The sequence below is a fragment of the Mesocricetus auratus genome, unplaced genomic scaffold (genome assembly GCF_017639785.1).
Source record: "Mesocricetus auratus isolate SY011 unplaced genomic scaffold, BCM_Maur_2.0 Super-Scaffold_4256, whole genome shotgun sequence".
NCBI lineage: Eukaryota > Metazoa > Chordata > Mammalia > Rodentia > Cricetidae > Mesocricetus > Mesocricetus auratus.
In genome coordinates this window covers 46,736,313-46,880,491 of record NW_024429182.1, presented here as the reverse complement: position 1 = coordinate 46,880,491, position 144,179 = coordinate 46,736,313, and the positions used below count along the sequence as shown (strand labels likewise).

The window sequence follows — 144,179 nt, the reverse complement described above, 5'->3', positions numbered from 1 at the left end:
ATTGAACTAGATTGAATCTCCAGGTAATACTGCTACTGAACCAGTTTTTTCTTTGAGATAAAGAAGAGTGATAGAGGAGTTATAACCAGAAACCAGTGAGGGCATCAGACCTGTAGAGCCACTGAGGTGTCTGATTAAAGAGTATTAGAATTCACACGTGTTTAATGTATGAGAACATTTCAGACATTGCAAAGAAGAAAAAATGAAAACAAGCAAAGAGAGAAGTAGGAATGTGTGATGTTTTCAGCTATACATTTATATGTGATATATCCATCCATTCACCTATCTATCCTCCATCTATGTGATATTGTGTTTATTTTAAATTTATGCCTTGGAATCCTGAGGAGCATACTGGGAAGACAAAATGAGAGATGCATAAAGATGCTTTTTGGAAGAAAGACTTACACTGTTAAAAATTTTTCTCAGACTATTTAATCCTCCCCAAACACCTATGTGGTAACGGGCAAAGTGAACATTATTCTACATGATGGAAACTGGAGCTCAGATGCAGGAGTGTGCCCTCCAAGATCAGACATGTACTAAACCTTTGAGTCAGTTTTGGGAGATCCAAATTTTGTTATTATTTTATTATAGTTGCTTATCCTAGGAACAATTTTTCTCCCATAGGCTTGTAGTACAACTCAAATGAAATTATAAAATGTTTCTACATCAAATAAATTGAAGTCAAGAACACACTGTCTTCTCAATAGGATGGCAGAGACAGTAAAGAATTGTCTTTCTCCCTGTTGGAGTCAGAGAGTTAGCTTTCAGAAGTAACTAATCTGTGAGTTGAATAACAAACATGTCCAATCTTCTCTTTACAGTGTAGGTGACATGGTTCAATCTGGCTAATAAGATAGAAAAATTTCTGCGAAGTGTATTATAAGTTCTTATAGAGATTTGTACTTCAAAAAGTTGAGAAATTTGGACTGGAAATTTGGGTGAGTTGCCTAGCATGCATAGGGTCTTGAGTGCCAACTCTAGCACCACACGCGCGCGCACACACACACACACACACACACACACACACGCACACACACACTAAAAACTAAAAACTGATAAATCTTTTGTGAATGAATTATTTAATTCAAAGACTTACTAGAATACCATTCTTGCAAGAGTTTTGAAAATTCAAAAATTCAAAAGCTCTTTCAGTGACAATGTTTTTTTAAGGTTAAAATAAAGGGCTTTTTATTGTTTCTTTGTTTTGTTTTGTTTGTGAGACATGTTTTGTTTTGTTTGTGAGACAGGGTCTCACTATGTCAACCTTGAGCTCTGAGAGATCCACCTGCCTCTGTCTCTCAAATGCTAGGATAAAAGGACTGGGCTACCATGCCTGTCTAATATAGTTTTAAAATGAATAAACTAAAGAATATGAAGTTGTAGAAAGTGAGAATTTTTCAGTTGGCCAGCCAGATTGCCAAAGAAAGTCCAAAAGAATGGGCAGATTGTTGCAGACTCTACCAAGCCAGCAGAGGGCAGCAGTCGTAGCCAAGTCCTACAGCAGGAGTGGATGTTTTCTGAGATAAATTCCCAGTGACTTAAGTCTAAATATTGCCTATCTTCTATTATAACTCAACCTTTGGGAAACTATGACCTCAAGACATTGGTGGCTCCAGCACATGAAAGTAAGAAAATGGCCTAGAGTAGAAGACTACCTCCCCATACAAGGGTCTTAAAGTGAAGTCTGCAAGAAAACAAATTTATCTTTCCTTCCTTGTGCTCAGGGATCACTAGTGAGGACTGCAAACACACAAGGGATGTAAATGAGATTTCTGATCATAAATCACAGTTTTCAGAGTAGAAAAGAACAAGCAGAAATTTTAATTAGAAATTCCTAAAATTGTAATTCAGCATCACTGTTCTCCACTTGTACTCAGCAAGTTTCCTAATTCTCAGTAAGAACTTGAGCAGAGATAATTACTGAATACACTAAGAAATGAATGAATCAAAATAAAGTAAAATAAGGGCTCTTAACCGGGCGGTGGTGGCACATGTCTTTAATCCCAGCACTGAGGAAGCAGAGGCGGGTGGATCTCTGTGAGTTTAGGCCAGCCTGGTTTGCAGAGTCACACAGGGAAACCCTGTCTCGAAATATAAAAAAGGGGGGGATCTTTTAGCTCCATTTTACTTTACTTTTCACATACATAATTTTGCACAGCTAATATTCAACTATTATGTAATAAACATACAAATTCCTTTTTATTTTGTTTTTGTTTGTGCTTTTTTTTCTTTAAATTAGAAACAAGCTTGATTCACAGGTCAATCCCAGCTCCCTCTTCCTCCCCTCCTCCCCTGCCCCCTTAGTTCCCCACCTCATCTCCCCTTCCCTCCCCAGGGAGGGTGAGGTCCTCCATGGGAGACCTCCAAAGTCTGTTATATCATCCAGGGCAGGACCTCGGTCCTCCCTCATGTGTCCAGGCTGAGAGAGCATCCCTCCATGTGGAATGGGCTCCCAAAGTCCATTCATATGTCAGGGATAAATACTGATCGAGGCTTCCTCACTGACACCCACGTTCAGGGGGTCTGTATCAGTCCCATGTTGTCCTCTCAGCCATCAGTCTGGGGTCCATGAGCTCCCCCTTGTTCAGGTCAGCTGTTTCTGTGGGTTTCACCAGCCCGGCCTTGACCCCTTTGCTCATCACTCCTCCCTCTCTGCAACTGGGTTCCAGGAGTTCAGTTCAGTGTTTAGCTAAGGTTTCTGCCTCTGCTTCCATCAGCCACTGGATGAAGGTTCTAGGATGGCATATAAGGTAGTCATCAATCTCATTGTTGGGGAAGGGCATTTAAGTAGCCTCTCCACTATTACTTAGTTGCCAGTTGGTGTCATCCTTGTTGATGTCTCGAAATCTCCTTAGTGCCAGATCTCTCCTCAAACTTATAAAATTCTTATACCATAAATATTATAAGAAAGATTTTATTTAACTAAAATATTTAGAAACAGAGAGAATGTAAGAACTAGTGGATGGGGAGGAGAGCTATGAAATGCTTTCTCCTGGATTGTGACATGTCTGCTACATACATGAAGTCACAACAGGTGTGATTACCTGCAAAAGACCTGCCCAAGATCAACAGTTGAAATCCCAGCACAGACATGGCAGGGGTTCATGAAGCCCTGTCCTACATAATGATTTATTGGCAATTGACAGTTGCTTGGAGAGGGAGAGTCAGTTTTCCTTGGAGGGTGACAACTGCTAGGTTGTCCATGCCCCAAAGGATGACACTACACCTTTGTGCATCTGGGGGCAGTACTAGTTAGGCTCTGCGAGACACACACACACACACACACACACACACAGAGAGAGAGAGAGAGAGAGAGAGAGAGAGAGAGAGAGAGAGAGAGAGAGAGAGAGAGAGAGATCAACTCCCAGCCACACATTAGTAACACATTAGCATTTTCTTCTATTATGAATGTATACATAAAATCACAGTAAATTGTCATTCCTGTTGGCTATACCCTGAATGGTAGAAAGATGATTTCATGTCTGATTTCTTCGCTAAGGATAAACTAAAACATCATCTACTCTTGCATATTTAACATAATAAATTATAATTATTTAATAAATAATTGCACCCACTACTAAACTTTGCCATTAAATTTTGTTAGCTAAAGAGTTAATCACCATTTTCAATTTAGATATTTCAATACCATTTTGCTTTTTCCATAATCCATATGTTTTATTTATTTTGTAGACTATCACTTATCCTGAAAAAAGGGCCAAGAGACCTGCCTAGCCAGATTACCAAACTGAATATATAGCCTTTTAATAGTTGCACTTTTTTTTTAAATCCTGAGAAACTTTTCCCATTTATTGCAAATAGATGCTTTTCTTTATTTTATTATCACTTTTTATTTTAATTTTAAATAGCTTGTTTTACATGTCAATCCCAGTTCCCTCTCCCTCCCCTCCTCCAGCACTCCCCATCCCCCCAGCCTCCCACCCTATTGCCAATTCCTTCCACATAGGGGATATCTAGAGTCTGTCATTTCCCTCAGGGTAGGGTCCAGGCACGCCCCTAAGAGTCCAGGCTGAGAGAGCATCCTTCTTTGTGCTATGGGCACACGATGATTGTTTGTATTCCAGGGATAGACACTGATCCACTGCTCTGCATATACGCATAGTACCCAAGAGAAGAGGATTGAGACCAGATCCTCTGAATGGATGGGGAACAAGGCGAGGGGTAGGGGGGAGTGGGAGCTTCGAAGAAGAGAGGGGGGAGAAGAGAATAGTTGCACTTTTAGGGAAGAGGAGTTCAGTGGTCAGTTTTTAATTCTGTTAACAAAGTCTCAGGAAACAAATAAACAAAACAAAAATCAATAGTGCAATACTCTGTAGACTAGAGAGATGGATTGGTGGTTAAGAACACTTTCTTCTAAACCATGAAGACTGGAGTCTGGACCCAACACCCACATCAGGTGTTTCACAAACACCTGAAAGTCTTGCTCTAAGGGATTTGACTCCCCCTCCTGTCTCCCACAAGCACTCAAGCACACATGAGTGAATATACTTCCACAGATACAAACATGTGTATATTCACACAAATAGAGTAAGATAATTTTTAAAAAATTCTTGGTAATCCAGAAAATGAGAAGAGGCCAAGTGTGCTCTTTCCCTAGAATTCTTTTCTAAAACAATTTGGAAGTTACGGGCTCCATTTTGTAATTGGCAATCTGTAGAGACTCAGTTTGGCACAACTGCAGCCATGCTGAGCTGTAAATGCAATGAATACCTCAAGTAACATGACCTATTTTCCCTACATAGTTTGCCAGCATAGTAAAAGCAGACAACATTGCTGAGTAATATGTAGTGCTCTATGACACTGGCACTAAACATATACTTGACTTTTTCACATTAGTTTGCATAAACCAGGTATATCCCAGATTGGAAAAAGTTATTTTCATCTTGACCTATATTTATACTCTCTTATTTCAGACATAAATCACATAGAATCATTCAGTCTTGCTCCTACCCAAGACCATACTTCTAGCTGTAAAGGCCTCACCCCAACAAGGTATACTCTGGCAATCCAGGGCCTCTATTCTTGGGGACAGTTTTCATAGACAGGAGTTTAACTGTGCTGGACCATATTAACTGCTAAATTTTTTAAAAAATGTATTTAAGGTTTGCTTTTTATTATCAAAGTAGAAACTGAAAGAGCATCTAATGTCAGTTTTAACACATGAAGTCAGAAACCCAACGTAATTCATGCAACCTTATGTCCATACTGCCCTGAAATTGAAGCATAAAATTTTGGATTATTATTATAATTAGATTTTTACAATGCTCATGAACTCCTACCCTCTGAAACTGTAAGCAAACCCCCAATTAAATATTTCCTTTTATAAATTGCCTTGGTCATGGTGTTGCTTCACCTCAGTACACAGTTTCTTTTTTTAGGTAATCTTTTCCCAAAGCATCTGCTCTAGTTACCTTTCTATTGCTGTGATGAGATACCATGACCAGGGAAGCTTTAATAAAAGAAGGTATTTAATTGTGACTTCCTTACAGGTTTAGAGGTTTAGTCCACGGTGATAGGCAGGGAGGAATGTGTGAAAGCTCATATCCTGACCTGCAGATAGTAAGCAGAGGGAGACTGGGCCTGTCATGGGGTTTTAAACCCCAAAACCCAGCTTCAGTGTATACCTTCTCCAAGGTCATACCTACTCCAACAAGGTCACCCCTTTCTAACACTTACCTAACTGTTCAACTAACTGGAGACTAAACACTCAAGTGTATGAACCTCTCATTCAAACCACCACAGTATCCATCAGTCTCTTTGGCCACCAAATCTTGATGACTCCGAAGTCTTTATAGACATTTTATTCACATATTTCGACAGGTTCTGGTTTGTTTTAAAAATTCAATGTCAGACTTTAAAAGGTGATCAGGCAAGTCACCTTCTTTTCTTGTCTCTTGCTTTATGTGATAACAAAATGTCACTCAGACTTGAATGTCTCATGAATAAACTGATTAAGAATAAGGTCAAGGATAAAGCAAGAACTCAGATACATTCTATACCCAGGTATGATTCAGCCCCTAGTAATCTCACCTACTGACCTATTGGCACCTATTAAGTGGATTGCAGTACTGTGAAGTTTTTGCCCAACTGAGGATGCAGTTCTCAACTGTTTCCTTAGTATGTTTTCTTCAATTGTTAAAACATTCCCTTCATACCTGACCCTCCAGTTGGCTCATCTCTTTCAGAATGACCACAGATTCTCATCCCATGGCTGCTCTTGCAATTTCAATACATGAAGTGTGAGACTTTATCTATAGATGCTACCAGGATAGGTTGCAGCTCTTTGGAGCTCTAATCCTCAGTACTTCTTGCAGAAGAAAATACAACCAGAGTAAAGAGTGAAGCAAGAGTGTTCTCAGAGCTCTGCCAAGGTCTCGGCTGAATTCTTGGAATATCCTGAATTCTTGGAATATCCTGACTGAGAAGAATGTCTTTATTTACCTGAGACGTTAGTCCATACCAGATAGTTTATGCTAACAATATGATTTAAGGTTGAGACATGACTTCTAGCACCTAAGATCTTGAGCCATACTGGACTATTCTGACCTATAGGGTGGAGCTGAAACTGGTGACTGGGGAACTTCTGTCAGTCATATGTTCCTCCCAAGCTTCTCTGAGTGACTCCATAAAAACTCTAGGTCTAGTTTCAGGTGAGATGCTCTGTCCAAATACAGTTCCTGTGTGCTGTAGCAGACTCACAGTAGAGTAATGACGCACTGACTGTGTGACATCCCAGGGAGAGCAGAACAGGCTCTTGTCTGTTTACCTTTGTTCTTTTGTTGACTTTAATGCCCTGTGTCCTTGCACTGTAATCACCATGGATAAGACATCTGTTCTGAGCTCTGTGAATTCTCACAGGGAACTGTCAAACCTGAGGTTGTTCCTGGAAGTTCCTCACATAATACTTCTTTTAATTTTGTTCAACCTCTCATCCACTTTTGAATGTGGACTTTGGAATTGTGCCCTGTAGTTCAGAATCCCACTCCTGTCATTCGCTGGCTGTGCATGAAAACACAACTTCATCTTTTGGTGGCGGTGCTTCAGCTAAATTGTCTACTTAGTTTGCATCATTTCTCTTAGTCTCACAATTTAAAGTGCTTGGTATCTTACTCACAATGCCTTAAACTTTTTTGCCTAATTGCAATTATTGTCACAAATAAATACTCCTTTAACTTTCCTGGTTTTGAATATCTTTCAAACAATCTTACAATTGGTGGTTACTTTTACTCTCATGAAAAATTCTTTTCTCCTAATTTTGAAAAAAAAATATATACATATCTTCAATATATATTCAACTTTAAATATAATTTACTTTATTTATTCTTCAGTATTTTGCATCAGTTTCTAGTTTCAAGCTTGTTGCACATTATGTAATGATTCCCTTGATTATTGATCATTTTTGTTTCTGTGTGTTACTGACCTCTACAGAACTCTCCAATAGGCTAGATCTGCTTGCCACAGTGCCCAGGAATCAGCCTATCTCTGCCTCTCCTGTACTGGGATTTAAAATGCTCATCATCATGCCTGGTGTCTTTACATGGGTTCTGGGGATGGAACCCAGTCTTCATGTTTATAAGACAAGCACTTTTGAGCTATTTCTCTAGCATTCACAAATTGTTATTTAAAACCTCACATATTCTCCACAATTTAAAGTCTTAGTATGGTTTCTTTCTTCTCATCAGCAGTTCTCCACCACGCCTTACTTTTATCCAATTGAGCCACCGTAGGCCTATGGTGCATGACATGACACAAAGAGTACAAAGCTGACAATTGCACAAACCTGAACAGAACTCTAATTCCAATGATTTCTAGCGGGCTTCTTATTTGCTTGTCTCAACGCTATCAACTCTAAAGTGAGAAAAATTGGACCTCTGTTACCTTGTGATAATAAAGATTAACTTCTACTCCATCATAAATATGTGGCAGTATTTCACATGTAATAGGAAATGGTTAAATAGTAAGTATTATTAGAGTTAATTATAATATTTACATGGTGATTAGATGGTCTTCAATTACCTGAAACCCTCTCAGATGAAAATAAAGAGATACACGTTTTAATTATGGCTCTGTATTACTTTTCTGTGGTGTGAAATAAAAAAAAACACCTTGACCAAAGGTAATTTAAGGAAGTGCAGGATTATTTTGGTTTATTATTCCAGAGGGTTAAGGGACATCATGGCAGGATGGCATGGAAACAAATGGTTGAAGTAGGAAACTGGATGATCACATTGTATCTGCAATCTTGAAGCAAAGAGAACAGGAAGCAGAGCCAGGCTAGAGCTACAAGGCTCACCCTAATGACATACTTCCTCCTGCAAAGCTCCACCTCCTAAACGTCCCTTAACCTTCCCCAGAAGCACGAAAAAGCAGGCAACCAAGTATGCAAACAGATGAAGGACACATTTCTCCTTCAAACCACCACAAGTTCCAAAAATTTTACCATTACAGTAGGTCATCATGGCAACTCATTTCTACTAATCATGATTGGTTTCCGTTAAAGACAGAGTTTTCTGTACCTCAAGATGTTCAAACAGATACCACCCATGTTGTGCCTATTCTCCAATCCTAGCATCCCGAGAGCCTCGATTTATTTCAAGAATGTTTTGTTGCCCTGTTTCTGTATTCTGATGCTCTTTACCCATTGGGCTGCTACAGGTCTCAGCCTCCTAAGTGCTGGCATTAAAATCATGAGACACCACAAACAGAGTATCCTTTGAGTTTTCATGAAAGGCTCTCCAAGAGAGTTTTCTTTCTGTTCTGCACAGGCTGTGCACTGACTGTAGCTCTCACATCAGCCTCTGTCTTGTGGGGAGGTATGTACAGTGTACCACACCTAACTTGAGAGTTTCTTTCTTGTAGAATGATTCCCAGACAAAGGAACATTCAATTGAAGGAAGAGCTTGAATGGTCAAGGCTCCCTCACAAACAGAACAAATTGCCCTTCCTGGGGACTTTCCCCAGTGAACAAAGTTTTCCTGCTCCTTCCCTATTCTTTAATTAGGCCAAGCTATAAAGCACCAGGCTATACATCAGTCAAATATGTACATGTAGCAGGTGCCAAAAGGAACTGAAGGGACACAGAGATGCCGTCACTTGGAATAGTAAAGTTATGTTTGATGACATTCAAAGTGTGAGATGTCCTTGCTTTAATCACAGAGAAAGTGGTGAGAGGAAGCCCTGTGACCATCATTCTCTGTGCAAAACTAATTGATTTGGGTTGTAAAACTGCTGACAAAGTAATGACTCTCTGCTTTTTAAGTTATCTGGAGAAGGGGTTGGAGAGATAGCTTAGCAGTTAAGAGCACTTGCTGCTTTTCCAGTGGACACAGGTTCAGTTCCCAGCACTCACATCAGGGATTCACAACTGCTTGTAACCCCAGCTCCAGGGACTCTAATGCCTTCTTCTAGTCTCAACTGGCAGTCCTCTGCACACACACATACACACACACACACACACACACACCACACAAATCTAACCAAACAAACAAACAAAATCTCCTTCCTTGAGAAAGAAGTGTCTTAGGCTGATAACTTCATTGGTGCTGCCATCTGCTGATGTTAAAGACATCAGTGGGGTGGTACAAGCCTCCAAAATAAAGTGAATGGCTCACCCCCAGAGGAATCTTTTCTCCTAGGGGTCCCAGTGTTTTCTAAAACTGTCAGTAAGTATGGATATTTAATGTGACATAAGCCAAGAAGACTGATGAACTTCCCCTCAGTTTTTACTTATGTGGACACTCCTGCATGCTCCTTGAGCTAAAGTTACATGCAGTTGACAACCGCCTAATGTACGTAAACTAAAGTCAGGTCTTTTGGAAGAAAAGGACACACCGTTACGCACTGAGCCATCCCTCAAGCCTCTGTGTACTTTCTTGATTTCTTAATCACCTTCATCTCTATGATATAAACTTCAACCTGAGTAGCCACCCAAATCTAGATAGTAGCCATAGCTCTCTATACCACACGTTTGACTAACAGAAATTTTACATCACTGAATCTGATCCTTAACAAAAAAGGATTTCTAATAGCCCTCCCTGTATTAATTACTTTTTCTGTTGCTGTGATAAAACACTGTGATCAGGGCAGCTTATAGAAAGAATAGTTTTCACCAGTGCCAGTCTGACAGCTAGGGAACTAACATAGGACCGAACCAGGCCCCCTGAATGTGGATGTCAGCTAGCAAGCCTGGGCAGTCTAAAGGGCCTCTGGCAGTGGAACCAGTATTTATCCCTAGTGCACTAAGGGACTTCAGAAGCACATTCCCCATGGAGGGATACTCTCTTAGCCTAGATACATGGGGGAGGGGCTAGGCCTTGCCCCAAATGACTTGACAGACTTTGATGATCCCTCATGGAAGACCTCACCCTCCCTAGGGAGTGGATAGGGAGTGGGATGGGGGAAGGGGAGAATGGTTGGTGGAAGACATGGGAGGATAGAAGGGAGAGAGAACTGGGATTGATATGTAAAATAAGATCTGATGGGAGATGTCATTCTGTAAATATGTCTTTTTTATTGGTTGATAAATAAAGCACTGGTGACCAATAGGGATGCAAGATAGGTGGGACTAGGATTCTGGGAAATGTAGTCAAGAGGAGAGGGTTGCCATGTGATCTCAGAAACAAAGGACCCATGAAGCTGCATCCTCGGTAAGATACGTCTTTGTAAAAATATATAGATTAGTAATTATGGGTTAATAATTAAGTCATAGTTAGTCCATGAGAAACCATGGCAAACGGCCAACAGCTATATTCATAATGAATATAGTGTCTTGTGTGTTATTTGGGGGCTGAGACAGCGGTGGGACCCAGGCAACTGATGGGAAGAGTACACGTTACAAAGATGGTTTCTCATTTAAATAAAATTTATTAAAAAAAAAGAAGGAAGAGTTTCATTTGGGGCTTATAGTTCCATAGGGACTAAGAGTCCATCACCATCATGGCAGTGATGGCAGCAGACAGACAACAGCTACTGGACCTAGAAGCTGAATGCTCGCATTTCATAAAGTGAATCATAGGACCAGAGCAGGTTTGCTGTGGGATGAGGATTCAAAGGGATATTCATATGGAAAGGATGACTAGGGGGGTACTGTTTTGGAGACCAGTGAGGGTCTGTAGAGACTGGTCAGTGGTTAAGAGCACACACTGCTCTTCCAGAAGAGTTAGATTCCCAAGAACCACATCAGGCAGCTCACAATCACCTGTAACTCCAGTTCTAGGGGATCCAATGCCTGTAGCCTCTGTGAGAACTGGCACATGTGTGCATATATGGATAATGAAAAGGTGTCTAGCTGTTGGTGGAAGAACAGAGTACAATAACCCCAAATTAGATATATATATCACCCTCTCTCTCCAAGGTTCAGAGAGGGCAGAAAGATTATGAGAGTCAAAGATCAGGGGGAATGTTGCAAAACTGTGCCATCTAGATACAACAGAGTCATTGTACTCATGAATTCACAACAGTGATGGCTGCTTGCATAAGATCAGCAAAAGATCAAGTCAGTCAACATTCCAGTGTAGGTGGGGGAGGGGAATCACAAGGTCCACTGCTAGCTAAGAGCTATTGACAGCTGATGGTTGCTGGGGAAGGGAGAGTCGGTTTTCTTGAAGGTTTCTCATGCTTCAGTGCATTTCACAATACCATGTTTATAACTGGACTCTGTGTGCGCGCGTGTGTGTGTGTGTGTGTGTGTGTGTGTGTGTGTGTGTGTGAGAGAGAGAGAGAGAGAGAGAGAGAGAGGAGAGAGAGAGAGAGAGAGAGAGAGAGAGAGAGGATAAAATTGATGAAGTCATGGAGGATCTGGGGAAAATTAGAAGGGGAGGTGTGGGATGGATATGACATACGTATGGTGCATATGTATATATGTATATATGTAAATATATATGCATGGCATTCTCAACAAATGGTTAAATAAAATTTTAAAGAGAATAGAGCATAAAGCATGGGTAAAAGCACAAAGCTGATAACATGCTATTTCCCCAAATGTCAAGAATATAAACATTGAAGACAGCATATATTACCAGGAATGTGATAAGGCCTCAGCACAGGATGAGAAATTATGCGGAACTAGAAACTTCTTTAAGGCAATTCTGTTAAGAGAGCAAGGGAAGGCGATAGAACACCACAGTCTGAGGCTGGAGGGTAAAGCAAGATAAGTGTATTCACATACTCTTAGGACAAAACCTGTCTTTGGGGATTTTCCACTGAAGACTCGACAGATATTTTGGGAACTTCCTATGACAAGTGTCAAGACATTGGTCTGGATGAGAATCTCTTGTAATAGTGAAGTTATGCTTGATAAAAGAAAGTGTTATAGATGTGCCAACTTAATTACATAGGCAGGGATGTATGCTTGCCCCTGATTGGATAAAGGTGGGAAGTATGTAGCCTTGTAGGGTTTGCCTTTATAAACTCCTGACTAATGTAATTTGCTGTCATATTCTAGGAATCCCCAGTATATACCTGTGTTTAATAAAGCTTGACTAAAATTTGGCTCAAAAATTGTGGTGGTCTTGTGTGTGTGTGTGTGTGTGTGTGTGTGTGTGTAATCAGGTGAACTAGACCCATGATTAATATTTGTATGTGTGAATGTAGGTTTCTGTGGGTACCATGTACAGAAACAATGCCTTAAGGACAACCTTAGGTGTCATGTCTCGGGGGTCATCTACCTTGTTTTTCATACAGGGTCTGTCATTGACTTTGAGCTCAACAAGTAGCCTCAGCTGGTTAGCTAGTAAGATCCTCAGATCTCCGCCTTTGAAACACTAGGCTTACAAGTGGATGCCATCATAGGCAGCCTTTTGTGTGTGTGTGGCAAGCACTTTAGCACTTATTGGCCTACACAAGTACTCATCCTTAAGGAGAAATATCACAAGAAATATCAGGAGACTGCAAGAAACAGGGTTCCCTGGTGCCTTCAGAAGGAAGAGAAATGGCTTGATAAATTTTTGTAAAAATGCCATATTTTTAATCAACACCTAACAATTATATATACTTACTACCCACAGTACTGTGTGATAATCCCTTTCATTTATATAATATGTGCTGACCATATCTGGGTAATTTATCTATCACCTCAGATATAGATCATTTCTTTGTGCACTGTTTGCTAGGTATCCTGAAATGAACAGTTAATTACTGTCGGTCACATTTTTTCCAGCGTCTTCTTTGGTTTAGGCAGTTTTTTCCTACATATGGCATGCTGTAGGCGGGGAAGAAGGGTCATGGAGAAGCTAACTCAAAGCCTCCTTCACCTAGAATTGAGGGTAAGAAAGACCTCAAAATCCCAACTTCAGGGTCCAGGAGTAAGCTTTGACATTGAACTATTAGTTTGCCAGACTAAAAGTACCTCAAATACCTCAACTTATTTGACCCTTAACTGGTAAAATTCTGGTTAAATTACTCTTTGATATCTTCCTCCTCCTCACATGGACAGGTGTCTGGAAGAAAAAAGAGGGGGCAAGGAGGTTAACTCACTTTTATAGGGTCTCAAAGCCACCAAGCTCAGAGTTAAATAAACAAATCCCCAATTCAACAGAATTCTTCCAAACTCTCCCTTTCAACTCCTTCCTTTTTAATGTCTTCTCGTCCCCCCTTTCCAGACACCTAAATAATTTGTAAAACATATAGTCAGTTAATAACATTGTGTTTCTACTAAAGGAAGCGTCTTTCTTTCTTGTAACATTTGTTCTAGTTTCCTTGCTGCTACGACAATAAACACTCTAAGCAAAAGCAACTTAGGGTAGGAAAGGATTTATTTGGCTTATATTTGCAGGCTACAGTTTACCCACTGAGGGGAATCAGGACAGGAACTTGAAGCAGAAACCATGTCAAAGCACTGTTGCTTGTTGACTCTCTCTGTGTGTCTCATGCTCGGCAAGCTTCCTTACATACCCAAGACTACAAGCCTAGGGAATGATACTGCCTTCAGTCACCTGGGCTCTCCAGTAACAATTAACCATCAACGAAATCCCTCATTCACATGTCTAGAGGCCAATTTCATGAAGATAATTGCCAATTTGAGACTTTTTTTTCAGAGGATTTTAGACTGACAGGTTGACCTTTAATGCTAACTAGGAGAGTATTATTTAAAACCATGACACATTCTTATTCATACACTGGTTCTCATTTAGAGATATGTAGAATACGAAATGAGCCTCCATAAGTAGGGTAAATATAGACCCAGTAACTAACCTGAAGAAGGCTATTTGCAGCCTGCCTTAATCCTGATTGGTTGGACTTGTGACTTGAATGTGGTTAAATGTTATCACTATTTCTCATGCTCATCTGCAGTGCTAACCACTGGCATTTGTGTTCCTTACGGATCTTAGTAACAGTGTGCATAGTCAGAGTGGACTTGTGAGGAAGAAATATGCAAAGGGAGCTAAACTATAAGTACAGTTAAGGTTCAGGGACTCAGGACAATCCAGCCTTGCTGTGTTGTATTCTCAAATGATCTGTCCATATCCCTTTCTTTCTCTGGGAGTCAGTTTCTCTGTGGGTTAAAATTGTATGGCCTAGCTCAATGTTGTGCCAAACGGCATATATATGAGTCTGGTTGCATGCCTGCATTCATGGATTATATACCAACTTCAAGTTTTCTCTGGGGTATACATCTAGGTTCAGCAGGTCTTTTCCCCCTTATACAACCCCCTTCCTTAAGGGGTCAAGACCATGCTGGGGAAACCCATAGAAACAGCTGACTTAAACAAGTGGGACTTCATGGACCGAACCAGGCCTCCTGAACTTGGGTGACAGTTAGGAGGCCTGGGCAGTCTGTGGGCCCTCTTGTAGTGATGCCCCATGGAAGGCCTCACTGTCCCTGGGGAATGGGACCGGGGTGGTGTTGGTGGGGGACATTGGAGGATGGGAAGAAGAGGGAACTGGGATTGATATGCAAAATGAAATTGTTTCTAATAAAAAAATAGCTCCCTTGCTCTTTTAATCTCCCATACCAAGAATTTGTCATCATTTTTTTTAAGTTAACAGCTAAAAAGTCCTGTTTGGTCCTTTTTAAAAGGAAATCATACTTCTAACCCAAGGTCACCCAGGACCTCAGCATCCAACTCTGAAGGCTGTGCTTCCTGAACATTTCTAACACTGATCAGAACAACTGGGGGATGTGAGCTCTGGTCATCAATTGGCCCCTCCTAATCTCTTAACCTCAGTACTTGCTGTCCTGGGCTGGCAAGAAAACATACTCACAGTTTTCTTTGCCATCCTATTGGTTTTTGATCCAAACCAGCAAATGCAAAACTGCTAGTTAGCCCAAAGTATGTTTATTTACTTTCATAGGCTTGATTGAGAAATGCCCATGAACTTGACTTAGGTCCTGGGAGAGTTCTAATAGCAAAATGACTTTGCATGGGCTTATAGTGACATCAGGTCTTGTGCCTGGCTCAATGGACTGGGATGTGGCAAAGTAACATTGTTTCCTTGTCCTTGGCATGGGAAGGAACTCTAAGAGGGAAAACAGCTTTGTCATTTTCCCAAATAACAGCTTCTCTGCAGCAAACAAGCAATTCCAAGTTACCTCGGCATAAGTCATTCAGACTTCTCATGAAGCTAGATTTTGAAAAGAACCACTGGAGTAGAAGAGCACTACACTCTGGACAACCTAAGATCAAATCCAGGTCTTGGCCAAGTCACTCAGCTCACCTCTCTGAGATACTAGCGTCTGTGCCACACACTGTGATGCTAGTTTACACCCAAATCAATCAAGCTGGAAGAGGATTGTATTGCTCTTACTATGCCGTGGATGAGGGAAGTAGGGCTAGGGAAGACATTTAGGAGAGTAGGAGAGTTCACCTGATGAAATGACAAGGCCCAGGTTCCCATTCACACCTCTAGAGGTAAAGGGCAGCAGTAGCAACTTGACAGTGAGCCTCTCCCTAAACACCGTGGTTAGGAAAGATTCCTGCGTCTAGTATCCTGCTGCAACCATATTTTACCAACAGGATCCTATATGCCTGGAGATGGCTAATGTTGATAGTCAACTTTACAGACTCTAGAATCATCTGGGAGACAAACTTTTGGGGATATCTGTGGGGGAATTTCTAGACGAAATTAATTGAGGTGGGGAAACTGACCCTATGTGTTAGGGGTACCAGTCCATGGGCTGGGTGGGGGGGTCCCAGACAAAATAGAAAAGAGAGTGTAAGTTGAGCACTCGCCTTCATCGCTCCCTATTTGATGACTATGGATACAGTGAGATCATCCCCTCTACTAGGACTTTCCTACCATGACTGAGAGCCAGAATAGACCCATCTTTCCTTCCTTAATTTTTGCCCTGAGGTCTTTTGTCATAGATACAGAAAAGGTAATCAATGTGTGCCCTTTCCACGAACACTGTTTAAAATGCAAGTGCCCCAGGCAGCAGGGAGAAATGTCGAGTACAGATCAGAGAGGAAACTGTGCATTGGCATCAAATGAAAGAGCTTGCAAATGCCAGCACTGCTGTGTTCTGTAACCTGGGCACTCGACTTAGCTTCTCTAGATGTAAAAGATGGACAGTAGGAGGTGTGGTGGTATTATAGAGCATCTAGCTCATGAGGCTCATTTGGGAGTGGTTTATCTCAGGGAAAATAGAAGTTCCTGTAAGGTTCCAGAAAGGTTAGTACAAGGGAAAAATCTTGGATTTTGGGCTCTGTTGTTATGAAGCTAGGTCTTATGATATACAATAAATCTCATCCTTGGTTGTGTTGAGCCTGCTTCAGATAGTCTACACTGCCAATGCACCAGGGTTCTAGAGCACGTTTGCTGGCACTGTCCTGTGCCTGACTTAGTTCTATACTGTATGCTGACAGCCCACAGGGAAATCCACTTGGAATAGGGGTGACATCCCAAGCTCCATGCGTCACAGGCTGGCCTAATAGGGAGAAGAGGAACTCAGCTTTCCAAGTCCAGAAGTAAACTTGCTCGTGGCTGTACACAAGCATCAGTTTGTTCCTGAGCCTTACATTTATAGGCTCTAGAAGCAGGATGCTATTTGCAGCATGTGACAAGGGTCAAGCAGTTAAAATACTAGGTGCTTGATAAATGAGGACATCTTTCTTGTTATAGGGCTGAGTTCAGAGGTCCCTTGGGTTGTGTGCTTTTCATCATCCTTCCCTAGTACAATCCAAAGCCTGGAATCTGTCCAGGTTTCATTCTTGCATGCTTCTGATAAGAGGTGTCCTTGCCATTCTTTCCACTGGAGAGAAACCTGGGAGGGAACTGCTCATTGACAAGGAGCCTGCTTCCAGCTGAGTCAATACCCTGAGGCCTGGCATATTTTAAGTTACAGGTGATGGACTTCCCTTCTGCAGCCCTAATTCACAGCAGGAGCTGGGAGGCAGCTGCAAAAGGGAAGCCTTATGCCTTGCTCCTCTGTAATTCCTGGTGCTCGGTGGGCACCACAGGATGGGAGGAATCCTGGGATGTCAGGCTTCCCAAGTTGCAAACACAGAACTCACAGATGCTAGGGTTGTACAGTCTGTGCAACATGGAACGTCATCATTGTGATGACTTGAAGTGCTTCAGCAAGTGCCATATCCAGACCATGTACATAGTACATCAAGGGGGAGACCCCTAAACATCTATGGGAAGCACTTGAACCACTAACTTAGCTACATCCATGCACAGACAATTTCCAACAAAGCAGGGTTCCCATCCCAGCTTCAGTGGTTAGCTGTTCATGGTAGTGAGCCTCAGGCATCACGCCATAGAAGTAGCAGGAAGGCTCCAACAACCAGTGAGTGGCATCAACTCTCTCTCTCTGTCTCTGTCTCTCCCTCTCCATTTCCCTCTGTGCGTATGTGCCTCTGTGCACCGCCCCCCCAAGTCTCTCTCTGTCTCTGTCTCTGTGTCTCTGTCTCTGTCTCTGACTCTGTGTGTGTGTGTGTGTGTGTGTGTGTGTGTGTGTGAGAGAGAGAGAGAGAGAGAGAGAGAGAGAGAGAGAGAGAGAGAGAATGTAAAATGTATTTCAAACTGTGGATGCAGTGAAATATTTGAAAGCATGTTTTTTGGTGGATGCTCCATGACACCAAGTGAAGGTATACTTTTACACTCTTCGTTACCCTCACTCACTATTGGACATATTTCCCTTGGAGATTCTGTTTAGCTCAAATAAACTACAGCAAATTGCCTTCTCTAATTCTAATCAGAAGTCTTTGTGAAGATAGTTAACTTTTGAAATATTCTTAGAACATAGGTTTCATCATACCCCATAAGCCCTAATTTACAACAACAGAGCATATAAGACTTTTTCCAAATGGACCCAGGAATTGTTTAGAGCAACAAAGTTTAGAATCAATTCCTGGTGGCTGAGAAGCATCATTACAGGGGGATGATAAGATCTCCTTAATGCAGGTGAGCCCACAAGTGCCCTTCATGCCTTAATGTTTTGACTGCTATAGCTACAAATTGGGATATGTCAGAGATGTTTCCTTATGACACATGATATAAATCCTGAGTCTTAGAGGAAGGGACAATTGAAATCTAGGCAATTCAGGGACATTTATTATCATTTGTACTTTGACTCTGATGCACTTTGCTACTGCCACCTGAGGACTGAATGACTGGCAGCTCTCCTGAATTGTCTCCTTGACTGTTTTTCTAAAACCTGGTCATTACACCTTACAGACACTAGCGTTAATAAAATTCCAATTAATCTCCACAAACCCTAAAGTAAGTAGCCACAGCAATACCTACCTTATCGATAAGAAAACCAAGACTCTTGTCCTGCCCCAACTTGGTGTGCTTGCTTTCTTGATGTCCATGGGAGGTGCTCCTTTCTGAATGGAGATGGAGAAGTAGAAATACCATAATAGAGGAAGCCACTATAGGTTTAAAGAGAAATCAGGAACTAGGAAAATGTCCAGAAATCCTCAAGGATGACCCCAACTAAGAATCCAAACAATAGTGGAGGGGCTACCTTAAATGTCCTTTCCCTATAATCACAATGATGATTACCTTAAATGCCATCAAATGATGGAAGCAGAAGCAGAGATTCACCGCTAACCAATGAGCTTAGAGAGGGAGGAGGGATGAACAAAGGGGTTAAGACCATGCTGTGGGAACCCACAGAAATAGCTGACCTGAGCAAGTGGGAGCTTATGGACCCCTGTCATAAAGCTGGGGAACCAGCATAGGACAAAATCAGGCCTCCTGAACTTGGGTGACAGTTAGGAGGACTGGGCCTCTTGCAGTGGAACCAGTATTTATTCCTAGTGCAAGAATAGACTTAGGGAGCCCATTCTCCCATGGAGGGATACTCTCTCAGGCTAAATACATGGGGGAGGGTCTAGGCTCTGCCCCAAATGATGTGACAGACTTTGATGATCTCCCATGGAAGGCCTCACTCTCCCTGGAGAGTGGAATGGGGGAGGGGAAGAAGGATTGGTGGGAGTCATGGGAGGAAGGGAGAGGAGAGAGAACTGGGATTAATATGTAAAATAAGATGGTTTCTAATTTAAATTTAAAAAATCAAACAGGAAAAAAAAAGACATGCTGTAGCTCAGAACAGTGGATCTGATCTGGGGCAAATATCTAGCCTTGATCATTCTATGTACCTCAGTTGGACCTATATAAAATGGAGGCTAGTATGTCAGAATCCTAAATAACACTGGGTGAGCAATTGAATGAAAAGCATGTTAGAACCTCAATTTTCAGCATGCAAAAGCTCAGGTTTGAGACTGTTTAAACATTAAACTAATTTAAGAATGGAACCCAGAGCAAAACCCAGACTTGGACTGAAGTCATACTGCTGCCTAACTGTGTCTGTGTGCAAACTGTCTCACTTCTTTGAGAACTGATCCCATATCTCAAGTAGGTGCCTAGGTTGAATCCACAATGTCCTTTCAAGGTCCATTCAATGAAGACTTGGTCCCCTAGGAAGTGCTACTAGGGGATGACAGAAACTTTTTTTAAAGTCCATATTTATTTATTTAATGTGTATGGGCATTTGCCAACATGTGTGTATTGTACCACATGTGGGCCTGGTACCTCTCTAGGTCAGAAAAAGGGTGTTGGAATCTCTGAAACCAGAGATAAAGGTGGTTGTTAGCTGTCATGGGTCCTGGGAAGATAACTTGGGTCTTTTGCAAGAGAAGCCAGTGTTCTTAACCCCTGGCCCAATGAAGTAAGCTTTTAAAGGCAGTTGCAGGTGAGAGTTAACATTGGCATATATGTTGGAAAAGGCCATGCTGCAGTGCTGAAAGGTTGGGAGCCCCTAAATTACAAGTCAAATAAGTCAACAAGGTTGGAAACTCAAAAATGAAGTTCTGATGCAAAGAACTTTTGTGAGTGTCTGATTGGGGAGTCGAGAGCAGAGACAATAAGAAAGAAGGGAGGGAATCCTTTATTTGGAATAAACCTTCCACCTATTTCTCCCTATCCTTTTATTCCTCTTTCCCACCCTCCTTTTCTTGTATTAATTCTTCTTCCTAAAGATCACCCTTTATTATGTACCAAAGAGAAAAAGTATGGAGGAATAAATTATATTTAAAAATATTTGTGAGCTTGGAGTAGGCAAAGGTTTTTAGGTATGATATCAAAAGAACCTGTTGAAAACCAAATGAATAAATTAGATTATATCAAAATTAAAAATGGAAGAAAGGAGATGATAACAAGTCTGTGAAGTACAATATTCATGTGAAACATGGGTCAGCCAGTGGCTCAAAGTGCAGGGGCCTGTTTTTGTAACAAGGTTTCATTGGAAATAGCATCTGTATTTGTTTATTATTTACAACTGCTTTTGTGGGACAATGAGAGAGTTGTATAATTGCAACAGAATTCTTATAGTTCATAGGTCTAAAATATTTATGTTCTACCTTTAAAAATGTTGTTTGTTAACCCTTGATATAGAGCACATGTTGATCTCTTTATCATGATAGTAACCCAATCATAAAGTAGGCACATAGCATGCACCATGGTCCAATTCCCTCTAGCCTAGAGCAGCTTCCTCCTAGACTCTAGATCCTCCAGCTTATTCCATGGTGCTCTACAGAAGTCATTGTTTGTGGAAAGGATTGGTAAGCACTGGTATGAAAGCATGTTTTCCATTATACACTGCCTTTGTCACTCCCTGTACCTGACTGCTCTCTCATTTAGATAGCATTTGGTGAATTCTTTCGTTATACCAGGGAAGACACAGACCTGCCTTTCAAAAGCTCACACTGGAGGAGAAGGGGACCTATATGACCAACTAATATGCAATGTTGTGAGCAGTACAAAAGAAGCATGATTGTGTACCCAAATATTCTTTACTGGTCTATGAGGACTAGGTTCCCCAGGGAGGTCTGCTACTACAGATGACCGATCTATCTATTCTATCTATCTATCTATCTATCTATCTGTCTGTCTGTCTGTCTGTCTGTCTGTCTGTCTATCTACTATCTGTCATCTCTCTGTATGTACATGTATGTACATGTATTTATATATTGTGTATGTATTATGCAGTTTCACATGCACACACACACACACACACACACACACACACACACATGTATCCATGACTTTTAATTTGTAAATTAGCTGCAGTAAAGAACTAAGCACCATCATTAAGGATAAAATGGAACAACCATAACAATGTTCTATAATGATAGTTATACTAATGTGTTGTCTCTTGAAGAATTCAAGATAAATATTAATGTGTTAGACTATAGCTGATAATAAGCAACTGGATGGTGAAAAGATTAATTATGGACAAAGAAGAACCACTGAAGTTTACCACTCACTGGTTCTGCAGCTTCAAGCCTGTCAAGCTTGCTGAGCTTTGCTTGTTTCCCATGTAAAGTGGAATGAGAATAACAAGTGTAAGGAAGGGGTTGTGATGAGTGCTGCTAAGTGTAAAGCATCAACTTCAGTGTCCTTGGTGGCAGCAGCAGTGATAGTGTCAGTAATCACAGTAATCAGGAGTACAAGCAGTCATGAGAGTAGCTGATGTGCAAGAAAAGAATGGCCACAACAGAGAGAGAGAGAGAGAGAGAGAGAGAGGGAGGGAGGGAGGGAGGGAGGGAGGGAGGGAGGGCTGGGAGATAGATACTAATCAGGGATCACTTCACAAAGAAGTGACATCATCCATGTCTAGAAGCATGAACACAAGTTAGTTATGGCTACAGTTTGGATCTTAACCATCTCCATAGGTCCACGTGCTGATTGCTTGGTACCCAGTCTGGCACTACTAAATGATGGTGGAACCCTTAGAAGGTAGGACCTGGTAGAAGGACTTTAGGTTATTATTAGGGGGTCTGTCTTTAAAGAAGATAGTAGAGCCTTGTTATGTTTTTGTTTCTTCTGCCTTCTGGTATATGGCCATGAACTGGTGAGCTTTCTATGACCTGTTACCATCACCTACCCACCTTCTTTTCTTTTGTCCTTTCCCTGTCTTCCACTTTTACTCCTCTTTCCCTTTCTTCTTTTGAGACAGGTTTTTACTATACCTCTCAGTCTGTTCTGGAACTCACAATTCTCATGTCAGTGACATGATTATATATGTGTGTGCCTCCAAGGCCTACTATGTTCTCATCTTGACTCTGTGCCACAGGATGGAGGCAATGGAACCAAACAATTACGAACCTAAGTCTGTATGACTGAAGCAGGACAACATTTTTATTTTTATAAGCTGACTATCTCAGGTATTCTTTCATATATAAATTTGACTAACACAGTCATAATGAGAAGGATGAACAGGAAAAAGAGAGAAAAGAATGTGATGAAATTTTCCTTAGAAAATGCAGATTTTTTCCCAAGATGAGAAATGAAAAGTGAGGGATTTCTCACCACCAAAGGCTCTGCCCATGGATTTTTAGTACATTTTAGGACCAAGGCAGGAGAATGGACTTGACCCCTGGCGGTTTACTAATGTTCTTGCTTTCCTGTCTTTCTGTCTTGGACTATTGGCTCTATGTCTATTAAACAAAATTGAAACTTCTCAGCAATCTGTCTAAGGCTCTTGAGGGCTAAGCCTGACTTTTCCTCCAGTCTCACTCTTTTCCTATTCTGCTACTTTGCACATTCAACTCAGCTCATGCGTAAACCAGTATTGCAAAGTCCTATACACCATCCAATACCTCGTCTACATTCTTGCTTTCTGCTTGATTTATTCCTTCTTGTGAATGCTGCTCCTTGGTTTCTACCTCTTTTTCAAACTCTCTGTCTTTCTCTCCAACTCCCCTTGAAAAAGTTTCAGTCCGTTTTCCAGAATTATTCTTTTTTTTATCTCTTCATGCCTATGGTCATTGTTTTGATTTAAACCATCAACTTTTGCTTTTCCATGATTTTACCCTCACAAAACCATCTGCCCACAGCATCTTGAAGCTCATTTTAACAATATAATATAAATTCCATTGTCTTCTGACTTAAAACTTTCCAATGATTATTTGTAAACATTACCTGGAAAATGCATGGATTCAAAGTAATGTTTATGGGCTTGCTGCAACTAGGGAGGCAGAAGGATCTTGGGACACCTTGGTATGGAAATGCTAAAGGTATTTGCTGTAGGATTCAGACTTACGTTAGCTAATTTAGGGAAGGATTCGATAAAGTATGGTTTTGTTCTGGATTCGGTACCATCAGAAATCAATGACGATCCCACTATTAGGTATCTAGACACTGTTTTAGGTAGGAATTTTTGCTCTTCGCTATCTAGAAGAATAGTAACCAAGCAGTATTAATCACACACTGACTTTAGAATATACATGTTTGTTTGTGGTCACCAGTTTCTTTTCCATACATAAACTTGTCACTAGTGAGAGAAGTGAATGTAAGCAGTACTCTGGGATTATTACAAGTTGAGCTGAGGTGCACAGCTTAGTGAGCAGAAATAATGTAAACAACCTCCAAGAATTATAACCTCAGACTGAGTAATCCTGAAACCCCAATAACAGAACAAAACAGCCCAGTTCATAATTCTGTCCACACAGACACAAATAAGCTCATGGTACTACCTATAAAGTATCACCTCATAAAATTCCATGCACATATATTTGTTGTTTCTTACATATTAAGTCCTTTTGATTGCACCTCAAAACCACTGTACAAGCTCAGGCAACCATTTTAAAGGCCTTCCTTTTTGGGGCAGTTTTATAGAGATTCACCTGTGGCCCTGGTTTCTTGTGGTCTTTGGGGTTCAACACAAGGGCATCCACCAGCTTGATATATAGGATCTTCACAGCTGTATGCATGCACACAAAGATGGGCTTAGTGCTTGTTTAAAGATGTGACAGCTCAGGACATCTATGTGCTATGTCATCAGGGATGACTGAGGGTGGTCACTAACACCTGGCCTCAAACTCATGATCCTCCTGCCTTAGCCTCTGAAGTTTGGGAGATTATACGCATGTATCAACGTACCCAGTTCTTTGCCACCTCTTGTAAAACAGTATTAACACTAATTCTAGCTCCAGTGTTCTCCTTGCCTGTGATGTTGGGTTGTGGGTAAAGTCTGACCTTGAAGGCACTTAAACCTCCGTCTTCACGTGATTGTAGCAACAGAGAGCCGCCCTACTTCCTGATAGTGTCCAATTAGAGCAAACCTCTACCCTGCTTAGACTCTACTCCACCAGCCAATCACAGCCTAAAATGCCAGTTGAGGTTTTAACACGCTGTTCCTGAAATACTCACAATTCCTTTTGGATCACTGGCCCCTCAACACAGCTGCTTGGCATCGTTGTGTGGCCTCTGGCTGAAAGAACTTGTCCTTGGCATTCTTCCTCTACTCTGTTGGCTTCAGCCCCATCAACCTTTCATTTTCTTGAAGCCAAGAAACTCTGTCCTGCCTTGGGGATTTGCATTTAATTGTGTCTTTACTCAGATCTACTCTCAGGGAACTGCAACTGAAAATCAAGGTAGAGTAAAATAGCAAAGCCTTTTTGAAATGGTGAAGAATGTTAGACACAAATCATTTAATATGGCCAAAGGGCAGATGCTGGCTATTTTACATAACCTGCTGTTTGTTGCTGAAGTTTTTACCGACAAAATACTGTAAAAAATAATATAATCTCCCATTTGTAATTCCATTTCCCTTCCCTGTGGATCTGCATTGATTCAGCTGTAGAAGGAATGAAGCCGTAGAGGACTGTCCCTTGAGGGTTCTTCCTCTTTGCTTTTGTGACCACTACTCTCAATAACTCTCTCTTTATCTATACAATTCTTACCAATATCTAAGTTACTATTGCATGTTGCTTGTCTTCACTCACCAGAATGCAAACTTCAGAAGTAAAGAGCTACACTGTGTTGTCTCCATGTTCTGGTACCTTCAATAATCCCATGTCTTACTTTGAGCATCAAACAGCCTATTTCCAGGGAAGTCTTCTGTTCCCCGCTGTGTTCAGCTTCAGGGCAGACACAGCTGTCTCAGATACCTTCTGGAACAAGGAGTTGATGTTAGCACTCCTCATCTTCAAAACTTTCATGGATTCTTTCCCAAGGTGTCATCGTTTCCCTCCCCCACCTTCATTCTCTTTGAAACTCTCAGGGAGCCCTGAGATTCAACCACACTGAATGGTGGCAGACAAGCCTTCCAGTAGCCAAGCCCTGACAAGTGCCACTGCATCTAACTGCAGTGCTCTTGCCTGCCTCTCCCTCCTATTCTTACTATTTTCCTAAGGGCAAAATCCTCATCATCCTTCAATCCCAACTGCCAGGGTGCCCAACTTCTAACGTGTGTTTTCTGTGCTTTCACAGCCCTGGGTTATCCACATGAATGACTTAGCACACCCAAATTCTTCACAGCTGTATTCTTGCTATCAGTTCCAAGGGAAAATGAGTGTTTCAAGTACAATCAATGATCAGCTATAAGCCTTCCCTCTTTCCTTTGTAAAAACAAGGATCTTTTGATGTATCTTACAGACTCCTGATGAGGAATATATGAGATAATGCATAGAAAGCAATTAGAGCAACACCTGGCATAGAGTAAATGCCACACACACACACACACACACACACACACACACACACACACACTTATCTTTATTACTCACTTATGCATCCACAGGGACCCAATGTAGTCTTGTCAAAATGCATTGCTGTTACAATTGTTTCAACTTTGGCGGGCAACTTCCAAAAGTTGAACTTTAGAGTTTAACTTGAAAATAATGGCATTATTCTGGTGACTTTTCAAGTTATTTATATACCCTCAACCTTCTTGCTGTCCTGAGTTTGGGGAATATGAATAGAGTTGGTAGCTGTTAAGCGAGAAGAATGTCTTAACTCTTTATTTATTTATTTTTCAGTTTAAATTTAGCTAAGAAACAAGGTTGCTTCACAAGTCAGGGCCCTCTCCCTTTCCCTCCCCTCCTCTCGTGCCCTCCCCCCAACCCCCCCCAATATCCCCTCATTTCCCCAGGGAGGGTGAGGCCCTCCATGGGGGTGTCCATAGTCTGTCATTTCATATAGGGCAGGGCCTAGACCCTTCCCCAAGAGTTCAGTGTGAGAGTGCACCTCACATTGTTGAATGGGAGTCCAAAGTCCGTGTGTATACTCAGGATGGGTACTGATCTGCTGCCCAAAGCTCAATAGATTACCTAGGCCTCAGTGAGGAATGTCTTAACTCTTATTGCAGCCTTATGACAAAAGGATCATAAAGATCTACATTTGATTGGGAAACACCTTTCTTGAAATATTAAAGTCTTCTCTGGGTGTCTTCAGTCCTGAGAAGGACTTTAGAATGTATTCTACATCTCCCATCATGTCAGAGAGGGATGGGATATAGAGCCATTAGATTACAACAGTCTTTCTCTTTGGAGCTGGGATACTGGGACACATTTTGGAATGTCTGTGATTCTCTCACACTTGGTATCTAATAAAGGGACAAGAGGACTAAATAGTTTTGAGTTCCTTCCTGTATTAATAGGAGGGTGTGGGTAGAAGAGGGATGAGTCTAAATGCATGCTTTAACACATCTTGGGTGGCGCCTAGGTTGGCATGTTTCCTTGACTCCCCAGTCTAGAGAGCCTGCCAGGTGTCTCCAGGGCCTGTCTGACTATATTACTACTATACACTGTGCAGTGAACAACCTGTGTCTCAAACTCTACAGAGATGTAGGATTCCTGGGGGGTGGGAATGAGGTTGGGTTGGTATCTTGTAGCCTAAAGTCAACAAGGTGAAAGCTAGGTTATGACCCCACCATATCCACCCTGGGAAGACAATGACAATCTCTGAGATATTTAGAGCACACTCCTCAGTCTGAAGTGTAACTTGAATCTAAGCTACTTGAGCTATTAAATACACTTGAAGTTCACATGCCATTTACAAGTACATACAGATAAGTTGTCTGAACTGTGTAACAACCTGTGAGGTCAGGAATTTGTCATCTTTTCCATTTCATAAGTGAAGGAACTCAGAGAAAGTGACTTGTCCCAGGTTGGGAACTTAAATTGGCTTTGTTATCCTTTGGAACAAGTTGGTACTGATTTTGTCCAAGGAAAGTGAACTGTAGAGGTGGAAGGTGGATTTTAGAATTGGATGATCTTGGTCACCAGGTCTCTCAAAGTTTTGAGATCAGAATTAAAACTTTAGTCCTGTCATACACTAGAGGAATAAATTTGAACAAATTGTCATTTCCCTCATCTGTGAAAATAGATTACTATATCAAAGGATTAAATATCACAAAATAATGTCAAGCTGTCTCATATGCTAAGTAATGTTCTTTCCTACTACCTCAACATGCAGACGGAAATACAAACCCAGAAATTTTACTTTCACCTATGTGGTTTGTCACAACTTAATTCCTACCTCTAAAATAACTAGAAGCCGGGCATTGGTGGTGCATGCCTTTAATCCCAGGATTGGGGAGGCAGAGGCAGGTGGACTTCTGTGAGTTTGAGGCCAGCCTGGTCTACAGAGCAAGTTCCAAGACAGCCTCCAAAACAATACAGAGAAGCCCTGTCTCAAAAAAAAAAAAAAACCAAAATAAAATAACTAGAAACAGACTCTTCAGAGATCTTTTTCAGTCAAAGGTTGGCTGGGAATAAAATATTTGAAATTAAACCAAACCTTCTTCACTTAAAACCTATGAGGTTGAAGGTTGCAGGAGCATTTGGCCTGGTGATATAGGGGCACGCAGTCTTTTGCAGGCTGCCTGGCCCTGGGACTTTTGCCCAGTGGCCTGGCATCATGGAGATTTACCCAGCATGCTTGATTGAGCCTGGCCCTGGCTGAGAGGATTACATTTCATCCAGTGTTGAAATCACTTGAAATTCCCCTTGTTCATCCAAAGACACAGAAATAAAAGAAGCAACTTGTGGTCTTGCTGAGAAGAGAACTCTATTGTTAGCCATTCTAGCATCTTTTATTTTCTATGTGCTCAAAATAGATTGATCCAAGAAACAATCTTTTGTTAAGAATCTCAAGCACATGGATATTTATTTTAAACACCAAACATTTCATTTTTTTTTAAATCAGTGATAGAATTCCGTAAAAAGCTTTTGTGCTGAGATCGTTTTTACTGCAGAGGGTCCATTTTATACCATGAAGCTTGAAGTTGAGGCCAAACCAACTCTTTAAAGAATTCCAATCCCAAGTCACATTGTATCTCACACACAGTCAAAATCTCAACTCAGCCCCTACTATTCTTCATTTTGGTGGAGGTCTGCTTTCTATGTTGCTAACCCTTAATAAAAGCAAGAAATGAGCTGATGTTCTGGTATTCAGTGAGGGATGACCCAAGGGCGCATGCTCAGAAGTCACTTGAAACTACTTTTTAGACGTTTTCCTTCTGGGCAGAGGCCCTAACAGTGTCATCCGTTGGCTTTTATCCACAGCAGTCTGAAGTATGGGCAGTATCAGGGCTGACTTTATACTCTGCATGTTTTACTAAGTGATCACTTCCCTCAATTCCCAGTATTGTAAAGCTGATTCTCTTCCATGCTTGGCCTCAAGTTTATGGTAATTTATAAGCCTTTCAAATCATCATCTTAAGAATTTGTCAGGCCTTATCCATACAAATCAGGGAAATAATCTCCCTCCTCAGATTTTGTTTTGGGGGGGCTATGGTGTAGAATTTTTTTTTAAACAATGTAAAGGTTAAATGTGAGGAGCTGAATTTGTCTATGATTTTCTAGGGATTCTATCCATGGACAGGTCTATGAAATAAGAGAATAAAATCTAAAGAAAAATCTCATTGAGTTTGTGAATTCTTAAAAAATATACCCTTCCAAATGCTGGGATTGGAGCTCTCTGTAAAGTGTTTGCTTATTATGTGAGGCACTGGGTTTCATGTCTCATGCTGAAAACAATCCCCTCCTTAAGTCTAGTAAGATCCTTGGTGCCATGAAAGCTACAAAAAGAATCAAACAAACTATGTTCACAAAATTATTGCCTGTATTAAGATACACCTACATGGCATTGGCACATGTCAGCCCTTTATTCAGTCTTAAACATTCACGGTAGCATGATGCAGTCAACACATTCATCTCTCACACAGGTTTATATTTGTGTTATATGGCTAAGTACCCACTTATTATTCTTGCCCACCTCTTGAGACAGTCTATGTAGTCCTAGAGCTGGACCAGGATGACTTTGAACTCCCAAGTCTTCTTACTTCTGCTTCCTGAATGCTTTGATTAAAGGTATGCACCACCATGGCCAGCTTCTCCTCGCCCCTTTTAAAATTATGTTGTGTGTGTACATGTATGGCACATGTGAGTTTTCATGCATGCTCAGGTCAGAGAGGTATGCCAAGTATCTTCATTGATTATTATCTTATTGTCTTGAAATAGTGTCACAGACTGTTTTGGCAAGGCCAGTGAGCTCCCATGATGCATTCTGCTTCTGTTCTCCAATACTGGCATTACAGCACACAGTCACGCTCAGCTTTTACATGTTTTGGGGTATTTAAACTCTGGTCTTCATGCTTGCAGGACAAACACTCTTACCACCAAGACATCTCCCCATTCGCCCTTCTCTGCCACCTTTTTTCTGAAGGTTTTTACACATTGCTGTGAGGCATACTCTAAGTTTCTTCTTGTCCAAGCTACCCTCTAACTCCCAATCCTTCAGCTTCCCGAGTGCTGGCATGCACCAAGTTTCTTGAAGATGAATCAGAGAACACAGTGGGGCAGGGCACTCAAGAGACTCTTTCTGTGAGCTACAGGACTGGCACATTTTCCTATTTCTTCTCATTCAATATTTGTACTTTCTCTGGGCTGCTTTCCACTTGAAACCTATATACATATTCCTTCATATGCACTGCTTTCTGAAAACCCTGCAGTATCTGCTATGCCCATGAGACACAGAACCCCTAGAAGAGGGTCACTCATGATGTAGATTGTTCATAATCTTGTTATTCCCGATAATGAAATTTTAGACACTTTTCTTTTTTAACCATGAACCTTGTTAACATGTACTTTATTAAATGGAAAATGTTGCTGTCAAACAGAACTTTAAGACTGGGCTGGTTTAGCCCCCAGAAACAGCTGACCTGACAAGGGTTAGCTCTTGAATCCCAGACTGATGCCTGGGAATCCAGCATGGGACTGATTAAGACCCCCTGAATGTGGGTGTCAGTGAGGAGGCCTAGGTAATCTATTGAATAGTAGATCAGTATTTATCCCGGGTATACAAATAGACTTTGGACTCCCATCCAACAATATGAGATGCACTCTCACCCTGAACTCTTGGGGGAGGGTCTAGGCCCTGCCCTGGATGAAATGACAGACTATGGACACCCCCATGGAGGGCCTCACCCTCCCTGGGGAAATGAGGGGATATTAGGGGGATTGGTGGGAGGAGGGGAGGGAAACGGAGAGGGACCTGGAATTGACTTGTGAAGCAGCCTTGTTTCTAAGTTAAAAAAAAAAATAGTAAGCCCTTCTAAATGTACTGAGAAATTATCTATACAAAAATCATCAATAGAATAAAACAAAAATAAGGCTTTTATGGTGCTAGGTACAGATGTTTACTGTTGTCTAACTTGTTTTCATGAACCAACTCTTGTTTTTTTTCCCCTCTGGGGAGTTTATTCTATAATGTACTTCACCAACCCAGGCAGTATATTTATTTGTGGCTTTAATTGATCTCTTTCAATTCTTTGCAATCTCACATTTTGGTCTTTATTTTATACATACACAACTGTATTTTCACAAATGCATAGTAGAATACAGGGTATCACTTCCCCTGAAATACTACAGTGATTGGCTGAGTCCTGTCCTGTACATGATTAGAGTTCTAGCCTGTATGGAACTCCTTGCAGGAGAGGATATAAGATGGTTCATTTATGAAGCAAGATGTCATGATTAGATTTAGATCCCCAACTCAAGACCTCTCAGGTTTAACTAAAGATAAGTAAAAAACAAATGATACTAACAAACTGTTGGATTCACAATGCCTCATTAATGTACAGGTTTCACTGCAAATGACTTCCCCAGGGATGTCTCTTTCCTAGTCTTCCACACTGTGTGGCGCTTACAAGAACATTAAAAGCAGAGCGTTATTGTGTTAAGAATCTCTGGCATTCTCAGTGGGGACCAACTAGACCTCATCCTCACCTCATGACTAAGTCCAGAGAATGTAAAGTGATGGAGCTCTGTGACACTTTAACCTGAGCATTCCATCCTCTGTCGAGTATCTAGTTATAGCACCTGTATCACTGATCTGTTCACTTGCTATAAACAGAGATTAACTCAATATTCAAGTACATTAGGCAACACTAAACCAGTATGTTATTGCATATTCTTTAGCTTCCAAGTACAGTGGGCCCCCCCTTTTTTTTTCCCAAATGGAATCTGAAGATAATAAGCAGTTGCTGTCTTTACCAGGTATGAGCAACAAATACTTGTGGATGGCTGTCTGCTGCTGACTTATGAGGATGTGTAATAAGGGCTGTTTTTCAGTGCTAGGGATAGATAGCAAGAACCATCTTCTAACCCTCTGAGACAAAGATGTCAAGTTATACAGAAAGTATATAAAGTGATGGCACACTCATTGCCTTAGCACAGCAATGTTATTTTTATTATGGTAGTTTGAATGGCCCTAGTCTAGGACTTCCAATTTGTTAGTCAGTCTTTGCCGAAGTCAACCAGAACTGGTTACAATTTCTCTTCTGTCTGTAAGGCTGTTTAAATGCCTAGAAAGGTCACTTAGTATCAGGAATGTTGAAGCAGGAAGATGGGAGGATAGTGTCCCCTTTTTTTTCCTCTACTATACCACCAATACAAACAAAAACATGTGCACACATATGCATACACCCAGAATAACCCTGTAATATCCGCCTTTTCATATGTGGGTCAACCCTACTTGATGAAAATGCCTGTGGTCTATGGTTTTCAAAAATTGATTCTGAGAAATCGAGGCCTCGGGGAAGTACCTATATCTCACCAGAACAAAAGAGAGGGAAGAGCTGACTGCTACATTTGCTTATCCTTGGCCTCATAATGGCTCTCATGTGCTGAGATTCCCATCTGATGAGAAGAAATGACACGGAGGTCATGGATAGACCTCACGGTCCACTGCGAAAGCTCTTGAAGAACCTTTAGGCCCCATAGCTTCTTCTCAAAGAGGCCACCATCTCCAACAGCAACAGGCATCCCATCAACCTCATTCTCTGGGATCTTCTGTTCCAGAAGTGCCATTAACTCCTCTAGCTGGTAGGCAAAGGCAGAAACTTGGAGCAGAAGAGTATGTATTGCCTGATGGAAGCCACCTTCAGCTGGGGTGAAATGTACTCTCTGATCTTCTAAAAGCTTGGTCAACATCCCATGGAAGGTACGGTAAGCCTGAAGGTTCTCTTGGAGTCTCTCTGCCTCAGTCATCTCACTCCAACGATCAGTGCTTGCCACTGGCACACCAGCCACCGAGTCCAGGTTGACATTTTCATTCAGGCCCTGATGCTTCACCTGGCCAAGGACATAGCAAAACATGATAGATTCCACATCATCTCAATTGCTTTCTTCAATCACAAATAAAATCTCTTTTAATTCCACAATCAATGATTGAAGTTGTAAAGAAAATGTCTAGAATGGAAATCCTCCATTTGGGGAGCCACTATCCTATGGTACTACCTGAATTTTCCAATCCCCAATGTCCACCCACAAGGTGAGACTGAACCTTTTGAATACAACAGAAACTGGCTTTTAAAAGGTAACTTGGTATTATATATGGCAAGGCTTTTCAAAAGCTATCAATTCTTAGAGAACATAAATTTGTAATTTTATCAGGGGCCTGGAATATTATCACATCAGGCATTTAGACAGAGGTCCTTCATGCAAAAACAATGGTTAATTTGACATTTTCACAAGACTGTGGTGAATATTCTAGGGAATCTTTTTGATAAATCCATTTAGCTACAGGTATACTTCTGATGTAGAAAACTAAAATGTAGGTAGCTTATACTGTATAGAGGGAAACTACACATTTCTCCAAAATTCCTTCCTAATCCTACAAGTATTTTATTTCAAATTTTCTATGAATAACCATAAACATAGAAAGCCTACTACTGTCTACCCTGTTAAGATTCATAAAAAACTCAATCAAATAGTGTATCTTCTCACTCAAGAAAAGACCTGTCTCTTAAGCAGCCTAGAGGAAGACAGTAAAGTTCTCAAGGGAGAGGCCAAGCCAAATTACAGGTGTTTAATATATGAATGACCATTAAGACTAGATAATTGGTTATGGGATTGGAACATGATGGTTAAGTGTTGGGTTAGAAGAGCTGAAAACAGACAACAGCAAAATAGACAACTTACATAAGACTCCACAAGAGCAGTCAGGTCTGAACGAATCTTCCTTGCTAGCCAGATAGAACGGCTACAGAGGTCCCGGCGGTGAAGGGTCAGAGGTGACTGCTCAGCGAAAGCCATCCCCTAAATCAACTGTCCCAGGAAACAAGTGAGCTGGTTTGCTTCTGTCTTCACTGGGCCAAATAAGAAATATGACTCCCACAGACTAAATCCACTGGGCATTCTCTAATGGGATTGTGCACCCCCATCCCCACCCCCTGCCTGACTCAGAGGTGGCAGCAAATTCCTGGCTGTGGATTTTTGTGCCTGTGGAATCAAAGGGCCCTTTTCAATCAGTCTTTTTTTTTTTTTTTCCGTAGTGTCTGCCTCCATCTCTCTCCTCCACTCAGCACTTGTTTTTATGTCATTGTTTTGCTTTTGTACTTAGCAACAAGGTCACTATCACACTAATCCTCATGACACCCACCCCTGCCTAATGTAGTGATATTTACACATATAATCTATTGATTTTATTCTGCTTTTTACATTCTAAACTTTTGTTTTAGTATGGCAGAATGTATTGAGTTAGGTGCCATTTATCAAATGGGTCAGATACTGTGCTATAGCATTTAAACTTCATTTGATTCTTCAGACTAATTTTGAGTGAAATAGTAAGTTTTTCTCATTGGTTATATTCACCCCCCCCACCCCTTTTATGATTTGTGTGGCTCCTGTTTTGTGAAAGAGACAAAGACTATGTGATTACAGGTCCTTGGTAGCATCTTTCCATCCCCATCCTTCATAAGGTTAATTTAAACTTGTGTAAAAATTAGGTAAAGGAGCATCTCTAATCTCAATCATGGTGCCTTCCTAGTAGCTACAGGATGTGGAAGGCACTGTTTAGGCCTGTTCTCTCCCAAAGGAAACACCCAACTCTAACTTAGTAACATTTCTCAGGCAGTCTTACTCAAGTGACAACACGCTTCTTTTTCTTCCCAGTCCCAGTCATACTCCATGCTAAACAAGACAATGAACAGTCTTTGAAATGAGGACAAAAGAGTTAAAAGGTGCTTACAGATCTGTCATTCTATTTGTACTATACTCAGTGGGTGATGCTAATTGGCTAAAGTTTCAAAGTTTCATCCTCAAACGGGTCTGTGAGTGTCCCTATTTCATATCAGATGTTGCCAAGAAGTTCAAACACTTGTCATCTAAGGAGCAAATTGACAAGGCAAACAAATGAGGAATGACTGCCATTGAACTTTTATCAAGATTACACTATGCTTTCTTTCTTAAAATTAGAACTTGACACAGGTATTAAGTTTGTCAAGAAGCACTGATGTTAAATGCAACCAAGGTTCTGTCATCAGAGTAGACTGTACTTCCCTGTATCTTTTAACATCCTTAAGTAAGGAACTGAAGCAACATTTGAAGTCTGCCAAACAGAGCTACAAGGCATCTCAGCATTAGAATGGTTACCCAACTCTCAACAAAGAGCAACTAGCAGCATACAAAAGCCTACCCTGGGGGGCATCTGTTTTCTTCATTTAGCAGAATCAACTGTTTTACTTTCAGAGACTAATTCAGTACAATCAAGGAAGACCAGTTGCTTCCAGGAAGACAACTTTTATTTTTCTTCTTTACATACTTATTTTGAAGATGTTTAACTAGATTAAGAGGAAACAAGATTTTAAAAGCAAAGTATCCCTTTTATTATAATTTTTTTTACATAACTTTTAAACCTAGATCAAGTAACCACCTATCTCTCATCACAGGAAAAGGGTCCTGCACATTTCAACAGGCCAAAAAATTTTTAGGAAATATAACTGCCCCATTACAATGTTCTGATTTTCTTGAGTATATGGAAAATTGGAAGAAAAGACAGGAGCGAAACTGGTCTGCAGTGAGGCTGTAAGACCTCACTTAGGTTGGTGGTAGAGTTCACATTCTTCCTCCAAACAGGTGTAAGGGAGGTCCAAGTGCTCTATGACAATGTTTTCCATGCTCATCCCCAGGACTCCCAGCCAGTGTCTGACTAAACCCTGGAAAATGTGTTAGGGTTATGCAAAATACACCAGCAACCCAAGCAAGTATGCATAACTCCCAGAAAATCAAGTAATTATCACAACTATATCCATAAAATTTAGGATTGCCAACTGAAATTGGAGGGATGACTAGTTATTTAAAATACAGTAAGAGCATCAAGTATCTACCAATTTTTAGGATTAAAAGGACTCTTTAAAGGACAATTAAATGAGTGGCATTAGCAGAAAGGAAATGGGAATGGTGCTTAATTTGCTCATATACTTTACTATGCTAGCACTTGTTCTCAAAAGAAAAAAAAAGTTCATGAAAACTATCTTAAAATTTATTGCAAACTGCTACAATAATTTACTGTCAGCAAATGGTAGCTATGAAGATGACTCAGCCATCTTACACACCCCCAAATAAGGGGACAGTAAGTTTCTAATTATTATAACTAGTTGCTTTCATGGGGAGGGAAGTGAGGTACAGAAAAGAACATATTTCTCCCCATCCCAGAAAGATGTTTACAATGCAGTTTGCTTTTCTGTGGGTGGCTATATTTGATGAGTAACCATTCTAAGTGAAATTTATGGAGACAGTCTAAAAGTGAAAAAGAGTAAGTGTAGTATACAGACATTAGCTAGAGAAACAGTATCATGTAGAGCAACTTTGTTGCAGTCCCATTATAATTACTCTTACAGTATTTTCAAATTTGTGTACCAATGTACCAAAGTCAATGTAAATTTCAAACCAATGTACCAAAGTCAACTGCAAACTGTGGGGCAGGAAAGCCTGTCTTCATGCCTCCTCTCCCCTCACCATAGGAGGGATGGCAAAGTCTGCAACACTCTAGAGGAAACAATAATGTGTTTAAGATTGTTCCTGTAGGTGTCTTCCTCCCTCCTCCTGGCATCCCAACCAGTGACACTGGTGGGTGTACAGTAAGCGTCTTTCAGAGATGACTTTTTTTTTTTTGGAAAAAAATTAAGCAGAGAAAATTTGATAAACTCCATAGTTTTAGTGTTTGTGAAAAAACAAGCTGTTCGCTGTTTTGTTCTCGGTCAGACCCTTATTTTTCCCAACAGTTATGTATTTCTGACAACTGGCCAGGTCTTCAATGGCAGACTCTGAAGCACATAGGGAAGAACTGCACCTCTAACTCTCAAAAAACTTAGCTGAATTAGGGTTTTAGTCTTCTGAGAGGTACAAGCATATAAAACCACGATCTGTGTCTCCCAATGACAGAAATGCATTAAAATCCCTACTCCAAGGAAAATGGATAATTTGGGGAAAGCCAAACACATTATCACACAGATTTTCACCTTTGCTTTTGTCTATTCAAACTTTGTCTCTTCTAAAGGGGGAACAAGACAGTTTTCTCTTAACCAAGACTCTAGGACTCTTCAATTTTGTTCCTTCATGGATGACAGGGTATGGTCTCCTACTAATGGAGAGATGGAATGGCCAATGACAAAACCAAAATCAAAACAAGGGGCCAGAGTTAAGTCAGTAGGGAGATAAATGTAAAGAAATGGTGAGGACAAAAAGAGAAAAATAAATTCACAGAAGAAAAAAATTTTTTATGTGTGATTCAGACCTTGAACAACATTCCTCATCCCTTCAAATCCTTGTATCTCAAAGAGCACACTAGTTACCATAAACCTATCAACCTTCCCTAAGGCTTCCAAAAAAGCACTAGGCTACTGTAGTGATTCTGTTAGTGCTGAGGACCAGCTTTCTTTAAAGGCCACTGGAAAACTATGATTTTAGAGGCTGGCTGTGCTTCTTTAACTCTAAGCCTTGCCTTCAAAGTACCTCTTGTAGGAAGGATCCCATGTCAGAATAATCTACTCTCCCAGCCCCACAAAACATAGTAACAAAGACCCTCCCCCCCAAAAATCAGACTTTCCATTAATAAATAAGGAATCTCAGGTTTCCAAAACACAAAAACACACATGTTCAAAGTGCAAATTTCTGCCATTAGCCTGGGACTTTTCTCACTGACATAGAGCCCCATCTTACAGCCAAAAAGACTGTTCATGGGATAGTCCCCTCTCTCTTGGGAGCCTGCTTCCAAGCAAGTGAGCACCATTAAGAGCCATATGGAGGTTTGGGAGGGGGACTGAGGTGCTGGGATCCACTGAAGGGGAAGGGAGGTGGTCCCCATGTATCATCCTTCCTTCCCCAAAACCAGTGAGTAATGGAAGAGGGGTGAGAGATATGTACTGTTTTAACAGCATCCTGCTAAGGGGCCCTAAAGTGCCAAGTCAGTTGCCAGCCTCCGGAAAATAGAATTATATAATATTTGAGGGTAAGTGTTGGTTGTTGCAGTGGGGAGAAGCCAGAGCCATAGGGCAGCAGTAGAGGAGAAAAGATTAGATTATAGTAATATACTATTATGAATTAAAAGCTGATCCAGAGCACATCAGAGATACAGGTTGGGAAAAGGAGATCTGCCGATGAGCAGGAAGTCTGCTGCTGATGGCTGGAACCAAGTACGCTGCTGCTTTTTTAATGACCTTTATGGTAAAGGCAACATCAATGTTTTCAGGATGAGGGAGGAAACTTCAGGGGAAGGGGATAGAGAGAGAGACAGAGATAGAGACAGTGTGTGTGTGTGCTGTGATCCACAATGCAAAGAGCAGGCCCTTCAGTAATTTTACTAGATTTTAAATGCTTTTGAATTTTTTTTTTGTCCTTTTTATCCTTTAAATACAAAGTCTGCACTGTCCCAGTGACCAGAGTCTTCCTTTGCACTAAGGTCCAGTAGAGTCTGAATCTTCAATCAGAACCTCTGTGGTAGCACCGAGTATATCCGAGTTCATGACCAGCCCTTCAGTGCCCCCACTGCTGCCGCTTCCCACAAAGATCTTCCCGTCAGCCATAAGGCTCACCCGTTCTGTCCCACTGCAGTATGACTTCGACATCCCTTCAGCTTCTAGCAGTAGACACTCTCCAGATGTTGAGTTTCCCAAGGGCTCAGGAAGAAGAGGAAGCCCCTGAGCATCTGCAGGTTGTGTCAGGGGCTCTGGGTTAGTGCCCAAGATATCTGTGCTGGTGATGAGGGCGCCTGCATTGGCTGCCAGAGCTTCTGCAATCAGCACCTCAGGGTGGCTCTTCGCTTTGTGTGCTACTACGCTGTCCTTCTTCTCAAATTTTTTGCCACAGATATTGCAAGAAAATTGGTAGAAGGAGTCTGCATCATGTTTCTTCATGTGCCAATTAAGGGATGCCTTTTGTCGACAGGTAAATCCGCAGATCTCACATCTAAAGGAAACCCAAAGGAAATGAACTTGATCAAGCAAAGAATTCTTAAATCAAGGGCTACGTAAGAACTGAAAACTTACATATACACAAATACAAATACATAGGTAGCACAAACTGGGTTCCATGGGTGGAATGGGAAGTGGTTAAGGCAGAATAAATTCTCAAACTAATTAAAATATATTTATAAAGAACAGCAAAAGAAAAGAAAAAATTCTCAATGAATATTTCTTTAATTTAGTAAAAGTAAAGAAAGCAGTGAGAACGGAAATGTTTATAAGGGAAGACAAGCCTCCAAGTGAGGTAAATGCACTCCTACCCAGATGTTTACCAGCAAGTAAATACTCACTGTAATGGTTTCTCGCCCGTGTGAATCATCCTGTGTACTGCCAGATTGTGGGAACTCTTGAAGGCCCGAGCACAATATTCACAGATATAATCCCTCTGATCTAAGGAGAAAAATAATGCGGTTAATGTTCCATTAAGACACCTGCTAAGTATTTTCTGCAGTTTGCAGGCAAGCAAGTCTTCTGGCCGTTAGTTTCCAGCACATAACACCCTTTGCAAAAGATCAAATATTTTGAGCAAGATAAGTCAAACAACAAAAAATATTGTTTTGATTTTATTTTTCATCCATATATTCAGTAGAATAAAAATCAGCTTAAAAAATATGATTCTAGAAGCCAGTATTACCCTAATACCCAAGCTAGGCAGAGACTCACACACACAATGAAACTACAGGCCAGTATTCCTGAAACACAGATACAAAAACTATCAATAAAATAGTTGCAAACTGAATACAGACATTTCAAGAAGATAACCCACCACGATCAAGTTGGTTTTCATCCCAGAGATGCAGGGATGATTCAGTATATGTGAGTAAACAAATAATATAAATGGACTTAAAGTAAAAACAAAAAACAAAAAAACCACACACATAAGATCTTCTTAGTAGACACATGAAGTCTTTGACAAAATCCAAAATGCTTTTATGATAAAAATTCTGGAAGAGAGGGACTGGAAAGAACAAACCTGAAAGTAATACAGGTTATTATATAAGAAAACAGTGAATACTCTCTTCAAACCAGGAGTTCCCAACCTGAGGGTTCCAACTCTTTTGGGGGTTAAATGAGCTTTTCACAAGGGTTGCATATCAGATATTTACATTATGATTGTTAACCTAAAATTACAGCTATAAAGCAGCAATGAAAATATTTTTCATGGTTGGGGGTCACCACAACATGAGAACTGTAAGAGTAGCAGCATTAGCAAGATTGAGAACCAGTGTCTTAAATAGAGAAAACAACAACAACAAAAACCAATCCCACTAAAACCAGGAAGTAGCACAAAAAGATTTTAAGAGGCAGAGGGTCAAGACAACTACTGTGAGATAGTCTAAAAAACCAGAGGACACTGGGGGTGGGTGGATCTGGCAGGAGGTTCAAGGGAGGAGTAGGAGTTGATTACAATCAAAACATGTTGTTATGAAATTCTCTAAGAATAAAAATATTTTTTAGAGGTCTCAGCTTAGAATGAACATCTCACAAGTACATGTGCACATAACTATAGCCACCTGATGCTCTGCTATCTAGTATTATGTAAACTTAACACAAGCTAGAATGTTTTGAAGAGGAACCTCAATTGAGAAAACAGCCCCAGTAGGTTGACCTGTGGTACTTCAGATCATGAATGATGTTGTAGGGCCTAGTTCACTGTGGGTGGTGCCACCCATGAGCAGGTAGTCCTGGAGTTAGCCAGTAAGCAATCTTCTTCTATGGCATCTTCTTTAGTTCCTGCCTCTAGGTTCCTACCCTGACTTCCTTTGATGAACTGTGATGCGGAAGTATAAGCAAAATAAATCCCCTCCTCTACAAGGTGCTTTGGGCCATGGTGTTTTATTACAACAATAATAATTTTTAATTATAAAATTAAATTATATTTGACTATAAAATTTAGAAGTAAATGGATCCCAAGCACAATCACTAGTAACAAGACAGAATATTTAAGAAATGGTGCTCAGAAAATGAGACATCTATTGAAATCAGACCCACATTTACCACCATGTACAAAAATTAACTCCAAACGAATCCAAGACCTCAGTATGAATCATAAAATACGGAAATTGCTAGAAAAAAAATAGATACAGATGTAGGAAAGACTTTCTGAAAAGAACTCTATTTGCCCAGGAATTAACACCCACAACTGATAAGTGGGGCTCTCTTAGGGTTTTTTTTTGCTGTGAAACACACAATGACCATGGCAACTCTTATAAAGGAAAACATTTAGGTGGGACTGGCTTACAGTTCAAAGTTTAGTTATTGTCATGGCAGGAAACATGGTGGCATGTAGGTAGACATGTGCTGGAGAGGTACCTGAAAGGTCTACATCTGGCAGCAGGAAGACAATGATCCACTCTGCCTGGCTTGAGCTTCTGATACCTCAAGCCTATCCCAAGTGACACACTTCCTCCAACAGCAGCACTCTACTAAAGCTATACCTCCTGATAGTCATAGTCCCTATGACCCCATGGGGCTATTTTCACCCAGACTATCACAGAGCCCTCATAAAATGAAAACTTCTGAACAGCTAATTTAAACAACTGAGCGAAAAGGAATCCTACAAAACATGTAAGAACCTATGCCTGCTATACATTTTACAGATGATTAATATTTAGAATATATATGTAACACAAAAAATAAACAACCAAGAAAACTATTGATTTGAAAAATGAGCTACAGATCTGCACCGTTATAAAAAAGAAATAAAAGTGACTAAGAAATATCACAAAAAGTGTACATCCTCAGCAATTAGAGAAACACAAATAAAAACAATTCCATCTTATCCCTGCCAGAATGGCTAACAACTGACAACAAATGCTGAATGAAGGACAAAAGAGAGTCCTTACCCACTGTTGTTGGGATTGCAAACTGATGCAGATACTTTGAAAAATCAGTGTGGAGAATCCTCAAAAAGCTAAAAGTAAATCTACCAAATGGCCTAGCTATTCCACTGACATATGCCCAAAGGACATGACATTCTACCCTACAGGTACTTGCTCAGTCATGTTTACTGTTGTTCTACTGTAGCTAGGAAATGGAAACAAACTAAATGCCTTTCAACTGATGAATGAGTAATGATAATGTGGTACATATGTATAATGTTCTTCTATTCAGCTGTGAAGAAAAATGAAATCTCCAAGTAAATTGATGGGACTAAAAAATATATTGAGTGGGGTAACCAAAATTCACTAACACAAAAATTCTCTAGCACTCATAGTTCCTAGCTCCAAATCTTGAGATGTTAATGTATAAACTAGAGTAACCAGGCTAGTTCCAGCACTTAGGAGGGAGAGTCAGCCAGATCTCTTCTATGAAACTAACCTGGTCTACATAGTAAATTCCAGGTCAGCTATGGATACATAGTTAACCTTGCCTCAAAAAACCAAGACAAACCCACCCAAACCAAAAATCTAGGTACAAATAAGGAAACGAGAACCTCAATTCCAGTTGTACCAACATTCCAAATATTGAACAAATGCTTAGGATTTTGTGGCTGTTTGAATGAGAATGGCCCCCATAACCTAACATATCTTAATATCTGTTTCCCAGCCGATGAGGAAGTGTGGCCTTGCTGGAAAAGACTCAATGAGGGTGCGCTTTGAGGTTTCAAAAACCCAAGTCAGGAACAGTTTCTTGGCCTGCAACTTGTGTATCAGATGTGAGCTCTCAGCACCATGCCTGCCTGCTGCCATGTTCCTGGCCATGATAATGGGCTAACACTCTGATTTTGTAAGTAAGCTCTCAAATTAAATGCTTGTCTTTAATAAGAGTTGCATTAACCATGGTGTCTCCTCACAGCAACAGAACAGTAAGATAGACATTAAGTACATTTTCCATGGGATTTATTCTTTAAAATAGCCATTAGACTATGGAAGATGTTCACATTAAAAAAAACCTAAAGCAGGAGTTTGAGTTCCAGGCCAGAGTGGGCTATGTAGATGGAACTTGTTTTAAGTGCTAGAGATAGAGGAGATACCAGGTTTCAGGTTTCATTAAGAAGTCTTGGCTGTCCTGGAACTCACTGTGGAGAGCAGGCTGGCCTCATACTCCCACCATTTCTGCCATAGTTTTTCCAGGTATTGGGATTGGTGCTCATTGATTTTTCTAGTCTTGAAATAACCGTGTTGTTGGGATTTCTGGCCAGAAAATACTTCAAATAAATGCAAATTGTATTTCTTTATCTTACTTGCCACTCTGCATCTTCTGCACCATTCAAGTTATTTCCTCATTCCATTGTAACTCCCCTCCTCACCTAAAGTTTCATAAACTTAAGTGAATCTAGCATAGTGTAGAATCAATGGCATAAAGGATCATTGCACTGTTTCTACTACTTGGTCAGGGAGCCAAAGGATAAAAATATGTTGGTTTAATAACCACTACATTTTTTATTCAATTTCAAATTACTTGGTGCAATCACAGTAAAAACATGTAGGTTAAGTCAATAACAATTATCTACTTTCTTCAGTGTTCTTTCCCAAGTAGCTTTTTCTTTTTTGTGGTTTTTCGAGACAAGGTTTCTCTGTATTGAGGCTGTACTGGAACTCACTCCGTAGGAACTCACAGAGATCTGCCTGCCTCTGCCTCCCAAGAGTGCTGGGATTAAAGGTGTGAGCCACCAACGCCTACTCCCAAGTAGCTTTAACATGTGAACCAGCAAGATATGGTAAGTGGCTCACTCAGGAGGCTGAGGGATGAGCCATGTTTTTTTTTTTTTTTAATTTGAACACACACAGCAATCACCTTGGAAATACTAATATGTTGATTCATCACATATGAGAGAGTGCTAGCAAAAACTCAAATGGTGCCAATGCTGGTTATTCTGTGCTGCACACTACAGTTCTACAGGAGCAACAACACCATTCAGATGTCCCTCTTAAAGTCTTCCTAACAGCCAGCTTCAAATATTTCAGTTTCCACGGAGCACAGAAAATGCATAGGGCACCCACTCGGTAAGTTACATTTACAAGGGGAGGGGGGTATGTCTGCATATACTAACTCCCAAAGGAAAAGATAACATTCTGAAATTATATTAACCAGATATAAATATCTGAACCAGAATGCATTTCAAAAGTTTCCCATAGTATGGAGGGAGAACAAAAAAGTATAGCATATATTTAGGGAACAAACAGCATGTTTTTCTTTTTCAAGTTTTCTCAATTGATACAGTATGAAGAAATGATTATAGACTTTGGGGAAATTAATGTACAAGTTTTGTGGGAACTCATTCAGCCAATAGTCTTTGAGGTATCAGCCACTTTTGGGCAGGGTCTCAAATGCTATGGGTGGACTGGGTAGCAAGGCTGTCTCTTGGGTGGTAGTCCCAGATGGACCTCAGTGTCTCTGGGCATAAGATCCCGGCGGATCTCTACTTTGCCATTCTACTTTGTTGTTTGTGGGTGATCCCCAATAAATACCTGATTTCCCTTTATTCCGGGCTCTTGTGGACTCTACCACAATCATCCATTACAATTTGGTGCCCATGTGGCCAGAACACTCAAGGCCCCAAAGTGGCAAACTGCCCCAAGGAGGCACCATACCTATTCTCCCCAGCACCTCAGAGCTCTCAGGCAAGGGCAGAAAAGAACACCTCCAGCTGCAGGCTCACTGGGTCAAGTGGACCACACCTAATTCCCTCCTGTGTTGGCAGGCAGCTGCTACTTGCCCTAGTGGCTTGTACACTTGGTGACTGCTTGTCCCATTTGCTCAATGCTGCACTCCTACCTGTACCCACACACATGAAATGGACTCAGCCTGCCTTCCTGCCTCCACCCGGCTCCAGGTGCCAGTACCTCAAAGACTATTGGCTGAATGAGTTCCCACAACACACAAGAGTTTATAGCTTGTATTTTGCAAATGTCTATTATGCTGCAAGTTCTATGTAATATATAGAAACATATGTTATCTCATTACATCTTTATTACAGTTGGTCGGTCATATTGGTACCTATAATTTATAGTTAAGGAAAAGTGAAAAGTATCTTACTTAAGTGAAAGTATGTACATCATTATCAGGAAGGACATATTTTTTCAAGGGGAACATGTAGCCTTACTGTCCAAAACTGAGAAGAGAATATATCTAATTATCAAGTGTGAGAAATATCCATTTAGTATTATATAGTATTAACTGGCAACTCAATTTATGTTGAAAGCAGAATTTCATTAAGATTGTCAGTGGATGCAAATGAATAGAATTTGAGCCTAATCTGTGATACACATTAGTCAGCTTCTGTTTTTGAGTTGTTTTTATAGGAATTAGCAAACAAGTCCAGTAACCAGCTTTTATGATCTTTACAAATATAATCATCTTGAGGTATTTAATAGAAAAATTAAAGCAAACCCCTTTTACTTTGTAGGCTTTCTTATTAATGTTCATTCTACTTTTATTCTCTAATAGCTATTACCAAGTTTCTATCTTTACTGATAAATATCTACCTGAAGTAGAATTGGCAAATTGCTTAATTCTTCTAAACTTCTTGTTTCTTAGGTATAAAACACAGCTTAGTGGTGTTAAGTAGACAGATTAGCATAGCTATGTTAAGCTCACAACTAACAAAGAATATATGTCCAGGAAAAGATCAATACTGCCAGTATAGAAAAAAAAAATTCTGAGAAGTCAAACAGTGAAAGTTCTAAAGCTCTACCTGATCATACCCTATAATTTTCATTTTTTAAAAACGTAATTTAGTTTTGCATACGTATACCATATATGAAGGACTAAGCTGAAGTCATGTCTTTTGGGAGCTCTCTCCACCTCATTATTTGAAGCAGGATTGCTCACAGAACCTAGAGAACACTGATTCCTGCTAGTCAGTCAGACTACCCTAGAGAAGGTATTTCCCAAGTGCTAAGGCCTGGCTTTTACATAGGTCCTAGAGTATCTGCTCTCTGGATCTCATGCTTGTGGGGCAAGCACTTTATCCCAACAACACGGTTATTTCAAGACTAGAAAAATCAATGAGCACCAATCCCAATACCTGGAAAAACTATGGCAGAAATGGTGGGAGTATGAGGCCAGCCTGCTCTCCACAGTGAGTTCCAGGACAGCCAAGACTTCTTAATGAAACCTGAAACCTGGTATCTCCTCTATCTCTAGCACTTAAAACAAGTTCCATCTACATAGCCCGCTCTGGCCTTGAACTCAAACTCCTGCTTTAGTCTTCCCAGTGCTGGGATTATAGATGTATGTGATCAATTCCAACTAAAAAATGGCATATTTAAATTTTATGTTTATATTTTATTAATGTTTATTTTCCTAACTTTTTTCCATACTTGTCGATTAGGTTCTTTTAAGAAGACTTGTACTAGAAAAATCTTGCTTCAATACCAGATTAAATGCCCAAACTGCAGTTCTCCTGGCTACATGATAAACCTTTTACTTAGATATGTACCTGTATGATGTTTTGCATGTCGCAGAAGTTGTTTCTGGAGCCTGAAGAGTCGTCCACAGGAGGGATGGGGACATACATATTTTTTTTTCAGCAAATGCTGGTATTTAATGTGGTGCTAAAATAGCAAAAGGAAAGTGAAAAGGAAAAGTAAGCTTTCAACACTCTTTTTGTTTTGCTACATCAAAAAAAAATTAAGGAAAAATAAGAGTAAGATGGTAAAGAACACAGGATATGAAATAGACCTGAATTCCAATCTGTACCTGACACTCACTAGCAATGTGATTTTAGATATACTTCAGGTATACCAAATGGCATATGCCAAAAACCGGTAGCTACACTTACTGTAACAGAACCATACTCCACAGTAAGGTTTTAGTTTTACACTTACTGTTAAAGGCTAAAACAGCATTTCACTCTTTCAATTCCCTGTTTCTTGCCAGACATGTACGTACCCAGAAACCCAGCCAATTAAATATCTATTCACTTAAGAAAAAAATATAGGAGATCAAAAAAAAATTTTTTTAATCACCTTTGTACTATCTCAAAGAAATTGCTGGTTTGAATGTTATATTCATTTTATCCTAATATATATTAAAGTTAAAATTTATTATTCTGTGTCTTTGTGTGTTGTTACAATGATCTGTTGTAGAATTCTACATATTGTAACACTGTAAAAATTCAAGAAAAGCCCTGTACTTGGGCTCAGGATTTTTAGTTTTTCATTAGTATTTCCTTAATAGAATGAACTAAGGTTTAGTCCTGTCCACCAAGGTTCCTATCCACCAAGTTTCCTGTGTTGAAAACTTAAGTTTTTAATGCAATAATGTTGAGAAATGTTTACGTGTTCTCTCCTCACAAATGAATTAAAGTTTTTAACAGAGTGAGCTTCAGCTCCCAGTTTTCTCCTCATGCTTCCTTCTTGTCCTTCAGCCTTATACTCTGTGATGAAGAAAGAAGATCCCCCCAGACGCTGGTACGACATTCTTAATACTTCTAAGGGATTCAGAATCAAAAGTCAACACGTATGTTCTTTAAATTACTAGTCTTGGGTATACTGTTAAAGAAGAAAAAGTGGAGTAAAGACACTTAGGAATAAATATTTTTCTTCATATTTTATGTCAGTGTTTTCAAATAGCACACAAACTGACATCTTAGGAGACAAGTAATAGACACTGAATGAAAGACTGTCATGTGTAACAACTTCACTGACCTGCAAATAGCGAGGATGAGCAAGAACAGTCCCACATCCTTCCATTTCACAACGGACATATTGGATTGGAGGTTTTTTCCTATTACCAAAATGTCAGAAAAAAATTGGCAAGCTAAGTGGTATTCTATATATAGTGTGATAATAGATGTCTTATATAAATTAATATATTTGTAGTAACACATAAGTTTCATATATTTGTACTCAAGTAATCAAAATGCCAAATGTAAACTATAAAAAGGTAAAATGTACTGAGATTTCAGACGACTCAGCATTCTGCAATGGTAATAAAAACACACCATCTGTGCATCACAAACACTAAGGAAACTACATTTCTGAAATTTTCAATAAGCCACACCTCCTTTGCTTACAAAAGCTAAAGTAACCAAACACCTATCAAAGACCTAAGATATAAAAAAACAGGAGCAAATATGACTCACCTCCTTTTGGGCAACCTTGGACTTTTGTCATCTTTTCTCCTTCTCCCTCTCCTATAATTTAAGAAAGAACAGTTAACTAAATATTCTAGATGGAAGCTTATATAGATATGGACGGCTGAAGCACATTCTAGGGGCCAAAGAACAGGTGGTAGACACAGGGCATAACCAATAGCACACAGACACACAAAACAAAAACAAAGGCATCTGGCTACTAAGCCAGATTTACTGAGATAATTCTACTCAAATTATTATTTATCTCTGAGTAGTAAAGTAGGCATTACTATGGAATATCTGGCTAAATTTCAATGTTATTGTTTGAAGATTAGTTGAAGAATTTATCATCTAAATGCAACTAATTAAAAAAAATAACAATCAAGAAGCTAATAAAACATTCTTATTTCTGTAACAAAGTATGTGTCACATAGAAAGATTTTACAGAATCAAGGCTCCTGTATCATTTAACGTATTTGTTTGCTTTAGAGGACACATATTTGAGATCTTTTTTTCTGGCTTTCCTATTTCCTCTGTATCCCTATAGATAATGTCTTTTGTTCATTTATACTTACCAATATATTGCTTTGCAGTAATACAAAACCAACACCAAAACAACCTTTCAAGCTTCTGAGAAGTTGCTACAAAAAAATCTCTAAGTTGCTTAACAACTCACACTTAACAACTCCTATGTTTGGGTTTTTTATTTGAGGGACGTTCTCATTAGCCCTGGCTTAGCTATGTAGATTAGGTTGGCCTTACACAGAGGCTTGTCTCTGCTTCCAAATGCTAGGATTAAATGCATCTGGCTCTATGCCTGAATGCTGAATGTATGTATGTATATATATATGCGTGTGTGTGGGTGTATCTGTCTGTGAATACACTCCCATGTAACTTGAAGTCTGTCTACTAGTGGTTTTAAAAGGGTTCTGCTTTAGTAGTAACTGCCTACTCACTTTCTAGGAGGCTCCTCATCTTCCCTAATTTCATTCTCTTCTTCTTTCACCTCTACTTCTACTTCCACTTTAATTTCTTTCTTTTCTTTCTCTTCTTTCACCTTCCCTGATTTTCTCCGTGGCTTTGGGGTTTCCCTGAAAACAGAAAAACATTTCAACACAAATATTCTAACAAAGATTTCATTAAAGATAGTGTTTTAACACCAGGTTAAAGCTTAGGGTTTACCATTATCTCATTATTCTGAAGCTGTGATTCTCAGCTTAAAAACCACAACTTCTTATCAACCGTCCACACGCCCATGCCACAGCAGGGATGTATACATATTGTGCCCAAGGGTGAATACTGCTTCATACTGGCTAATTTTATGTCAACTTGACACAAGCTAGAGTCACCTGAAAGGAGAGAACCACAACTAAGAAAATGCTTCCATAAGACTGGGTTGCAGGCAAGCCTGGAGGGCGTTTTCTTAAACCACGATCCATGGGGGAGAACCAGCCAACTGTGGATGTGACCAGCCCTGGGCTGGTGTTACTGGAGTCTGTAAGAAGGCAGGCTGAAGTAGAAGCCATTATGAATAAGGCAGGAAGCAGCACCCACTAGGGCCTCGGCATCAGCACCTGTCTCCAGGTTCTAGCCCTGGGAGTTTCTGTCCTGACTTCCTCTGGTGATGGTCAATAGGTGTGGAAGAGTAAGTCAAATAAATAGACCTTCTACTCCCCAACTTGCTTTGGTCATCATAGTAACAGGCCAAAACATACAAAAATCTAATCTCATTATAGTTGTAAAGAGAAATAAGATATTGGGAGAAACAATTCTAAACATTCCAGATAACATGCACACATCTACTAAATAGTTTAGTCAACATTAAAGGTCATTAGACCAAAGAGAGGGCTATATGAGAGAGTAAAATGTTATAGTTGCACAACGATCACTTGTTGAAAATTATTTTTATGCTTATGTAATCTTGTAACAAACATAAAACAAATATTTTCAGAGTATTCCTATGTATTTTCTACTAGCCTGTACAGTAAAATTTCAAACATGCCTTTCAAGATGGGGCTTGTAGGTCTCATCTCTTGGGTCATCTTTGAATGGTATTTCCTCTTCACTGATTAACATCTCTTCTTCCTCCTCCTCTTCCTCATCACTACTACAAATAAGCAAACAAATGATAAACTCTAGTTCTAAGGTCTATTTAATAGGACTGAATTAGAATACTTAGACACAGTCACAAATTCATATTACCCAAAATTTCCATCTTTAAGATGTGATTGGACTACATCCTAAACTACTTTATTATAAGCAATACTTAGAACTCAAACTCCACAAATAAGACATAACATTTTAAGTAAAAATGAGAAATAATTGCCCAATGGCATGAAGAGTTAGACAACCAACTTTGTAATTCTATGTCTGATAACGCGTTATATCACAAAAGACTTAACCAACATTAAATTACTCAAGTACCATGAAAGACATTGACAAGACACTTATATTTCTGGGTCCAATGCAGAATAAGTTCACCCAGAGAAGATACCAAAGACATGCTTTTGGAACTAGGAAACTAAGTTTTATGGTCCATTTAAAATCAAATGTGGAATATTAAGTGTGATATATTAAAAATTAAGTTAATTTAACAGTTGAAAATTCCAAATAAAAAGTCTCAATCATTTAATGAGTAATCAAAGATTTTTGAAATAAATTTTATACCTAATGCCACCGGGAGACTGATGTTCTTCTGGAACGTCTAGAAAATTAAATCAAAATTTATTGAGAATCATGAGATATTTTTCTCTTCATAGCCAAAGATTAAGTGATCACTGCAACTGTATGAAGTAGTTCTCTAAATAGAGGCTATCTACAACATATCTGAAACAAATCCTATCTACATTACTACCTGCCCAAAAACTTAAAAACATTTAGGTAAAAGATCAGCATTACATTTAAGATTAAAGAACCAATTAGGTACTGGAGTAACCATACTGAGTTTGCGTCATACCATAATCAAGCTGATCTGTAATTGGTTCTGACTTGCAGACGAGTTGCAAAGAACCAGTCTTGGACCTAGAGCTCCGAGTATTCTCAGTGTCTCGAAGGCGAGAGATAGATGTCCTGCTACTACTGCGCCAGCCACGGCTAGGTCTAGTTGCAGAAATGGAAACTTCCTGAGGGAGGACAGAATCATCTTCTTTCTCTTCCTTGGGATCTGATGAAAACATAATTTAAGTTTTCAGTTAACCAGCAAATAGCACCCCAAAAGATGTTTATTGAAATAATAAAAACAAGACAAGAGGACATTGAAATAAAAAGAATTTTTATTTGGGCCTTGTGGTGGTTTGAATAGGAATGGCCCCCATAGGCTTATATATTTGAATGTTCGTTATCATGGAGTGGTACTATCAGTGTGTTCTTGTTGGGGTTGGGTGGACTTTGGGGTTTCAAATGCTCAAGCCAGACCCAGCAACTCTCTGCCTGTGGATCTGGGTGTAGAGCTCTCAGTCCCTTCCCTAGTACCATGTATGCCTGCATTCTACCACCCCTATTGCCTAACAACAATGGACTAAACCTCTGAACCTGTAAGCAAGCCCCAAGTAAATGCTTTCCTTTAGAAGAGTTGCCATGGTCCTGGTGTTTTATCACAGTAATAGTAACTCTAAGACAAGTGTGGCAAGTAGGTTTTGTTTAATGGATAAATATTTGAGTTATTATTTGTTGGAAATGTTGTTAGTGAAGTAGAGTAAATTAAACTTGTGTAGAAGAACAGATTGATTAGGCCCATGAATGCTATTAGTGTAGCTAGGATATAGTTGTTTTTTAATAGTTCTATAATAATAAGTCATTTGGGTAAAAATCCTGAGATATAAGAGGGATCATGAATTAAGGCCAGTGAGATCATAAAAAACAAACAAAACCAAAGGCAATTGCCCACCAGAACTGAATGGTCAGAGCCTACAGCTGAAGACACCACACACTGGCCACAGGACAAAAATCAAGATGGAAATGAATTGGATGTTTTGCCTCCTGCTGACTCAACTTTACATGACTGAAAGGTACTATGCACACTGTTGGGAAAGTCAACAGTCTCATCCAGTTGTGAATCCTGCATTCTACAATACTGATCTACAATACTGTCAGACAAGTACCCACTTACATGCTCAACCTATTACTGTTGTTTTCCTAACCAGACTGCTTTTATGTTACATCTAGTGACTAGTGCTTTTACAGCCTTGATTAGACAAATGTCTTTTTGCAGTGAGCAGTAGGTTAATATACAGACCCTTAACTGATCAAAGTGCTGAGAATACATGACTATTGAGTGCTCAGCACTGTCCAGGACATCAATATTATCCAGTTCAAGGCTCAGGAAAGGGTGGAAGGAATGTAAGACCAGATTTTGGGAAACTATGCTGTAAAATGCCATGTCCTGAATCTGTTATGGCTGTCCCACTTATGAAAATCCACAATGGCTGTAGTTATCTGCCTAAGACTAAGGTCCTCAACATTAGGTCTCACCTGTCCCTACGGAGTCAGTTAATGCTTGCTGGGAGAGGGCAGCCATATTGCCCTGTGACATAGCCACTCTTTAAGTTGCCCTTGTACCAATGCTCATGCAAGCAACCCTAATTAAATGTATGGTATACATGTATGTGTATACACACAGGCCCCATACTAAAGGAGCACTTATCCTAATACTGCTACTCTATGTAAAATACTGTTCATTGGCAAATAGTACTTTATTTACTAAACATGCATGTAAAATAGACCCAAGAAATTGATTCATGGAATTCTAACCATTGGCTCTAAGTAAAATTAAGAAAGTGGTCTCAGAAAGAAAACCAGAACTAGGGGAAGAAAAAAATGATAATTCTGGATGCTTCAATAACTGTAATGTTACAAAGAATTTCTTAAAAGGATTTTCTTAACAGGAATGCCTTTCCCAGTTGCTGAATTTTACTTAGAATCACACCATGAATTTAAATTCATCTATGAATTTATGGTAAAATCTATGGTAAAGTCTAGTTCTGGTATTATTCTATTTCAGGTTCTGTGGGACACTATATACAAGTGTAAAAATAATTTTATATTATCCTCTATTTTAATGTAAGTATTCAGAGTGCATGTAGCTAGTAAATAAAGGTAGTTTATATTTAGAAGTGAACCCACTTAGACAGGAGGACATTCTTTTAATAATTTCACATGTGAAAGCCTTTCTAAAAAATAATGTAAAATTTAAGGTAACATCAGACTGCATAATCATAAAATACAGCAAAAGTGAAACAGCAGCAAAATCTATTTAATAATAGCCCCAAAGAAAAATGACACCTCAGAAAAATTAAGGCTTTCAATTCAACATACAAACAAAAAAAACTCAATTCATTTATAATGATGTCAACATAGCGGTGCATGTTTTACCTATCATTCTGATAATTATACAAATGTATGACTGTATGGTCATGGCAAGGCTTCAGGAAAACAGGCACTTGAACACACAGATGTTAGGGTATTAGTAAATCCAATTCTATTAGATTATAAGGCCTAAGATTAATTTTTGTAGAATAGCGCTCTGCACTCTGGGCCCAATGGTTGTAAGAGTCTGCCGTTTGGTAGCATTAAGTCTCCTACTGAAATGTCTTTTCATTTATGGTTCTAGTCTCAAGAATCCCAAATACAAAAATCTAGGTTCAGAGCTTAGTGAATTCCAGCAAATATTAAAAAAAAAACAACAAAAATAAAAAGACCTCCAGATGTTCTCAAACTTTCAAAAATATTAAATAGAACACTCCAAAATCATATTATGACACCAACATTACTTTAACAGCAAAGGGGGATGAGGGAGAAACACTAAACAACCCCTTATATACCAATCAATATTTCTTATAAAGCAAATGCTGTGTCATATTTATAAGAGAATCAATACATAAAATGCATCAGTAGAATGAAAAAAAAAACATTTCAGGAGATATACATAAACTCACAAAAGCAAACACAGTTTCCTAAGGCACTCATAAACCCCACAGTTAACAATGCACTCAGTAGTAAAACAAGTCTTCTACCTAAGCAGAAAATCATGAATGACCTTTCCTTTACTTCTATTAAATACTCTACTAGAAGTTCAAGCCTCAACTATTAAGAAAAGGAAAACAAAGAAGAGCAAAGGTGGCATCCAAGCTGGGGATGGGGTGGGAACACTTTTATTACCTGAAGATTAAATGACCTTTTATTCATACAGATCGATTGATTTGTACTCCTTGTAATAAATTCAGAAAGGTGTAGAATACAAGATCAATAAACACAATTCTGTCTTACACACATTACTAAATGAACAATCCCCAAAGGAAAGTCAGAAAGTGGCTCCCTTTTAAAAACAGGAGTAAAAAGATGAAGAAGAGGATCATCTTCCCAAAACAGATGTACAAATTCAGATTTTGTAAACCTGATCCTAAAATTCATATGAAAATCCTAGAGTCCGAAAGTAGCCAAAACTATGCAGGGCAAGAACAAACTGGGAAGACTTTTGATACTCAACATCTGTCACTATGAAAAGCAAATCAAAAGCCTGAAAACATAACTTCATACTGACTAGGATGCGTTATAAAAAGTGGAGAGAATTCAGAGAAACTAGAACCCTTGTACAATGCAAACAAACCTAAGACTGAGTAGGAAAACAGAAGATTCTCAACACATCAACACCAAATTACATATGATTCAAAGGTTCTTAGTTCACATTCGGATATGAATGCAATGGATCTCCCCCAAGGCTCAGATACTCAAAACTAAGTCTTTCAATTTAATAGCTTCAGTGCTGAGCCTTCAGAAGTAATAGACTTGTAAGAGCTCTAGTGGATTCATGGCTTAGTGGACTGTTAGGAAGTGAGTCTTCCTCCTGGCTGCTATAAAGCAACATCCCTTCATTGTAGTAACAAAGCAGCAGTCTACAGAATAGGAAAAGATTTTTTTTTATCAACTACATATCCCACAGAGGACTAATGCCCAAATATATAAAGAACTCAAGAAACTTGATCTTAAAAAACCTAAATGATCTAAAAGAAAAGATTGGTTACAGATCTAAACACAGAATTCTCAAGAGGAAACTTAAATGGCCAAGAAACAAATGTTCAACATCCTTAGCCATCAGGGAAATGTAAATCAAAACTACTTTGAGATTACATTTTACAACATCAGAATGGCTAAGATTAATAACACTAGTGACAGCTCATATTGGCGAGGATGTGGAATAAGAACACTCAGACATTGCTGGTGGGAGTGTAAACTTGTATAGCCACTATGGAACTCAATGTTAATTTCTTAGAAAACGGAGATCAATCTACCTCAAGATCTAGCCACACCCCTCTTCAGCACATACCCAAAGGAAACTGCATCCTACCATAAAGACACTTATTCAACTATGTTCATTTCTGTTCTAGTCCTAACAGCCAGAAAGTGGAAACAACCTAGATGTTTCTCACGAGAAGAACGGATAAAGAAAATGTACATTTACATAATGGAGTACTACTCAACTGTTAAAAAGTACATCATGAAATTTGTAGGGGATGGAACTAGAACATAATGTGTTTATTTATACATGGATATTAGCTGTTAAGTAAATGATAACCAAGCTACAATCCATAGATCCAGAGAAACATAGATTGTGTGTCTGGGGAAACACATGATTGACCTGGGAGAGGGAAATAGATTTTATGGGTGTACTGGGGGTGAGAGTGGGGGATTGGAATGGGAGGATCAGGTGGGGAGGGGGGAGAAGTGGGGAAGAGAGATGGGTTGAGGAAAGGAATGCAGTGAGAGACAGCTAGATCTGAGGGGTGGTATGGAAATCTAGTGCAGTAGGAACTTCCTAAAATATATGATGGTAATCCTAACGAAGTCTCTAAATAATGAGGGATATGGAATCCCAACTAGCCATTTCTTGTCACCAAATGAAGCTTCCACTACTGGGAATTGCACTGCGGGTGAAAGGGGTCCTTTGGAAATCCCCAAACAACCCAGTCTGTTGATGGTACCTACATAGAACCTTCACCCCTCCCCTACTTTCTAGTGTGTTGGGAATGGGAAGGTACTTTCCAGGCTACCAAAGGAGAAATGTATACACCAATGGTATCCTGCCTGCCTGCAAAATTATGCTAGGATAGTGGTGACACAAGTCTTGTGAGAATAATCACTCTGAAAAAGAACCCACACCCAATACTGCCAATGTTTGGGTGACTAAGAACCAAAGACTAGATTGTCCAATGACCTAGGGTAAAACCAAACACTATCAGTCTTAAAAAAAAAAAAAAGGGTAACAAAATAATCCCTAATGAGATTTTGTTATACCCATAGATCAGTATCTTAAGGATTCAGCCATCGTCTGAAGTCCCCTTCTACAGTATATAGGAACAAATACAAAGAGACCCACAGCCAGACAGTACACAGAGAGACAGACCTTGGGACACACAGTTCTAAATGGGATGTCTCCATCAAATCCCTCCCTCAGAGCTCAGGGAATCCCAAGGAAGAGACAGAAACAATTAAGAGCTAGAGGGGATGGAGGAGGACACCAAGAGAACAAGGCCCTCCTTCTAAACCAACAGGAACTGAAGCAGTAAGCACAGGCCCAACATGTATATGAACCAGGCCCTCTGCATATAATATTATTATTAGTTTTCAGCTTTGAATTTTTATGGGACTCCTGAATGTGTGAATGAGTAGGTCTCTGACTCTTGTGACTTCTCAAGAGGTTCTTTTCCTTCTGTTGGTTTCCCTTGTGCAACTTCCATGGGATGGTTTTTGTTTTATTTTATTTGGTTGTTATCTCTTAGAAGTTTGTTCTTTTCTAATGAGACAGAAAGGGAATAGATATGGATAGTGTTCTGGTGGAAGCTTCACCTCACCCCCTGGTGTCCATATACCCAAGAAATCTGGGATGTTCTGGTGGGAAGTTCCATCCCAAGCTCCCTCCTCTATCTCTCTCCAAACACTGCTGCATCTCAGAAAGCCCACCAAATGATGACCCCTACCCCAGAGATGCTTAAGACAACACCCAAAGGGTATTTAAACTGTCCCCCAGAAAACAGACTATGATTTTTTGGTCTCTCTTTGCAATCTCCTTTCTTAGGGCCTGGAAAATCATTTGGGAATGTTGTATCCATTAAACATGGGCTTTTTCTAATTTGGTCTGATTTGGACTGCTGCATTGGCAGAGAGGCTTATCAGGGGGCAGAAGCTTTTCAGATAGGAGGGGAGATGAGGAGGTAGGGAGGACCTGGGAGTAGAGGGAGGGGAACTGTAATTAGGATTTATTGTATGAGGAAAACTAATTAATTGTGCCTCACTTCAGGCCCAGAAACATAGGCCAAATGACAATGGATGCAAACCTTTGAAACAAGGAACCAAAATAAATTTTTCCTTTTTGTAGATTGTTTTCTCAAGAATTTTATCCTAGCAGAAAAGTCACGTCAAAATACGAAAACAGGGATTTAATCAAACAAATGCTTATATAGAAATGGTATAGTATCACAATTCATGATGACCAAAATGTGTAAATAACCCAAATATCTATCATCAACAAAAGGTTGTGTATCTAAACTAAGAGTAATTTTTGCGCTTACTGATCAAATATATGGCCAATACAAGGGAGAAAAATTTATATTTGCTCAATTTCAGCTCATTATGGTAGGAAGATGTGGCAATAGACACATGAGGCAGATTCTCACATCACAGCATGGACTGAAGACATAGAAATTGCAGCTAGAACCAGGGATAAGCTTAACCTTTTGAGGCCTGCTCCCAGTAACCTAATTATACTAGTCAGGCCTCATCCCCTCAGTCTTCAAGCATGTGAGAAGTGGAGGACCAAACACTGAAAACATAATTCTTAAAAAAGTGGACTATGCAATAGACACCAGACAGAAAAGTCACACATTGTATGATTCTGTTTATATGAAATATCCAGAAAAGGAAAATTTAGAGACAGAAAGTAGGACGTAGAAATTACTATTTGGGGTAGGAGATGGAGTCAGGGTAGGAAAGAGAAGGAATAATTACTCCTAAATGGTATAATGGTCCTCTTTGGTGGCAATGGAAACACCTGGAGTTTAGGTAGGAGTCCATGGTTGTACAATACTGTAAATATGTGATTTTAAGTCAGTGTTCTTCTATTGCCACAACCAAGACAACTCTTTTAAAAGAAAGCATTTATTTTGGGGCTTGCTTACATTCTGAGATTTATTTAGTCCATTATTGTTATGGTGAGAACCATGGAGGCATGTAGGCAGACATGGTGCTGGAAATGGAGCTGACAGTTCTACTCATCAGATTAGCAGGCAGCAGGAAGGCCCACCCTCAGTCACATATTTCCTTCAACAAAGTCAGACCTATTCCAACAAGGCTATAGTTCCTAATTCTTTCGAATAGCACCATTCCCTATGAGTCTGCTGGGGTCATTTCATTCAAACTACCACACACACTGTCACAGAACTGCATGCTTTAACTGTTTCGTTAAGCAATTCCCACTCCATTACACAAAGAGAATGGATTTGACAACAGGATACACACAATACCAAAAACAATCATGAGGAGACAGGAAAAGAGCCAAGTTTCATCTTATTCAAAGAATAGCTAAGGTGAAAGAAAACAATGGGACAAATGCAGTTAGTTTTATGAAGTGATCCAAGATATTGACACTAGCAACAGGAATATTTTTTTCTAATTCTCCTAACAAGCAAGCTGAAGCAAAATAAAATTCCAGGAATTGCAGCCATTTAAACATGAAGAAATATATTAATGAGGCATCCCATATTTGGTTCTCTGACTTTCCGGTTACCCATTTATCTCAGGGTTAGAAAAGTTAAATATAGCTAATATCTGGCTTTTAGGTGAAACAGGATGTGTTTAGTTGGGTTTAGAAGCTGGTGTAAAAGTCTTTTTAGATCTTAATTGTGTCTTATGGAGAACTAGCAATCCTCAAATACCTACCTAGTGCCAGCAATTATTTTTCCCATTTCTCTAAATATAGTTCATATATCCTGCCAAGTAATCATTTTTCCTGTCTTTACAGACCAAGGAGAGGAAAGCAAGTAATGAACTTCCTCATGCTCGCACATTAAGTTATGGAGCTCACAATGGAAGAATACAGTACATCCTTCCCACTATAGGTACCTAACCTGAGAAAAGAGGAATGAACATTAGAGGTCAATGTAAACTTCATTCGGATTTGATGATTTACAACTAGACAAGGGCCAAGATCCAATCTAAATAATGCAGTAAGTTAAAAAGACCCTTAAGAAAAATTACCCTGTCAAAGCTGACTTAATCTAAAGGTATACAATGATATTTATGTTTGAAAACAGAATGGGAAGAACTTTTTTCTGTGAACAAAACCAGGAGAAAAGGTCACGGATTTTCAAACCACAAGAAATTAATCCATAGTCTTATCCAGGTTTACTTACTCTTTTCCTACCCCTACCCCTTCTTAGGCAGGGTTTTATATAATCCAGGCCAGTCTTAAATTGAGTGTTTGTAGTTGAGGAGGATCATGTCTGATCCTTGTGTCCACACTTCCTGAGTGCTGAGATTTAGATGAGCAACACCATAATACAGGGAACTGAACTCTACAAAGGCTTCCAGTATGCAAGACAAGCTCATCCCCAAATAGATATGTCTCTTATTTTAAGTTAATTATACTCTATCTGTGTATGTGTTAACACTTAAATTAGAATTTTATCTCCTAGTTATCTCTGTTTACTACTACTCAGTACAGAAACAAACAGCAGAGTTTAAATTTAATAAACTTACACATGTTTTAGGTAATATTAAAAGTTTAGAACAAAACTACAAAAACCTAATCAACATAGTGCCTTTTGACTTTCACAATACCAACATCACTAAATTAGTTTTGTTCCTTAAAAAGCATCAAAAGACTGATTTTGTTTTCTCTTTAAAAGCAGCTCTTATATTTGTGTTCATTAACTTAATGGCCTCTTTACCTGACAATTAGCTCAATGCTTAATAGATATCCCTGAACTCCAAGGGATAAATAAGTAATAAATAAGCAATAGCTAGATGACAGAGCAGCAGAAAGCAAGACTGTATATAAATGTCCCAAAGAAAGTTAAAAAGTCAGTTCAAAATCACTTCAGAAGGCATGGCAAACCGCCATCACATTAAGAAGCTCCTGGCAAGATTTGGATTTTACCCTTATAATTATGAAATGAATTTAAGTAGGTAAGTGGCATGATCAGACCTCCTCCCCCCTTGTTGTTTTTCTTTGAGACAGGGTATCGTGTAGTCCATCTGGCTTGAAAACTCTATGTGGTTAAGGTGGATCTGAACTGATCTTCCTGCTTCTGTCTCTCAAATGCTGGATTATAAATGTGCCACCACACCAGGCTTCAGATCTGCAGTGTTTACACAGAAGCAGGGCTTGATGGTACTCTTATAATTCTAACACTAAGGAGGTTAAGGCAGAATGATCCCACAAATTTGAGGTCAGCCTAGGCTACACAGGAAGACCCTATCTCAAAAAAGATGATACAATGACCTAAGTTTGGGGAACCTGGGGGGGGGGGAGGTAGAAAGGAAAAATGGGAAATATGTATGATCTTATTTCATTGTGTACTTTATGAAATTCTCAATAAGGGAATTACTTTTTATAAATAACAGAATCAAGAGACTAGCAATGAAATAAGAAATAAAGAACAGTTTCTGAAAGGGCATTAACACTGGAGATGTAAAAATTCTACAAAGGTGCCTATGATGGTATAGATTTCTAGTGATGTATTATACTGTAAATGTGACATATCTGAAACATTATCACTTTTATAGTGGTAATTTCCCTTTTACAAAACTACTGAAAAATAAAGATTGTCACATAATGATGCTTGTCTAGTCATCTAAAACAAAGTAGCCACACGCAAGAGAACCTATACCCAGGCAATGGCCATATACATACCAGACAGCCCTTTCCAAAGTTATGATCTCACAAATGCCCAATAAGTACCAAAGAACAACAATTACTCGGCCATTTCAGAAAAATAAATCATTTTAAGACACTAAATTTAGTGTGGTTTCTTATGTAATTCAATAAAACAATCTACATTTTCTTATGTCCTAGTGCCTTCACTTCTAAATGAAAGGTTAGATGAAACAAGTTCTAAAACCATATCCAACTCACTGATATAGTCTTCAAATTCCAAGGTCAGATGGAATTAAAAAGTTACTAGAATTAAGCAAGATTTTAGAGTGCTCTGGGGACTTCTTGTTCAACAGAATACACACACACACACACACACACACACACACACACACACACACACAATTTCAGCTTGCTCTTAAAAACCACTAAAATGACCGTGAAGGAATAAAAATCACTTAATCACAAAGTCAAAAGAACACACAAAGACCCCAATACAGCCACATTTCAACATTTTATAAGACTAACTCTAGGCAGTGATAAAAGACTCCGAAGATCAAATGAAGCAGTGAGATAAATAAGAAATACATGAAGTATTTAAACCATTCCAGAAAGGTTCAATAATTGGAATTACAATGACATTTCTCAAAGTGAAGGTGTAGGGAAGAATACAAAAGGTTTTCCTAAGTAGTTTGACACTGGTCTGGTTAAGTACATACCCATAACCCCAGCACTAGGGAGCCTAAAAAGGGAGGATTTAGTTTTATTTTTAGGTCAGCCTGGGCAAAAACAGAAAAAAAGACTCTATCTCAAAAAAGTTCTGTTCATAGAGATGACATACTACCATGTGTTTTACTATTTACGAGAAATAAAACAAAATTCATCTCCCAATCCCAGTTAGCAAGATATACAAAAATTTCCCTTTAAAAACAATGAACTGATCAATGGAAAAGCTATATCCACATTATTTTTTTTATATTAAGACAGGGCTGAAAACCATGTAGTGCAAGCTGGCTTCAAACCAAGATTCTCATGCCTGCTAGAAATTACTAAATGCCAGTAGGCTTGCAAACTCCTATGCATCTATATCCTTTATACTTTATATCCTAGTTTTTTCTCCAAGTTCTATGAGTCACTCTAGCAAATTAGTTGGCCCAATTAAGAGAATGTAGAAGTATTTTAGTGTTGGTGGGAATGACTAGCAGAAAAACTAAGAACATGAGATTAGTATCGGAACAATTCTGTGGGTGCAACCTGTGAGAAGGGATGCTACCCCCAGGTAGGCAGTACTGGAACTGGGTATCAAAATGAAGTCAACTACAGCAGCGGTTCTCAATCTGTGAGTTGTGGCCCCTTTGGGAGGTGGAGGGCAGCAGTTGACTAACCCTTTCAAAGGGATCACCTATCAGATATCCTGCATATCACAAATTTACATTATGATTCATAACAGCAGTAAATTTACAGTTATGAAGTAGCAATGAAAATAATTTTATCATTGGGGGTCACCACATGTGGAACTGATAGGGTCACAGCATTAGGAAGGTTGAGAACCACTGAACTAGAAGAACCTCAGCTCTTGTCTTATACAGAAAAGACCAGCTGCTTGGCATGCAAAAAGAACAAACTCCTGTTATTTGACCTTTATTTTGAGAATTTAAGATAAACAGTTTGTTAGTCCTACACTGTCAGAAAGGGAAATATGAGGAAAGTTAAGAAAACAATTTATAAAAAAGCAACACTCACCCAAAACAAACAAATAAACAAACACAAACCTTTGCTCACACAATTCTGGAGACAGGTAAGCCTATATAAAGATGCCAGTCCTGCATCATGTACAGGGGATCACATGCCAAAAACAAACAAACAAACAAATAAACAACAACAAAAGAAACAGAAAAGAGGGAAGCAACCAAGAGCTTAGAAAGGCACAGGTATTTTAAGTCATTCCAGTGATAAGGTGTGTGTGTGTGTGTACACACAATGGGACGGAGACAGGGACACTATAGCTTAATCTGACTTCAAAAATCATCATAAATCTTCCTCAGCTTCCCAAATTCTGGGATTACAGACCTTCACCAACACATCCAGCCAAGACCAGAAGTTTCATGGTTAGTTAATTCTTAGTATTAATATGCTTGTGTTGTAGTGCATAGCTGTCAGCCTGAACATCAATCTAGATCAGTTGAAACACTCAAGTTTTGGGAAGAAAGTCAATCTCAAGGCTATCTGAAACACCAAATTTCCAGCCTACAGTTTAGATTAAAAAGTCTAAAACCAACAACTAACTTAATTTCTACCTTGCTGGTTTGATCCTGAGTTTCTCAAATTTTTAACAGACAAGTAATTATATTTAGTGGTGTAGTAAAGGCTTCTGATTTAACCTTGTCTCAGTACCTACTGCAAATGCATACTTAGCATTAAAGTAGCATTCAACCATTAATCTTGATTTTTTTTTTTTTTGGGTCTGTTTGTTTATTTTTGGAGACAGGGTTTCTCTGTGTGACCCTGGTTGACCTGGAACTCACTATGTAGAGCAGACGGGCCTCAAACTCAGAGATCTACTTGCCTCCACCTCTCAAGTGCTGGGATTAAATAAGTGCAGCACTACTGCCTAGACAATTTCCAATTTTTAATACCACATCCAAAATGCCTTAAGAGTGTAGCCATGAACAAAATCCCCAGAGATGTCTCTGAAGGCCTGCAATCCCATGAACTTCCAAAGGTCACTCCTGCCCTAGTCCTCAACAGCTCCTGTTTGTTGCTTTCTCTTCACTCCCTTACTATGCTGACCTTGTCTACCTATGCCACTACTCTCCAGGGTCTGTGAGTGCTAAAAGTGTGGTTTTCTGCAGTAATATGTAAGAGGAAGCAAATCCACTCCGCAAGGAACACATGCAGGTGGGCCCTTGGTTTCTGCTCTTTTGTCCCAGCCTTTGGTGATGGCCAGCTAAGCTGGAGAAACTTGGAAGTTATACACAAAGCATGGACAAAATGTGTTTTATATTATAAAACTCCAATTAAGCTAACTAATGTAACTGCCAGTTTACTAATTTACCATTTTTGTTTGAACATTAAAATGGCTTTAACAATCTTGAAATGTCTATTACTATGTTAAAGTACAGTACAATAAAGCACTGAAATGTACACCTGCAGTCTAAGCAAAACTTGTACCCTATCATTAACAGATGCTTCCCCCCAACTTTAGCCTCTAGTAACCATTCTGCCACTTATAAACAACTCAAGAAAGGTCATGCAGTGGTGGTACACAATTTTAATTCCAGCACCTGGGAGACAGAGGCAGATGGTTCTGTTAGTTCAAGGTCACCATGGGCTACAGGATACTGACTGAATCTAAACCAGAAACAGAGCTCCCACCTTTGATACGATGCCTTTAATCCAGCACTAGAGAGGAATATAAGACGGAAGGGACAGGAGCAGTCTAAGGTTTGGTGGAGACAGTATCAGTCTGAGGTAGAGGTTAGAGTTAGTGCCTGAGCTAGTGGCTGGCCACTTGGCTTTTCTGATCTTCAGCTTTAATGTCAGTATCTGCCTCTGGGTTTTTATTATTTATGCCATGCTCATGTAACATTAAATATAGCAGTATTTGTCTTTCTATGCCTAGCTAATTTCAAGTAATGTTCTTTACTTCCATCTGTAAAAAATTTCCCTTTTGCTACCAGCTATGGGGCATTAAATTACATAACATACATTTACTTTTTGATGTTCTTGTTGGCTGGAGACAAGGTTTTACTTTGTAGCTCAGGCTAGCCTGAAATTTGTAGCAATCCTTCTAAGTCATCTGAGTGCTGGGATTTACAAGTATGAGCCACACAGCCCCCCCCAATCTACAAATACTAAACAATAAAACCCCTACAACAGTTATAATGATAAACTCACAAGAAATTATCAATTCAAATTTATAACTAGTATAGAAACGAATGGTTCAGTGTTAGTGAGGATCTAGAAAAAAGGATACCACACTATTGATGGATGTAAATTAGCAAATTAATCTGAAAAATGGTAAGGAGGTTTCTTAAAAAAACTAAAAACAGAAGAGAAAACAGTCCAACCAAGAAAGGTTACATTGTTGCACTAGAATTTAACAAATTTTGGGGGATGAACTGGTGACTTCTTTGTCAAGTTCCCTTGATTCTTGGAATGTAAAGCTAATATTGAAAATAACTGAAGTACTATACACAAGACATCATTATTTTTGTCTAGCAAAGTTATTGTACTACTTATAAAGCAGAAGATAATACAGTAAAGACATCAAGATTTAGAAAGTGTTATAGAGGTAAAATTATAAACAGAATCAACAACAACAACAACAAAAACGAAACAGCTAGGTGACAAGCTGAGAGTTTAGGACCAATGAAGAAAGCTTGAGACTAATAAAGACATAGAGAAGATGGGAGTTTGAAAATATCCAGACCCAGCTACCTATAATGCCAGCACTTCCATATTAAAATACCCAAGCAAAAATCATGTCTAATGTAGTTCAAAAATTTTTCCTCAAGAAAATTCTATTTTCAGCTCTGATAAAAGCAACTGCTTTTAAAAAACTTCTTCTTCTTCTTCTTTTTTTTGTTTTTTGAGACAGGGTTTCTCTATATTGTTTTGGAGGCTGTCCTGGAACTCGCTCTGTAGACCTCGAACTCACAGAGATCCACCTGCCTCTGCCTCCTGAGTGCTGGGATTAAAGGCGTGTGCCATCAACGCCCAGCCAGAAAACTTCTTTTAATAGTTACTCTAGTACTCATTTCCTATCTACACTTCCCTACACGGTAAGAGCTCCAAAGTGATTTCTGAATAAGGTACTCAGACCTTCAATATTTGGCAGACATATCATTTTCTAAATAGCAACAAAAACCTTGCTAGACAAAAATCAATCATGTTTTCTTCTACCTGTATTTGAGAAATCAGATTTACATCCCAAAAATCAGAGAAACAAACTCAAGGAAGGAACCTGACAAAGAATCACCAATTCAAGTTACTGGTTCCTAATCATACTGCCATTCTTTCAAATAGCATAGAAATCCAATTTTTAGATGTGACTTTAATAGTTTCCAAGCGTACTTTAGGAAGAGCAGAAACCTTTTCAGTTTAGTTACACGGATGTAAAAAATATATATATACATGAAAATACAAAACAACACACACACACACAGTTAGGCTAGCTTGGGCAACACATTGGGGTTGTGTCTCCATCAACATTAAAGATAAAATAGCAATGTATAATTGGATAACTGGACTTTAAAAAACTTACTAGTTAATTCTACAATTAAGCTAACTCCAGGAGTTGAAGACTGTTTATGTTAGATGAATCAAGAGTACAAACAAGAAACGAAGTACAATTAGGAGTGTTACTTCATCCAGCTTAGAACTTAACTTCAAAGATGACAACTAAAGATCAGAAAAAGGAAAAGTATGGCATAACATGATGGAGGCATCTTTAATGACTCAATTTGCAAAATCAGAATGAAGTCTCATATTTAAAAGTGAACATTAGCTTCCTTTTATAATCCATGTAAACAGGAAACCACATTCTACATCAACATATGTATTTCATTTGCTAAACTGTAAAGAAAAATGACTTAATGATTTGTCCAATTATTCACCAAGCTAATCTTAGCACACTTCTCACTTTTTCAAACTGTGAGTCCACCAGTTATCAAGACTTCCCTATACTTTACTATTATTACATATAATTTTTGTTACATCTTAAAAAGTGGCTAACTTTAAAAAAGTAGAGTGGCTTAAGTTATAACCCATTACCGAGTTTCTAAATTCAGACATTGTATTTTCCAAATCTGTTTGCTGTGCCATCTAAACAGATTCTAATTCTTCCAGTAGGCCTACTGCACTAAGTCACCTTTGAATGGAAAGCCCTGAAAAATCCAGCTGAAGTGTAGTGCCCTTTTTAATAAACTACCAGTCAGAGCCTTTTATACTTGAAAAGGAAGAATGAGGCTTACCTTTATCAGTTGCTATTTTTTCTATGCACCTGAAAGAAATTAAAGAGTCAAATGTTAAATTCTATGAATTTCCTCAAAACACAAGTATGTATTTTATTCACTTCTAGAATACAGAAAGCATCTACACTATCTTGTACAAAGCAAAGCCTAACTTTCAGCAGTGGTAGAAATACCCTATCTGTACTACACTATAGCACTATAACTGAGGAAGCCAAGTTTTTTATATTGACTAATGTAAACTGAAGAGTGGCTACCATAAACAGCACAGAAACAGAATATCATCTGAAATAGCTACTTTTAATCATTAAAAAAAAACACAAGGAAAATGTTGCTAATTTTATTTAAAGTGGTTATGCAAGAAAAGAAATGTCCTTATTTTATGTATGTACAGTAAATATGACTAAAATGGCAACATCTGAGGTATGCTTTAAGACACTTCTGTCTAAAAAGGGGACGAGGGCAGGTGTAGCAAGGATGGTGAGATGTCAGTAACTCTCATCTCACTGATAAATATTGAGGTTTTGTTATACAACTTCCTCTGTTTTGTATTTATTGAACAATTTACTAACAGAATTTAATGAATTTTAATAATTCCTAAAATTGATCACTAAATCCAATAAAAAAATTCTAAAAAGGTAATATATACACATTCCAAATAAGTATTACTTATACTTTACAAATTAAAGGGCAAGTAAAAAGCTCCAAAAGTTATAAGCCTACTGACTTAAAATATAAAGAGATCTCCATGATTTTAATATGGGAAGGTTGCTATCAAATGTAACTGGAAATACAGTATCATGAATTCCATACCCCTTCCCTAAACCCAGTAGTAAACTGGCTTCCTATTTCTGTTATAAAGATACCACATAGTATTTAGCAGCATAAAGATTGCAAATAAACTCAATGTAATTAAAAGATGTTCTGTGAAAGAACAGCTGTCATCGACTCATTTTTTAATGCTTAGTAACTATAATAACTTGACTTTAGTCCTGTCACAAACTTCACAATTGGCAAGTAATTGTGAACCACCTTTACTCTAGTAAAGGAAGCACTAAAAACACACCTGCTAGGTGTCTGAGATGTTTTTGAGATAGTTCAATGTTTCTACCATCCTTACTGCCAGCCCCCTAGAATCCTGACCACTTAGGAGTCCAGTGACCTGCAACTGAAGTCTTGTACAAACAAAAAGCTGTGTGTGTCTATTCACCTCATCCGTCCTTCTTACTCTCCACAACCCTTCAAGTGAGCCTCAGGAAAAATAAAAAGAAAACAAACAAACAAAAAACAAAAAGCTACCTACAGGTTCATTGTTATTTTAGTTTTGACAAAAAACAAAACAAAACACTCCACAAAGAACAGAGATACAGAGAGTAAAACAACTGTCCTTCATGTGTCACTCATCTGAACTAAAAGACTTCCAAAAAAAAAAAAAAAAACTATTCAAGGCTTAGTATAAGAAGGCTATGTAACAGCCACATTTTACGTTTTAAGACTTATTTGCTAAAGAGTTTTAAAATCTGGAATACACAGATATTCAATTTTATATATAAAGATATTTTGCCTCCTAGCCTAGTCTTAATTTAATTTCACTGTTTGCACATGGTTTTTTAATCAAAGCACTTGGGAGGCAGCAGACAACTGACACATGTGTCACTGGAGGCACAGAATGGTGTACATACAAAATTCTAGGCAAGGGCTACATAGAGAGATCTTGTCTTCAAAGAAAGAAAGAAAGAAACAGAAAAACCAAAGCCTAACCAAACACACTAAAAAAGAAGAGCAAAACATGTAAGAAACAATAAGTCAAAGGGGAAAAAATTATATCCTTAACCTTCAAATTATACTACTACATGCTTCTTTAAGTACATCCACATTTGAAATGAGAATCATAACTAAAATACAGAAAACAGCTTAATTAATTCTTAAATAACATGAACACAAATTTGTTAGTGACTTTAAATCACTAACTACTAGCTCTTTAAGTATTTGTGTACAATGAATCTAGCATTTAAGTATGCCTTCTTCCTGAACATATTCACTGAAATTCATTTTCCTGCATTAATATCTTATATTATTTTAATTCTCAAAAACATCAATGTGAGTAACTTGTTACACAGTTAAGTTTATGAAAGTATAACCTATCATTCAGCTGTAAAGCTCCTGTAAGAAACTCAAAACATCCATGACAGAGGAAATACCTCTAAAGATGTGGGTGACTGCTTACTCAAGGTCACTTAGCCAGTGAGCAGCACAAGGCGAGACACCAACCTTTCGGCCTGAACATCAGGTTCAAGCTTTCTCCACTATATAATTCGCCTTCTATTAGCAACACAGTGAATATTCAGTGACTCTGTTCAGGAGGAAGGCATAAAGTTAAATGCTAGATTCATTGTACACAAATACCTAAACAGGTTTCAGTTGATCCAAATCTGTTTTCAATATTTTAAACAATTTTGTATATTTTGCTATTTCTTTCATTGAGAGAAATAAATATAGGTTAATAGCTAATTACATGAGATCTGTAGGTAAAACAGCAGGGATAAGGAAAATAGATGAAAAAGTAACTAGTGAGGGAAAGATCTGAAAAGATCAAATGATTAGTATAGATACTAAATTTCTCATCTGATTTTTAAATGTACTTTTATTTGGAAGAGATTAATCAAGGTCAGAGTTCAGTACACTGACACTCAAAACTGTGTGTCTCAAAGGATTAAATAGAAAAATGAGTTTCAAAATGTTTTGTCACAGAACATCTGTAAACCATGTACATAAGTTAAATGAGTGTTAACCAACATTCCCTTCCTCAGCAAGGTCTTTGAAGACAAGGCCGGGACTAATTTAATTTTCTACTGCCTAGAGGAGTAACAATACTAGTCCCAGTTATTTTTCAAACAAGGACTGCAAAACTGGAAATGTGTTGGGATTCCTGTTTTGTAGGTCACCGAGCAAATAAAATGTGCAGTAAAAATGAAAATACATTTTTAAGAATAACAAAGTTGTCTAATATCAAATACACGAGTTAGGGTAAGTCTGAAGGCAAAACAAGGTAAAGAGCATTGTAACTATAGTACTAGATGAGGAGAAATATCAAGATTGCTTCTTCCCTTCCATAATGAATATTGTGATAAAAAAACAAGTAAGCAAGTAATCATATTCATCAAAGATCAACTGTTTCCACAATTACATTGCGGGATTCAAATGGTTCATCAATACTCCATATCACGTAAAGTAAAACACTACATATAATTTAACTTGACTTAGATGTACGTAACTCTCAAGCGGCAGGTAAGAAACAAATTTTAAAATACTTGTTTATGTAAAATAATACAAAACCATGCAGCTTTACAAAACCACCACTACAAAGTACTCCTGTCTCTGTTAGGCTATCAATACTCAAAAACAGCGAGTTGAATTTAGCATTTTGCTGTGTGAGACACTGTGTAAAATGGTTCCACAAGGTATTTAATACACACACTCAAGTCATAGAAGTTATCCCCCCATATAACTGAACACAAGTGAAGAAACCGAGGTACACATAGGTTAAAGAATTTGCCCATGGAATTTATGCCCAATTAAGATTAACGATTTGCAGTTTTTCAAATTAGTGAGTTAAATACATATGAGTTTAAGATTTTTGTAAGCATGTACAAACAGCAGTTACAACTCTCAATTCAGCATAAAAACCTGTAATCACCAATTCAATTTTGAACAAACTAGTTTTTAAGCTTTAAAAATGTCCTAGGTCTAAGGTCCCTTGCACTGCTACTGGAAGGTTGCAGTTACCGACACCCGAAATCCTCGCCCTTCCATTTTCTCTGTCCCCCTTTCCCATTTGTAAATCAAATGACATAAGATTCTCAACAGTCAATAGCTAACTTGATTAAAACGTGTAACTTATAAACTCATGCACTTAATTATTTTAATTTCGGCATAACTCTACCGAGCAATTTAAAATATTTATGCTCCTGGCAATCTTTTAAGGCCTCTAGTAGTTCAACGCAGTAATTCAGATCAATCTAATTTTAAGAATGAAGCACTACCTCATATACTGCTTGGTAAAAAGAACTACACATCTAGTGTGGTCATATAAAATGCAAGTGGCACAGTCACGTCTTCATCCCGACGGCAAAAATGAACGTGACGATTTAGGAGGGTGCGAAAGGCTACCTTGTAGGTGACTCGCAAGCTAGTTAATAGATAGGGTCGGGCAAAGACACTCTTCAGGGCTAGTAAGTGCTGTTGGTTTCCTCGCGGGGAGGTGATGGAAGCCTGGAAGCGATAGGCTGACAAAGGGGGCGCAGAAGGCAGAGGGCATACAGCCTGCACAGGGTGACTTCGGGCGTGGGCTGGCGGCCACAGGCTGCGGAGCCGCAGGAGCCCGGCCGCCAGCGGCGTGACATCTGGCGTGCCGAGCCGGCAGGGGGCAGAGCAAGCGGGGTGTCACGTGGAGCGGGTGCTACGGGAGCCGGGAGGGTAGTGCGGATCAGAGGGGGGTCTTCCCCAAAGCCTCAAAGACTGTTACTCACTGGAGTCGCTGACTCTTCTTGCCCTGAGCAGGAGACGGGGGCTTCGCGGCCGTGAGCTGCTGCCCGGGGGCGTCGGGAGGCCTGTTGCTGGGGCTGCTCCTCCGCCGGCGGGGATACTCGGCCTTCCTCCGGCGGGACACAGCGGCGGCGGCGGCGGCGGCAGCGGCCCGGCCGCGGTCCCGACCTCCCCTCAGCACGCGGCTGCTCGCGGTCCCTGCGGGCGCCGCCGCCGCCGCCGCCGCAGCGCCGGGCCGGAGCTCGTCCGAAGCCGCGTCGGCCGCCGCTGCCTGGCCCCTTTCCTGGTCCTGCTGCTCCGGGGATCGCGGCTCCTCCGTCTCCCCCGGCATCGGGGCTCGTCCGTCCCCCACCCCTGCTTCCCAGGCGGCGGAGGCGGCGGCGCCCGCGGCGCAGCTCCCCCCGGCCCCCTAGGCTCCCGGAGAGTCCGGCTCCCTCACTCCCGAGCACCTCTCTCCCCCCGCCCCTCCGCCCGCTCCTAAGGGCGCCCCCCCCACCGCCTGCCACTCAAGCCTGCGACCGCCGGCGGTGCGCACGCGCGCACCCGCACGGACAAGCAGTGGGCCAATCGGGGAGGAGGGTCGGCCTCCTGGATCCGCCCCTCAAGGTCTCACACGCAGTAGCGCCCTAGGTGCCCTCCCCCACCCCTCCTTTCAACCAATCAGGAAACGGCTCCGAGGGAGAGCGCGAGGTTTCCTTCCCCGCGCACCCGTTCTCACCGTTAAACGGCCGCGTCTCGCGACAATCCCAAAGTGACCTTTTTTTACCCCTCTGAGGAGCTCAGCTCAAGCTAGGGGCGGCGGGAGGGGCAGGGCTGGCGAGGGCGGCGGAGAGGACGAAACGCACCTTTCCCGGCTTCGCGCGCACCCCTCCCGCCGGCTGCGCGCGCACCTGCCTCCCTGAGGCGCCACTGTTCCCTCAAGGGCTCTTACTAGCCTAACAAGTAGCCTGGCCGTCGTCCCGCTTCCGCCCGGACCCCCACCTTCCTGCTCTGGCCTTTCTGTCCCCAGCGCCGCCAGCTCCTGAGGGAGAAGGGGTAAATGATTTGAGTTGCCGCTTCTCCTTTAAGAAAAAAAGGCCCCGTCCGTTGCCGGATGAAAGTCTCTGAAAAAATGGCGGCGATAGGCTAGAGGCGGGGCTAAGGGAACAGCGCGGGAGAGTCCTGGCGCGCATGCGCACGGCTGACTTCGCCAACTGCATCCTGGGAAACGAAGTCCCACTTAGTCCGCTTCCAGGGAAAAGATGGGAAACCGGAGGCCAGAGAGAAGTCTGGGAGTTTTTGAGAGATTCACCACGGGAAAGGTAGTTTTCTATCCGCAGTCCGAGTCTACGGCCTAGAGAGGTACTGCTTCCGGGTCAGGCCGCCACGCGTGCGTACAACTGGCACGCATTTTGAGCCAATTATTGGTTAGGGCTGCTGGAGAGAGTGAGTACTTCATGCTGTGAGGCATAAGTTCTTCGAAGTGCCCTGGTCACAGTCCCCGCTTTGGTTTGGCCGCTTGACGTCTTCTCTGCGACCTGCAGGCATCCCTCCATCTGGTGGTGATCCTCTCACCCGTGAGGCCCTGGAGGTCAGGGACTCGTTCTGCTTCTGCCACCTCAATTTTAATAAAGCGCGTGGGGAAGAATTGTGAAGTTATTTCCTAGTGGGATCGGGCATCACGGAGCTGGCGTTGGCTGTGGTCCTTGAGCTGGAGAGAGGGTTAGCGTGACTCCTAGTGATTACGTCTCTCGTGTTCTCCGCCCCGACATTGCAAGCATGCCTTTGCGGTTTGTAGCTGCTTTCTGCAGCACAGGAAGCACAGTCAGAAGAGCAGCTTCTGTCTAGCGTGTGCAACTAAGAACCTTCCTGATGGGCAAAGGGGGGGCCGGGGGATTTCCATTTGTTCAAGCCGCAGCTGGTAATTGTGCGGCCTCGGTGTTCCTTTCCCTCTTACACATTGTAGGCATTTCTTTCCCTTTTGTACATTGTTTGCATTCCTTACTTTCCTTTTTACACATTGTAATCGGAACAATTTACAAGAGTACTCTTTACCCCTGTCTGTTGAAACATCCCCAGTTAAAGTTTACACAAGAGGATGGAAATACAATGTTTGGAGATCTAATTCTGAATTTCACATTAAACTGTAAGTGTGCAGTGAAATTCATTTTTCTTTCCAGCATTTGGCTCACTTGCCACACAGATAAAGCAAATGCTTTGTTGTCTATATTGAGGCTTTGGCTCTTTCAAAGGACTAGTGTCATTGTCAGTTGTAAAAACCGACAGTGTCAGTAGGAAAGAATTTTCAATCTGTATTTGCAATGAGCACGTTTGGAACAGCACTGACTTCCAATGGCTTCTTAAAGTAATACAAAAAGCAAGCTCTTAAAAAGAGATCTTAGTTCAGTTTGTTGTTCTCTTCAAGTTTTCTCAAGAGCCAACATACTCGTTTCTACAGTGGTTGTGCCAGTTTATATTTCTAACAGTGATGTATCCTATAGCCCTTAATTATGTGTGTATAGTCTGTCATATGTTTTCACATAATCTTATTTTTATTTCTTTTGTTTTTTCTCCTAAAATAAAATTTAAAATGTTCAAAACAAGAGGTCTTAGTAAAACGAATGATTTATTCCTTTAAACAATCACTACAATGTAGAAGAAAGATAACATACTGAAGTAAAACGGGATTGTATACTAAGTAGCAAGACCGTCACTTTATTTTGTTCTTTTAGACAGTTACTATTCCGTGTGCCTGTTTCTCTACTAATTAAACACCAGGACAAAAACCCACCTTAATTATAGTTCTTTACATACTGACTTCTCAAGGTGGACCTGTAACAAATGATTTTTTTTCCTTTTGAGATGAACTAAGACTTGGTGATAAGATAAAGCATTGACCTAGCTCAGTTTTTGAAGAAGTTATCACAAGGCAGTATGAGTAATTCAGATTTTGGTACCTAACATGGTGAACTGTCTGGATTGACTCTTTCTTGGCCTGTAGATGTTTGCATTTTGAATAACTGTATAACCTGTACTAGAGAATTCAAAAATGAACTCACTTCTATTCAACTTTAAAGAATTTATACTCTGGGCCAGTGGGCTGCTCAGCAGACCACAGTGCTTTGCTGACCAGTCTGATGAGTTTGCTCTGTGGGACCCAGCTGGTAGAAGGAGAGGCTTGACTCACACAACTCAGTGTCTGCACAGATGCACTCACACTCACACACATACACACAAACTCACATGCACACAAATGTACTTTTAAAAAGTTTTATTTTAAAATTACAGTTCGTTGGGGAAATCAGTTCAGCATGACTTCTGAATAAGAAAACAGAGAATGAAATGAAGTTGGTGCTGTTTAATCAGAAATTTTAAGGAGCCTATGCTTCCATGGTCCTCTGGGAAGGGGGGAAGCCAGTAGTGGGCAGTGGGATACTTAAACTTGGAAAAACTAAGCCCTCGAATGTGGTAGGTGTTTTACATTTTGAAAAATCAACTTTCATCCTTTAAACCACCTTGGCCAATGTAGCATCAAAACCTCAGTCTTGCACAACCTCTCTTTCTCTGTCAGCACTATTTTAAAAAACTGAACTACTAGAAAAGAAAAAGAAAAACTCAACAAATCAAAAGTGAGGAAGTGCTAAGCAAATACAGGAACCAACAAGGGTCATAGAGGCTGCCTTGCACTGTCTCATTCAGTTCCGTTGTGGTCCCCTTCTTTACCACATGCCAAAGCAGTTCTTCACAATCGACAGGACTAGAGCATCGCGGGTGCGAGACAATGGAAGAGCTGGGTGAGTGAGGGGCTTTGGAAGATGCTCTAAGGAAGTGTGGACTTGGTTTCTCTCCATCCCATGTGTGATGAGAGTTTTGGCTGAACCAAGGATAGTGCTAACAGATTTTGTGTTTACTTCTGTCCTCAGTTCAAATAAGAGTGATGAAGGAGGAACTATGATTGTTGGGGGAACTATGGGGTCCCTGTTTGCAGAGGCACAGTAGACAGATGGTAGAGAGCTAACTACAGAACAGACGCTCTGAGAAGGACTTTTAGAAGGAAATGTAATTGAAAGTGGTTTTTCCTTTGGTAGCTACTGGAGATCATAGAGTGGCTCCACAGCTAGGTGACTGTGGAAATAGGAGGAAAAATCATATTGGGAAAGGGAGAGGAAATAAACTGAAGGAAAGAAGGGAAGGAAGAAAAGAGAAAAAAAAGAAAGCAGGAGGGAGAGTACAGGGGAAGACAATGAAATAACAATGCAGAGTAAAGGGTCTGTAGAGGTTACAGAGGCATCATTACTGTAGTGGTTCTTGTTTTTTTATTTAGAAAAATCTTGAAGGAACAGATTACTTAGGCAGAAATACAGCCATTACTTCTACTCTGAGGTCATGTAACCAACAGTGGAAGTGTTAACAGCTGCCATGCCCAGAGAAATCAGAGATTTCAAAGCTTTGGAGCTGGAAAGTCTGCCTCCTTAGGATTCATTTCATACACCTTGGCAAATTTATTTATTTATTTATTGGTTGGTTGATTGAGTTATTGTATCCTTAACATCAAGCCACTAACTTTCACTGTTTTCAAGTTATGTTAATTCCACATTGTCTCTGTGTTTGTAGCTATTCGAAAACTGCCAGCAATAACAAAATGTATGCATTTGTACATTGTCTTTTAAAAGAATTATTGGGGTTGTATTTTAAGGGCTGGAGAAACAGAGGAAGAAGGGGAGAGAAATTAATTACAGAAAAAGGAGATGTTTAATAAATGCTGAATTGTTTTGGCAAGAAAATTTGGCAAATATTTTGATACTGTGGTAAAAGCTGTATTTTGGACTTTGGTGTAGAATCCAGATTTTTCTATATGATATTGGTTATTTATTCTTTGAGAATTTGATGCATGCATGTCCTGTGTGGGTAGTGAGGAAATTTTCATTTCTCCATGGAATTTTACCAATACTTTTTAGAGAGGATCTTATTTTGCTTTATCTTATGGATATTGAATTTTCATTCAAATTTAGTTCAAAAAGTTAAAACACAATTACTATGGGGAAAACTTAAAAGATATTGATCACTTTAGTGTTTACAGCAACCTTTTGAAATAGGTTTTTTTTTTCTTTAAATAAAGACAAAATATCTGTTCACTCTTAGGAGCTTCGGACACTAAGAGCAATTAAATGACAATGCTATAAGTTGTTTTTCTATGTTAGAAGTGTGTTCTGGTGGCCAATGGAGTAGTAACATTTTTAAAAATATATTTTTTATGTTTTCTGAGTAGAATAGTTGTTAGGGAAATTTTGTTCAGAGATGTAGAAAGTATGCAGCTTTGAAAGTTCACTGTGCAAATTATCCAGGTAGCTGCACGTCAAAGGACTGCTGATGACTTCACCACAATGGTCTCTTTAGATTGTCACCATTCGCTTGGAGTGTGGTGTTGCCTGCCCTTAATCCCAGTACTCTAGAGATGGAAGCCGGAGATTCTGAAGCTTAAGGTTATTTCTGGCTGTTAGAAAATTTGAGGCCAGCCTAGACTACATAAAAGCCTAATCTCAAAAAAAAAAAAAAAAAAAAAAAAACAGACATGGGAGGCAGAAGCAGTCAGATCTCTGTGAATCTGAGGCCAGACTGATGTACATAGTGAGTTCTGGGACAGCTAAGGCTATACAGTGAGGCCCCATTTCAAAAAACAAAATGAAACAAAAGGCAGGAAGTGTCTGCCAAGCACAATAGTTTACACTCATGATCCAAGCTCTAGGGAGGCTAGGTTGAAGAACTGCTCAGAGTCTGAGGCCAGGCTGTGCTGGAGCTAGTTCCAGGTTGCCAGGGCTAGAATGAGATCCTGCCTTAAAAAAACAGCAATGGACCAACTAGCTAACCCCAAAGACTTGGAGTGGAGTTTTCTTTCTACTTCTATAGAAATTGTATCAAGGATAGGCTGGCTCAGGTGGGCAGACGCTTCCTCTCTGCCTTACTGCTTTGAATGTCAGTAGCATGTATTCACCCAGAAGGTTTATGTAGAGCTCTGCAGTTTAGGGATGCAATCATTATAACCTGTAGAGACTCACAAGAGACTTTATTTGTGGGTGAAGGTTGATACTTGATTTCCACAGGTCAAGGACTAAGAAGAACTGCAGTTTTCAGTCTAGTTTCACTCACCCCAGCAATCTTATATTTGTCATACCAAAATTAGTCATCTAATTTAAATTATAGAATCTGCATGAAGCAAAAAGAGTAGCCTCAGAGTAGTGGTGAAATGTGCACTCATTGGAAACAGGAAGTGAAAGTTCTGTTAACTCAGGAACAGAAAGGAGAGTTTTAACAGATTTATCAAGCTGATGCTTCCAAAGATTGCTTCATACCAGGGGAGGGCCTAGGTCCTGCCCCAAATGTTGTGACAGACTTTGATGATCCCCCATGGGGGGGGCCTCACCTTCCTGGGTAGTAGAGGGGGTGTGGGATGAGGGATTGGTGGGGGAATGGGAGGACAGGAGGAAGAGAGATTTGGGATTGGTATGTAAAATTACATTGTTTTTAATTTTTAAAAATTTACTTAAAAACAACAAAAAGATTGCTTTATACCTCTGCTGAATGGTACTCCTGTCCCATAGTCTTTAATATAAATGGATTCCATTGATCCAGGAAGGTCTCCAACTTCTGGTTGGATCAAAGCTTAGAAAATAGAAAAGAGAATGACTCTATTTTAACAGATGTAGAGTAAAATGTTTGGATTCTGAAATTCACAGTTGAGTCTGGCTAATAAAATTCTGAGATAAAACTTTTGCTTTATTTTTTTCTTGCTCTAAAGAAAATCCCTTTCATTGCAGAAAACTTAAAAATATACAAAATATAGAAAACATTTTAATGGAACCTAAGTCTTCTGATCAGTTTCCACAATCATCAGCTCCTGGCAACCTTCCTTCATATTGTTTTCAAGAAACTTAAGATATTAAATTTCTTTCTATTTTAAATAAAGATGCCAAGGTTGATCTCAGCTTTTCTGTGTCTGTATGTCCTAGTGTTTGTCCTTTCTTCATTCCTTAACACCTCAGATAGATCAATCCCAGAAGCTACATGGAGCAAAGCAATAACTGTGTCACTTTTGTGTGATTTTATATACATAAAGCCTTGAGGTTAGGGGCCAGCGCTTTCCCGTTTGCCTTTTGCCTTTGCAGCCTTCCTGCGTAGGTCTGTGTCTGCCTATCAGTACCCTGTGTGTCTGTGTTTGTATGTGCAACTTGTGTGTACCAAGGTATGCCTGGGTGCCTGCTCAGTGAACTCCGTGCTGGTCAACAAACTGAGTCTTATCTAGACATTAAATTTCTTATCCGTAAAACATTGCAGCCTTAATATATTACATAAATATGTATATATTTATAAAGACAACCACACTAACGCTATCACACTTACAATAGCTAATAACCTTAATGGTTGCTCCTCAAGGTAATGAAATGACATTATCATAGCTAAAATTAACTAAAGTTAATTTAATGTTAATATTTTCAAATTCCTAAAATGCTGGTATTTAATATTATTGACTATACAGTGCTAAATAGTCTTTAAAGTATTTTAAAATTTTATTATTTTGTCATCTGTCTTTTTATGCATATAAGACTCATGCTAAACACTGAATTCTGATTTGCCCCAAAGGATTTATTTTTGTACTTGCCTTTAAGTTTTTGATTGCAGGTTCAGCAAAATCTCACAGAAATACCATCTTCACTGCTTTAGTTTTTAATTAAAGTTATGATTTAAATTGAAATTAGTTATATGTCTCTTAGGTCTCTTTTTATTATATATATGCCCCTTCTTTTTTTCTTGTCAGTTTATTTATTGAAGGACAGTCTGGCCTAAAGAGATTAGTCCAGTTAGGCTATTTCTGAAATGGTGTACTAAGGTCAAACCTTTGTGATATGGATGATTGAGAAAGTTCTGCAGAACATTTCTTTTGTGAAAACAAATGATTAGATCTTCCTTACAATATTGAGAAATATTCAACCTTAATCTGGGGCATGTGGCTTAGTGGCACATTTGGTCTAGTGTAAGTAAGTTCCTGGGCCGGGCGTTGGTGGTGCACGCCTTTAATCCCAGCATTCGGGAAGCAGAGGCAGGCAGATCTCTGTGAGTTCGAGGCCAGCCTGGTCTACAAAGCGAGTTCCAGGACAGCCTCCAAAACAATACAGAGAAACCCTGTCTCGAAAAACCAAAATAAATAAATAAATAAGTTCCTGGGTTCAGCATTGTAAAGAGGAAAGACCGTTTTTGAGCTGCTCTATGATGTCACACCCATGTAATTCCTCAGAAGTGGAGGCAGGAAGATTATGAATTTTAGGCCAGCCTGGCCTACTTGGTAAATTTCAGGCCAAGTTGCTCTGTGGTAGCCTTTCTTAAGAACTGGGCAGACCGCCGGGCGTTGGTGGCGCATGCCTTTAATCCCAGCACTAGGGAGGTAGAGGCAGGTGAATCTCTGTGAGTTCGAGGCCAGCCTGGTCTACAGAGCCAGTTCCAGGACAGCCTCCAAAGCCACAGAGAAACCCTGTCTCGAAAAAACAAACAACAAAAAACAAACAAACAAACAAAAAAACTGGGCAGACCAACCCCAGTTCCCTTTCCCTCCTGTCCTCAAAATTGTTTTTAATTTAAATAAAAATTAATTTAAAAAACCAGGCAGACCCAAATCCCATTGTCTCTTAACATGAAATACGTGAACATGCTTTTTCTAATGGCATGATAAATTAATTTTCTTTGACAATTCCAGAGCTAGGCAGGTCCTTAGAAATCACATAATGTAATGCTTTGCAAGCTTATAAAAACTAACATATATTTTAAAAATCCACTGAAGTTCAAAAGACACTAAATTATCTTGAATTATAATTTGAAAATATTGTTCCATCCAATTGATTCATTATGTAAATTAAGAGAGACCTTCAGAGAACATGCTGTGCTTAAGATGACTCAGACAATCTGGTGATGATGGCAACTCCAACTTACATGTTGGTGTGGCTCAGATAGCTCCCCTGGAGCTCTGATGCTGCACTCAAGAGCCTGTGAGAACTGCATACACACTCTCTCTCTTGTATATGAAATGAGGACAGTGATGCCCTCTACCTCAAAGTGTTAGGATAACACATCATACACTGTGATTGCATAGACTAATAATTTTCATTAATCATTATGATTAATGACATTACAACAAGAAGGTATGCTTTTGAAGTCTATTGGCATTTTCCCAAGGAAACAGCAAATGAGGTCCCAATTATTTGGATTGCTACATCTTGCTTGATCATACAATACTTTAATTTTTTCAGCTTCTTTTCCTTTCTACATTCAAACAGACTAACAACACAACAACAAAACACTAATGCTTGACAGTTTTTTTCTTGTTGCCATATTCTTGGGCTAATCATTCAGATATTAGACTGAAACAATCAGGGTTAATATTTTGCCTCCCTGCTGTGTGGGATGAACTGTATGAAAGAATAAAAAATATTTTTGCTTCTTGGGTCTATTCTGGAAAACCTTATTTGATTTGTAATACGAAATACATAAGTTTTCTTGTGTGTGTGTGCGTGTGTGTGTGTGTTCTACCCAACTGGTTAAAAACCAATACCTAGAAGTCAAATTATAAGAAGTCAAATTGTAGGGAGCCTATGATTGAATGCAACCATAGGAAATATCAAATGGGCCATAATTTCCCCAGACATATCCTAGGACATGCCACACTCCTGAAGTGTGGGGTATGGAGGGAGGCAGGTATTTACAAATTGTTATCCAAAACAAAAAGAGAATATTTAAGAAGAAAATAACTCTGGAGATTCACAAATGCTATATTAAGCTCCTTTTGTGTCCTGTGGTATAGATGCCTTATTGGAGGAATTGGAACGCTCCACCCTCCAGGACAGTGATGCATATTCAAACCCAGTTTCTTGTCACCTGGATCAGCAATCCAAACAGGAGAGCAATCTTCCCAAAACTCCAAAGACCTTGTCATCTCAGAGTCACACAAATCCCTTGAAGGTAACATTTCATCTATTGTAGTATTATAGATAATGCTTGACTGTATTTCTAAAAATTGTATTCCACATAAAACTAAGGGAGCAACATATATTCTGGACAGAAAAAAGTATCATTTCAATGTTAAAGACAGTTGCTTTTGGAAAGAGGCGACTTGAGGACATGACCACAGAGTATGCCTTTGAAACTCTCTTCTTCTAGAATATTGCCTGGTTCATGCTGGCTACTATGATATTGCTCCCTGGCTACCACAAGTGCCATGTTACAGTGTGACTGGAGTGATACCCAATAAGATCAGGGATAACCTCATATTTTAGACTAGTCTTCTTGGGGTGACTGTACAACTATTCCTTCATTGGTCTTATTTTCTGCTGAGTAGATTGAGAGAGCGATTGTTGAAATTCTTAGACTACAGACATAGTATCCTCATGTTCTCCTGCACAGATAATTGCACTTTATTATCACATGGCAGCCTCATAGAGACCTGACTTAGCACAGACTATAGCAGTCTTCTGCCCTCACTCTCCCAGTGATTTTCCATTTCATTTAGAAGGCACAGTGTTGGCACTGATCTTTGTGGATGACCACATCTTTGTTTACATCAAAGAGACCTGAGCTTTTGCTTATTTTCCTGACATCTCACTGATTTCCTTTCATATAATATTTTCAATTGTTCTTAAAGTTTTATTATTAGCATTTGCATAAATATATTAATATGATTATGACTAACTCCAAAGGTGATTAAGAATGACTCTCCCTGATCTTGTTCAGACAAAACCTCAGTAACATGACCCTGTAACGAACAGTATTCAGGGAGATGACTATGAAGTCTAAGAGTGAAAACATGAGCTAACTCCTCCGGTATTAGGTAATAGCAGAAGAAATATGCTGGCCACTTGGTATGCTGCCAATCACAGCCTGCCATCTGGGGTCAGTAAGTGATAAGAAAACATACTTAATGACATAAAGATGATGTTCAAGAAATAGAATTTAGTATTCTTGTTCATCACAAATGTTATATTGTGAATGTTACTAAAGTATTTTGTAATTGTATTTGTAAATTTCTAAGTGTTTTATTTTTCTTAGCACTTAAGACGTCTTAATATTATTAACTTTTTGTCAGTTGGATTAAAGCAAAACAGAAACAAACTCTTCAGGTTTTATTTTGTCAAAGGAGTTATAAGGACTGTGTAATTTGCATAAAACTTCTTTTGATTTCTAGTCACCAGTGGGAATAAGGATATCACCATCCCTCTGAAAATTAAGACAAAAAAGGTGAAGAACTAACATGTACTTTCGATTTAGTATTTCACTTCAGAAGTGTGTTCTAAAGATAACAGTTCATGCACAGCTGCAAAGTGTGTTTGTAGATCACTGTGAAATACATGTTTCCACTTCTAGAAAACCACTCTTGTAAACATTTTTTGCTTATTTTCAATTCCACATTTCTGTCTGCTTATAACTAAAGTGGAAGGAGTAGATTCTCTTTGAAAACTATCAAATAATGTGAGTCTTAAATCACTGTCATCAGAGGTGTCAGTTAGAAAATTAGAGCATTCCAACCTCTTTTATTTATTTTTTACCCAATATACAGCATCAAAATAAAACCCCTGGAAGTTAATTTTCCTGTTACAAATAAAACAAGCAACACTAGTAATGCCAGTACAGTGAGTTGAAAAAGTATTGAAGATAGAAAAATTTTCCAGTAAAAATAAGAAAAGAAACTTAGCGGAACACAGCATCATGGTAATATATTCTTACCAACTTAAATCCAGCAGAGCAGAAATGAATTTGAAGCTGGTTGTAAAGTGCACAGAATTCTTGACTTCATCAAAACAAACAGCAGCATTCTGCCCACAAAAACTAAAATTATCAAGACTGGCAAATGTCATGCTAGTCATTTTTTTCCTTAGGAGCGACATGAAATACAATTTAAGCACAGCTATATTGATTTTTCTCTATGTGCTTGATCTTGTTCTCTGGATTTTGGAAATGTCCTACCCTCATTTCGTAAAGCTTAGGTTGCACTGTGTGCAAAATCAGCTGGAGAGTTGTAATCAAATTATTCAATCAATGTAGAATGAAAAAAGTTTTTCTTAACAATCTGAAGCATGTACAGTTGAGTTTAACAAAAGGAAGCAGCTCTATTTTTATCTCCCAGCAAACACCAAGAGATGATAGCTCATGCAGCTCAATTGCTTAATTTGAAATTGTGCTTCTGAAAAATCTTGACTTTGATGGCTTTTTAAATTTTATTTTATTGGATACATTTATAAACCAAAATTTGATAAAATTATGGAAGTCAATGATTTTGCTCTCACCCATCCCTTACAAGAAGCACAAATAGAGACAACTTCAAAGTTTGCACTTATTAGAATGTTAATGGAGAGAGATGCTGTGAATGGAGGTGGCTAAGAGAAGACTCATGGGAATATTGTCTTGGACAAAGGAAGGCAGAAGGCCTGGGGGCAGGCGACAAGACAAGAGAGGTAATGGGATGGACAGAAAACAAATATTGCATTTTAGGTTATATATTTTTAATGTATTCTATATATGATATAAGGACAAAACTGAGACTTGTGGAGTAGAATTAACCAGAGGGTGGGCTAAGGGGACCAAGGAGGATGGTGGGAAGGCAAATACAATTGAAGTACATTAATATACATGTATGAAAATGCCCTACTGAAGTCCATTATTTTGTGCAGTAAGAAAATTAATTAAAAGAAGATATTTTCCTGAATGTATTTGCACATCTTAGTAGAGAAACCAGAATTGAGAATATGTTTCATAGAGCAGAGTGTGCCCTGAATGTCAGGTTCATCAGCATTATAGAGATCACATCTCTACTAAAAGCACTATGCCCTAGAGAGAAACCCAAGTTAAAGATAACATCAATTATCAGATCTACTAACCAAAAATATAGCTTTGGAGAACATTACAAATTTAAAAAGTGACAAAAAATAAACAAATTTAAAAAGTGACAGTATAATATATATTAACAAAAATCAGCATTTTAAAGGAAAATTCCTAAATCCAAATGTTAGAGCCAACAATAACCAAGTCAGCGATTAGAGTATGTGACTATATGTTTTGTTTAAAAGTTTTCTTATGATGTTTTAAATGTTTAAGTAATCAAAAAACACTTAAGAAGCTTCCCATCATGTTATAGCTATATGTTGTTTTAAGTTATTTTTGGGAAATCTGTAGAAAATAAGTCCCCCAGGCATGGTGACTTGCGTTTGTTATCCCAGCTATTTCAGGAGGACCAGAACTTCGAGACTAGCTTCATAAGTTTGATGCTGGCCTGGGCTACAGGAGACTCTGACTGAAAAAAGTAAAGAATAAGGAAAAATAAAATAAGGAAAAGAGATTTTGAACACAATTATTGTTATTTCTATTGTGATTCTTTTGAGCCATTTACCATGTAGCTCAGGCTGGCCTCAAATCTTGCCTCAGCTTCTCAAGTGCTGTGGTTGGTTAAAGGCATGAAGGCATGAGCCACCACATCCGACCATGATTAGAGTTACTTTGTAGGTCCACCAATACAACACAATCAAGTTTTTTGGCTGGTAATATGTATTTCATTAGGGAACCATAGTACATATATTTGTAATATCAGTACTGATAAATATGAGACAGAAGCTTGAGTTCTGGAGTAGATTACACAATCTCTCTTTGCCCTCTGTCACACTCTAACATTTTAAAGGTAGAGATTAAATAACTTGACTTAATTCCACCCTCCCCTCTTCCCCTTATAAGTGTCTCACTTTGAGCTGAGTAAATGTGTGATTATCACCTGCAGATCCAGCCCGTCTCCCTGCTTCACTGCACAGGCCACACAGACCTCCTTGTTGCTCAACAGTCCTTCCCCTTCATCCTTTGCACATGGTTCACATTACCCTGATACCTGATTGCTTTTCTTACTCCATAAGTAAGTCATTGCTCAGGTGTCATCTAGTGAGTTTTCCTCATCAATGCATTTATAACTGCTGCTATCTCTACACTTCTTATTTTTCTACTCCTTGATTAACTTTTATATCTACTTCTTGCAAATAGAATGGAGTATTCCATTTTTGTTGAGTCTCAAGTAAGCTAGGCTGACTTCAAGTTTATTGTGTAGGGAAGGATGAGTTGAATTCTTGATCTTTTGTCCATATCCCAAATGCTGGCATAACAGGATTGCACCACCACACCAGGTTTATACAGTGCTTGGAGTAGACTCTAGGGCCTCATGAATTTTAGGCAAACACCCCACCAACTGAACTACATCTTCATTCCCCAGAGTATTTGGTTTTAGTGTGATTGTTTTATGTTGTGTTTGGATATAACATCCAAAGCTCTAGAACATACAAATTACTCAGTATATCTCTTCAGTGAATAAATAGATGAACTGCTGTCCCGCAACATCTTTGGTTGACACATTATTACTTATCTTAAGGAAAGCTTGAGCTACAGCCTTCCCCTAGGCATTACTGTGTTTAAAGGGCTTTCCCCCAAGCCACCACATTGTTTTTATGCTTCCTAACTGAGGATGATACAGCTCTTTATATCTGTTTTTAAAGCAGAGAGGGTAGTGCTTGTTTTGTTTAGAATTTGATTTTTCACTACATGGTGGGAGGTAAGTCTGCCTTTGCAAACATTTAAGCAATAGACTAGTTATTACTTTTATTGCTTATTATTGTTATTTGTTTTGAGAAAATGTCTTAATATTGTGCTTAGCCTAATATACTCATGCTTCTTTTCCCTCGGCCTCCCAAGCAGCTTGGATTACAAGAGTGTACCACCATGCCATTCTGGTTATCCCCTTTGGAAGCTGGAGTCCTCCCTCCCTCTCTGTGTTGATAAGCACCACCATTCTAATATAGATGTCATTCTTTTCTCTTTCCTGTCACTTATGTCTCATGTGCAGCTCGTGTATACGACCAATATCCAAGAGCCCAATGTCTACAGGTATGTTTTGGTTTCTAATAAATTATTTCAAATTTTCAAGTTATCAGGTAATTATTATTAATATTTACAATAATTTGGTTTTCAAATATTATAATTGGACTTCCTCCATAGTATGTCCTTCCCACAGCCTTTGAACAGAGGCAGAACCCTTCTAAGCTTACTTGGCAGCCTCTCATGGTATCTTTCCTCCAGACAGGTGTCCAGGCTGTGGGGGTGGTCTCTACATTTTCTTTACCACTTGAAAAGGATAAAAAATTCCAGAGTCAGCACAGATATTTTGGCACTTAAGTTTCAGGTATCATGCAACAGTGCCCAAAAGAGAAAACACACCTGAGTAAACTTAAGCAAGGGTCCAACAATGTCAATGCTAGGACCAGGGCTATATGAAGACAAATGAGTGTATGCTTCTACTTTCTAGGTCTGCTTGAAGTTTATTTAGGTGTAGAAGGGTGTCTCTTTAGTAAAACCTAATACATGGAATAGATTCACTTGCTAAATCATTTGTCTTGGTCAAAGAGAGTACGTAGTCTAAAACAGACAGGAAGCAGAAAGGCCATTTCTTTGGTTTCTCTCTTTAGTCAAACTGTCATTAAAACAAAGTAGGTTCTTTTTTAAGGGTTTGTGCTGGCACAGAGTGTTCCACTGCACTATCCCAGCACACAGAGCACACACGGGAGGATAACACAGGGAAAAGACTTGAAGTACATGAAGTCATTTAAAAACTTCCCAGTGGAGGTCACTTTGTACTGTGATTGGAGTGAAGCTATTTTAATAATACACATGACCTATTTATTCCAGCTCCAGGAAGTGGTGGATGAACACTTCTCTGTTGTCTTCACCCTCCTGTTAAAAAACAAACAATAAGAAAACAGTGCCTGTATTCAAGAGACCTCAGCAAATGTGTTTTCTTAAGATGTCAATAGAAATACATGTGGATACTCAAATAGGTAACATGAAAACCAGTCCAAGCACCAGACGTTTTCCAGTATGTCTGGAATTATGGTCAATTATTTGATCACAATACTATCTTATGGATATCTCCTCCCTATAGCACTGAGTCACTGGCCTCCATCTGCTTTTGTTGGTTTGTTTTTGTTTTTGTTAGTTTGTTTTTGTTTTTGTTTTGTTCTGTGCTTTGTTAGTTAGGTCCAGGCCATTTTTGTGAAGGTCTTTCCTTTAACTTGTTTTTCTAGGTTTTTGCTTCTCCTAAGTTTATAGCTGATTTCATATATAGGCCCACATCAACAGAGTACCCTTCAGCGTGTGTGCATGTGAGCGCGCCAGCTATCAGAGATAGCATGAGTATAAGCATAATCCATGGGCTTGTTCGTTCATCAGTCGTGTGGTATAGAACGTCCTCCTTTTTCTCAAATGTATAAAGGATTCCCTCTGCCATATGGATCTGAACTTTCCACAGAGCCCCCATGGTGCTGCCTTCTGCCTGTTAATCTATGGCATCAATACTTCACTAAGTAAATCCTACCCAAAGCAGTCTACCTTAGAATCCCTCTTGAGCCCTAACTCCTAACCCTTCATGCTTTAGGGATCTGGCATTGCTGGTTGGGTTTTCCAGGCTGTCATTAACTGTGACCAACAAGAAGTGCGGGAGGGACTGATAGATGCAGCATAGGAAAATGTAGGGCCCGTGCCCTGGTCCTGGTCCTTGACTTTGCAGTGTTTCTATCAGCAGCTGCATCTCTGTCAGTTGAGCAAAGAGCAGAGGCCCTGGTCTCTGATGATGATATCATACATTTTGTCTTTTTAGCTTAGGGGTGGTGATGGACTTGCTGTTGTGGGTTTCTGGTATTCCCAGTGTCTTCTGTTTTGTTTTTTAGCTCTCTCACCATCTGTGTAATTGATTTTCTACATTAATTCCATTTGTTTATTCAACTTGCTTTTATTATCTGGACTTGAATGCTTTTACTGGTATATTATTCATTACTAAGCCATACTTAAAATTGATATATGTGGGATGATGATATAAAATCCATCCATAACTATGTGGAACTTTTTATAAATTTCCTAGGTGATTGTAATTCTGAGCTATTAACAGTAGCATGCCAACACAGAATGCTGTGCTCAGACGCTAGATTCCCATATTTGTTTCCACCAAATACTCTGGGTTGCATAAATGAACTTTACATTATTCCCAGTAAACCTTGAAAGTGTGCTTACTAGCAACTGTGACTGCAGCATTGGGATGTTTCTAACTACTGTACATCAATAGCAATGTGGCAGTAGTTTATAAGAATATCTATTACATGAGCAAAAATAGCGGTTCTGGTAATGCGGAGGAACAGCTCACAGAATATAACAGGATTAAATAAAGGAAAAATCAGCACAATGAAGCTCTTTTGTTGGGAAGTGTACATTCCGTACATTCTTTCAAATATGTGTGTGTTGTGATCTGTATTATTACAATCTCCAAATCACAAAGCAGCTTGTGGTTCAGGATGCAACAAAGCACTTTTGCTACATTTAAAAGGCTGGAAACAGATGACTCTAATGTGAAGTTTCTTTCTTTTCAATAATATTTCCTATAATGGGTCTTTAATTTGTAACCATCAGATCTTGAAGTTTTCATTTTCCATGTAGAACAGTATAGTGCTGAGTCAGCTAATACTAGAGAATCTTGACACTGGTCCCTTCTCTTTATATGCTGTACATGGACTCTAGTTTAAAAGAGTGTGGGCATCTCTTTGAACATGAACAAATTTTCTCCACCTATGAGGTTAGGAGGCTTTGTGAATAACCATGCCCAGATAAAAAGCTACATTTGGAGCTGGGGAGATACCTCAGCCGGTAATATTATTTGAAATGGTTTTTACTCTTTGGCTTTTTTGGAGGGGTCCACCACCCAGCTCCCAAATAAATAATACAGAGTCTTATTATTACTTATGAATGCCCGCCCTTAGCTTGGCTTGTTTCTTGCTAGCTTTTCTTATCTTTAAATGATCCCATTTACCTTTTCCCTCTAGGCTTTTATCTTTCTTACTTCTGTATATGGTACTTTCCTTTTACTCTGTGGCTGGCTGGGTGTCTGGGTGGTTGGGTGTCTGAGTGACTGGGTGGCTGACCCCTGATGGCCTTGTTTTCTCATTGCTCTTCCCTTCCTTGTTTCTCTTATTTATACTCCTTGCCTGCCAGCCTGGCCTATGCTTGCTCCCACCTCACTATTGGCTGTTCAGCTCTTTATTAGGACCACCATGTGTTTTAGACAGGTACAGTAACACAGCTTCACAGAGTTAAACAAATGCAGCATAAACAAAAGTCACACATAGATAAGGTGCCTACCATGGAAGCACAAGACTAGAACTTGAGCCTCAGAAGCTGTGGAAGGGGATTTGTCACATTGTTCTGGGCCTTGCTGCACAAATTTAACAACATATTTTAGAATTACTTCTTAATTTATCTAAGTCTGTATGTACATTTTAAAGCAATTGCATGCTATTTTGTAAAATGGATGAATTCATTTGACTATAATACTACTTAGTTTACTTTTTATTTGCTCAAGAATCCTGTATTGTAATGAACTTCTTTTGTTATACACCTCTCTAGTATACACATCCCTAAATTTTCTTTTTTGTCTCTGAATCAATTTTAAACTTGCATATGTATTTGTTACTTTTCTGCTGCTATGATAACATACTATAACCAAGGCTAATCATGGAAGAAAGAATTCATTTGGGCTTACAGTTCTGGGAGGATAAAAGTCTATCATGACAGTGAGGCATGGCAGTAGGCAGCAAGCATAGTGGCAAGAGGAGGAAGCTGGGAGATCACAACTCAACCACAGACACAAAGCAGAGCGAGCCAACTGGAGAGCAAGGCAATAAGCTCTCACAGCCTGCTCTTAGTGTGGTAATTTCTTCAGCTAGGCTGAACCTCCCTAAAGTCTCTTCCAACAGCGTCACCAAGTAGGGACCCAGTTCAAATGGGGAACATTTCTCCTTCAAACCACCACAGCATACAAAGTTAGTGGGTTTCATTATGGTATTTTCTTTTTTTCTCTATTTTTTATTTAAATTAGAAACAAACTTGTTTTACATGAGAATCTCAGTTCTCTCTCCCTTCCCTCCTCCCCTGCCCCCAACTAACCCCCTATCCTATCCCTTTTCTGTTCCCCAGGGAGGGTGAGGCCTTCCATGGGGGATCTTTGATGTCTGTCATATCCTTTGGAGTAGGGCCTATGCCCTCCCCCGTGTATCTAGGCACGCTATGGTAGTCATTTGCTAAAGACAGAACAAAGGCTGATAGCAGCCCTTATAAAATGAATATCCACTATAAATGTTGAATGAAACATATGGATATTGCTTGATAATGTTTTTTTTTATTATCTGGGTGAGTTTTGGTCAGTTTGAGATGGTGACTTAATCCCTTGTAAAACTCTGTTAAACATTTTGTAAAGTATTCCTCATCCTTTACTCATGCAGTACTTTTTGTCATGTTCAAGAAATATACAACGGAAGTACTTCATTAGAAATGATGGAAGACACAAGGAGAGCAAAGTAGATAATTCAAATGTAGGCTCACTCTCGATCCAATGGCACTAATGAGAAGCACTTCATTGATTTCTTTCCTTAAATGCAACAGCAATGAATTATTGGTGATTCTGAGGCTATTACTAATGTGCTTAAGCTGATATAATGAATCAAATGAACAAAAATTTTAAATTTAGTAGCTGTTAGTGTTTAGGCATTTGTACTGGCCTGCCTTTGGAGTTCTGACAAGATACACCCTCAGTTGCTGCCACTAAGACTAACTCCTGTGCCTATTCAATATGTTCCTTTCAAAGGGGCCCTGCCCGCCTCCCATCTTTCTCTCTCTCTTCCTGTCCCTCTGTCTGTTCCCCCGCTCTGCCTCTCATTCCTCTTTCCCACTGCTCCTTTCCCCAGAGACCAGGCTCCCCCTTCCCTTTTCAACTTTTTATGATCTTTTTGTCTTAATAAAAAAAACCCTCTGCTTGAACTCTGTTGCATGGCATTTTTCTCTCTTGAACTGCTTTTTAAAAAATTATAACAGTAGTAATCTCAAATATTCACAATATCTGCTACTTTGGATCCTCTGGCTTTTATTTCATTTCTTGTCCACATTCTGACTCCTAGGAACCATTGTTTTATTTTACATTTCTATATATTCAATCTTTTTATATTATACATATAAGCATACAAGTACAGTCATGCAATGTTTTACTTTTTTTACCTTCTTTCATTTTTTAAGATTTATTTATTTATTACATATACAGTGTTCTGCCTACATGCCGGAAGAGGGTACCAGATTGAATTGTAGATGGTTGTGAGCCATCATGTGGCTGCTGGGAATTGAACTCAGGACCCCTGGAAGAGCAGTCAGTGCTTTTAACCTCTGAGCCATATCTCTGGCCCCTACCTTATTTCATTTTGTACAGTGTCCTTTAGGCTTATCTATGTTGAATCAAATATCAAGATCTCTTGGGTATGTAAATAATACTGTAAGGAACATGGGAACACAGAAGAGGGGTTTCTGGGTCATATGGTAGTTCTATTTTTCATTATTTTTAAAAGCCTTCATATTGTTTCTCACGGTGACTACACCAACCTGCAGAACACTGGAAGTTTACATTGCTTTCATTTCGCTATACCTTTGCCAGAATTTATCTCATGCTATGATTGGTATAATGTAGTATCTCATAATAATATTGGCTTGCATTTTCCTGGTAATTAATGAGGTGGAGCATCTTTTTGTATATCTGATGACTGTTAGTCATTTTTTGAGGAATGTTTATTCAGGTTCCTTAGTTACCTTTAAAACTTTTTACTGTGTATGACTTAAAATTTTTAAAATTTCTCTTAAAATATAAGCTATGACTTTAAAGCTCTGTTCGAAGGTTTCTTGAACTGTAGTAATTGGAGAATTCATACACTCGAGGACAAATAGGCTACCATGTATCTATCGGTCTATCTATCTATCTATCTATCTATCTATCTATCTATCTATCTATCTATCATCCATTTAGGTGGCCAAGAAGAAACATAATGCAGAGAGGTCTTACTCAAAAATTTAGAATGGCAGCTATTTTTAAAATACTCAGTGTCTCTGGTTTTTAGATTCTTATTATAAGTTGATTGGTAAAATTGTATCCTCTGATACTTTATGTGTGACTTAATATTTATTTGAGTTTAATGTGTTAGTATAACCATTTTCTTCTGTCTTAAGTGAGGTCCAAGAGCCAAAAGAATCAGTACCACCTCCTAAAACCTCAGCAGCTGCTCAGCTGGATGAACTCATGGCCCACCTGAGTGAAATGCAGGCTAAGGTGAGTGCAGTATGGAGGATCCAGAGAGGCACCAAGTTAGATTGGTCATGGTCAGTCCTTCATCCCATGTTGGGGAATTCTAAGGTGGTCATTTTCCTAGGTTACATTTAAGTCAGTGGAAGAACTCATTTGGATGTGAAAGATAGCATGATATAGGCCTTGATCTAAAGGAGATTGGGGGTGTTCTTGATATAGCTAGTCATAAAACCTGCAATGATTTTAGAATAAAGACTTGTGATTTTCCAAAATGACTGGAACAAACTCTAGGGATTTTATAGGTTAAGCGGATTTTATCAGAGCAGTTGTGATGGTGGGGTTTGGGATAGACACTGAAGAATAGGAGAGGTCTGGACACATGATGATAAGAGTTGGAGAGATCCCTGAGGGCAAAGGCTGCACTGAAGGCATGATGATACAGAAGGTCTATTAAGGACACAAGCCTGAGCAGGACAGAGGCCAGTGAGCAGGCTGAGACACCGAGCAAGGGAGGCCAAAGTAGGAAGCATGAGTTCTGAGACCATACTGAGATAAAATTTGCTCTTTTTTTTCTTGTCTGTAGAGTGAAAATGGCAAACTCACAGGTCCTGGCAGAGAGCAGCAACCAGATTAGGAGTCTTAAGCATTTATCAAGGGCATAGATCTAGAATTCTTAATACAGAGAATCCAACCTTTTAAAATCTGGTTGGAAGTTAAGATGCATAGCTATGAAATCAGTATGATATGCTTAAGGCAGACTGTTAAAATGTGTATGGTACAGTGAGCAAGTAACACACAGTTGTTGGAGGGACAAAACAAGATTCTCTGATGGCTAATATTCTATAATTAGCTAACATCTACACTAAAGTTGAGTAAATTGACTTGTGCTGCATACTTGATGATGCTAGAAAGGCAATCATATTAGGAAATTTATGCTGTGTTGTTAAGGTGTGTCTTGGTGTATTTAAATCTTAACTTAAAGTGTATTTTTTAAAACTTAGATACATATACATTGCACAAAATCAAAAGTACAAAAATGTTTACAGTAAACAATTTCCATATCATTTGTCCTGGATTGTCTCATTCTGCCCCCTGCAGGTCATCAGAATATACTGTGCTTTACGTATGTGTCCAGAAGTATTTTGGAATATGCAAGCAAATAGGCATAGATGGGAGAATATGTTGTCATATTTTTACTTAGTTATTTTCAAATGTAAAATTAGTAACTGCTTTGGTACCTCTTGACATTAATCCTTTGGACAGATACCTCTCAAACACTAACTTCCATTATGCAAAGGGGAGGAAAGAAATCTGAGGATCAATTTTTTGAAGGGAAATGAGCATAATAGGTGAGAGTATAATAGGCAGTGAAGGTTGAATAACTAGAGACCTGAAGGCAGATGTTAGCAGGAGAATGTTGGGAACCTGCCTGCTTCAATAAGAAGGCTTTGACTGTGAAATAGAAAATGAGATGGGAAAGACAAAGTGAGGGTAATGGGTGTGAGGCTGTGAATATATACTTGATGATAAAATAATTTGATGGGTAGGCAGTGGAGAACCACTGTATCTACCTGACCAGATAAACATTAGGTAGGTAGATGGTAGCAACAGCCCATGAAGGAGAGGACATGGAATGATGAGGGAAAAAATTAGGCTGTGTGTCTGTGTAAAAATGACTTGAGTGATTTATAATAATAAGTTTGGGTCTGTCTTTGATAAATCCAATCTCACTTAACACTGGTTTTAAACATTATACAAATCATTACAGAGTCTTGTAATCTGCTTCCCTCATTCTCTGATTTGTCACCTTTCAGTCACATTTATCACCTTAGTATGCAAATCAAACTTTTGCCATGAAGATCCTAGGTGACTTTTGCTTTTCTCCCCACACTCTCCTGTATGTTCAGTCTTAGTGCTTTTGTTTTGGCTCTGTTGATCTTTTAACTTTTCTTCCACTGTGTCAAATGGTTTCATACCTTGAACATTCTTTCTCTTTTGGAATGACCGTTTCACTAATGCCATTATTCTTGGATCCTTGAGTTCATATGTTCAAGTATTGCTTCTTCAGAGGCATTTTCTTCTAAATCAGTCCCTACTCACCATACCACCCTCCATCACAACTATCTCTTATGTAACACACAACTTTTCTTTATCTGACATGCAGCATTTGTTGATTGCCTGCCACTCATAGAATGAAAATTCCCCGAGGCAGGAAACTTGGTGTGCTTTATACTACTTCATAACAAGTTCCTAGAATACTGTCTGTGACAAATTAGGTGCTTGGCAATTAATAAATGAATATAAAGAGGATATGACTAATTTTCATCTGGGGTCACTGTAAGAGCTACAAAGAGTATAGTCTTCATACACTCGATTATTTTGGGCAGACAGAATATTTACAAATAAATGACAAATGAGCAGATTTCATTTTTGCTCAAGGAGTTTAAAATGAAATGGAAATAAGTGTTTTTACTTATGTTCATGTTGGGTGGCTCCAGTTCCTTGTAGGAAGGTTAGGGAATGACAAGATCAACTGTCAGAGATGAAGGGATAGGTTGCATAGCAAATGCCAAAATGAATAAAGGTGCCACAGGCTGATTTCTGTTTATGGTTCTTTCCTTGTCCAAGGTTTCATTGACAGAAGATGCCAACAGGAAGAACTTAGCAGACAAGCCGGACCACAAGGCATCATTGGACTCTATGCTTGGGGGTTTGGAACAGGAACTGCAAGATCTTGGGATTGCCACAGTGCCCAAGGGCCACTGTGCTTCCTGCCAGAAGCCAATTGCTGGGAAGGTGGGATGATCTAGGATGTTGGTCCAGTCATTGTGTGTGTGTGTGTGTGTGTGTGTGTGTGTGTGTGTGCGTGCCCAAAAATGGCTCTTTCTCTTTGTATTCTAAGATATTTTAGTAATTGTTAACCACTGACTGCTTATAGCATTCTGGATCCTGAGCTAAGTGCTCTGTGAGTATTCCTGCATTTAGTAGTTGAATAAATCTTTTAAGGAGATTTTATTATAATGCCTTTTGCAAAAATAAGTTAATCAAGAGCTCAGAGACATTGGCCGGCACAACCAAGGTGTGGTAAGAAAGAAGCAAAGAGAACATTTGAATCCAGGACTGTCTAGCTTCTGAGTTTGAATTCCTAATCACTTTTTTTGCTGTTACTACTGAGGTGACCTTTTTCACTGCTCGCTCTCTTCAGACATTTCTGGACTTGAATTTATTCATTTCAATTCCAGCTAAATGTAACTTTAAACAGAGATACTGAGACTTGCTCTGTCTCATTGTCACCAAATCCACAGCATAGGGCTTTCCAACTGGGCTCTGGGAGGTTGAGAGCATAAACTCTGCTTGGCTTCTTAGCCAGGATAGCATGTTCCTTTTACTATCCTTTAAGCGTGGTCTCTGATGGCCTTAGTGTAACCTAGGTTTGGGCTTTGTTATTGTATAACTCAGAAGGTGTTGTCTACATGGAATGCAGAGTGCCCTCTAGTGGTGCACTGATGTGTCAGCCTCTGTGATATCTCCAGGTGATCCATGCTCTGGGGCAATCCTGGCACCCAGAGCACTTCGTTTGCACTCACTGCAAGGAGGAGATTGGCTCCAGTCCCTTCTTTGAACGGAATGGCTTGGCCTACTGTTCCAATGACTACCACCACCTGTTCTCTCCACGCTGTGCCTACTGTGCTGCTCCCATCATGGATGTGAGTAACTCCCCATCCTGCCAGCCTTCCTGAAGTGTCTGATCACTTGTTAAGAGCACTGGGCATGTTTTATAACTCTAAAGCCTTCTGATACCCCTCCATGTGTCCTGTTTCCAGAAAGTGCTGACAGCAATGAACCAGACATGGCACCCAGAGCACTTCTTCTGCTCTCACTGTGGAGGGGTGTTTGGTGCAGAAGGTAAGAGGGGAGACTACAACCAACCCCAGGGTGAGAGACGGGAAGGCCAGCAGCACTGCTCCTGGGAAGGGGTCTCTGGTGGGTGTCTGCTCTCAACACTGCTCCTGGGGATGGGTCTTTGCTGGGTCTCTACTCTCAATACTGCCACTTACAAGCCTATTTCATGCCTAAATGTCATCTCTCTCCCTTTCTCTAACATTACTACTTTTAAATTGATTTTTGTTAAAGAAGTGAAAATTCGTCATTTAAAAGACAGATTGTGGCCTCAGGAGATGGCTTGGTAGGTGAAACGCTTGCTGCACAAATATGAAAAGACCTGAGTTTGAATCCCTGGACTCTTATTAAAAGCTAAGCCTGGTGGCACAAATCTGTGACACCAGTGTTACTGCCAGAGATGTGAAGCAGAGACAGGAGAATCCTCAGAAGCCTTCAGGCCAGCTAGCCTAATGTACACAATGCAAACAGAAGAGACTGCCTTAAACATGGAAAGATAGGACTGCCACCAGACGTTGCCATGACCTCTATGCATGAATCATGGTATATGCATGCTTATACTCATACAAATGTAAAAACACACATAGCACTTCCTCCCACAATGTTATGAATTAATGTTTTCCTTGGAATTAAAATTTGGATTGCTTTCCTTTAGTTTAATTTTCACTATACTTACTGCAAATTTACCTGATAGAACCATGAAATCCTTATCAAAACAGTCAGCTGCACGTGCTAATAAGTCTGCTCCATTTTATTTTATTGGTGATCTGGCAAGAGAGGTCAACCTTCCTGCTCCAACCTGAAATGCTTTCTTCCTGCTAAGTAGCATTCATTCTGGTCCTTCTCCCCAAAGTCCCCCTAGCATCTGCTGCTACTACCTTTCTCTTCAGATCCTGTTTTCTCTTTTCTTCTTTCTATGAGTGTATTTTTATAACTTCACAATCATGTAATGTGCATCCTGATAACTACAATTCCCTCTCTAATCTCCCATCTGCCTTGTTTTACATCCCCTCCTCCTCCTGTCAAGTAACCTTTCCACACAGATGACGTTTTGTTGCTGCTGTTTTTTTGTTTGATTTTTGCGACCCACTGAATTTAACCAGGTGGGAGAGCGTCAATAGAGGAGAAGCTGACAAATTGCCAGCTTTCCTTAATTCACTGCCCCCCACCAGTGGAAAACTTGACTCATTTCTTATGTGTGCTGAAGCACTCAGAGTGTCTAATAAATAGTTTCAAATAGTCTGTGTTTTGTGAGAGGGTAGGCATCAGACCTTCCAATGGCTTTTCAGACTTTGAGCTGGTCCTGTCTAAACCTGAGGACTATTTTGCATTCAGATACTGGGAGATCTCATGTTGAGGATCCCAGCAGTGAAGGTGGATATCCCTTTCAGCTTTAGTTCCCAAGTTAGAGGCCACTCCTGTAATGTACATCATAAAAAATAAACAAACAAAACAACAGCCACCAAAACCCCTTTTACTGATATTGCATAATGGCATCTCTTCCCCTTGCTCCTTTTGTTTGTGATTCTTTCATAATCTAGATAATTCCTTTCATGTTTTTATTCTGTCACTGCCTTTGAGTTGCCTTAACATGGAATGCGATAGCAATTATATTTAATATACAGTGGGAACTGTTTGCACTCATAATTCTTAAGACTACATTCAGCTTCCATAATTGAGAGGTTTTCATTAAGATTTTATTTTCATGTTTTATACCTCCCAAGTTTTTATTGCATTTTTATTTTGTCTGTGAATGTGAGCATGCCATGATGTACATGTGGAGGTCAGAAGACAGAGAGTGCAAGCCACTTCTCTCCTTCTGCCACATGGTTCCCAATGAATGGGCATGGGTCCTGAGGCTTGGCAGTAAGTTCCTCTGCCTTCGGAACCATGGAACCAGCCCTGCTTTATCTTTTCTGTGTGACCCATTTTAACAGTTTGCAAGGATTTATTTTTCCAAATAGTCCTGAAGTTTTTTATTGTTCCTTTGTTTTCGGAGCAGCAGAGTGTCATGCAGCTTGGGCTGGCTTCAGGTTTACTATGCAAGTGATGATGAGTCCCTACATTTCCTAGGATCACACATGCATGTGAATACTGGAGGAAAATGATATATAACATTGTGTGTGTGTGTGTGTGAGAGAGAGAGAGAGAGAGAGAGAGAGAGAGAGACAGAGAGACAGAGAGAGACAGAGACAGAGAGACAGAGACAGAGAAGGGAGATAATGTCTGAAACTTGCCAAGCAGAATTGGCTGTCTGTGTTGAGCTCCAAGATATCAACTGTCTGTTTCCCCAGTCCTGGATTACAAATGTGTGTCACTCTGCCTGGTTTACTTGTTTGTTTGTTTGCTTGCTTGTCATTTATTTATTTGGTGGGTTCTATCTGGGGATCTAACTCAGTTCCTTGTCTTGTGTTTACAAGGCAAGCACTTTATTGACTGAGAAATCTGCCCTAAAGTAAAACTAGAAGGCTGAAGGGATGAAATTTGAACTCAGGTCTCATTTCTATAAGTTTCACACCACATTTTTGCTAACATACTCTAATTTTTCTTTGACCTATACTCAATTCTCCTATTGATAGATCTCCTTACTTTCTCAGTACCAACTTGTACTTTACTGTGCAATAGAGCCAAATGCAGTAGTGCTGACACAATGTGCTAACAACGTTCTTTGTAGTGAATTACCTGTGCATTGGAGATTGTTCAAGGCACTTAATAAATCAGTAGGTCTTTCATGTCTACATTGCACTTTAGTTAGGCAACATTTTTTATTGAGTAAATCCAAATCATACTAAAATGCATTATATTTGCCTGTATCAGTAGCAACAGAAATATGAGAATTAATTAGAATAAATTAATAAATAGCCATTAAATGAACACTGCCTTGTCTCCAAGCATAACAGCTGTCCTCTCCATCTGGGCAGAGGTGGCTACTTGCATGAGACCCTAACTGGGCTTGTTGGCTGTAGGTATTCCTTCATAGGAAAGGCTTAGGAGGGTCACTTCCTGGCCAGCTGAATGTGATTCTGCTCTAGTGGTACATGGTCTCATGTTCTCGAGAGGTACTAGAACATACAGTGTGTGTAAGGTTAGTGGAAGAGGAAACTCCATCTATGCAGTTGTAGGGAAGTTGTTATCCATGTTCAGAGAGACTTCCTGGTGGTGTGGCTTCTTTGGGGCTACCCACTCTGTATAAACTCAGTGAACTCAATGACTCCCTAAGTTGGACTTTGGTGGAATCGTACTTTTGTTTATCATTGGAGACCAACAAGGATAGGGTGGACAGCACTGTCCATTGATAATTATGATGTAGAAATTGCCTGGAAACAGGTAAGGGCACATAAGAAGAACAGCCATAGTTACATACAAAAAATGTTCATATGTTAGGATGACTGGAAAGCATATCTAGTTTCATTGTTCTTGAGTTGGGTTCCTGCTAACCTGACAGGATTCATTGGGTGATTTGAAATAAGCATGAAATCACACTGAAAACATATATTAATAGAGGCACATGGCAATGGACCCATTTATTAGCTAGAACCTCCTTTTGGGTTGTAATTCCATTCTTTTTTTCCTGGCTTTCCTGTAAATGGGTCTACTGCTGTATGGTCAGTCCATTAATTAGATAGCATCCTGAATTTTATTCCAGGATACATATACATATACAGAATTTCAATAATAACAGTTAAACCATAGAGCCTCCTGGGAAATTAAATTCATCTGCATTCTTCTTCAGTTCAGAGACTCCCTCTTTAAGGCTCAAGTTTCTAAATGCATTGGTCCTTAGCATTTTTCCTAGGGGACTATGTCTTCAGTGCTACCCATCTTTCTTTTTAATTGTTCATTATCCCAGCCATGCAGGTGCTTTTAATTTCCCTAGTGGCTAAGAGTCACACCGGAGTGAAAACACTCTTCCTCTCTCTGTGGTAACTTTTAATTGTCAGTGTCTCTCATTCATTCTCTTGAGGTAATTGGCCCCAGAGAGAGCCTTTGGGACAGTAATGCTGAAACTTTCCCAGTGTATTGGGTTACTAAGTATGGGGACATTATAGAAAGTTTGGTGGATTGCTTTGATTCTCCTCCTGAGACTCACCCAAGTTGAAATGGAGGCTGTTACTCTCCTACTGTCTCACTCTGGAGGCCAACCGCTCTGCAGATTCCTAAATGGGGTTCATACTTAGGTTAGGTGGCATGCCTTGAAGCTTTCTTAAGAAATACCAACTTACATCACTTGGGGGGGCATTTTAAAAATGCAGAATCTCCAGTACTATTCCAGACTTACTGAATAAAAACCGGGCAGGGGTGGGGGTATACAGGAAGGACCTAGGAATATACATTTTAACAAATTCTCAGGTGAGTGAAGCATGCTGAAGTTAAAAAGAATACTGTTTTACACAAAAGCTAGAAAGATGCCTGCCCATGGGTGTTTTTTTTTCCTTAAATGGGGCAGGGGAGGTTGACATTTACTTTTCCTTAAACAGACTCTAGAAACCTTTGAATGGGTCAGAAAAGAAAAAGAGAAAAGTAAAGCAAGAAGAATAACACAGGACAGGTATAAAATTACTAGTTTGGATTCTTAGATCCATTGGCCTTTAAATTTTCAAACTCATTTTTTTTTTAGAGAAGAAGGCATAGCTGAGTGAAGCAATGACATCAAACAGTGACAATAACTAAAGGCAAAAAGAGCAGCTATGGGATTTGGGTCATACCCCTGACGTCCTATTACACTTTTGTGATCTGGCTGCCACAATTTCTAGAATGTTCTTTGAGTGGGCAGTTTGAACAATACACTAAATACACTTTGTTCCATACCACCACTAGCCAGGTGAGGCCTAGGGTGGGTTCTCATGTTTACACAGTTTTGGTTAGGATATTCACACTTAGTTAACCTATTAGTTCTCATGGGAAGGTCAAGTTTAGGATGTGTTTAAGTTGGGGGTGGGATGTGAATTTTATCTTTTCCACTGACTAGTTTGCAATGGATGACTTATCAAAGATAATTACTATTTAGTGTTGTTATATTTTCAAATATTTTAAACATTGGGATAATGTCAGCAAAACCAATGGTATCTAGTTTCTCTCAGGGCTAATGTTCAAGGCAGACTGTAACCATGATTTAAGATTAAGTAAGTGGTATAAAGACAATGAAGATAGATGAATTGGCAAAGGACTGGGTTGATCCTCTGAGAAGATGACCATCTGAGCTGACTCACAGTTGTATCAATGCCAGGAACAGAACTTCACACCAAGGGAACACTTTGTATCAAGGTATTAAGGAGAAATAGCCCTTAGTACTTAGGCTGCGATTCAAGTTCAATGCTGACAGACACCTGCATTATCTCCATTTTGAACATGGGGCTACTAGAGTTGGGAGAGGTGAAAATAATGGCCTTATGTCTTCTTCTAATGTAGCTTTAAAGTACTCAAAGACTACAACTACAAATCTTCTATTTTATCTTTTCAGGCTTTCATGAGAAGGACAACAAGCCATATTGCCGAAAAGATTTCTTAGCCATGTTCTCACCTAAGTGTGGTGGCTGCAACCGCCCAGTGTTGGAAAACTACCTTTCAGCCATGAACAATGTCTGGCACCCAGAGTGCTTTGTGTGTGGGGTTTGTATGCTCAGTTACCTTCACTTTTAGGGAAAATCAAAGAGTATTCTTCCCCGAAAGAACTAGCTGCTACTTAGTGAGATGGTTTGTAGTCCAAGGTGAGGAATCCATGTTAGTTTTATTTATTTATTTTTTAAAAGAAAAATAGCACACAGAACCCTCTGTGGACGTTTGCTGGTCTGCTTTGCAAATGTGTAAATCTAGCTTTTGTTTGTTGAGGACCTGAGATAAATCCTACAACTGGCATGCAACTGGCAAGGATCTTGAAGATGAAAGTTTTATCTGGTGACATTATCTCTTGACATGTATTTCTTTTGTCTGTATTCACTCAATCCTCAGGACTGCTTCTGCAGCTTTTCTTCTGGCTCCTTCTTTGAACTGGATGGCCGTCCATTCTGTGAACTCCATTACCATCACCGGCGAGGGACCCTCTGCCATGGCTGTGGGCAGCCCATCACTGGCCGCTGCATCAGTGCCATGGGACACAAGTTTCACCCTGAGCACTTTGTGTGTGCTTTCTGCCTGACACAGCTGTCAAAAGGCATCTTCAGAGAGCAGAACAACAAGACCTACTGTCAACTCTGCTTCAATAAGCTCTTTTCACAGTAGTCCCCTCTGATTCACGTCTACTTCTTATTCCTGTAAAACTGAGACCATGGCAGGGGCGAGTACACTTTCTTTCCCTGACCTTCACTCAGTGGGCTAATGATGAGCAAATAAGGGAATTTCTATGTGTTACTAGACTTATAATCTTATTTTTGAAGATACTTCTTACTTTTAATTGTGTATCTGCATTTATATTTAGATCATGTTACCAAGACCTTCTGAAGATATATTTGTCATGTTCACACAATTCATGCCACCACTGTTTTTATCTTTCTCACATTTTACCTCTACTGATGCCCCACTTAGATCTTCAGCTGTGGGCCTCAGAATCTGACTCTTTTCTCTTAGGAGTCATGATATTACTTTTAAGAGCTTGGTGCCTTCCCTCAATGCATTTTTCTGTTTTAGGAGGAAGTATATTTTAACTGACATCTGTGATAAATAAAGTAACTTGTGGTTTTGGTGACTCACTGTCATACTTATGTGATAGACAAACTTTTTGCTTCCCATACTGTGGAACACCAGGTACTATTTGCAGCTAAATTTATACACTTTCTCTTCTTTCCTTGTACACAGCAGATACACCCCGTTTTAAATCAGAAGAACCTAAAAGAGGAGACCTATTGTTTATAACACTTCTCTTTAGTTTGGGCCTTTAGACATTTTATTTTTCATACTTAAGTCTTTGAATCATTACAAAGTAACAGAACTTTTAAAATTTGTCTTCACTTTATCAGAAAAGATCTGGCTATGCATTAAATACTTTACAGATGCATTTCACAAGTGAAAAATTAAGGATGTGTTTCCTTCAAACTCAAAACTGCCTCATGGAGACAAATGACAAATGTCTGTGCATAGCTTCTCCAAGGAAAGATGTTACAAAAGATTGCGTGATAGCCCTTTAGTTGGACAGGAAAGCCAAGTCACAAACAATTAGTAATTGTTCTCTCAAAACACTTTAGGTCAATTTATAGAAAACTTTACAGGTTGCTGAGGAATCGAACTTTCTTAGATCCTGTTGGTTTGTTTATAAAGTAGGCTGCATATAGAAGCATGTGTCTATAAGTGAGGCACTCATTTGGGATGGTGTGCTTTATTTCTTACCACAATCTTAACAATAATTATATGTTTATTTTACTATAGCAAAAGCATAAGTTTTTTAGAACCCTAAATTCTGAGATTACAGGCAAAACTCTCTTCATCGGAAGTTGATCCCCCACCAAAAAAATTAGGAATGAATGTGTTATTTTAAGGCTGGTATGAGAATAGTTCTTTTTAGAGTATTAAAATGGATTAAGTGATTCTTGCCAAGATTTACTGTATGGTTCATTTGTGAGGATGGATAAAAAGGGAGTTTTGACATTTTATGACCATTTACAATGAAGGTGCATTAGTAGACAGCAGGATACTGTTGGTGAACAAGTAGTGATCCATACTCTGGAAGAATTCATGGTCTAGTAAAAATGCAAATTATTAGACCCAGATTAAAGTTTAGTGGAGAATGTTCTGTTATGTGAGTAAGCCTATAGTGTTTGGAAAAGCAAGGAGAAAATCCATAGTTACCAGATTTTCAGTGAGAAATCTTATCCAAGTTCTCCTTAAGAATGTTTTTCAGAGTACATATAACTTTGAAACACAAATAATTATGTTGGATTTTAATAAATTCTCTGAAAACAATAAAGAGGAGTTTTTAGAGTTAAAAACCAGTAGTGACAGTTAACTCTATTAAATAGGAACATATGTGGAGGCCACAGAGACATGGAGCCATCTAGTCTTCAGTCCTGTTTGGCTGGCTGAACTTAGCAGATGAACAATACACTTTCAGCTTCTTGGTGTCTTTTTCACTGTCTGCACTGATGACATCATAGCAGGTGTGAATAAGGCAGTGTTCACAGAAACCTTGGGAGTTTGACAAAGTAAACTTGAGGTTTCAGTACAAAAGAAAAAAATGTTCAGGTGCTGAGTGCTTTTGCTTTTGTTTGAAGAACTGACTGTTTGAGATCTTTTACAATCTAAATATTTAATAATACAAGAAATGTCAGAACTCACAAGCATACAGTTAAGAATGAAGGTGTCCTCCTTTCATAATAGAGGTGCTTATGTTTTCTCTGGAAGAGATGCTGCCTCGAGATGCAGGCTTTCAACAGGAAATCGACCTTTAGGTGAATATTCTTATTAAGAAACCCTCCCATACCAGAAGCTCATTATTTAAACTAACCACCTAACTCCTTTTCTTAGTTATATTTAACTACTTTAGTGTGTAAAACATAAAACCCTTCTCCCAGGCAGGACTTTTTTGTCTTTGGCTATATGTGTACAGAGAGAAATTTATCATAGACTCAGAGCTCTGCTGTTGAGGAGGAGTTCCCACATGGCCCACTATTCTGTGACATACTGAGTTCTCCAGGATGATGCTTTGACAGACACAGTTGCTTTTCCTTACAAGTTTGGACATGTGATTCTCTGATGGTATGTGATGTCTGTCAGATGTGTGTTCCTGTGTTTATTACATATATGGGGAAAAGAAGTGCTTTTTATTTTCTATCTTTTTTTTAAAAAAAACTCCAATGAGCCATCCTAAGTAAACTAGAATAGGTCATGTTCCAATTAGTGAATATGAATGTATCTATATTGCTTGGGGGATGGATTGTACAGTTTGGCATAAGACAAACTGGGATCTTTCACAAAACAGAGACTAGATGGATTAAGAGTTCTGAAACCACACAGGCTCTATGAAGGTTATGGGCACACCTAAAACCTGCATGTTATTGGAAAGTGAAAATTTTAAAAATCTTCTTAGTTTCATAGAATTTCTAGGCAAGCAAGTAGGTGTTGCTTGTTCCTTGACAGAACATACCTGAAGCTTCAACGTTCAAAACAGGAAAGTAGGAATTATGGTATCTTGAGAAATGAGTGGCAGAGATAAGCATTAAGATGCACTGGGAAGATAGCTCATTGCTCGCAACCCAACCATGAGGACCTGAGTTTCATCCTAGAAGTCATATAAAAATCCAGGTATTCTGATGTATATTTGTAATTCCAGTGCTGGGAAGTAGCAGTGGTCAGTGGATTACCGAAAAATAATACACAGGTACAGACACACGACCTGTACATACATATACCACCCTCAACCCCTACACCATCACACAAAAGGAACACCAAAACTAGATCTGATTTAGGAATGTCAGACAAAAATCTAGTTGAAATAAAAATGAGAAAACTGCCCAGTATATTCAAGGCTCTGGCTTCAATCCCCAGAAGTACAAAAACAAAACAAACACATATATAAATATAAGAAGTGACTTCTTCAGTAAGGGCAGTAATGGCACTCACTAAAATACAAGACTGGAAAAGCTTCTGTCTGTCCCCAAGATGCAAAAAGTTGGTGCAAGAAGGAACTTTCTAAAATCAGGAACAAGACAAGGATGTCCACTCTCTCCATATTTCTTCAATATTGTACTTGAAGTTCTTATCAGAGAAATAAGACAACAAAAGGAGATCAAGGGGATACAAATTGGAAAGGAAGAAGTCAAACTTTCTCTATTTGCAGATGATATGATAGTCTATGTAAGTGACCCAAAGAATTCTACCAGGGAACTCCTACAGCTGATAAACACCTTCAGCAAAGTGGCAGGTTACAAAATTAACTAAAAAAATCAGTATCCCTACAATAAAGGGGATGAGAAAGAAATCAGAGAAACATCACCCTTTGCAATAGACACAAACAACATAAAATATCTTGGGGTAACCCTAACTAAACAGGTGAAAGACACGTATGACAAGAACTTTAAGTCTTTAAAGAGAGAAATTAAAGAAGATACCAGAAAATGGAAAGATTTCCCATGCTCTTCAATAGGTAGGATCAACATAGTAAAAATAATCTTACCAAAAGCAATCTACAGATCCAAAATACCAAAATATCAAAATACCAGCACATTTTTTCACAGACCTCGAAAGGACAATCTTCAACTTTAAATGAAAAAACAAAAGACCCCGAATAGTCAAAACAACCCTGTACAATAAAGGAACTTCTGGAGGCATCACTATCCCTGACTTCAAACTCTACTATAGAGCTATAGTCCTGTAAACAGCTTGGTATTGGCACAAAAACAGACAGGTAGACCAATGGAATCGAATTGAAGACCCTGATATTAACCCACACACCTTTGAACACCTGATCTTTGACAAAGAAGCTAAAACTATACAGTGGAAAACAGAAAGCATCTTCAACAAATGGTGCTTAGGTAACTGGATGCTGGCATGTAAGACAGCAGATAGATCCATATCTATCACCACATACAAAACTTAGGTCCAAATGGATCAAAGACCTCAACATCAATCCAGCCACACTGAACCTCTTAGAAGAGAAAGTAGGAAGCACCCTTGAATGAATTGGTATGGGAGACCGCTTCCTGAACATAACACCAGTAGCACAGACACTGAGACCGACAATTAATAAATGGGACCTCCTGAAACTGAGAAGCTTCTGTAAGGCAAAGGACACAGGTCAACAAGACAAAATGACAGCCCATGGAATGAGAAAAGATATTCACAAACCCCACATCTGACATAGGGCTGATCTCCAAAATTTACAAAGAACTCAAGAAGCAAGTCTCCAAAACACCAAGGGATCCAATTAAAAAGTGGGGTACAGAACTAAATAGAGGACACTTGAGAAAGTGCTCAACATCCTTAGCTATCAGGGAAATGCAAATCAAAACAACTCTGAGATACCGTCTCACTCCCATCAGAACAGCTAAAATAAAAAACACTAATGACAGTTTATGCTGGAAAGGATGTGGAGAAAGGGGAACACTCCTCCACTTCTGGTGAGAATGTCAACTTGTACAGACACTTTAGACTTTGGTATGGAGATTCCTCAGGAAAATGGATGTCAGTCTACCACAAGATCCAGCAATTCCACTCTTAGGCATATACCCAAAAGATGTACTCTCATACAATAATGACATCTGCTCAACTATGTTCATAGCAGCATTTATTTGTAATAGCCAGAACCTGGAAGCAACCTAGATGCCCCTCAAATGAAGAGTGGATAGAGAAAATGTGGTACATTCACACAATGGAGTACTACTCAGAAGAAAAAAAATGGAGTCTTCTAATTTGCAGGCAACCGGATGGCACTAGAGAAACCATCCTGAGTGAGGTAACTCAGTCACAAAAAGACAAACATGGTATGTACTCACTCATATATGAATTTTAAACATGGATCAGGGGATTGCCAGCCTACAATCCCACCACCAGAGAATCTGAGAAGCAGGGAGGTCCCTAAGAGAGATACGCATGGTAACCTGGAGAAGGGTTATGGGACGAGATCTCCTAATTGAGAGTGGGGAGGGAGGGCAGGGAAAAGGAGATGGGAGAAAGCGGAGGGGAGAGGAGGACATGAGGTAGCAGGAAGGTTGAGCCAGGGTAAGCACAGAGGAGAGAAGGATGAGACATAACATAATAGAGGGAGCCATTATAAGTTAGAAGAGAGATCTGGCACTAGTGAGATCTTCACAGATCTACAAGAATGACACCAACTAGCATTAAGGCTACCTTAAAAGCCCTCCCCTGATAATGAGATTGATGACTACCTTATATGCCATCCTAGAACCCTCATCCAGTGGCTGACAGAAGCAGAGGCAGACACCCACAGCTAAAAACCAAACTGAACTCCTGGAATCCAGTTGCAAAGAGTAGGATGAGCAAAGGAATCAAGACCAGGCAGGCAACACCCACAGAGGCAGCTGACCTAATCAAGGGGTAATGCATGGACCCCAGCCTGATGACTGAGGCCAGCATGAGACTGAACCAGACACTACCCCCCTACTCTCACCTGGGTGTCAGAGAAGAGACCTTGGCAATCTATGGGAACTTGGAGAGTAGATCAGTATTTATTCCTGGCATAGAAATGGACTCTGGGAGCCCATTCCATATGGAGGAATGCTCTCTCAGCCTGGACACATGGGGGAGGACCTAGGCCCTGCCCAGGATGATATGACAAACTCTGAAAAGCCCTCATGAAAACTCTTGCTCTCCCTGGAGCGCAGAGGTGGGATGGAATGGGGAGGGGGGTTGGGATGATGGGGGGGGCAGAGGAGGAAGGTAGGGAGAGGAAACTGAGAATAACATGTGTAAAAAGTTAAATAAAATATTACTATAAAAAGAAGGAACTTTCCCTTAGTGCAGCAGCTAAGTGCTGGGACCTCAGAGCACAAAGGGAAATAGAAATCTCCTGAGATTCTCAGGAGGAGAGGCAGTGCTGGATTTGAATTTTCCAACAACTTAGAACATTTCTGGTGGGCAGCAAGGACCCAAAAGTATACTGTAAGAAATGAGACAGTTTGTATCCTATCTGCCCCAGATAGGATTAGCACATAGTGCCTAAATTACTATTGTGTTGGAAGATAGACCCTGCATTCAGGATTCTGGGAAAATTGCATAGATTTTTCTTGCGTCTTGATGAAATAGAATCTATCATCCCTTCCTATCTTAGACACTATGGAATCTTTTTTATTTTTTAATTTAAATTTGAAACAATCTTATTTTATATATCAATCCTAGTTCCCTCTCCCTCCCATCCTCCCGTGCCCCCCACCGACACCCATTCCATTCCTCTTTTGCTTCATAGAAAGGGTGAAGCCTCCCATGGGGGAACATCAAAGTCTGTCACATCATTTGGGACAGGGCCTACGCTCTCCCTTGTGACACTACTGAATCTTAACAAATGTTGTATTATAGGATTAATGGCTTTGTTTGATATAACTACCAAATTCGATTTAGGGCTATTTCAGATCACAGGTGCTGAACAAATATTGTCAATAATGTACAGACCAAAACCAAAGACAGCTTTGCTCTCTTTAAACTTTAACTCAGAGTGGCATTTGATTTTAGACTATAATGCATTTGGACTGTTGTGATGAGGAAGAGAAACTGATATAATTGAGAACAGAGATGGGAAATAAGTGGAAGTAAGAGTTTTTTCCTTTCTTTCCTTGATCCAAATCTGGAGTTTAATTTCTCTGTAAGGAACCATGTCTCCCACTTTGGTACATGTAGTTTAGGGAGGGTTGACTTCATCTTCTTCTCTCAGAATGGACCAGTCCCAAGTCTGAACAGTAAAGGCATTTTATTAGTTATTCTCTCTGCTGTTTGTGATCAAATACCTGACAAGAAGCAACTTACAGGGAAGCTGGTCCTATTTTGTATCATGGTTTGAAGGCCCATTCCATCTTAATGGTGAAGGCATAGCAGCAGGGAAATGAAGCTGCTTGTTCATATGTGGGTAGATCTGGGAACAGAGAAAGAGGAATGCATGTTTTCAGCCAGTGTTCTCCATTTACTTTTCCTTCATCCCAAGACTCTATCCCAAGGAATAGTGAGCCCTACATTTAGTGTGGGCCACTCCCTCAGTTAATTCCCTCTGGCAAAGCCCTCAAAGGAAACCCTTGGTGTCTCTTAATTCAGCCAAGTTGACAATCTAAATAAGCTATTCTTCTCTTATACTGAGGATTTGCTCAGGATAACATTTGATATAGTGTCCACATGGCACAGGATTTCTTGGGGAAGAAGAGTTTCCATCTGTTTGAAATGCTAGCTGTGAGAATAATACAACCTCATAGCTGCTGAAAAATATATTTGTTACCGTTCAAGAGAAGCCTTCTCCAGAAAGAGGCAAACAAAGAAGAAAGTAGAATTGAATGATTGAGAGGGTCCTTCCACTTTTAAAAGCTATCCAATTCTACCATATTAGCATCTTCACCCTAGACTGGGAAATCACATTAATGAATTAATTCTTGTCTCCACTGAAACTGATTTGAGTTGATATTCTGTTACTGATAGGGTGTGAGGAGCAGACCTTCTAACTTTAAGTAGCTTGAAGTATAACAATGGAATGAATAAATAAGGCAGACATGGTTAATATGTATACCCACTGACTACATACTGAATGCCTTCATAAATAAAACTAATTTATTACCACTGCTCTATGCTTCCTTACAATACAACAGTGAAACATTTTTTTATTTTAAGTATAAAGTGTGCTGTGCATTCTTCATATATGTGGAACAAAACTTGCTCTTTTTACAATTTGCCAGCAAAGTTGAGGAATGTGTGTCAACGTTACTAAAGAGAAGGGGTTGCTTTCATCTTCAGAGATTTGAAGTGTCTTGGAAATCATTGATACACATGCTTTTCTGAGTTCTCATGTATGGAAAGCTGTGAAACGATATTACCCCAACTTTGCATGTAAATGATGAAAAATAGTTTTTAACATCTGCATATCTAATTTTCAAGCAAAAAGTTACAAAATTAGCTACTTCCTTATTTCAAACACAGCCACATTATGGGTTAGAGATGCATTGATGTTGTGGGGGCATATACAATACATATAACAGCTTTGTACTTAAATTAAGGTTTTTAAGAGATATGAAAAACATTTATAGTGATTCTAAGAGGTGATCTTAGGCACACCTGGATTTTGAGATGTGATGATTTCCATTATGTTCAATGACACTTAGCAACTATAACATCATCTCTCCAGGAGCTCTTTTACATACAAGATATAAGTTAAGATATATTATAGGTTCCCACGTGGCACCTAGGCATCCATGTTCTCCTCTACTGTGTAGGCCTGTGGGTCTCTGATTACCCATCCACAACTTTTTTAGAGCACACCAGATCTAGCCCAAGTCTCATAACTAGTGTTCTGGCCTACTTTGCCTGCTAGCACAAAAAAGCTCTAAAGTTCATCCAGGAGCATCCCTACCTGCAACACCTACAGGTCCCTTCTGTACCCCTTCCAACCACTCCACTTCTAGTACCTAGACTTCCCACATTCTCCTTCAGGGTCTAACCTAGTGAATCTCCCTGGCTGACCACCCACTCCTTCTCCACAACTCTCCAAATCTATCCTAGCTCTGAGATACAGTGCCCTGGCCTAGTCTGGCTCCTCTGTTTGCAAATATAGAAGAGTCAAAATAGATCTGTACTCATCACTCTGCACAAACTTCAAGACCAGATGGATCAAAGACCTCAACATAAAACCAGATACACTGAATCTGATATAAGATAAAGTGGGAATAACCTTGAACTTGTTAACACAGGAAAAGTCTTTCTGAACAGAACACCATTAGTATAAGCATTAAGAGCAACAACAAATGGGACTTCATGAAACTGAGAAGCTTCTACAAGACAAGGAAGACAATCATTCAGACGAGGCAGCAGCCTACAGAATGGGAAAAGATTTTCACCAACTCCATTTCCAATAGAAGGCTAATATCCAAAAATACATAAAGAACTCAAGCATCTAGATATTGAGAAAAAATCCAATTTTAAAAATGGGGTAGATGTCTAAACAGAGAATTCTCAATAAAGGAAATACAAGTGACTGAGAAACAAAGAAATGTTTGACATCCCTAGCCATCAGGAAAATGGAAATCAAAACCACGTTGAGATTTCATCTTACACCTGTGAGAATGGCCAAGGTCAACAGAACAAATGGCAACTCATGCTGGCAAGACTGTGAAGTTAGAGGAACACGCATCTATTGCTGGCAGGAGTGCAATCTCATACAGACACTGTGGAATAAGAGTGCCAGTTCCTCAGAATGGTGGAACTGAGCTATCTCAAGATCTAGCTATACCTCTCTTGGGCATATACCCAAAGAGGGTTCATCCTCTCACAGGGATACTTGCTCAAACATTCCCTTTGCTGCTCTATTTATAATTGTCAGAAATTGGAAACAGCCTAGATGTCCCTAAACAGAAGAATGTATAAAGAAAATGTCAAATGTCATTCACTTACACAGTCTATTAGTCGTCATTAAAAAATGACATCATGAAATTTGCATGGAAATGGATAGAACTAGAAAACCATCATTCCGAGTAAGGTATCCCAGACCTAGAAATACAAATATGTTATGTATTCACTTATATGTGGATACTAGCTGTTAAGTCAGTGATAACCAAACTACAATCCATAGAACCATAGAAATTAGTTATAAATAAGGAGTAGAAGGAACATATATATCTCATTATGAAAAGGAAATAAATGAGATGGATGTGAATGGAAATAGGGGATGGCTAGAATGGGAAGATCATGGGGAGAAGGAGTTGTGGGAGGGAATAGGAGGAAACATAGTAAAATTAAGGGATATTTGAAGGGCAGTATGGAATATATTCATATATATATAATATATGATAAATGTTATCACCAAATAATTAGGGAAACAGAATCCCAACTGAATATCTTGTGTCATCTAAGGAACCTTCCTTCCAGTATCAGGATTGGGTTACATCTAATTGAGTTGTTTGCCAAAGAGGCCTCATTAGAATTGCTAAATAACCCAGGGCATTGCCAAGACTATAGATTTCCCTCCACAAGCAAATTCCAATTGCTGAAGACAATACCAATAGAATGTACTACACAAAATTCAAAAATTTAAAGGAAATTTACAATTTTCTGAATAGATATCACTTGCCAAAACTAAATCAAGAACAGATTAAACAATCTAAACAGACCTATAACCCCTAATGAAATAGAAGCAGTCATCAAAACTCTCCCAACCAAAAAAAGCCCAGGCCCAGATGGCATCAGTGCAGAATTCTACAGAAATTAAAAGAAGAGCTAATTCCAATACTCCTCAAAGTATTCCACACAATAGAAGCAAGAGGCTCTCTGCCAAACTCTTTTTATGAGGCTGCAATAACCTTGATACCCAAGCCACACAAAGACACAACTAAGAAAGAGAACTATAGACCAATTTCCCTCATTAACATTGATGCAAAAATACTCAGTAAATTACTAGCAAACCGGATTCAAGAACACATCAGAAAAATCATCCACCATGATCAAGTAGGCTTCATCCCAGGAATGCAGGGATGGTTCAACAATAGAAAATCTATCAATGCAATCCACCATATAAACAATCTGCAAAGGAAAAACCACATGATCATCTCGCTAGATGCTGAAAAAGCCTTTGACAAAATCCAATACCTCTTCATAATAAAGGTCCTAGAGAGATAAGGGATAACAGGAACATACCTGAACATAATAAAAGCAGTATACAGTAAACCAACAGCTAACATCAACTAAATGGAGAGAAACTCAATGCAATTCCTCTAAAATCAGGAACAAGACAAGGCTGTCCACTCTCTCCATATCTCTTCAATATTGTACTTGAAATTATAGCAAGAGCAATAAGACAGTGAAAGGAGATCAAGGGGATACAAATAGAAAAAGAAGTCAAGCTATCACTATTTACAGATGATATGATAGTTTACATAGGTGATCTGAAAAACTCTGCAAGGGAACTCCTAGACATGATAAACGCCTTCAGCAAAGTGGCAGGATACAAGGTTAACTAAAAAAAATCAGTAGTCCTATTATATACAGATGATAAAGTGGGTGAGAAAGAAATCAGAGAAACATCGCCCTTTATAATAGCTATAAACAGCATCAAATATCTGGGGATAACATTAACCAAAGAAGTGAAAGACCTGTATATTAAGAACTTTGAGTCTCTAAAGAAAGAAATCAAAGAGGGTACCAGAAAATGGAAAGATCTCCCATGTTCTTGAATTGATAGGATCAACATAATAAAAACGGCAATCTTGTCAAAAGCAATCTACAGTTTCAACGCAACCCTATCAAAATTCTGGCACAATTATTCACAGACCTTGAAATAATAGCAATCAACTTAATACTGAACAACAAAAGACCCAGGATAGCCAAAACAACCCTATGTAATAAAGGAACTTCAGGAGGCATCACCATTCCTGACTTCAAGCTCTATTGTAGAGCTATAGTCCTGAAAACAGCTTGGTATTGGCACAAAAAAAGACAGGTATCCCAATGGCATCAAATCGAAGACCCTGATATTAACCCAAACACCTTTGAACACTTGATTTTTTACAAGGAAGCTAAAATTATACAAAGGAAAAAGAAAGCATCTTCAACAAATGGTGCTCGCATAACTGGATATTGGCATGCAGAAGTCTGTAGATAGATCCATGTCTATCGCCTTGCACAAAACATAAGTCCAAATGGATCAAAGACCTCAACATCAATCCAGACACACTGAACTTCTTAGAAGAGAATATAGGAAGCACCCTTGAATGAATTGGTAGAGGAGACTGCTTCCTGAACATAACACCAGTAGCACAGACACTGAGATCAACAATTAACAAATGAGACCTTTTGAAACTAAGAAGCTTCTGTAAGGCAAAGGACACAGTCAACAAGACAAAAAGGCAACCCACTGAATGGGAAAAGATATTCACTAATGCCACATCTGACAGAGGGCTAATCTCCAAAATTTACAAAGAACTCAAGAAGCAAGTCTCCAAAACACCAAAGGATCCAATTAAAAAGTGGGGTATAGAACTAAATAGCAAATTCTCAATAGAGGAGTCTAATACAGGTGAGAGACATTTGAGAAAGTGTCCAAAATCCTTAGCCATCCGGGAAATGCAAATTAAAACAACTCTGAGATACCATCTTACTCTTGTCAGAATGGCTAAAACCAAAAACACCGACGACAATTTATGTTGAGAGGATGTGGAGAGAAGGGGAACACTCCTCTACTGCTGGTGTGAGTGCCAACTTGTACAGCCACTTTGGAAATCAGTATGGAGTTTTCTCAGGAAAATTGGAATCCATGTACCACAAGACCCAGCAATTCCACTCTTAGGCATATATCCAAAAGATGCAAATTTATACAGCAAGGACATCTATTCCACTATGTTCATAGCAGCATTATTTGTAATAGCCAGAACCTGGAAGCAACCTAGATGCTGCTCAATTGAAGAGTGGATAGAGAAAATGTGGTAATTCACACAATGGAGTACTACTCAGCAGAAAAAAATGGAGTCTTCTAATTTGCAGGCAACTGGATGGCACTAGAAGAAACCATCCTTAGTGAAGTAACTCAGTCACAAAAAGACAAACATGGTATGTAGTCATTCATATATGGATTTTAGACATGGATCAAGAGAGTGCCAGTCTGCAATTCCACTGACAGAGAGTCTGGGAAACAGGAAAGAGCCTAACAGAGACATGTATGTTACACCAGAGAAGAGGAATGAGGCAAGATCTCCTGAAAAGACAGGGAATACGGCAGGGCATGGAGGAGGAGTGGGAGCTGGGAAGAAGACAGGGGGAGAAGAGGATGAGAGAGTAGGTCATGGGGGAACAGCAAGGTTGAGTCGGGGGCAAAATAGGGGGAGAACAGGATGAGAAATACCATAATAGAGGGAGTCATAGGTTTGAAGAAAGATCTGGCACCTGTGAGACCTCTAGCCATCTACAAGGATGACACCAACTGGCAAGCTAAGCAATAGTGGAGAGACTACCTTAAATGCCCATTCCTGATAATGAACTTGATGTCTACCTTATATGCCATCCTAGAACCTTCATCCAGTGACTGATGGAAGCAGAGGCAAACACCCACAGTTAAACACTGAACTGAACCCATGGAACCCAGTGACAGAGAGAGAGGAGGGATGAGCAAATGGGCAAAGAATGGGCCGGTAAAACCTGCAGAGACAGCTGACCCGAACAGGGGAAGATCTTGGACCCCAGAATGACAGCTGGTAGGCCAGCATGGGACTGATCCAGCCCCTCTGAGTGTGAGAGTCAGTGAGGAGGCCTGGGCAACCTATGGGGCCCTGGGCAGTAGATCAGTATTTATCCCCGGCATACAAATGGACTTCGTGTGCCCACAACACAAAGAGGGATGCTCTCTCAGCCTTGACTCTTGGGGGAGGGTCTGGACCCTGCCCTGAGTGAAATGACAGACTCTATAGATATCCCCTATGTGGAAGGAAGTGGGGATAGGGTAGGAGGCTGGGGGGACTACGGGGGTGAGGGAGGAGAGGAGGGAGAGGGAACTGGGATTGTCTTGTGAAGCAAGCTATTTAAACTTAAAGTAATAATAATAAAAAAATCAGCTCCCTGATTTGCATAAGCAGCCTACAACATGACTGTTAGTGAGCAGATAAGACTCATGTGGCTAGAAAAAGATAAAGATTTACAGTAAAGAAACATATACATAGGCTTGGGAGAGAAAAGAAAAAATAAACAGAGTAGCTGGGTATGTTGGCACATGTCTTTAATCCCAGCACTTAGGAGAATCAAACCTCTGATTTCAAGGCAAGCCTGGTGTACAGAGTGAATTTCAGGACAGAGAAAAGTTCACAGAGAAACCCTGTCTCAAAAAATAGAGTAATAAAAAGCCACATAAAGATGTAAAACACACAGAGAGTCTGGATACTATATGCTATTGTGTTTGTCTTTAAATTGTTTGATTGCTGAGGAAAGAACTACAGATGCTAAAATACATCTGATTGTAAGTGCTGCAAAATTAATCCAATTTATATATTTTGAAAATGCTTTGACTTCTAAATTTAAATACAAGGACAGGTTACTTTGGAAAAGAGTCTTTGCTTGTGTTTCCACAGAAATGTAAAGCTATGGATTCCTTCCAGACTAATATGGTTTGATGATGCAAGAACCCCTGAAACAGTGTCCCAGGTGATCCAACATCTAAAATAACTGAGACAATGCAGGCTTACAGACTACAAAAGCAAGGATTTAGCCAGGTTTCTGTGTTTTGTCGTGATCCCCATGGTATGGACAGTGCCTCCAACCAGCAGGAGGCAGTTTGGAATGAACAATGCCCAAATTCCCAAATATTGTTTATACATTTTTTTCATTTAAATGGGGTTGGATATAAATGGTTAATGATCACAAGCATTTCTTTTTAAAGGTAAAGGGGAGATCATGGTATAGAATGGATTTTCATTTATTGATACAAATATAAGGCCAATTTTGTGATATGTATATTTCTCCTCTTTTTTAGGTATTGTGTTTGTATAGCTCATTTAAAAATGTAATGTATAATTAAATACAGATTATAGATATTTACCTATAATAGCCAAAATTTATAGTTAGGTTTTCTAGATATGTAGAGATATACATTTCTTCAAGCCTTTCAAAGACCTAAATTTATGGCATTTATAATGGTTTAGGTTTTTATTGGCAATGAGACAACTTCTCCTTACAACACCAACTACGTCTGAAGGGAAGATGGACATCAAAGAAAGTCGTTATGGAGTTTGCTTCCAATATGGGTATACTAGCCATTTGGGTAAGAAGCTGCTCTTGTCTGGACTGTTTGACTTTATGCTGTAAAAAATGAACACGCAGGACCCACAGGAAAGTGACTGCTAAAACAAGATGAACATTGCTACAGGGTTCCTGCTTCATGAAAGAGTCTACCAAACATCGTATAGGACACAGAAGAAAGTGACTGACAAACTGCTAAAACCGACAGACAGTTTAAAGTTTCCTGCTTTGCTGAGGAGTCTGCCAGACATACTATGGCCTATGGGTCGAAGATGGAACATTACAAAAGAACTTCAGGTGACTGACCAGGCAGTGAGATGTCTCTGTCAATTCTAGAGTTTATATATTATACTGTGGTATTTGATAGAGTTGAAGACAGTCATGGTTATAGTTTTCCTTAGTTATAATAAAAGATAAGTTACATATAAGACTTTAGACTCACAAAGATAGGATAGATAAAATATTTTCTAAATCTTGCTAAATGTTATTAAATATTGTAATTATAGTTCTTGCTTAATAACTATTTTGTTATATAATTTGACTATATTAAAGTTAAAACCTTTCTTTTTATTTAGACATAAAAGATGAGATGATGGGAGAAATCTTCTGAACACATTTTTCTCTTATTGGTTGATGAATAAAACACTGTTGCCCAATAGGGAAGCAAGATAGGCAGGACTAGGAGACAAAGATGATTCTGGGAAGTGTAGTAAGAAGTCGCCATGTGATCCCGGGAGGAGAGGATGCATGAGTCTGGTGTTCTCAGTAAGATAAGACCTTGTAGAAATATATATATTAGTAGCTATGGGTTAATATTTAAGACAGAACTAGTCAATAAGAAATTCTAGTCACCAGCCAACAGATTATAATTAATATAGTGTCTCATGTGTTATTTGAGTTCTCTGAGGCAGCTACGGAACTGGGCGGGAACACTGCAACACACTAACACCAAAATCATCAATACAATCATCATAATTAACAAACATTTCAATATTAAAAGCAAATATCAATGGCCTCAATTCTCTAATCAAAAGACATGGTCTAACTGAATGGATCAAGAAACAAAATCCACCTATCTTTTGCCTAAGGTAAAACTTTTAGTTTTAAAGATAGACACTGCCTTATAATAAAAGAATAGGCAAAACTACTCCAATCACATGGAAAAAGGAAACAGGCAAGCATTGCTATCCTAATACATGGAAATATAGACTTAAAAATAAAACTAAATGAATGAGATAGAGGGACACTTTGTTTTAATCAAGGGAATAGTTAACCAAAAAAGATATTACCATCTTAAACACATATGCACCAAACTCTGGGTATCTAATTTCACAAAAATTCTACTATTGGATTTAAATACACAGATTAACACCAATACATTAATAGTTGATAATTTCAATACCCCACTCTCTCCAATAGACTGGTCACCTATACAAAAAACAAATAAACACTAGAAATGTTTGACCGCAAGCATCAGCTGGACTTGAAATATGTCGAAAGACTATTCCATCAAACACTGGGGAGTACACATTCTATTCTGCAGCATACCCTCATAGGACACAAAACATATTTACAAATTCAAAAGGTTGGAATCATTCCTTACAGACTGACAGCAAAAAAATTTAGTAAATACTCAAACTGATGGAGATTAAATAACTTGTTCTTTTGTGATGAAATGGATCAAAGAAAAAATCAGCACAAACAAAGATTTTTCCTGAAACTAAATGAAAATACAATCCAACAAAACCATTGGAACACACTGGAAGCAGTCCTACATAAAAAACCAACAACAGAAAGAGGACAGGTAAATGACTTAATGATTCGACTTAAAAAGTTTAAAAAAGAGAACAACCCAAATATAAGCTCAGTCTATGGCAAGAAAGAATAAAAATCAAAGCAGAAATAGAATAGAAATAAAACAAAGAATTAGTGACTCTAAGAACTTGTTCTTTGAGAAGCTAAACAAGGTTGACAGACCCTTGGCCCAAGTAAACCAATGAAAGAGAGGACCCAAATTAACAGAATCAGAACAGGGGAAATTACAACTGATACACACAAAAGAAAACTACAGTCCATTATTCATGATGAACTTAGACTCAAAAACACTCAATAAAATATTTGCAAACAGAATACAGCCATACATAAAAAAGACTATATCCATGTACCCATGTTGGCTTCATCCCTGAAATGCTGGGATGGTTCTATATACACAAGCCAATAAATGTAATAATCCATATAAATGGATTTAAAGACAAAAATCACATGATAATCTCAATAGATGCAAGACAAGACTTTGAAAAAAATTCAATATGCCTTCATGATAAAAGTCATAGAGAATGTATACCTAGAGAAAGTATGTCTCAACAAAGTAAAAGATATCTATCCACACTGAAGTTAGAGTTGAGACAGGAATGTCCATTATCTTTACTCCTTTTAGATATTATTTTTTAAATACTACCTGAATAAATAAGGAAAAAGAAGGAAATTAAAGAAATACAAATGGGGACCGAAAAAGTCAAATTATTCCTATTTACAGATGATATGATACTATATACTGGAATTCCCCCAAATTGTACCAGAAAAATGATACACAAATTCAACAATGTGGTATAATGCAGGATCAATTTACACAATTCAATAGCCCTTCTGTACACCAACAATAAACATACAGAGAAAGAGAACATGAATGCATTCCCCTTCACAATATTTAAATAATTTAAAATAATTAGAAATACACTTAAGAAAGGAAGTAAAAGACCTCTACAATGGAAGAGAAAGACACCAGAAAATGGAAAGACATCCCATTCCACAGATTGATAGAATTAACTTGTGAAAGGGACTGTTCTGCCAAAAGCTATCTACAGATTCATTGTAATCCCAATCTAAATCCCCATCTCATTCTTCACAGAAAACAAAAAGCTATTCTAAAATTCATACGGAACCACAAAAGAGCTCAGATAGCCAAACAATTCTGAGCAAAAAGAACAAATCTGGAGGAATTACCACTTCAGACCAAGATATCTTATAGAGCCATGGTAATAAAAATAACATTTGCGGTGCCATGATAACACACACATAGGCCAATGGAACATATTGAAGACCCAAACATGAATACATGTAGAACATTCCTAGGAGGGGAATCCAAGACTATGATTTTGATATACTAGTTTATTTTCTTACAGATAGAAGAGAGAAAACAAAGGTAAGAGGAAGGAAGAGCCAATGGTCAGATTGCTGCTATGGGCTAGCACAGCTGAAAACTCTTGTATGTTTCTGGGATTTATTAATCAATTTGACTACCCTCTTCATTCTCCAGCTTTCCATGAATTCATGCTAGATAGGCCTCTGTGGCCAAAGAAACCCCTCGGTCGGAAGCGCTTTCAGTAGGAAGCACAAGGCTGCCCCCAGAAGTGGTTGGCACTCCCCCATCTGCTGAAGTAGGGTACAGATACTTGAGCAAAAGTGTGAGTCAGCAGACACTCTGTAAAGTCTAGAGAAGTTGATAGACAGAAACAAATCTACCCTGATTTCAAGCACTGGGTTTTGCTTATATTACTATGCCTCTATATGGCCTTATACAGATATTTCCAGGTTAGGCTTTGATAAAATTATTTATAACTACATATATATTATTCTAAGTTCCTTTTAGTTATTAACTTTGTGATTCTTTCAATAATAAAACAGACTTGCATGAGCCTTCAAGACACTAAGAAGAAGCTAGAATTTGAACCAGTTTGTTGGTACCAGGACCAAAACTACTATCTCTGGGTCCTGGTGATTAATCAGTCATAAGAAGTGCCCTGTATGATTTAGGCAACCCGTTAAGTCTGTATGATGTGACCATGAGAAATTAAGTCTTTACGTAGGCTTTAATTTCTTGGTCCTTCCTGTAGTTAGTGCGAGAGGTATATTCCTCTATGAGATTTTTGGTTAGTGGTAACAGCAAGAAGGCAAGACAACATGTTTTTGCATCTCCATCTCTAGGAATGGTTCATCACATAAAAAACTTGAAATGTCCTCATTGTTGCTGAATTAGTTCAAAGATGGATAAAGAGTACTCGTACCTGGTCTTGAACAAATCTGAGAGTCAGAATTACTGATCCTCAGTTTTTTTTCTAAAAACACAAGGTCTATCAATCTGGAGATGAAGAGCTGAACTGATTTTGTGAGGAGGCTTTGCAAACCCTAAAGACATCAGAGGAGTCAGATCAGAAGTATTCATTTAGGAACTAAGAGCTTGTGGGAGCAAAAAGAAAAAAATATTCAATGCATGAGAAACTGATAACATCCAAACAGAACAATAATTTAAATTATCCCATTGGTTAATGGGATACTAGAGTAGACTCTCACTAGTTAGAATCCAAGACTGTTTTGTCTTACATTACCAACACAGTCTAGTGTAAGACACTTAACTAATTATACAGAACCCTGAACACCTATATGGGAAAAGATCAAATTATTTTATAGCTCCAGATACTTACCTGTAAGAGCTGTGTTCCCATAGATGACATTTTCTTCTTTACTCACCTTCTCCCACCCTCTGTGTTTAATTCTTTTTATCTCTCTTCCTTTGTCTCACCATCTTCTCAAGATTTCTCTGTTTTAAACAGGAAGGAAGAAATCTGAGTATTCAGAGTGGGACATGTGGAGAGTAAAAGGCTTCACAGTTGTAAGAGTGGTAGAGAACTATTTGGGTTTTATCACCTAGTTTACCACCTACTTGAGCATGATGTAATTCTTTTATAAAATCTTTAATTCATTACAGCATAATTTACTTGTTACATTTCTACATTTTATTCCCACAAGGCAGCCAGGTGAAGCTCGAGCCCAGGGCCACGGGCCTCCGAACCTTCCTCCGGTGGGGCAAGTTCTCGGGACTGCCCCGCCAGCAGGATGGTTTTCAGGCAGACCGTCATGAGTGCTGGGGTGGAAGGCTCCAGGGGTCACAGGGCAGGGGGATCAGTGGGGTCACACACTTGTAGGGCTAGAGATCTTTGATCCATTTGGACTTAAGTTTTGTACAAGGCGATAGACATGGATCGATCTGCATTCTTCTACATGCCAGTCTCCAATTATGCCAGCACCATAGGGATTGATAGGGATTGCATTGAATCTGTAGACTGCTTTTGGCAAGATTGCCATTTTTATTATGTTGATCCTACCAATCCAAGAGCATGGGAGATCTTTCCATTTTCTGGTATCTTCTTTGATTTCTTTCTTTAAAGACACAAAGTTCTTGATATACAGGTCTTTAATTTCCTTGGTTAACATTATCCCCAGATATTTGATGCTGTTTTTGGCTATTGTAAAGGGTGATGTTTCTCTGATTTCTTTCTCAGTCACTTCATCATCTGTATATAATAGGGCCACTGATTTTTTTGAGTTTACCTTGTATCCTGCCACATTGCTGAAGGTGTTTATCAGCTCTAGGAGTAACCTTGCGGAGTTTTTTGGGTCACTTATGTAAACTATCATATCATCTGCAAATAGTGAAAGTTTGACTTCTTCTTTTCCTATTTGTATCCCCTTTATCTCCTTTTGTTGTCTTATTGCTGTAGCTAGAACTTCAAGTACAATATTGAAGAGATATGGAGAGAGTGGACAGCCTTGTCTTGTTCCTGATTTTAGAGGAATTGCTTTGAGTTTCTCTCCATTTAGTTTGATGTTAGCTGTTGGTTTACTGTATATTGCTTTTATTATATTCAGGTACATTCCTGTTATCCCTGATCTCACTAGGAGCTTTATCATGAAGGGGTGCTGGATTTTGTCAAAGGCTTTTTCACCATCTAGTGAGATGGTCATGTGGTGTTTCTTTCGCAGTTTGTTAATATGGTGCATTACATTGATAGATTTTCTAATGTTGAACCATCCCTGCATTCCTGGGATGAAGCCTACTTGATCATGGTGGATGATTTTTCTGATGTGTTCTTGAATCCGGTTTGCGAGTATTTTATTGAGTATTTTTGCATCGATGTTCATGAGGGAAATTGGTCTATAGTTCTCTTTCTTAGTTGTGTCTTTGTGTGGCTTGGGTATCAAGGTAATTGTAGCCTCGTAGAAAGAGTTTGGCAGTGAGCCTCCTGCTTCTATTGTGTGGAATACTTTGACGAGTATTGGAATGAGCTCTTCTTTGAATTTCTGGTAGAATTCTGCACTGAAGCCATCTGGGCCTGGGCTTTTTTTATTTGGTAGACTTTTGATGACTGCTTCTATTTCATTAGGGGTTATAGGTCTGTTTAGATTGTTTATCTGTTCTTGATTTAGTTTTGGCAAGTGATATCTATCCAGGAAATTGTCCATTTCCTTTAAATTTTCAAATTTTGTGGAGTACAGATTTTCAAAGTATGCCCTGATGATTCTCTGGATTTCCTCAGAGTCTGTTGTTATGTCCCCTTTTTCATCCCTGATTTTGTTAATTAGCATGCTCTCCCTCTGTCTTTTGGTTAGTTTGGACAGAGGTTTATCTATTTTGTTGATTTTCTCAAAGAACCAACTCTTTGTTTCATTGATTCTTCTCAGTGATTTTCTGGTTTCTACTTTATTGATTTCAGCCCTCAATTTGATTATTTACTGGCGTCTGCTCCTCCTGGGGGAGTTTGCTTCTTTTTGTCAACATTCAGCTGTGCTATTAATTCTCTAGTATGACTGTTCTCCAGTTTTTTCATGTGGACACTTAGTGCTATAAACTTTCCTCTCAGCACTGCTTTCAAAGTGTCCCATAAGTTTGTGTATGTTGTGTCTTCATTCTCATTGAAATCGAGGAAGTCTTTAATTTCTTTTTTTATTTGTTCCTTTACCCAGGGATGGTGCAATTGTGCATTGTTCAATCTCCATGAGTTTGTAGGGTTTCTGCGATTTGTGTTATTGTTGAATTCTTATGTTAATACATGGTAGTCTGATAAGATGCAGGGGGTTATTCCAATTTTTTTGTATCTGTGGAGATTTGCTATGTTTCCTATTATGTGGTCAATTTTAGAGAAGGTTCCATGTGGTGCCGAGAAGAAGGTATATCCCTTTGTATTTGGGTGGAATGTTCTATAGATGTCTGTTAAACCCAGTTGGGTCAGAACTTCTATTAGTTCTTTTGTTTCTTTGTTAAGTTTCTGTCTGGAGGTCCTGTCTAGCGGTGAGAGCAGAGTGTTGAAGTCTCCTACTATTAATGTGTGAGATTTTATGTGCATTTTGAGCTTTAGTAATGTTTCTTTCACGAATGTAGGTGCCTTTATTTGGGGCGTAGATGTTTAAAATTGAGACTTCCTCTTGATGTATTTTTCCTTTGATGAATAGGAAGTGTCCTTCTTCATCTCTTTTGATTGATTTTAATTTGAGGTCTAATTTGTTAGATATTAGGATTGCTACACCCGCTTGTTTCTTGGGACCGTTTGATTGGAAGATCTTTTCCCAACCCTTTACTCTGAGATAACGTCTGTCTTTGATGTTGAGATGTGTTTCTTGTATGCAGCAGAAGGAAGGGTTCTGTCTTCGTATCCATTCTGCTAGTCTGTGTCTTTTTATAGGTAAGTTGAGGCCATTGACATTGAGGGATATTAATGACCATTGATTAGTGATCCTTGCTTGTGCTTGATTTATTGTTAGTGAAGTTATTTTGTGTAGTTTCTCCTCCCTTTTTCTTTTGGTGTTTTGTAAAGTGTGATTATATATTGCCTGTGTCTTTGTGAATGTAGTTATCTTCCTTGGCTCTAGGTTTTCCTTCTAGCATTTTCTGTAGAGCTGGATTCATGAATAAGTATTGTTTAAATCTGGCTTTGTCATGGAATATTTTGTTTTCTCCATCTATGGTAATTGAGAGCTTTGCTGGATATAGTAGTCTGGGCTGGCATCTTTGTTCCCTTAGTGTTTGTAGGACATCTGTCCAGGATCTTCTGGCTTTCATCGTTTCCACTGAGAAGTCAGGTGTAATTCGGATAGGTCTGCCTTTGTATGTCTTTTTCTTTAGCTGCTCTTAATATTTTCTCTTTACCCTGTAGGTTTGATGTTTTGATTATTATATGGCGAGGTGACTTCTTTTTCTGGTCGAGCCTATTTGGTGTTCTGTAAGATTCTTGTACTTTCATAGGCATATCTTTCTTTAGGTTAGGGAAGTTTTCTTCTATAATTTTGTTGAATATGTTTTCTGTACCTTTAAGTTGAATTTCTTCACCTTCTTCTATACCTATTATTCTCAGGTTTGGCTTCTTCACGGTGTCCCATATTTCCTGGATATTTTGTGTTAAGGATTTGTTGGATTTGAGATTTTCTTTGGTTGACGACTCTATATCCTCTAATGAGTCTTCAACACCTGAGATTCTCTCTTCTATCTCTTGTATCTTGCATCTGTAGTTCCTGATCGTTTACCCAGCTTTTCTATTTCCAGCATCCCTTCATTCTGTGTTTTCTTTATCGTTTCTATTTCAGCTTTCAATCCTTCAACTGTTTGAGCTGTTTCCTTAATTTTTTTGGTTGTTCTTTCTTGGTGCTCTTTAGATTCTTTGAGAGATTTGTTTATTTCTTGAATTTTTCCCCCATTTCATGGATTTTTTTGTTTTTTTTTTCTTCTATTTCTTTAAGGGATTTCCTCATTTCTTCTTTGAGGGTCTCCATCATCTTCATGAAATATTTTTTAAGGTCTGTCTCCTCTTCTTCGTCTATGAAGTGCTTTTCGGGTCTTGCTGGTGTTGGATCCCTGGATTCTGGTGGTGTCATGTTGGTGTTTCTATTGCTGAGTGATCTCTTATTCTGTCTTCTTCCTATCTCTTCTTTCAGTGGGTGCTGGTGGGGTCTTTCCGTCTCCACTGGTCTCCTTCCTTCCTGCAGCTGGAGCTGGGGATGCTGACACGGAGTTTGGGTCCTGGTAGGGCTGATGTCTTTCCTGAAGCTGGTCTCACTGGGGTTGGGGACTTGGAATTGTTGACTTCTTTGCTGGGTGGGCAGTTCTCCTGAAGCTGTACTCGCTGGGGTTGGGGTCTTGGAAGGGCTGATGTCTTTCCTGAACCTGTACTCGCTGGGGTTGGGGTCTTGGAAGGGTTGATGTCTTTCCTGAAGCTGGACTCGCTGGGGTTGGGGTCTTGGAGGGGCTGATGTCTTTCATGAAGCTGGACTCGCTGGGGTTCGGGTCTTGGAGGGGCTGATGTCTTTCCTGTGTGGGTGGGTCTTCTGGATGCTGGGAGCGGCCCTGAAGATCAAGGGGGATGGGGGAAGGGCGGGCGGTCTCCGCCGGAGACCCAATCTCACCTGAAGCTGGACTCGCTGGGGTTGGGGTCTTGGAGGGGCTGATGTCTTTCCTATGTGGGCAGGTCTCCTACAGCATAATTTTTATATGGAGATATTTTCATGAGAGGAAAGGAAAAGTTAGTAAAATTCTTATTTTTATAATTCACTGTACTAAAAAAACTTGTAAAAACACCGGAGAAACAAGATACTCTGGTAGATTCTGGCTTGCTAGGTATATTCTCTGTACATTAGTCATTTCTCTGAAGAGAACTTATTCTTTTACTAATAAATAATATTAGAAAAAGATGCCAAAGTTAGGAATACTTTGAAATGTTTTAAAATGTGTAGGATTAGCAAAATTATAATTTTTTCAAGAAACTGTGTGAATGTGAAATGAAATCACAATATAGACAATGGCTAAAATGTAGTCAGTATCCTATATGTATTCATACAGGAAATTAATATTAATGAAACAACATCCTATGATTCTTGTAAGCTCTTTGCCTTAGCTAATTTATAATTAAGTTTATTAGAAAACAGTTTCCTGAAAGTATTTTTGTTCACAGTCCTCCATGTACTTGAACTTGTACAATTTCAACTGGGTTTATGAAAAATAGAGTTTCTCCTTGTTTGGTTTAGGTCATTTAAAAATTCCTCCCCATTAAGAGTTAGGTAAAGAGTCATCTTCTAACACAGGAAATCTATGCGGTGAGGAAAGAGTGTATTCAAAGTTGCTTTGATAGAATTTTCTCATTAATGATCTTAGCTTACAGACAGAAGAAATAAATTCTCCTTTGCTCCCTAAGGAATCTTGCAAGAACTTTCATATGATAGTAATGCCTTAGTCCCCTCAGGAAAATGTTGCTTTGATTGTATGTTTGCATGTCACTGAGCTCTAGATTGGGGTTGATTCCTTGGGGATGTTCCCTTCAGAGGATCATGGGTCTAAACAGGCACCAATCTCTTAGAGCTCTGCTCTCACTCAGTTTGGTGTGTTCTCAGGGCCTCATCCAAACTATAGCGGCCTCTGAGCTGCCTTTTACACTTGTATCACATACCTTCAGGAATTTTCTCACTCCTTGAATTTGAAGGACCTCAGACACCAAACAGTTCTTTTTTATTTTTCATGCTTTAAAATCCCAGTGGTTGAAGACAGTTCTGAATTAGGATTCCAGAAATCCCAAGATCATAGGTATGTGTTTCCTTACTTTATTTTTTTTAAAGTAACATTCTTTACCTTGTGGGTAGAAATTAAGAGGTGGCTTTGGAGGGAGGTGATGGAAGATGCCATTCTGTTAATGTGTCTCTTATTGGTTTTTCTTTTTTCTTCTTATTATTATTACTTATTTTTAAATTTAAATAAGAAACAAGGTTGCTTCACAAGTCAGTTCCAGGTCCCTCTCCGTTTCCCTCCCCTCCTCCCGTGCCCTCCCACCAACCCCCCCCAATATCCCCTCATTTCCCCAGGGAGGGTGAGGCCCTCCATGGGGGTGTCCATAGTCTCTCATTTCATCCAGGGCAGGGTTATTGTTTTTTCAATAAAGCACTGTTGCTAATAGGGAAGCAAGATAGGTGGGACTAGGAGTCAAGCAGGACTCTGGGAAGGAGAAACACAGGGAGTCATCATGTAGCTGCCATAGGGGTAAGAAGTCCAGACCCTTTTCTCCGGTAAGAGAAATACTTAAGATTAACGATTATGGAGTAAATAATTAAGTCAGAGATAGCCAGTAAGAAGCAAGCAAGGCCAACAGCTTCATAATTAATGCAGCGTCTTGTGTGTTATTTGGGGACTGCATTGCGGCAAAGCCCTGGTGACTGGTGGGGAAAAACCAAAGCGGTTGGCAAGGAAAAGGCTTCACTCAACAGGGAAGGGTAAGAATATAGATACAAAAGACTCAGATTTTATTTCCCAGGCTCCTCTTCTCCATTTCACAAGATACAGAAGTTTCCAATTGCTACTTTCCAGCCGCCTTTGCTTAGACTAGACAACTATTGACATAGCTGTTACGAGATGAGATGTTGCCATCAAACAGTGCTCATTAAACCTGAAAAATAAGTTCAAAAGCTTGACTCTGTTTAATAAAGTCATAGATAATTAATTTCTATTTAACACTGCTATTGAGCACACAGTATTTGAATTTTCCTTATTTTGCCCAATTCATTTTTGATTGATGGTGGGAAGTTGACTTGCCTATAGTTCTGTAGTAAATAATCATGAAGCTTATTATTTTAGCCAAGCATAGTGACACATGTCTTTCATTCTTGTTGCTCATAAGGCTGAGACAGTAGGACCAGTTGATCAGTCTGAGCAACATAGCAAGTTCTTATCACAAAAGGGCCCAATCTTAACTTAGATGTGGCATTACAATTCATTCATTTGGTTAGCTAGCATTTAAATCCACTCCATGTCTGCAAGTAATCTAGGAAATGAGTAAATCATCCAACAAGTGGCATACAAAATAGTCTTTATTACTTCCTAACATTTAGTCTTCCTACCTACATTTCAATTGGGGTATGAAGACTGAGGAAGCCCTCATACTCCTTTGATGCAATCCAAAATATGCTTGGATGGAATATCCAATGAAATTGACTGCAGAAGCGTTTGTTGGGGTGTTTTAGAAAGGAAGTCAGAATTCACCCAAAGTCAGTTACATTTAATTCTTGGAAATGTTCTCAATCTTTTTTTTTTGTTTTTGTTTTTTTTTATTTTATTTTATTTTTTTTATTTTAATTTTAAATAGCTTGTTTTACATGTCAATCCCGGGTCCCTCTCCCTCCCCTCCTCCCGCATTCCCCTTCCACCCTCCCTCCCACCCTATTGCCAAATCCTTCCACATAGGGGATGTCTAGAGTCTATCATTTTACTCTTGGTAGGGTCAAGGCACTCCCCTAAGAGTCCAGGCTGAGAGAGCATCTCTCTTTGTGCTATAGGCACATGAAGACAGATTGTATACCAGGGATAGACATTGATCCACAGCTCAGAGCCCCATAGGTTGTCCAGGCCTTCTCACTGACACTCACATTTGGGGGGTCCAGATCAGTCCCATTCTGGCCTCCCCACTGTCGGTCTGGGGTCCAAGAGCACTCCCCTGTTCAGATCAGCTGTCTCTGCTGGTTTTGCCAGCCCATTCTTTGCCAATTTGCTCATCATTCCTCTCTCTCTGTCACTGGGTTCCTTGGGTTCAGTTCAGTGCTTAGTTGTGTGTTTGCCTCTGCTTCCATCAGTCCCAGGATGAAGGCTCCCGGATAGTTATAGACATCAAGTTCATTATCAGGAATGGGCATTCGAGGTGGTCTCTCCACTATTGCTTAGCTTGCGAGTTGGTGTTATCCCTCTAGATCACTCGAGGTCACTCTGGTGCCTGATCTGTCTTCGATCCTATGATTCCCTCTTCCCCCTATTCTACCCCCACCCCCTCAACTTCCTGTTCCCCCATGACCAACTCCCTTCCTCTTTACCCCCTCTATTCTTCCCAGGTCCCACTACCCCCCTCGCCCTGTTCCCCATCCATTCAGAGGATCTTGTCTCCATCCTCTTCTCTTGGGTACTATGCATATATGCATATCTTTTAGGTTCTTTCCTGTTTCCCAGACTCTCTATCTGTGGAAGTGCAGACTGGCACTATCCTGATCCATATCTAAAATCCATATATGAGTGAGTACATACCATGTTTGTCTTTTTGCGACTGGGTTACCTCACTCAGGATGGTTTCTTCCAGTGCTATCCATTTCCCTGCGAATTTCAAGATTCCATTGTTTTTTTCTGCTGAGTAATACTCCATTGTATAAATGTACCACATTTTCTCTATCCACTCTTCAGTTGAGGGGCATCTAGGTTGCTTCCAGGTTCTGGCTATTACAAACAATGCTGCTATGAACATAGTGGAGCAGATGCCCTTGTTGTATGAACCTGCCTCATTTGGATAAATGCCTAAAAGTGGAATTGCTGGGTCTAGTGGTAGATTAATTCCCATTTTCCTGAGGAATCTCCATACTGATTTCCAAAGAGGCTGTATGAGTTGGCATTCCCACCAGCAGTGGAGGAGTGTTCCTCTCTCTCCACATCCCCTCCAGCATAAATTGTCTTCGGTGTTTTTGATTCTAGCCATTCTGACAGGAGTAAGATGGTATCTCAGAGTTGTTTTGATTTGCATTTCCCTGATGGCTAAGGATGTTGAGCACTTTCTTAAGTGTCTCTTGGCCATTTTAGCCTCCTCTACTGAGAATTCTCTATTTAGTTCTGTACCCCACCTTTCAAGTGGATCCTTTGGTGTTTTGGAGACTTGTTTCTTGAGTTCTTTGTAAATTTTGGAGATTAGCCCTCTGTCAGATGTAGGGTTAGTGAATATCTTTTCCCATTCTGTGGCCTGCCTTTTTGTCTTTTTGACTGTGTCCTTTGCCTTACAGAAGCTTTTTAGTTTCAGAAGGTCCCATTTGTTAATTGTCGATCTCAGTGCCTGTGCCACTGGTGTTATGTTTAGGAAGTGGTCTCCTGTACCAACTCGTTGAAGAGTATCTCCCACTTTCTCTTCTAAAAGTTTCAGTGTGGCTGGATTTATGTTGAGATCTTTGATCCATTTGGACTTAAGTTTTGTACAAGGCGATAGACATGGATCGATCTGCATTCTTCTACATGCCAGTCTCCAATTATGCCAGCACCATTTGTTGAAGATGCTTTCTTTATTCCATTGTACAGTTTTAGCTTCTTTGTCAAAAATCAAGTGTTCATAGGTGTGTTGATTAAAATTAGAGCTTTCGATTCGGTTCCATTGGTCTACCTGCCTATTTTTGTGCCAATACCAAGCTGTTTTCAGGACTATAGCTCTATAATAGAGCTTGAAGTCAGGTATGGTGATGCCTCCTGAAGTTCCTTTATTGTATAGGGATGTTTTGGCTATCCTGGGCCTTTTTTTTCCATATAAAGTTGATTAATGTTCTTTCCAGGTCCTTGAAAAATTGTGATGGAATTTTGATAGGGATTGCATTGAATCTATAGACTGCTTTTGGCAAGATTGCCATTTTTATTATGTTGATCCTACCAATCCAAGAGCATGGGAGATCTTTCCATTTTCTGGTATCTTCTTTGATTTCTTTCTTTAAAGACACAAAGTTCTTGATATACAGGTCTTTCACTTCCTTGGTTAACATTATCCCCAGATATTTGATGCTGTTTTTGGCTATTGTAAAAGGTGATGTTTCTCTGATTTCTTTCTCAGTCACTTCATCATCTGTATATAATAGGGCCACTGATTTTTTTGAGTTTACCTTGTATCCTGCCACATTGCTGAAGGTGTTTATCAGCTCTAGGAGTAACCTTGCGGAGTTTTTTGGGTCACTTATGTAAACTATCATATCATCTGCAAATAGTGAAAGTTTGACTTCTTCTTTTCCTATTTGTATCCCCTTTATCTCCTTTTGTTGTCTTATTGCTGTAGCTAGAACTTCAAGTACAATATTGAAGAGATATGGAGAGAGTGGACAGCCTTGTCTTGTTCCTGATTTTAGAGGAATTGCTTTGAGTTTCTCTCCATTTAGTTTGATGTTAGCTGTTGGTTTACTGTATATTGCTTTTATTATATTCAGGTACGTTCCTGTTATCCCTGATCTCTCTAGGACCTTTATCATGAAGGGGTGCTGGATTTTGTCAAAGGCTTTTTCAGCATCTAGTGAGATGATCATGTGGTTTTTCTTTCGCAGATTGTTAATATGATGGATTACATTGATAGATTTTCTAATGGTGAACCATCCCTGCATTCCTGGAATGAAGCCTACTTGATCATGGTGGATGATTTTTCTGATGTGTTCTTGAATCCGGTTTGCAAGTATTTTATTGAGTATTTTTGCATCGATGTTCATGAGGGAAATTGGTCTATAGTTCTCTTTCTTAGTTGTGTCTTTGTGTGGCTTGGGTATCAAGGTAATTGTAGCCTCGTAGAAAGAGTTTGGCAGTGAGCCTCCTGCTTCTATAGTGTGGAATACTTTGAAGAGTATTGGAATGAGCTCTTCTTTGAATTTCTGGTAGAATTCTGCACTGAAGCCATCTGGGCCTGGGCTTTTTTTGTTTGGGAGACTTTTGATGACTGCTTCTATTTCATTAGGGGTTATAGGTCTGTTTAGATTATTTATCTGTTCTTGATTTAGTTTTGGCAAGTGATATCTATCCAGGAAATTGTCCATTTCCTTTAAATTTTCAAATTTTGTGGAGTACAGATTTTCAAAGTATGCCCTGATGATTCTCTGGATTTCCTCAGAGTCCGTTGTTATGTCCCCTTTCTCATCCCTGATTTTGTTAATTAGCATGTTCTCTCTCTGTCTTTTGGTTAGTTTGGACAGAGGTTTGTCTATTTTGTTGATTTTCTCAAAGAACCAACTCTTTGTTTCATTGATTCTTCTCAATGTTTTCCTGGTTTCTACTTGATTGATTTCAGCCCTCAATTTGATTATTTCCTGGCGTCTGCTCCTCCTGGGGGAGTTTGCTTCTTTTTGTTCTAGAACATTCAGCTGTGCTATTAATTCTCTAGTATGACTGTTCTCCAGTTTTTTCATGTGGGCACTTAGTGCTATAAACTTTCCTCTCAGCACTGCTTTCAAAGTGTCCCATAAGTTTGTGTATGTTGTGTCTTCATTCTCATTGAAATCGAGGAAGTCTTTAATTTCTTTTTTATTTGTTCCTTTACCCAGGGATGGTGCAATTGTGCATTGTTCAATCTCCATGAGTTTGTAGGGTTTCTGCGATTTGTGTTATTGTTGAATTCTTATGTTAATACATGGTAGTCTGATAAGATGCAGGGGGTTATTCCAATTTTTTTGTATCTGTGGAGATTTGCTATGTTTCCTATTATGTGGTCAATTTTAGAGAAGGTTCCATGTGGTGCCGAGAAGAAGGTATATCCCTTTGTATTTGGGTGGAATGTTCTATAGATGTCTGTTAAACCCAGTTGGGTCATAACTTCTATTAATTCTTTTGTTTCTTTGTTAAGTTTCTGTCTGGAGGTCCTATCTAGCGGTGAGAGCGGAGTGTTGAAGTCTCCTACTATTAGTGTGTGAGATTTTATGTGCATTTTGAGCTTTAGTAATGTTTCTTTCACGAATGTAGGTGCCTTTGTATTTGGGGCGTAGATATTTAAAATCGAGACTTCGTCTTGATGTATTTTTCCTTTGATGAATATGAAGTGCCCTTCTTCATCTCTTTTGATTGATTTTAATTTGAAGCCTAATTTGTTAGATATTAGGATTGCTACGCCCGCTTGTTTCTTGGGGCCGTTTGATTGGAAGATCTTTTCCCAGCCCTTTACTCTGAGATAACGTCTGTCTTTGGTGTTGAGATGTGTTTCTTGTATGCAGCAGAAGGAAGGGTTCTGTCTTCGTATCCATTCTGCTAGTCTGTGTCTTTTTATAGGTAAGTTGAGGCCATTGACATTGAGGGATATTAATGACCATTGATTGGTGATCCTTGTTTGCGCTTGATTTATTGTTAGTGAAGTTATTTTGTGTAGTTTCTTCTCCCTTTTTCTTTTATTGTTTTGTAAAGTATGATTCTATATTGCCTGTGTCTTTGTGAATGTAGTTATCTTCCTTGGCTCTAGGTTTTCCTTCTAGCATTTTCTGTAGAGCTGGATTCATGGATATGTATTGTTTAAATCTGGCTTTGTCATGGAATATTTTGTTTTCTCCATCTATGGTAATTGAGAGCTTTGCTGGATATAGTAGTCTGGGCTGGCATCCTTGTTCCCTTAGCGTTTGTAGGACATCTGACCAGGATCTTCTGGCTTTCATCGTTTCCATTGAGAAGTCAGGTGTAATTCGGATAGGTCTGCCTTTATATGTTTCTTGGCCTTTTTCTTTAGCTGCTCTTAATATTTTCTCTTTGCTCTGTAGGTTTGATGTTTTGATTATTATATGGCGAGGTGACTTCTTTTTCTGGTCAAGCCTATTTGGTGTTCTGTAAGATTCTTGTACTTTCATAGGCATATCTTTCTTTAGGTTAGGGAAGTTTTCTTCTATGATTTTGTTGAATATGTTTTCTGTACCTCTAAGTTGAAGTTCTTCACCTTCTTCTATACCTATTATTCTCAGGTTTGGCTTCTTCACGGTGTCTCATATTTCCTGAATATTTTGTGTTAAGGATTTGTTGGTTTTGAGATTTTCTTTGGTTGACGATGCTATGTCCTCTAATGAGTCTTCAACACCTGAGATTCTCTCTTCTATCTCTTGTATTCTATTGGTGATGCTTGCATCTGTAATTCCAGACCGTTTACCGAGCTTTTCTATTTCCAGCATCCCTTCATTCTGTGTTTTCTTTATCGTTTCTATTTCAGCTTTCAATCCTTCAACTGTTTGAGCTGTTTCCTTAATTTTCTTGGTTGTTTTTTCTTGGTGCTCTTTAGATTCTTTGAGAGATTTGTTTATTTCTTGAATTTTTCCCCCATTTCATGGATTTTTTTGTTTGTTTTTTCTTCTATTTCTTTAAGGGATTTCCTCGTTTCTTCTTTGAGGCTCTCCATCATCTTCATGAAATAATTTTTAAGGTCTGTCTCCTCTTCTTCATCTATGTAGTGCTTTTCAGGTCTTGCTGGTGTTGGATCCCTGGATTCTGGTGGGGTCGTGTTGGTGTTTCTATTGCTGAGTGATCTCTTATTCTGTCTTCTTCCCATCTCTTCTTCCAGTGGGTGCTGGTGGGGGCTTTCTGTTTCCACTGGTCTCCTTCCTTACTGCAGCTGAAGCTGAAGCTGTCCTCGCTGGGGTTGGGGTCTTGGAGGGGCTGATCTCTTTCCTGAAGCTGGGCTCGCTGGGTTGGGGTCTTGGAGGGGCTGATCTCTTTCCTGTGTGGGCGGCTCTTCTGGAAGCCGGGAGCGGCCCCGAAGATGGAGGGGGATGGGTGATGGGCGGGTGGTCCTAGCCGGGGACCCAATCTCACCTGAAGCTGGGCTCACTGGGTTGGGGTCTTGGAGGGGCTGATCTCTTTCCTGTGTGGGCGGCTCTTCTAGAACTGTTCTCAGTCTTTATCTTACCTTATGTTAGGATAAATAGGCTGATATATGATGTGGGATGGTTTGTGTCTCCTTGATCAAACAATGACAGGGGTTGACACGCTACTCTCCTTCCTGGAATTCCTTCACCAGTAAGAAACATTTTTTCTGGAACATTTGACCTTGAACCTGTCACTTCATCTCATCATACCTTGGATTCTTCACTTCTATATGACCTATATCATCCATATTTATATCATCATTTTATCCATCCAACCATGCAATTATTGAATGAAGACATGGACACAAAAATTTTATAAGTTCTGGAACTATTCTTTTGGACAATCTTTGAAACGGGACCCTACGTTAGGGGCACTGTATTTCAGGAGATAATGTGATGCTTTTCCAGAGAAACACATTTAGGAAAAATTGGAGGGGATTTGTTCTAGAATCTAGTGAGTAGAGGCCATAAAACCTGCTAAGTATTCTGCAGCACAAGATCTGCACGGATTAACTGTCTAGCCAATCATGTTGATAATGTTATTGCTGAGTTCTCCGGTCCCAAGAAAGTGTATAAATGAGCAAATTAGTGGTTATGTGATCTCCAGGGGCAACATCTGCTTCAGTTTTTAAATATGTTAGAGCAGGACACTACCCAATAAAGAGACAGAGTATTGTGCCTGCTAAATTAGGAAGTATACAAATGTCAAAAAAGGCTGGGTAACTTTAGTAGAATGTATTGCCTCTTGGAGGGTTAATTTCTGCTTTTAAATATATGCACAAGTAAAAAAAGGTTGAAATCATAAAGCTTTAGGAAAATTCTCTAAGAGCACAAAGAGGCAGGAAAAGGTATGAATGAGTATATTAATGTGATATTGATTATAAAGGTGTCCCAAGCTGCCTGGAGCAGTTTTTTTTTTAAACCAGGCACATCCCAACAGGACACACTAATTGACTGTGATTTCCCATTGTTTTGTGTTTTATAAAAAGGGCTCCTCACGGGGCTGGAGAGATGGCTCAGGGGTTAAGAGCACTGCCTGTTCTTTCAGGGGTCCTGAGTTCAATCCCTAGCAACCACACAGTAGCTCAAAACCAACAATCTGTAATGAAGTGTAGTGCCCTCTTCTGGCTTGCAGGAATACATGCAGACAGACCACTGTATACATAATAAACAGATCTTTTAAAAAAAAAGGGGCTCCTCAACAAACTGATAGTGGTGGCTACTTTCTAAGGCAAACTGAGGCCAAGCAGGAAGGAAGCGGTCTCCTAACTCCCATTTTTCTCCTTCCCCTTTCTCTTTCCTCTTCTGAGCCCTCTTCCTGCAAACCCCGCCCCACCACAATCCTGCCATTTTGTTATTAGGGACAGACTGCAAATGCTTTCAGAAGATGAAAAAATAATGGAAGGAGGGCATGCTATAAAGTAGTATATAAGCCTTTCTCCAGTTCTGACTATCTCTGAATGTGTTATTTCCTCTGAATATCCTTGTACATAAATGTAAGCTAATCTTGACAAGATAAAATAAATGGTTATTGATTTAAAAAGCAGGAAAATCTATGTTCTATTCAATTTATCAAATGCTTATTTCTGTCTGCAAGGGGCCATGGTGGAATGAATGAGCCAAGAAGGAATTAATACCATCACTGTTTCCAGGGTCTGAAATCATGTTGAAGGGCTAGGTGGCTCTATGGCTAAATGTGTGATAATCAAGACCTAAGTGCTTGGAGGATACAAAGGTAGGAGGACTTTACTGTAATAGGACTAACAGAAAAACTTCTACACACATGTAAGCATATATATATATATTTAATTATGAAATGATCACCCATATATTTAAAACATGAATGTTATAAATACTGCATCCTTTTAGTTGTTCTGTGTTTCAGGAATAAACTTATAAGAATATTAGAAATTACATTTAAAATCTCTGGATTTAGTCTGAAATTTACCAAAGTTTTAATTCCATTTCCAATGCTACCTTTATATGACTTTGAACAATAGTTTTCTAATTATTAATTAGTAGTAGCGCTTTTGTTTTATGATGATGGCTTTTTTGTGAAGAGAAGTCACTTTTTCATATCAGGTGGGTAATATGCTGATACTATTACAAGGATTGTGGGAGACACATGTCATAGAATGGTGTGAATCATGAACCAAAAAGGAATCCAGATAGCCAATTTAATCAGAAAAAAAGAGTACAAAATATACTGCTACTGGAAATAACCCAGTGCAAGATGGAAAAGTTCTCTGTATGTTGCAATTTACACAGGACTGTTTTATTTTCCTTTTATTGAAAGTAGATTCTTTTCTCATACAATATATCCTGTCTACAGTCTCCCCTTCCTCTGCTTCTCCCAGTTCTTCCCCACCTTCCCTCCTATAGAGTTCTGTTCCCTTTCTGTCTCTCATTAGAAAAGAACAAACTTCTAAGAGAGAACGGCAAAACATGAAATAAAATATAATAAAGACTATCACTTCAGAGTTGGACAAGGCAAACCAGCAGAAAGAATGGAGCCTAATAGAAGGCACAAGAATCAGAGATCCAGTAGTCCACACACTCAGAAGTTCCATAAAAACACTAACCTGGAAGCCGTAATATATATGCAGAGGAGCTTATGCAGACCCACGCAGGCCCTGTTCATGCTGCCTCAGTCTCTGTGAGTTCATATGAGCTTTGGTCAGTTGATTTAGAAGACCTTGTTCTCCTGGTGTTCTCCATGCCCTCTGGCTGTTGCTGCCTCCTCTTTTGCCTTGTTCCATGAGCTCTGAGGGAAGAGATTTGATGAAGACATCTCATTTACAGATGTGTGCTCCTGGGTCTCTTTCTCTTTGCATAATGTCTGACTGTGACTCTGTATTTATTCCCATCTGCTGTATGAATAGTCTCTGGTGATGACTGAATAAGTCACTAATCTATAAGTATAGCAGAATATCATTAGGAATCACTTTATTATTACTTTTTAATTTTTTAAGACCAGCAGTATTTGGTTTTACCCTAGGTTTCTGAGATATCTAGCCACAGATTCTTGGTCAGGTATGGGCTCCATCTTGTGGAGTGGGTCGTAAGTCAAGTTAAATGTTGGTTGACTACTCCCACAAGCTTTATGAAACCATTGCTCTAACATATTTTGCAGGCAGAACAGCATTACAACATTGCAGAGTAAAGGGTTTGTGGATAGGTTGGTGTTTACATTCCTCTTTTGGTAGGATCAGCTCCAAAATGTTGATTTGAAGATAAAAATGTGTTAAATTCAAATAGAGATTTTGAAGTAAGACATAGTGAATCGTATACTATATTGATTTCTAAAGTCTATGTGATTTAATTATGCATATATTCAAATTTCATGAAGTTTCTATTGAGGTTATGTTATTAAGGCAGAATGAGGTGGAGAAGGAAAAATAGGGTCACATTATTTTACTTTCTGATTCTTGAAAATTGAGGAAAGTCTCAAAATTGATGTTACCAGATACAACCACACCCTAATGTGTATACACATGCACTTTGAACTCAGAACAACAGAGATAGATTTGATTTTGACTTTTGTTAATTATGTAGTCTCACTCAATATTGTCAAGTTATTACTTTCCTGTTCTGTAAAATAGGCACATTGTAGTAATCTCAAAGGATTTAACATTATAATAAAACAAAAGGGTGGACTATGTGTCTTACATGACACATTTTTTCATATATGTTAGTGTCCCATTTTTATATCTTCAAAATATCCTCTTTTATAGCTTCATGGTTCATTCTCTTTAATCATCAGGTGAAATCTGCAATACTCATCGGCTGTAGCTCCTAAGATGGTGGCTGCACTGCATTCAGGGAACAAGGTCATCTCCTACAATGACTGTGCAGCTCAGTTCTTCTTTGTGAGTTTTGCTACTGTTGAGAGCTATCTTCTGGCCTCCATGGCTTATGATCGCCATGCAGCAGTGTATAGGCCTCTTCATTACACCACCACCATGACAACGGATGCGTGTGCCATCCTGACCATTGGCTCTCATGCCTGTGTCTTCCTCAATACCTCAATCCACACAGCAAATACCTTCAGACTCTCCTTCTGTGGTTCTAAAAAATAAATCTTTTTTTTCCTGTGACATGCCCCCACTCCCAGCCCTTGCATGCTCCAGTACACACATCAGTAAGCTTGTTGTGTTTTTTGTTGTGGGATTCAATGTCTCTTTTTACCCCCTTGGTAGTTCTCATCTCTTGCCTTTCCATATACATTACTATTCAGAGAATGCAGCCTTCTGAGGGAAGGAAGAAAGCTTTCTTCACCTGTGCCTCCCACCTCACTGTTGTGCCCATCTTCTACGGCACAGTCATCTTCACGTACTTGCAGTCCAGCTCTGCTCAGTCCATGGACACAGACAAAATAGCCTCTGTGTTCTACACTGTAGGGATTCCCATGCTAAACCCTTTGATCTGCAGCCTGAGGAACAAAGAAGTGAAAAGTGCCCCCTGGAAAACAGTCAACAATCTTTACCCTCAGTCTTTCAGTATGAGTTGGAAACAGGCAGGTTAATAAGCGGTACCTCTCCTGAGCCACTGAGACTTGAGTTCTACCTTCCCCAGGAATAGTGGTTATTTCAGCTCCAGGGAAAAGTATAAGCAGCAGCAGGTGGAAACGTTTCATTCTGGAGGATGGTCTTCTGCAGAACAAACATAACCTGGGAAATACACAGCTTTCTTGATGGTGTTTAAAGCAGATCAAAGCAAGGTGAATGTGGTAAATTTCCATTACTCTCTCCTATCTGCAAGAAAAATTTACTATTAAATTTAGTCTAAAAACCATGTCTTCAATATTATTTATTTGTGTTTTCTGTATGTATGTTAGCATGTATTTGCACACATGTGTGGGTGCGTATGCTTGTGTATATTTATTTAGAGGCTAGAGATAAAATGTGGGCACTAATCTCTGAATTTTATTTTTTATTTGAGGCAGTGTCTCTCACTGAATCCAGAACCCACCGAATTGGCTAGTGAGTTCCCCAGATCTGCCCATCTCTATTTCCTCAGTTCTGGGATTATAGGCATATACTGTCCTGCCTACCTTGTATGTGGGTCCCGGAGATCTGAACAATTGTTCTCATGCTTGTATGGAAAATACTTTACCTACCGAGTCATTCCCTGTCCTGTCATTTTAATTTACTAGTGTGCTAGAATGTACAGTATTTATGTTTTTCACTTTTTTGGGTCCATGGTTTAGAAAGCTGAAGTTTCTTTTGTTATTAGTGATTCTTTTAATTGTACACATTTATGGATTATGTGATATGATGAATCTGTACAATGCTCAACTCAGGGCAGTTAGCATTTCTGTCTCCTTATGCAACATTGTTTGATTAGTACTTAACTTTCTAATAGCAACAAAATATCCTTAATTATTTTGAATGGTATATCAGAATAGTAGGACTTCAACTAAGGATCAGGTGACATAGGATCAAATCTTAATTCATGCCCTCTGTCTCCATTCATTTTCCTACTTTTGATTCACAGTTCTATGTCTCTGTATTCTCTATCTGCTTTTAGTGAAGTGCTGGGATAACCTTTCTGGCAAGTAAAAAGCTACTTGGAACAATATAACAGTTTCAATAGATGAACACTTTAAACTTTAACTTGAATATACATTCTTTCTTTAGAGAGGCCACCCTGCATTCTGTGCTTTTGTTTTCTACCTAACTAATTTACCAACACATGCAGAAAATGTGGAGAAAGTAGGCAGTTATACCAAGGGTCATAAAAATGGTATTCATCTTCTGAATTGAATTATTGCATTTCTCAGACCTATCAAGTTTGACAAATCTAATAGAAACACATATAATAGCTCTAGACTTGTTTTTTATTGTTTTCAATAACCCCTTCATCTTTGGCTAACTGGAATTTTTAAAATAGATATTATAAGAATGAAAAACTCTGTCTGGATTTAATTTTAAGATAAGAATGACTCAAAGATGCAAGTGCAAGCCCACCCTCACTCATATCTTGGAACCATGAGCCAAATAGTATAAGCAGATGTTTCACCATGAGAATGAAATAGTGATTGATTTTGCCTCTTATGTAATGAACTGCTTGATGGTGTTTATAGATGTAGCTAATGTAAGTCACTATGTAGTCCACAATTTCAAAATCTAAGCAGATTTTGCCTGCACAAGAGCCAGAGACCCAGATATAGGCTGGTAGATAATGTCCCCTAGACATGACAGATCAATTTCTCAATTAACTCTTTGCAATATGGTTCTATGAACAAGGCCAACATAATGACACTACCAGTTGACATGACATATACATGTAACAATATTAATTAAAAAAGAGATCATGAGTTTGGGAGAAAAGGATATGGGAGTGGTTGAATGGGGACGAAGAAGAGGTGGCAGTGATGTAGATGAAGCACTTATGTATAAAGTTCTCAATAAGTAAAACTATAAAAGGGGAAATAAAAGAGAAATAAACAGGGAATATAAACAAAAACATAGTAGTTGTACGTAGACCTAATATAATCATATTATAGTTATAAGTTAATAAAGTATAGTCCAATTAAAATACAATGATGAAGGCTCCTGGATGGTTATAGACATCAAGTTCATTATCAGGAACTATACTTTGCAGAGATCATAGCAGTAAGATTCTGAGGCTTGGTGCTGAGCAGTGCAGTTTGGAGATGCAATCAGTGGACACAATTGCCCCTTCTGTCTGAGCATTGGTAGAGGTGAAAAAACTCTAGGGATTGGCTGCTTTGCTGCTCTGATCTTTCAGCTTGAACTCCAGTATATATATATCTGGATTTTTATTATCCGTATTACAGAAATGGACAGCATTTAAAGCTGAGGATCTACTGCACAATGGAGTCCTTCTCTGTGGCATAGAGCGCGGAGGAATGCTGGATTGGGAATTGGGTCTAGAAAGCAGTTATTAAAACATTAACTGCATTCTAGTCTTAACCTTTCTTCCTTCCTCTACCTTCCACCAGTTTCCACTTTCCTTTCTTTTCCTCCTGCCCATTTTCGTTGTATTCTTAAACTCTTTCTACTCTAACCCTAAACAAGAATTTTTCCCATCCTTATGACATTAAAACCTCTATGAAAAATTAAAGTTCAAGATCTAAATTCTAAAATGTTAGAGTACATAGTGAATTGAGTTTCTAAGTTTATTTCTTTATAGCTCTATAACCCAGTAGCGGCAGAAAAGTGTGAATCTTCTCATACTTAACAGTATAAAGGATTCCATAATGCTTTTTTCTGTTAAACTCATATCAAACAAATAGTTTGAACTCAAGTGCTACACAAGAATGCTAATTCTATTGTCAGAAGCTGGGGTGGAAATCCTTATTCTCTTCAGCTATGTGATCTCAAGGAAGTCATGTACTCTTTACAATCAACATGCAGGATAAATTGCAAAGATAATATGGAATCAAATGTGTGCATATCCATCATATTGACAGTGTTTTCAGATACTGATACCAGCTGCTCAGCTAACTGTATTTGTATGTCAGACTTTGGCTTCTCTTTTTTACTTTTTCCCTGTTTTTTAAGCCAGCTCTTCATTTTTACTTGTGTTTAACTTTCTGGTTTAAATCTCCCAGATCCATGGCAGGCATATTTTAAGATAACACTATATAGGTATTTGTTTATAAAAGGTACTCAGAAAACTGAGAGAGTGTCCCTCTATAGGAAATGGGCTCCAAAAGTCCATTCATATACTAGGGATAAATACTGTTCTACTACCAAAGGCCCCATAGACTGCCCAGGCCTCCTAACTGATACCCACGTTCAGGGGGCCTAGTTTTTAAAAAAATATATGTTTTTATTTAAATTAGAAACATGCTTGCTTCACAAGTCAATCCCAGCTCCCACTCCCACCACTCCTCCCTTGTCCCTCCACCTGCCCCTCCCATCCCTCCAATAACCACACCATTCCCTAGGCAGGGTGAGGCCCTCTGTGGGGAGATCTCCAGAGTCTGTCATTTCATCCAGGGCAGGATCTAGGCCCTTCCCCATGTGTCCAGGCTGAGAGAGCATCCCTCCATGTGAAATGGGCTCCCAAAGTTCATTCGTATGCCATGGTAAACACTGATCTACTACCCAAGGCCCCAGAGATTGCCGAGGCCTCCTCACTGAAACTACATTCAGGGAGTCTGGATCAGTCTC

At 39.3% G+C, this 144,179-nt stretch overlaps 3 protein-coding genes and 2 pseudogenes across 10 annotated transcripts; 2 read left to right on the top strand and 3 right to left on the bottom strand.

The window, feature by feature from the left end:
• Window positions 1–30,988: 30,988 nt before the first annotated feature.
• Window positions 30,989–35,124, bottom strand: Cntf (ciliary neurotrophic factor). Its single transcript, XM_005063799.4, has 2 exons — window positions 33,681–35,124; window positions 30,989–32,831 (listed from the first exon to the last, which is right to left on the bottom strand). Exons 1-2 carry the CDS (start codon window positions 33,792–33,794, stop codon window positions 32,343–32,345), a joined length of 603 nt encoding a protein of 200 aa, XP_005063856.1. The 5' UTR covers window positions 33,795–35,124; the 3' UTR covers window positions 30,989–32,342.
• Window positions 35,125–35,341: 217 nt separating this feature from the next.
• Window positions 35,342–71,824, bottom strand: Zfp91 (ZFP91 zinc finger protein, atypical E3 ubiquitin ligase). 4 transcript variants are annotated; one of them, XM_040746901.1, is made up of 12 exons: window positions 71,643–71,820; window positions 71,393–71,540; window positions 66,867–66,895; window positions 50,983–51,189; window positions 50,694–50,730; window positions 50,029–50,133; window positions 48,983–49,117; window positions 48,036–48,086; window positions 47,599–47,677; window positions 46,389–46,503; window positions 39,292–39,391; window positions 35,342–38,945 (listed from the first exon to the last, which is right to left on the bottom strand). In XM_040746901.1, exons 1-12 carry the CDS (start codon window positions 71,737–71,739, stop codon window positions 38,435–38,437), a joined length of 1,614 nt encoding a protein of 537 aa, XP_040602835.1. In that variant the 5' UTR covers window positions 71,740–71,820; the 3' UTR covers window positions 35,342–38,434. The 4 variants fall into 4 exon arrangements, with proteins under 4 accessions (XP_040602835.1, XP_040602829.1, XP_005063304.2 ...); XM_040746895.1 differs by having other exon boundaries at window positions 50,029–50,130; window positions 71,393–71,824; XM_005063247.3 differs by having other exon boundaries at window positions 71,393–71,821.
• An 83-nt stretch (window positions 71,825–71,907) lies between these two features.
• On the top strand, window positions 71,908–103,192 carry Lpxn (leupaxin). 5 transcript variants are annotated; one of them, XM_040746865.1, is made up of 9 exons: window positions 71,908–72,443; window positions 81,235–81,392; window positions 86,299–86,339; window positions 92,535–92,634; window positions 95,239–95,406; window positions 96,144–96,317; window positions 96,435–96,516; window positions 101,972–102,120; window positions 102,460–103,192. In XM_040746865.1, exons 4-9 carry the CDS (start codon window positions 92,605–92,607, stop codon window positions 102,727–102,729), a joined length of 873 nt encoding a protein of 290 aa, XP_040602799.1. In that variant the 5' UTR covers window positions 71,908–72,443; window positions 81,235–81,392; window positions 86,299–86,339; window positions 92,535–92,604; the 3' UTR covers window positions 102,730–103,192. The 5 variants fall into 5 exon arrangements, with proteins under 5 accessions (XP_040602799.1, XP_040602790.1, XP_040602780.1 ...); XM_040746856.1 differs by having other exon boundaries at window positions 71,908–72,709; XM_040746846.1 differs by having other exon boundaries at window positions 71,908–73,533.
• Window positions 103,193–138,111: 34,919 nt separating this feature from the next.
• LOC121135665 lies at window positions 138,112–138,199 on the bottom strand (annotated as a pseudogene).
• Window positions 138,200–139,802: 1,603 nt separating this feature from the next.
• LOC101840313 lies at window positions 139,803–140,560 on the top strand (annotated as a pseudogene).
• The last annotated feature ends 3,619 nt before the right edge of the window (window positions 140,561–144,179 follow it).

What these genes read in the sequence shown, in the direction of transcription:
- Lpxn (XM_040746846.1), top strand. Translation starts at nt 73,260, where the DNA reads ATGGGCAAAGGGGGGGCCGGGGGATTTCCATTTGTTCAAGCCGCAGCT. An exon ending in AGAAGCCAATTGCTGGGAAG is followed by an intron (nt 95,407 to 96,143) that starts GTGGGATGATCT and finishes TGATATCTCCAG; the next exon opens with GTGATCCATGCTCTGGGGCA. An exon ending in AGGGGTGTTTGGTGCAGAAG is followed by an intron (nt 96,517 to 101,971) that starts GTAAGAGGGGAG and finishes TTATCTTTTCAG; the next exon opens with GCTTTCATGAGAAGGACAAC.
- Zfp91 (XM_005063247.3), bottom strand. Translation starts at nt 71,739, where the DNA reads ATGCCGGGGGAGACGGAGGAGCCGCGATCCCCGGAGCAGCAGGACCAG. An exon ending in AAGAAGAGTCAGCGACTCCA is followed by an intron (nt 66,896 to 71,392) that starts GTGAGTAACAGT and finishes AATTTCTTTCAG; the next exon opens with GTGCATAGAAAAAATAGCAA. An exon ending in GATGAGGAGCCTCCTAGAAA is followed by an intron (nt 48,087 to 48,982) that starts GTGAGTAGGCAG and finishes CTTAAATTATAG; the next exon opens with GAGAGGGAGAAGGAGAAAAG.
- Cntf (XM_005063799.4), bottom strand. Translation starts at nt 33,794, where the DNA reads ATGGCTTTCGCTGAGCAGTCACCTCTGACCCTTCACCGCCGGGACCTC. An exon ending in CTGCTCTTGTGGAGTCTTAT is followed by an intron (nt 32,832 to 33,680) that starts GTAAGTTGTCTA and finishes GTCCTTGGCCAG; the next exon opens with GTGAAGCATCAGGGCCTGAA.